At 37.5% G+C, this 139255-nt stretch overlaps 2 protein-coding genes and 1 long non-coding RNA gene across 6 annotated transcripts; 1 reads left to right on the top strand and 2 right to left on the bottom strand.

Moving 5' to 3' along the window:
• Positions 1–1359: 1359 nt before the first annotated feature.
• LOC137027527 (uncharacterized) lies at positions 1360–4398 on the bottom strand. The gene is made up of 5 exons (XR_010896046.1): positions 3721–4398; positions 3170–3302; positions 2906–3011; positions 2476–2588; positions 1360–1905 (listed from the first exon to the last, which is right to left on the bottom strand). It is a non-coding gene; the product is annotated as an uncharacterized lncRNA (long non-coding RNA).
• Positions 4399–54698: 50300 nt separating this feature from the next.
• On the top strand, positions 54699–108762 carry lpar1 (lysophosphatidic acid receptor 1). 3 transcript variants are annotated; one of them, XM_067398328.1, is made up of 3 exons: positions 54699–54968; positions 69729–70484; positions 108323–108760. In XM_067398328.1, the coding sequence occupies exons 2-3, from the start codon at positions 69746–69748 to the stop codon at positions 108628–108630; spliced, it is 1047 nt and encodes a 348-aa protein (XP_067254429.1). In that variant the 5' UTR covers positions 54699–54968; positions 69729–69745; the 3' UTR covers positions 108631–108760. The 3 variants fall into 3 exon arrangements, with proteins under 3 accessions (XP_067254429.1, XP_067254431.1, XP_067254430.1); XM_067398330.1 differs by lacking the exon at positions 108323–108760 and adding an exon at positions 85374–88155; XM_067398329.1 differs by lacking the exon at positions 54699–54968 and adding an exon at positions 57839–57921 and having other exon boundaries at positions 108323–108762.
• musk (muscle, skeletal, receptor tyrosine kinase) lies at positions 98383–138064 on the bottom strand. 2 transcript variants are annotated; one of them, XM_067398327.1, is made up of 17 exons: positions 137887–138064; positions 122867–122993; positions 122552–122703; positions 122114–122241; positions 121835–121976; positions 120548–120672; positions 114998–115157; positions 112128–112134; positions 107426–107689; positions 106111–106274; positions 105548–105571; positions 105120–105208; positions 104249–104408; positions 103910–104096; positions 101356–101550; positions 100178–100326; positions 98383–99865 (listed from the first exon to the last, which is right to left on the bottom strand). In XM_067398327.1, exons 1-17 carry the CDS (start codon positions 137957–137959, stop codon positions 99180–99182), a joined length of 2832 nt encoding a protein of 943 aa, XP_067254428.1. In that variant the 5' UTR covers positions 137960–138064; the 3' UTR covers positions 98383–99179. The 2 variants fall into 2 exon arrangements, with proteins under 2 accessions (XP_067254428.1, XP_067254427.1); XM_067398326.1 differs by lacking the exons at positions 114998–115157; positions 120548–120672; positions 121835–121976; ... (2 more) ...; positions 122867–122993; positions 137887–138064 and having other exon boundaries at positions 112128–112255.
• Positions 138065–139255: the final 1191 nt, after the last annotated feature.

Raw genomic sequence — 139255 nt, 5'->3', positions numbered from 1 at the left:
ATATTTAATTAGATTAATTATATATTTAAGGAATCTTTCTCGTCAGCCGGAACCGAAGGAGATCTGTCGTCATTTACCATAAATGGACAAGTAAGCGTGACGCATCTGTTCAGCCGTGTTGTGATTGGCTGTGACTCTATCGCAGAACTCGCTGTGATTGGACTACCTTTCAACCCATATAAAACGGCGCTTTATCTTACAAAGTTTGTTTTAGTGTGAATATTACGTTACTCATACATTAAGTTAACTATAAAGTGTTTCCATGTTGTGAGAAATTACTCCTTTACCGAGATCCCAACCCTAACCCTAGCTTCTCAATGAACTACAGCGCCATGTTTCCCGTTCATTGATAGAATGACAGAGACTTATGGGTAATGTAGTTTAAAACGTTTAGTAAAGAAATGATAAATGTTAAAATAATAAGATCTTTAATGGACAACTCGATATCTAAATATGTTTATTTTGCAAACATTTATTACATATATGAGGGACAGGCTGAAATTTAATATTTTACTGTAATCACTATTAAAAAACCTTTATGCCAGCTTTCCATGTATGTCTGAAAACTGTGCCCAACATTATTTAGTAATCATAGCATAAGCAGTTGTCCTGTTGATTTTCTCTTTGATACGCTAACCGGACTTTGTGTTACAGCCATTTGAAATGTGCATTTTTTTTTTGCTCTTCCAGGGGCCGGTACTGGCCCCTTGGGGGTGGAAGGGCATTAAAATCTACACAGGTGTGTACTCCTCATCATGGATAACAAACGTTGTTGAATCACATTTAAATATTGCAGTATTTTATCATTTCCTCATTTTCCATTCTAACATCATGCTTGTATAGGTTTTTGATGGGTATTGTGAGACCATCTGATGAAATATGGAAATATTATAACAAAATGTTGTAATACAATAATAATAATAATAATAATTGATTAATTGAATAGTAGTTGATTATTTCTTTGCTTTTTTTGTATGAACACCAATAAATATAATGGATGAACCCACAACAACTTGCCATTATCCAGCTGCCAGTGTTGGCAGTAAACTAAAAACTATTTATATTTACACTTCACTATTACTTACACAAGGATAATGCACTATTCAGTAAAATAAGAAACTGTGCCAAAATGTCATTATCACCCCCTCTTCTTGCTCCTCACATGCCTGACATCAGTAATGTCCAGCTGTCATTTTGAATGCAGTAGTAGATGTACCAGAATGATCAACATCCATCTTCTTCAGTTCTGCTTGAAGTGTTTGTGTCAGTATAACCCACTGCAGCCTCTCTTTATTCACATTCCTTCCCTTTATTTATCTGGAAACTGCCATCCTTGTCACAACATGAAAGTATATGCAACTTTTGGTGCATTGTTGTCCCAAACAATCATGGAAATTATATGTCATTTTTTTAAATTATGAAATAAACTCAGCTTAGTTAAATTGTATTTACTCTACCAAACACCACGTTCACCATAATTTATTACACAACACTTTATTGGAGGATACAGCATAAGGTTGAAATTTGCATAAAGACAAATGAGATTCAAGATAAATAAAAACGTGTCTTCAAAAATACGTTAACGTCATAATAATCCATTCACAGACTTTACTCCTATTGCACAAATGAGCGCCACAGAATCCCATCCAGTCAACTATGATCCAGAAAACAGATTTGATATTGAGTTTAAAATAAAGATTCATTATCACAGCTGAACTGGGTTCTTGCTCTTCCCTGTACATGTCTCTATCATGTTCATGTTCTTCTTCTTCTAAACAGTTTGTTCAGTTGTACTCTACAGTACAACTGATGACCAGAAGATGTGATCACTGATGTGCTGTAGCTTTTTCTCAACCAGAGGAAGAAGTCTTAACATCCCATTGTCAGGCGTTCTTCAGTCCTGGTCTAAAAGTAAAACAAAAAAACACACAATTCAAGTTAAGTAGTTTAATGGACAGCCAGGTCAGCTTATGTTCTGCATGATTTAAACAGTGGTGGGCTACTCTGGCCCTCAGCGTCCACGGTCCTGCAGATTTAGCTCCAACCTCAAACCCAACTGCCTGTAACTGTCTATAAGTACACCTGAAGACTTTGGTTAAAATTTTCAGGTGTGCTCAATTATGGTTGGAGGTAAACTCTCCACCTCAAAAAGGAGACAGCAAAAGGGCTAGAGTTGCCTGTTCCTGATTTAACTTTACAAAACAGCAGTACATAATATAATGCAGCACAGACTGTAAGCTAAGTACTGAACAAAAACTGTTTTACCCATATTAACAGCAACATGTTTTAAAAATCTTTTAGAAAGGCATGCTCTCTTTTGAGCCTTGATTTCTTTCAGGACAACATACTCTTCTGTTTCTTGTTTCAAGAGCATAATTTGGTCAAAAACCAAGTGATAACCTGTACAATGTAAAATTGTTAAAATACTGCAATAAAAACTTTAAGGCAAGAATTAAGAATAGGCACAGGACTTACTGTACTCATGAAGAAGCCATGGCCATGCATAGTTTCTGCCTCTTGTGTTCCTCCGTAGCTGCACATCAGTCGTTTTTCCTCTAGGATCTTCTGTTAGTGACTTCACTTGCTATCTGTTTTAAAACACAAATACAATGTTTTAGGTCTGTGCAGTATAAGGCCTTATTTCAAGCCAAAAAAACTAGGTATTACACATAATTTAAAGAACATTTACTATTTAATTCCTATTATACTATATTATATTATATTAACTCATTATCTTCCAAAGCTTCCCTGTCTGCTTTTATCTAAAAAAACAAACAAACAAACAAACAAAAAAAAAACAGAAGGAACAGTTTTTAAGAACTTTTTAAGAACTTAATAGTCCTTTGAGAGAACAACATTAAATTCTGTACTACATATTACAGCATTGCCTCAACACAAGACATACCAATGGACTTCTGTCTTCTTTGGGCATGAGATGGTCATGTTCCTTCCTCACCCTAAACAAAGGACTTCGATGAGCTTGCTTTAATATAAGGACTGGTCTTCCTTCTCTGCACAGAAAAACAAGAAAGTCTCTACTTACTCTGTGTGCAATTACTCTTGTTCTTAAAACATACAAATTGAGACAGTTATAAATAAGTTAATTTACCATACCATCCAGGAGAGCATTTGATGAGTAAATACTGATTTAAATATCTAGAAACTTTACCTGGAAAGGGCTGATCACGGCAGGTTTGCAGCGACTCACTAGTAGCTCTTGTGAGGGTCGGCTCTTAAAAGAGCTGTTGAGTTTGATGTTGTAGAGATCCTAAAAAGAAGGACTAAGTAATCTGCAAGTAATCCTGCAAGACAGAAAGGAAGGTAAATTTAAAACATCACATTCAAGTTGTCAATTTACACATAACTGTAGGATTTCCTTCTGTAAAGAGTGTTGCATAATTAAATGTTAAATGCATTTATGTAATAAGTTCACTGATATGTGGGCATTTCCATGATTAAACATATGTCTTTAATAGCAAGCTATATTTATATTTAAAAGAATAAATAAAAAAATAACATGTTTCACATGCAAGCAGGACATTATCAGCAGTGTAACTGATTAGATATTGAATAGACATCAGATATTCAATTATTTTGAATATGACAAAATAAGGTGATAAATATGTACAGGATTTGACTTTAATTTTAATTTACTGTGAGACTATTTAACAAATGCTTGATAAAATGTTTGATAAAGGGTTAAAAGCAACACATACATACCATTGCAATTATTTGCCTTTGCAGCTTTCTGTCTCCTTCATCCATTTCCGAAAGGCCCTTTTTGTCTTTTCAGCTAAAACAAGAGAAAAGAAAATATCATTATTTATAATATATAGGTTTATATATAAATATATATAGGAAAGAAGTTCTTATTGACCTTACAGTTTTTGGATTTAACATTATTAGGCATTAAAAGCATGATAAGTGTTGTGGTCACTCTGTATTTACAACAAAAATCACATTAAAACGACCAATACTGTGGTAAAAAGCATGGTAAGTGTTGTTTTTTACCGTGCTTCTACAACAAATACCATTTTGAAACTACACTTGTACTACTTTGAACCTGATATGAATATGTTATATATATTGTGCAATATATTGCACGTCACGTGACAGTGTTTAATCACCCTAGTTTAGTATTTAATATAGAAAGCAATGAAAAGCAAAACCTCAGCGGAGGTGACAGATATAATGCAGTGACTAAACATGAGGGAGCTAACGTTAATCTGATTAATATCTGCAAACAGAAAAGACATTATATCAAACATTAGAACAGCGTATTTACGACTACTTACCAACATCCAGCACACGCGAACTGATGCCAAATATCGCGATGTGTTCTGAAGGAGACTTCTTCAGCGTGAGAACGGTCAGGAGTGAGAACGGGTTGACATTCACTGAGTGAATATTATGAAAATAGAATATATATTTCTCGCTAAATATGTAATCAAACCTTATTTTTATGCAGAAACTAACTCAAAATATTGTTCATAGCAACCAAAACGTAGCAGTTTCACATTATTCTGGCGAGATCAGATAAATCTTTGCAACAACGCGCAAGCGAGTGATTATGTACATTCACTGAGTGAATATTATGAAAATAAATAATATATATTTTTTGCTTAAAATGTAATCAAACCTTATTTTGATGCAGAAAATAAAATATTGTTCATAGCAACCAAAACGTAGCAGTTTCACATTATTCTGGCGAGATCAGATAAATCTTTGCAACAACGCGCAAGCGAGTGATTATGTACATTCACTGAGTGAATATTATGAAAATAAATAATATATATTTTTTGCTTAAAATGTAATCAAACCTTATTTTGATGCAGAAAATAAAATATTGTTCATAGCAACCAAAACGTAGCAGTTTCACATTATTCTGGCGAGATCAGATAAATCTTTGCAACAACGCGCAAGCGAGTGATTATGTACATTCACTGAGTGAATATTATGAAAATAGAATATATATTTCTCGCTAAAAATGTAATCAAAACTTATTTTTATGCAGAAACTAACTCAAAATATTGTTTTTTTCACTAAAAAGTAGAGAAACGTCCGCCATGTTTTTTGTTCTCACGGCCGGGCTCTCTAAAGTCACGTGACTTGGACGCAAAACAATAGGCAAAAAAAAATGTAACAGTCATACAATTTAAGGGCCATTATTGTAACCCCTCTACGTTTTGCACTTTGGACCAACGTAGTCAGGATACGTTTTCATATGAGACTGGGTTGGTTCTGGTTGAGAGGTCAGTTTTAGAATAAGATTCAATACATCACATGCTCAAAACTTAGATTCCATATCTGACAATTATTGAACATTTGTGTTGGCTGTGGGCATCAGTATCAGGAAATCTGTAAGAGATCTACTCATCTCTGTTTATATTCTACATTTTTCCTTACTTGTTTGTTGACCTCTGTTGTCAGTGAACGCAGTAAACCATTTTGCAGTAAGAGCCTATTGTTTGAAATTGTATTATGTTAAAATCCTCTTATTGTAGCCTAAACGAAGAAAATATTAAGTAACAAGCACAACAAATTCAATATTGTGTTCCCATACACATATACACCAGTCCAGTTGTCAGAGGATGTGCAGTTGTTTTCAGAATTACATGGACAGACAATACTCCTCCTATTCTATGGGCATACAGCACATTCTTTGACTAAGTAACTGTTGCATGGGGAAGGTCATGGTCAGCTCTGTGGATTCTGAGACAGCAGGTGTATGGCAATGCTGAATTACTCCTCTATTTGACACCACTGACTTTTTTTTTTTTTTTTAGTAAGTTCCTGCCAAGCTTTGTGGTCTGTCTTTGAAGCTTGAACTTGTTCAGGCTGTCTTACTGAGTTTAACTCTGAGGTGAGGGAATTTTTTGTGTATTCTTGTTTAGCCAGACTTCTGAATTACTGCATAAAGTCATATGCATATGGTCCTCATTGCATCTTACAAGAATCACACAGTCACATTTGCTGTTGCGCTACCATTGGGCGAAATCCAGTAATTGCAATAGTAATCCATATCGGACTTTCTTGTGTGTATTATAATATATTTGATATTTGTTGGAGAAATGTCCATAAGACTTCTACCAAAGTACTTATGAAAGACCTTTTTAAAACAATTTGTTATTAAGGCCCGAAATACTTTACGCAAAATTGGAAAAAAAAAAAAAAAAATGATGTGATATAATTTCAAACAAAATCAAACCAAAATGAAGTTCGTTTGGAGTTTGTTTCTGGAGTTTGAAACAGCTTGCGAAAGCTGGTAAACACCTTCAAGCAACCATTGTTCCGTGCCAATGACGTAATAAGTGGGTGTGGCTCTGAGGCTCCATCTTCCTTGATGTGGAAATCTGCTGCGGTTAATTTTTTTTTCAGTTCAGTCCATTGAGACTAAAAAGTATGAACACGGGTACATTTATTTGTCTCGAACTGTCACAATACGGACATCATGGTCCGGTGCATACATTCAGATGATGAATACAGTCAGTCACAGATCTAATCCAGAAGGGGTGCGTGCAGTAATGCATCAGTTTGCTAACTGCCACGACAGGAAAAAGCGCAGAAGAAAAACAGATGATCTACGCATAGATATGTTTACATGCAATCTCTCAACCAGTATTTCAACCGCAGAAAGACATCAATAAAACAGCTTGAGAATAATATCTCACACAGAATTGCATTTACCTCAGGCATGTCATTTAGTGTTGACAGCATGTTAGTTTACTAAAGACATTAACTGTAGAGAAGAACATTTTACTGAATATATGCCTTAGATTAGGTTATATATTAATTATATTTACCTTACCTGTTAGTAATGTCTTAATTATTAAAAATATGTTTAAGTAAGTTTGTCATGAAAACAAGTCATGACAATAACTGTGTAAATGACCATATTTCAACAATGAATTGGAGTAGAAAAATAATATAAAAAATATTTTTTATAATTAGATTTAATGCAAAACCTGATTTATGTGTGTCACAATAACAGAAGAAGATGACACAATGGCAACATGAAAGACAGTCTATATTTAACAGTAGTTCAAAGCTGCTGAGTTTCCAACAGGTAAGTCATTTATAGAAGATTTTAACACTTAGCATGGATGAATAACAATTCTTAAGTTTTGCAGGTGCTGGCTGATGTGGCAGATGGGGACCGAAGACAGGTCCTGGTACCTGGTAACAGGTAGGGTCCAAGGTAGTTACCTAAGTCCTTCCTTTGGAACAACTTTGGTAAACAGTTCTTATACAAATACAGTGTGGTAGTCATAGTAGTGATGAGAACAGACTATGCATGAGTGTTTGGTGCTTTCTTATATGGGGCAACTGAGGAGGCTGATGGCAAACAAGTGTGGTGATTGAGCAGAGTGGGCAGGTGATGGCCAGGGAGGATAATGAGAAATGTAGTGTGTTGTGGTGACAGGCATGGTGAACGGAGATCATAAAAGGCATGGTGAGAGGAGATTGTGGCAATGTGCAATTTACGCTTTTTGTTTGTTTGTTTGTTTGTTTGTTTGTTTGTTTGTTTTGTTTTTGAGTGTTGTTTGTTCAATAAACCACTTTTTAATAAAAAGAAGAAAAAAAGAAGCAATTTCATATTTAGTTTTCTCCCCCCTGCTGTACCAAACCCGTACCGAACTTCAATACCAAGGTACGTACTGAACCGTCATGTTTTTGTATCATTACACCCTATAAGGAGAGCAGTTTTATAGTAGAAATTCCTGTGGAAGTTGTGATTATAATTGAAAGCGACAGTTTTATTTTTTTATTTTTTTTTTATATATATAGTTGCTTGATTTAAAGCAATCTATTGTAAAAGTGCTATATAAATAAAGGTGATGTGACTTGGAGCGCTGAATTGCAGAGCCTGTGCAAACATGACCATGACTGCTATGATCAGATGCTTTCTTAACTGCTGTTTTCTCACCGCTGTTATTTTTATAGTGTGTTTAATTTATTTTGTTATTGAGAGGAAAGCACAGCACATATTTACATATTCGTCTAAACGCTGCTCTCAGCAGGGTGAGTATATGGGAGCCTTTTAAGTGCAAAACTGGATAAGGGCTTGACCATTTTGGATTTTAGCATTCAATATTTTATTATGGTACAAACTGGTATCATTATTTTAGTGTTAGTTGTCAATTAGCAGAACCTCGGGCAAGGTGTTTTACTGTATATTAATCTTAAGAACATTTCCTATGGGACATCCTGGGGTTAAGTGCCTTGCTTAAGGGAGGGCTATGCAGGACTGGGATGCTTGTTTGTACAAGTTTCTGAGTCACTCCTATCGAATTGAAGCTTCAACATTTTTGTCAGCTGTCCAGATCCTTCATGGATAGTCTACTACTGTACTTTGTGAAATAGCGTGTGAGGTAAGGGCAGTTAAATTTCCATTCTCTTCACATATGCCAAGCTTTCTGCAGACAGGAGCTCCACGGGAAAGTAGTTTGCTGTGTTAAAACAACTGAACCAAAATGTTGGCATTTGTTTCGGGATAGAATTGTCAGTCTGCGGCAAGTTAGACTGATACTGTTTGTTTAAACTAGAAACGTTTTGCTAGCATCATTGGCAGACCCTGATGACATCATCCAATTTTACTCCCTCAACGTGAGAGTTCCACTTTCACACACAGCTTTTTCCAGAACTTCAAAGCTAAAAAGTCTGAATATTATCCAATTTAAGTGTTATTTTCAATATGATTACCAAAAACATTTTTCATCCTAGAAAGATTGTCCTCATTTGTAAAACAAAAAGTCAATCAATCAAAAAACATAGACAATCAGAACACAGTGGGATGGCTCTTGCAGCATTTGCACAGCACCAGAGATTAAACTTGATGGCACTCGCAAGGAAATGGATAAGTACATAATTAAATTCACAAATATTACACCATTTAAATGTTACTAAAAAGACATACTTGGCTACTAAAACAATCTTTGTCATAGAATACGCTTGTATGTCACAGTTTGATTCCATTTGTTTAATTTCAAGACATCAGGTGAATTATCCATTGTTGCTTTTACTACAGCTACAAAGCTGGGAGAACTAATTAATATTCAAAGTCATGTTACACGCTTTTAACATTAAATTAAGCACATAAACATGACCTGAGATTAACATTGCCATTTTTGAGTTGTTGTTCCAGCCGCGACTGGAAAAAATAGAAATAGAAAATAGAAACCATTTCTAAAATAGAATCGTGTCACTGTCGCGGCTGGTCAGGACAAGCGGTCACTTAAACACCTCTGATTGGTCATTATTTTCAACAGAAATCCATGTGATTGGCTACAATATTCAATGCTGAAAAATCACATTGTGAATAGACACATTGGCAGCACCAATGTATGTTACTATACCCTGCCATACCCAATTGACGCACCTGCATACAAGCTCAAGAATGGGCAATTATTATAAATGAGATGATCTCAATTGGTGGCTTGTGAGGCAAAACTAACCACATAAATGTACATTTAAGATACCAAAATAAATAAATTAATCATTCACTAGTTCAGTATTTAAAACGTTGCTATCATCTAGGCTTATAGCACTAATGTAATTACATATTTATGCAAAGATTTATGCAAAGGCCTTGGAGCCAAATCTCATGCAGGTACCCAAGTGCGTACTGCAGGCCTCAGCCTCAGGGTGCCACAGAGGAAACAAGTCACTAGAGGGTCTCTCCCTAGAGACATATCACTTAGAGGTATGTGGTAGGCTGCTATGGCCGCCACATAGACCTTCAAATTAGATGTGAATAACCCTGCAGTGAATCAATCCTGCAGTTACTCCAGCACTCTACCAACAGGGCAGTTAACTGGGTCCAGCTGACGACCACTGCACCATGTACAGTCTCCACTTCAGGGCATACAATTTCCTCATGGAAGGTGCTCTAGAGTGAAGGATGGTCCCAACAACCTTAGTTGAGAGATCAGAGTTTATGATCCGGGCCCCCTCAGAGGCCAAGCCCACAGGTTCCATAGCTCTGGGCGAGGGTGAAATATCGAGCCCCCTGCCTGGGACAGGAGATCCCTCCTGATCGGAATCTCCCAAGGAGAGTCATCTAGGAGAGATATTAGATCCGTGAACCACACTCTGCCCGGCCATTGCGGACCTGGTCCCGGCAAACTCTCTCTAGAACTCCTGGGAGCAGAGCGATCGGGGGAGATGCGTACAGACGATGCCTCAGCCCCGTCTGCACCATATCATCCAGTCCGAGAGGAGCCAGATGTGTGAGGGAAAACCAGAGTGGACAGTGAGACGTCTCTCGAGACGCAAACAGATCCACTTGTTCCCGGCGGAACACCCTCCATTTCTGCTACACCACATCGGGGTGGAGCCTCCAATCCCCGGGCCTCAGCCCCTGCCTCAACAGGACGTCTGCTCCTATGTTCTGGGCTGCAGGGATATAAGCTGCCCTGAGTGAAACCAGTTTGCAGAGTGGACATGAGCTCAAAACCCCCTGGTGATTTATGTAGGCGACCACCGATGTGTTGTCTGACCAGACAAGAACATGGTGGATGCTGAGATCTGGGAGGAAATTCTTGAGAGCAAGAAAAACGGCCAACATTTCCAGGCGATTGATGTTCCAGGAGATGTAGTGTCCCCTCCCCAGACCCTGAGTTGAGTGACCTTCTAAGATTGCCCCCCAACCTGTGAGGGAAGCATCCATCGTTAGCAACTTGCGATGACAAGGAGCTCCCAGCAGGGGCCCTTGGGATAGGAACCAGGGTTTCTTCCAAATAGCCAAGGCACGTAAGCATCGCCACATGACCTTGATCATGCGAAAAGGATTTCCCCTCTGAGAAAACCCCTTGTTCCTGAGCCACCACTGCAGGGGTCTCATGTACAGCAGGCCAAAAGACATCACACTGGACGCTGCTGCCATCAAACCCAACAGTCTCTGAAACTGATTCACAGTGAGTGACTGGCCTAGCTTTATTCGGTTTACGGTAGAAAGGATTGATTCTATGCAAGCAGGAGTGAAATGCGCCTGCATCGCAACAGAGTCCCATAACATGCCCAGAAAAGTGGTCCTCTGAGCTGGAGAAAGCACACTCTTCTTGACATTTTCCCTTAACCCCAACTTCCTCACGTGAGCAAGAATGACATCTCGATGCCAAACCGCTAACTGGCGCGACTGAACTAAGATCAACCGGTCATCGATGTAGTTCAGAATGCGAAAGCCCTGCAGACGCAGTGGTGACAATGCTGCATTCATGCATTTGGTGAAAGTGTGGGGTGATAACACTAGGCAGAACGGAAGAACCCGATATTGGTAAGCTTCGCCCCCGAAAGCGAACCTCAGGAAATTCCTGTTTTGTGGAAGGATGGATTTATGGAAGTACGTGTCCTTGAGATCTATTGTGATAAACCAGTCTTCGGACCTGATCTGTGACACGATTTGTCTCAAGGTTAACTATTTGAATTTAAGCTTCATTACTGACTGGTTTAGATGACGCAGATCCAAAATCGAAGGCAATCCCCCATCCTTCTTTGGAATTATAAAATAATGGCTGTAGAAACCGCTCTATGGCTTCCTTCTCCAACTGAGTTTTTACCTCCTGTTCCATGACCAGATCCTGTTCGGGGCCCACCACTGTGGGTAGGACTCCCATAAACCTTTCCAGGTGAGACCCGAACTGAATGGCATAACCCTTTTCAATAGTATGCAGGACCCATTGAGAAATACTTGGCAGTAGCTTCCACGCTGTCAGATATTCTACTAAGGGAACCAGTCTCTCGAGACTGGCCTCTGGTGTTTTTCGAACAATCAATCCGGAGCCCTGAAGTGACGAATTGGCAGGGAACAACCCAAATGATTGAGACCCTCCTCAGAGGAAGCGAGCATCCTATCGCTGCTACGTTTCCGGGCAGACACTGGGATATTAGCACGCTGGGGACTGCTGCGCCCTGAGGCACACAAGGTGGCAGGGTTGGCAGAACGGCCCCCTGTGGGCACCGAAGAGAACTGGGCACCATAAAATGAGGTGTTGACTGTTTCCCTTTGGAGGGGACTGCCCTCAGGGTCCTGACACTGGTAGCATCAGGACTTCTTCCCTGCAGGTCCATCTTACCTCTCGAAGGCTGCAGCTGAGAGCATCCCCCCGATCCCTCTTGTTCTACTCAGAAGCCCCAGAGACTTGACAGCAACAGGGGAGGAGCTTCTGGAACGCCGCCACCTGCTTACTGGCCTCCTGAAACCTCTCGACAACAGTGTTGACTACGTCGCCGAAGAGGCCAGGGGGCACAAGCGGGGCATGCATAAGGAAGTTATTTTCCTTATCTTTAATGGCACTCAGATTCAACCATAAGTGCCTCTCCATGGCCACCAGGTCTGCCATAGCCCGGCCGATAGATCTGGCCGTCTCCTTGGTGGCATGGAGAGATAGGTCTGTGGCCCGACACAACTCATTCACTGCGTCTGGGCCAATACCCCCGCCCTCATTTAAGTGTGCTAACAGTTATGCCTGGTAGGCTTGCAGCACGCCCATAGTGTGGAGACATGCTGCAGCCTGACCAGACGCCTGATAAGCTTTGTGATAAATGGCTAGTGTCTCTTCCACCTTGGGCTTCACCCCATAACAGTGCACTTTGAGCCCCAATCGATGAATAGTGTGTGGTCTGAGCACTATGCACAAAATAGGAGGCTGGTTTCTTCCATGATCTCAACACCTCAGTGAGGAGATCTGGAAAAAAATTGGAGGCCCCAACATCCTGCCTCTCTGCTGGCCAGTCAAGATTTAATCTTGCAACCGCACGAGTAACAACCTCCACCAGCTCCTCATATACAGGACATTGGGATGGTGAGTCCTCACTATCTCCCATATCAATGCTCTCCATTCTGTAAAGGAAGCAACTCACATTGCTCACAGCCAGCACTCTCGAGTGCTGACCCTGCTTTATAGTTTCCTGGTTGTGACATCACACGCTTCTGATGTCTCGTCACACCATTGGATTGATTTCACATGTGATTCATGACAACATCACGCGGAGCATTCCCAAAGCATCATCTCGATGCAGTGAGAGTTCCCTTGAAAGAGAACTACACAAATCAGCTATAATTAAAAGTCAGAGAAAGTTTTGTTTTGAGTTTTACTTAATCATACAATATAGGAACAATTCTAATAAAATAACAGGTAGCTGTTACAAAGTTTCAGTGCAGCAACAGCTAAAGCACAATTCTGGAATGTGAACAGAAATTTATGTAGGTGCTAATCTGTTCAAGGGTTTAAAAACCAGTAACAACACTTTAAAATCAATTCTGTAGCGAATTAGAAGCCAGTACAAAAAAATTTAATCCGGAGTAATGTGCTCTCATTTCCGCACACCAGTTAGGAGCCTAGCAGCTGCATTCTGTACCATTTGCAGACAGTCAGGAGATGCTTACCCATATAAATGGAATAACAATAATCAAGTCTTAAAAAAGCATGGATCACCCTTCTAAAGTCCTTAAAATAAATAAATGATTTTGCCTTAGCTAGGATTTGAAGGTGAAAAACAAAAAAAAACAAAAAAAAAACAGGTTTTGACCAGAGAACTACTGTCAAATTTAAAGGAACAGTCCACTTTCAAATAAAATTTCCCTGATAATTTACTTACCCCCATGTCATCCAAGATGTTAATGTGGCGCCTCGTTCGTTCTGTAAGTTGAATAGGGAAGGCGTAGGACATACAGCGTAAGCTTTTTGAAGAATACGGAAAGCGGAAGCACGTGCAAGGCGATCATTTGTGTTTATAATCCACATACACAAAGAAGAAAAATGCCGGATTGCAGCTTTAAAATTAGATTGAAACCATTTAACACTAAAAACACTAGAACACATTTTTCAAATGTACATAACTGATTTTGATTAAATATATCCAAGTCTCCCAGTCATTGACTTTTACTAAAATTGTGCTATTTACAATCCCCTATTGTTAAAAACTGTTTAGATAAAACGTCTCGGGTTACAGATGTAACCCTGGTTCCCTGAGTAGGGAACGAGATGCTGCGTGGTAACGCATTGGGAACCTTCTGCGTGATGTCGTCACTGAAGCACTCATGTATCTAACCAATCGCGTAGCGAGACGTCAGAGACGGGTGACGTCACGGACCAGGAAACTATAAAGCATACCCGGATGCAGAGCACGCTAGCTTCTGGATAAGTCTGAAACAAGTGCTCGCAAGTATGCAGGGGGTACGGCAAGAGACGCAGCATCTCGTTCCCTACTCAGGGAACCAGGGTTACATCTGTAACCCGAGACGTTCCCTTTCGTGGGAACTATCGACGCTGCGTGGTAACGCATTGGGAACGCTATCCCAACTGTGCCGTAGCGGCAAATACTTGCCAAGTTATCTTGACAGGAGTGATGACCCCGGAGTGGAGCCGACATCAAGGTTATAAAACCTCACAAATGTGTGCTGGCATGACCAGCCAGCTGCATCACAGATGTCACTGATGGAGACACCCGACATCAAAGCTTTTGATGCCGCCATACCCCTGGTAGAATGGGCGCGAACATTTAAAAGGAGAAGGCTGTCCGGCCACTTCATATGCAAGTGTGATGGCCTCGACCACCCACTTGCTCATCCTCTGCTTGGATGCCGGGCCCCCCCTTCTTAGGGGACCCATAATCAGTTTTACGCCACAGGGCAGCTCTGTGGACGTAAGTATCCAAAGCCCTTACAGGGCAGAGCAGATTTAGTCTTTCCTGATCCGAAGATTTAAAAGGAGGAGGATGGAAGGCCTGGAGCACGATGGGACCTGGGACATGGGTAGGGACCTTAGGGACATAGCCTGGTCTAGGATACAGGAATGCTTTCACCATTCCTGGAGCAAACTCAAGATATGAAGGAGCAACCGACAGTGCTTGTAAGTCTCCTATCCTTTTCAGAGAAGTGATAGCGAGTAAGAAAATAGTCTTTAGAGTGAGGAACCTCTCAGGAACCTTCTCTAGTGGTTCAAAGGGTGCCTCGGCCAATCCCTGTAAAACCACGGCCAAGTCCCAGGCCGGAACCCTTGTGCGCACTGGAGGCCTCAACCTCAGTGAGCCACGGAGGAAGCGAGTGACCAGGGGGTCTCGACCCACCAAGAGGCCACCCTCAAGAGGAATGTGAAAGGCAGAGATAGCTGCAACATAAACCTTCAATGTTGAAGGGGATAGGCCCTCCGAGAACTTTTCTTGGAGAAATGTTAGCACATAGCTAATAGAAGCGTGGACAGGGTCCACATTATTGCGCCTGCACCAGGCAGAAAAAAAGTTCCACTTATATGAATAAAGCTTCCTCGTGGCGGGAGCTCTGGAGTTCAATATGGTTTCCACAACCTCGGTTGGGAGACCAGCATCTATGAACCTGGCCCCCTCAGAGGCCAGGCCCACAGCTTCCATAGTTCTGGGCGGGGATGTATTATCAGACCGCCCGCTTGTGACAGGAAGTCCTGTCTGAGAGGAAGTTCCATTGGGGAGCCGTCTAATAGGGACACTAGGTCCGAGAACCATATTCTGGTTGGCCAAAAGGGGGCTACCAGTATTAGGCTGACCCCCTCCCGGCGTACTTTCTCCAGAACTCCCAGGAGCAAGGCGATCGGGGGAAATGTGTACAGACGCCGCCTTGGCCATGTCTGTACCAAGGCATCCAGCCCCAGAGGTGCTGGATGGGTAAGGGAGTACCAGAGCGGGCACTGGGTTGACTCTCCCGAAGCAAAGAGGTTGACTTCTGCACGAACGAAATTTTTCCACAGGAGATCTCAGGGAGAGCAGCTTCCCCTGGGCCCACAGGAGGATCTGACGGGCCAAGTAATAAAGCTGGCGAGACCGCAACCCCCCCTGATGGTTTATATAGGCGACCACTGCAGTGTTGTCCGTACGGACCAGCACGTGATGGCCTCTCAGGTCTGGGAGAAAGTGTTTTAATGCCAAGAACACCGCCATCATCTCCAGCCGATTTATGTGCCAGGAGAGCTGATGGACCTCCCATAAGCCCTGAGCTGGGCAACCACTCATGATCGCCCCCCAGCCCGTGAGAGAAGCATCTGTCGTAAGCATTACGCGACGACCAGAGGTCCCCAGCACGGGTCCCTGGGACAGAAACCAGGGATCTTTCCACATGACCAGAGCACGAAGGCATCGTCGTGAGACTTTGATCATGCGAAAAGGATTTCCCCTCAGGGAGAATCCCCTGGTTCTGAGCCACCACTGTAAGGGTCTCATGTGCAGGAGGCCAAAAGGTATCACGTTGGATACCTTAGTCTCTGGAACTGTTTTACAGTGAGTGACTGGCCTAGTTTCACCCCTTTCACGGCCGTTAGAATGGCACTCAACCGAGCGGGAGACAGATGTGCCCGCATCGTAGTGGAGTCCCAAACTACACCCAGATAAGTGATAGTCTGAGCCGGAACTAGCACACTCTTTTTGGCGTTGAGCCTCAACCCAAGCCTTTCCATGTGACGCAGAACAACATCTCGAGGCTGGACTGCCAGTTGCTCTGTCTGAGCTAAAATCAACCAATCGTCGATGTAATTCAGTACGCGGATGCCCTGAAGCCTCAGCGGGGCCAGTGCCACATCCACGCATTTCGTGAATGTGCGGGGTGATAATGATAGGCCAAACGGAAGAACCCTGTATTGGTAAGCTTCGCCCCCGAAAGCAAACCTGAGGAACTTCCTGTGAGAAGGATGGATGGACACATGAAAGTATGCATCTTTCAGGTCTATCGCCACAAACCAGTCCTCGGACCTGATCTGTGGGGCAATCTGTTTGAGTGTAAGCATCTTGAACTTGAGCTTCTGGATTGAGCGATTTAACACGCGCAAATCTATTATAGGACGCAGTCCTCCATCCTTATTTGGAACAATGAAGTAGCGGCTGTAAAAACCTGACAGCTTGCTGGGAGGAGAGACCCTTTCTATAGCTCCTTTTTGCAAGAGTGTCATAACCTCTTGTTCCATAACCAGAGACTACTCGGGGGTCACCACTGTGGGAAGGACCCCGTTGAATCTGGGCGGGCGAGACCCAAACTGTATTCTGTAACCCTTTTCTATCATGAGCAGTACCCATTTCGATATATTTGGAAGGAGTTTCCAGTCTGCCGAAAAATCTACTAAGGGAACCAGTCTCTCGAGACCGGCCTCTGGTGTTTTTTGAGCACTTGACTCGATGCTCTGATGCGGCGCCGGCAGATGACAACCGAATCAAGTGACCGGCCCTCCTCGAAGGGTCGGCAGGGACCGCCGTGCCCTGACGCACACTGGGTGGCAGGGTTGACGGACTGATCCCCTGAGGGTGCCGAAGGGGAGCGGGGTTTAGATGTAATTTTCCCCGGCTTCCTTCGGAGGGGGCCACCCTCATTGGGTCCTGACCCACAGATATCAGAACCGCTTCGAAGCCTTCCGAGCGAAATGTGGCCCCGAGGCTGCTGAGCGGGAGCAGCCTCGGCCGTCCACGAGCTCCTCAGCGCATCCGTTTTGCCCTTGGAAGGCTTCTTCTGAGCGGACCGGCCCGATCCCCACGCTAACTTTTTGTTGCGCTCTGTGGTGCGCTGAGGAGCTCGTGGACGGCTGAGGCTGCTCCCGCTCAGCAGCCTCGGGGGGAATCATAGAGCGGCGGGGGATGAACCTCTGGAACGCCGCTGACTGTTTTTTAGCCTCCTGGAACCTCTCGACGACTGTACTGACAGTGTCGCCGAAGAGGCCCGCAGGAGACAGCGGCGCATCCATAAGGGCAGCTTTGTCTCGCTCCCTTATGTCCGAGAGGTTCAGCCACAGATGTCTCTCCGTGGCCACCAAGGCTGCCATAGACCGGCCGATTTCTTTGGCCGTCTCTTTGGTGGCACGGAGAGCCAGGTCAGTTGCCATCCTGATCTCCTGGATACAATCAAATGTGGCCTCCCCGCTCTCATCAATCTCCCCCAGCAGGTCTGCTTGATAGGCTTGGAGCAGCGACATAGTATGTAGACATGCCACTGCCTGACCTGCTGCCGTGTATGCTTTGCCCACCAAGTTAGATGTAGTTCTTAGCGGCTTGGTGGGCAATGTCGGGGCCTTTAGCGACGACGCCGACTCGGGTGAGAGATAGCCCGCGAGCGTCTCTTCAACCCGAGGCATCGCCGCATAACCGTGCTGTCTCAGCCCTATTATATTACTATATACAGATGTTTGTGGGCTGTATACACGATGTTGCACGGGCCTCCTCCACGACCTCGACACCTCAGTGTCAAACTATTTTTAATTTGGCAACAGCCCTGGTCACTACCTCCAGGAGCTCCTCATATGCTAGGGAAGAGGATGGCGGGTCCTCTTCCCCAGTCTCGACGCTCACCACATCAACCTCCTCGGAGGAAGAGAGATGAAGCGCCGGTGCCTCTCTCTGGGGGGAAGAAACAGCTACGCGTGCTTCCGACGCCCGAGAAGAGGTACTGGGGCTGGTGGGTAAAGGGCGAGATAAGGCTGGGCCCGTCTTAACCCCCTCCGCCAGCTCCATTTGCGAACCCCACGACAAAAGCCGGCTCTGCGCCTCAGCAGCAGCAGGACCTGACCCGCGAGGAACGCTCGCCGAGGCACCCTCCTCGAAGAGTGCCCGGCGAAATCTCAACACTCTGAGGGTTAATTTCTCGCATGCACGCAGACAGCTCCCTCGAGAGCTGCCTGGGCATGCTCAACCCCCAGACAAACGACACACATGTCATGTATGTCCCCGTCCGGGATGTATCTAGGACAGGGATGCACACATTTCCTGTATCGTTTCTCTTCCGCCATTATCACTGTCTTATTGATATAAGTGTGGTGTACTACAGCTCTTGTCCTCGGACGAAGAGTTTTTGTCTTTTTTTGATAATAAGGAGACAAACAACACCAAATAAGACAGACAAGATAACATAGAGCGCTTTGTTGAAGACACAAAAGCTAGCGTGCTCTGCATCCGGGTATGCTTTATAGTTTCCTGGTCCGTGACGTCACCCGTCTCGCTACGTGATTGGTTAGATACATGAGTGCTTCAGTGACGACATCACGCAGAAGGTTCCCAATGCGTTACCACGCAGCGTCGATAGTTCCCACGAAAGGGAACCAGATTAAAAAACAGGGCATTTATACCTATAAGCGCCAACGGGTCAAGTTTACACATACATGCTTTTATATTTGTGCTGTCAATTTTGTGCCGCTTATGTTTTAACGTTCTATGTTACTAGGCAATGCCTTTCACCTACTGAGATTGTGGTAATCAGTTTTAGTCACAATGGATAAAAGAAGGTGATTTTATGAATGGCAAACAGATATTAGAGACACTAAATGCCATGATTGATGAGTGTGATTTATTCTAGTCTGCCTGTTTCCCCCCCAAAAATTTGTAATTATTTGCCCAAGTTTATTGGTGTTGTTCTTTTATTCAAATGATACATAACTAAACAAATTAATAATTAATTAGGTGAAACTGTGCGCTTGAATTTGTCATTGCATCATAGGCTACATCTTATGCAGCGCAATGAATTATTATTGCTCAATTTTGTCTATTTAGGGTATTTTAGTAATTTAAATAACATGGGTTATCTTAATATGTGATTAATGACATTTTATTATAATATTACAACACCCAAATATGTAATTATTTTTTTCTAATTCTCGTCATTGCAGTCTGGTTTAGCCTATATTCATTGTTAAGAAAAGTGATTAGTGTAGCCTGCTTAAAATAAATAAATAAATAAATAAATAAAACAGGACAAAAGCGTAGTTAATGACTAAACATTATCATTTTATGACTTTAGACATTACTTTGTAATGACAGTGGCATATTACAGTGATATAATACTTTTTTTTTTTTTTTTTTTTACCCATATCAAAACAGTAGTCGTGTGCATGGGTAAATTCTACCCAATGGTGATTTAAGTATACAATGACCCATGGCAGTTCTAGTGTTAAAGGATTAGTTCCCTTCTGAATGAAAATTTTGTGATAATCTACTCACCCCCATGTCATCCAGGACATTCATGTCTTTCTTTCTTCAGTTGAAAAGAAATTAAGGTTTTTGAGGAAAACATTCCAGTATTTTTGTCTATATAGTGGACTTCAGTGGGATTCACCGGGTGGAAGGTCTATACTGTAGTTTGACTGCAGCTCCAGGCGAGGAATAAGGGTCTTGTCTAGTGAAACAATCTGTCATTTATTTAAAAACACATGTTTTTAAACACGAATGCTCGTCTTGCACTGCTCTGCGATGTGCCACACGTTATGCTGAAATGTCACGCGTGTAGGGCGCAGTAGGGCGAAATTCGAATTTTATTCTAATTTTCATCTGGTACGCTGGCTGTTTCAGTGCAGTTGTTCATAATAATTTACAGTAGATCCAATCACCACACAAATTTGTTTAAAAAATCATGGGGGAAGAACATCTAGGTTACTAATTTAAACCCTGTTCCTTGAAGGAGGGAATGGAAACGAGACATTACATCAGAACTAAACTGATGAATTGGGATCTCACCTGAGAGCCCAATCACCTTAGAGTGTAAATAAAACAAGCCAATTGACACTGACGAGTGAGATTTGCATTGCTAACTGCACCCCACGAAATGGGTATATAAGGAAGCATGCAGCCCTCGGATAACAATGGGAAAGCATGCTTATTCTAAACTGAAAGGACGCTACAGAGACCACATCCTGCCCGCAAGGAGGTAACATGTGGAGTTAAACATATGGACTGGTTGTAGCACAAGTGCTAGACCTAACGTCGGATGCCTCCGCAGTGGTTGACTGCCGAGGGTGCTGGTGGAACAGGACAGAGCAGCGCAAGGGCTGGGTCTGCCTCCTTCATGGGCAAGTCTAGGCATGATTTGTCAACCAAAAATGCCTGCAGATCCCCTACCCTCATAACAGAAGTGAACTCAGTCAGGAGCACTGTCTTTAGAAACAGAAACTTAAGCCCTACTGACTGCAGTGGTCGATCAAGTTGATCGGACTCGGAGATCACCGGCTGTGTTCAGAGTCAGTCAGCGCTGTGCATGTTTTGTAACTTGCAAAGTGTGACCCGGGAAATAAGGTGAAAAAAACACAAGTGATCCCAGCTGTCAGAAGCAGAGCGGGTGGAGTTAATGCAAGCGCATGGTGATCATGAGTTTCCCTGTTCCTTTTGAGTGCAACAGTAATGCAAACAAATTTCAAATCTCATAAACTGCTTGCAGCCTTGCACACTCACATTTAAATAACATATTTCAAATCAGCAACAAAATCTGAGATGAACTGTCACATTAATGTTTTCTATGATGCTCAAATTGCATTAAAAAACTATCTTTCAGGTTGCTCCAGGTAACGCGAATGTGCAGTCTCAAGCATGCACACTTTCTTTCTCCTATTTTTATAATAATATTATGAATGAACCGTCTTGCTATATCTAAAATTTTGGTCAGACTCACCTCAGAGAGCACAGAAATGATTGCATATAAGTAATGCTAACGTCGGTGACCATGCCACTGAATGAGTAATTGTTATTGTAGATCAAAAGGGCGACCAGTTAAAGTTATCTTATTATGTGAATTGACTCAAGATACAACAAAATCCAAAACTTTAAAGTCGCATTTGTCATCCATTAACTTACAGACATTAAACTGGAGATGCAGATTACCCCACGAGGAGCACAATTAAATTGCAACTGCACACTCCACTTGGCAGATACTCACATACCCCTTGGCCACTCCACCACTGAGGGTAGTTAGAGCGGAGGAGGCACTGGAGCGACTTAAGGCAATAAAAGTCATTTTGTGACCTCTTCATGCACCCCTGAGAAGAAAGGCACTGGAGCTGGATGTTTCTGTTCAGCATGACCTGGCCTGAGATACCAATTGTCCAGTCTTGAGCATTCAGGACATGGTGGAGGATTCCACTCTATCTGAATCTTCATCCCCGGAGGACTCTAGCCTACCCTCCGATGCAGTGATCGACATCTGATCCGGCGCGGAGCCCCGAGTGAGATGCTGGGTCCCCCATGAGAAGGACCAGCAACCTCAGCCGGAAGCTTCACAGCTTGTGACTTGCTGGAGGAGTGGTGGGCCCACGGGGTTGACCCAGCAGGAGAGCCTCCACTGTAATCCTCAGATCACCCTGTGTATTAACCGAAGTAGCTCTCTGCTGGGAAGGAAAACTAGATTGGTAATAGCAGAGGGGAATCCACATCTGTCTATGAACTCAAGTCTCAATCTTAGCATCACAATGATCATCTTCCAGGAGTGGGTGCATGACTCATCCATGAATGCCACCTCAGCATGCTTACAGCCCAGACATGTGAGGCAGCAATCGAGACTGTCAGACGGGGACAGGTAACAACCGCACCCAGAAACACACGGGTGGAATGCCATCATGAAAAAGACCCAACATCACACCTGTGCTTGCTCATTCATGGGATAGCTCTTTTAGCGCTGAAGCGCACAGGGAATGGTCTCTGCACAGCATGCAGAGGGCTTAAGAACAACATTTATGGTAGGGTGACCTATGTGCCATTTTCCCAGGATGCGTCCTGTCCAGGATTTCTAAATGCCTAAAATGGCTTGAGCCCTTGCCTCTTTAATCATGAAAGTGGTCATATTAATGTGCCCACGGAACGCGATTTCTAAACTGAGGTCTGTACAAGCCACTGTTCTTATTGCAGTCTTCATGCAATGCATTAAAATGTTGTCGTATTTGCAATTCTTTGACCGTTCTCTGTAGATTCAGCCTTCTCACAAGCCACGATTGGTCGATTATGTATAATGCACGCTATTGGTAAAATAATTTTTTAGTCATTACCTTCTGCAAATATGAAAACAAAACCAAAACTACATTTTATGCAACTTAGAAATCCTGGACAGGACGCGTCCTGGGAAAATGCCACATGGTCACCCTAATTGTGGTAGTAAAAATTGCCCTTGGACTTTGACAGTTCTTTTCAGTAAGGTGTAAAAAAATACTTAGGGCCAGATTTACTAAACAGGGCAAATTAGTATGAGCGCGCAATTCGATTTTTTCAGTCCTTAGTAAATCCTGACAGTAGTTTTTTAATGCCAAAAGAGGGTTTGCTCTGGCACAAGCTGTTAGTGAACCTGGCCCTTAGACTAGCTGTTTTCACTGCTTTCTGACATTGTACCAAAGTGTCCCTTAATATTTCAAATCTTAAAAGTATATTATTTGGAAAAATGTACATGCAGATGATGTCATATTAAATCTTGTTTTAATCATGTGATTTAAAGTACACTTATTTTGAGGTGTTGAATAACATATAGTACTAAAGCACATGTTGTCAGTGTTTAGTTCAGTTCAGTTGTATTTTGCTTTTTACATGGGTGTTCTGTTCAGTGTCCTGTGTATCCAGAGTTTTGATATTTTATATTACATATAAGGTTAATATATTTTAAATGTACTAAATTGCAACTGTATCATTACTAATGTGTAATTACAAATATATCAAGTCAGCCTGGGGAAACCTGGTGGGTGTAAAGATCAGGAAACTCTTCTCAGTATTTTGGCACAAATTCATCTGAAATTAATCCCAGATGACATTAAATATGGGTTAAATAGAACTTAAGCAAAACCAGTTGATAACCACTGCTATAAAACGTTTTGTCAGCTATTGGTCACATTATAAAAACAGCTGAGATCAGATTAATGCAATTGCAAAAGAACACAATCGCAAGTATAATTTGTTTCTTCAGCTCACCGCACACATCATATATTCAAACCAGTTATTTCTCTGACGTTTCAGAATGAAAGGCCACTGTTAAAATTAATTGTGTATTACCCCTCCAGTATTATCCATAACCTTTTTCTTGGAAAGGCTTGATCAGACAGGCAGTCACACAGCTCACTTTGTGAATTTTTTTTTTTTTTTTTTTTTTTTTTTTGAAGTTTCCTCTCAAATTCAAAGGTCTTTCTTATTTTAACAGATGTGGGCAGGCCTGTAGCCGATCATTCCCAAGTGACCCTAACATGCACTTCCTGTCCAGTAAGCTAACACCCAGGAATGGAACAATCCCACTTTGTACCTACAAGTTCAGTATTAGAATGAAGGGCTTTTAGTCCCTTTTAACATTTTTCACTCTTGCTTGATTTATTCCTTGTGTCTTGGTGTGGCAGAAAGCCCTTATTTAAACCAGTAGTTTTTGAAGATAGCCATAAGCTAAATCCTGCTGGAAAATCCATCTTAAACTGGTAGCTGTGTTTTGGAACATGGTAGCTGGTCATTAGCTGGTCCATATTAAAGTCTATTTCAATGTCATGCAATTACATAAATATCACATTAATTAATTAATTCTTAATTATAAATAAATGCCGAAAATGTATTACAGAAAAAGAAAAAAAAAGAAAAAAAGAAAGAAAAAAAAAAGTGTGTTCGTGCCCTGTTTGTACATGCAGGATTTGTGTGAAGTGTCTGAGGTTGACATGTGGTAAAATGGTACATGTGGCTTTACCACAAAATAAAAAACCCTTTCCACTATAACCATAGTTGTTTACATTTATTTGAAACATCTCAAATGCCTATTTGCCACCCTGTGGTGAACATTGTTGAATAATTCTGTCTGTATTTCTAATCTCTAACAGACTTTAAAGTCAATGTGAAAGGCATTTATAATCTATTTTATTCCAGTAATTTGAAATTTATGAGTGAAACAGGATATTCGACAATAAATAATATAGAACTTGATTTTATCCATCAGGAACTGATTATTAAAAATAGTTGTGTGGGAAGGGTTGAAAATTAAGAGAGATTCATGGAATATTAATACTACATTACATAACTTTTTCTACCGTCTGTGGTTGAAACATAAAATATGTTACTTTTGGAGAAGTTATTTACATCAATTGGCACTAACATAATTTTGATGAGGAATCCTCAAAAAAATTAATAGTAAAAATTAAAGTAATCTTACACTCGAAGTACTAAAGGCTCAATTGACAAATATGCCTCATAATGATTATATATACAAACTTTGACCATTGATAACTGGAGAATATCCAACTATTATTTATAAATATCCAATACATATCCAAATGCATATTTTCAAAGCAGAAAATCTAGAATTCTTGTGCAGCTAGTGGAAACATAGAACACTTCAGCGATCTTATTGGCCATTGCTGTAATAACAAGATTTTAACCTGATATGAAGTTGTCATTTTTCTATTCTTTTTTTTTTCTTTTTTTCTTTCTTTTTTTCTCCCCCAAATACATGATAAATTATCATATTTTCTTTATTTCAGCTTATAGAAGTGTAGATTTGTACTATAGTAAAGTTCCAAAAGTTTGATTATTTGTGACCCTGGACCACAAAACAGTCATAAGGGTCAATACATTGAGATTTGAGCTGAATAAATAAGCTTTCCGTGGTATATTACGATAGGACGATATTTAGCCGAGATACAACTATTTGAAAATATGGAATCTGAGGGTGCAAAAAAATCTAAATATTGAGAAAATTGCCTTTAAAGTTGTCCAAATGAAGTCCTTAGCATTGCATATCCACTCACAAAAACAATTTATTTATATATTTACAGTAGGAAATTTACAAAATATCTTCATGGAACATGATCTTTACTTAATATTTAAGTAAAGATTATGATTTACAGTACTAATGATTTTTGACATAAAAGAAAAATCTATATTTTTGACCCCTACAATGTATTGTTGGCTATTGCTACAAATATACCCTTGCTACTGGTCCAGGGTCACATTTGCTTGTACAAATGGAAATAAAATAGAAAAATGCAAATATTTAAAATTACACATAAAATATCTAAATAAGATCTAAATGACTAAAAGTTACTTCAGGAAAATGAGTTTTATATAATTTTACTTTTTTTTTTTTTCTTTTTTTTTTATAGATACTTGCTGTTTATGGTCATTAAGAGTACATTTTTTGCTTAGGAAGGTTAAATTCAATATATATTTCTAAGAGATAAAAGGGGAAAAAGATGCGCAAACCATTAATTTCTACAGAAATGAATAAGTGAAAATTGAGATTCCAGTTCATCAGGAAATTCAGTCTTGGTTCCAGAAGTCTTAAAATCATGTAAAAGTTGAGGCATATGTGAAAAATCAAACACCCGGTTCCACACAAAGTGCCTTTGCCAAAGTGTGTTCACAACTAAAATGTATGAAGGTAGTCCTTGTCCTCCCTTTTCTATAGACAGGCCTTATACTTAACCAGCAGTCACACCACACATGCTCAGACTGAAAACTGCCTCCACCCAATCATCTACATCATGAGAGAGGAAAAAAGACCTGTGTTGATGGGTACACTGTTCCCACCAGAGAGTAATTTCATGGAAAACAGCAGTGCATATGGGAACTCCTACTGTCAAGGAAGGATGATATGGCATTAGCACTTCTCATCAAGTTTGCACTCTTTATTACCCTCTTTTTGATTCGATGGTCAGATTTGTCATGGTGTTGATAATTACATTTAAATTGAACAGCGAAGACAATGTTTCATTAGTGCTGTTTCGTAGGCAAGTGCATCACTGTTATTATTATTGTTATATTTATATTAATTATATTGTTTCATTATTGTTGATATATATATATATATATATTATATATATATATATATATATATATTAGGGCTGTCAAACGATTAATCACATACAAAACAAAAGTTTGAGTTTGCATAATATATGTGTGAGTAATGTGTGTAAATAATATGTATATATAAATACACACAAATTAATGTATATATTTAAGAGAAATATGTTATTTATGTACAAAAAAAAAATTTATATATAATATAAATTATATAAAAATATAAATAAATACATATACTTGTAAATATTTCTCAAATATATACATGGATGTGTTTGTATTTATATATACATAATAATTACACACAGTACACCAACATATATTAGGCAAACTCAAACTTTTATTTTGTATGCGATTAATCGTGATTAATCGTTTGACAGCCCTAATATATATATATATATATATATATATATATATATATATATATATATATATATATATATATATATATATATATATATATATATATATAAAGAGAACATTTTTATTGGTCACAAAATGGAGCAATGAAGCAATTGAAATCCAACCATCTGTTGATAATTTGACCCTAGTCTAAACAGCTTGGCTGAAACTTGAGAGATTTTTCTTACACAATGAGATAAAGTGTTACGAACCCAACCCATGAAGCCATGTGTGAAGTCCAAGCCTCAAAGTGTTCTTCTGTTAGAGGTTAGGAGGTTATTAAACTATGAATGTTCCCTATTGCTCCTCAGAGGGTCTTTAAAACACTCAAACATGGAATTCATAGTGCACCTGTATTCAGACGAGAGCTGAATGAAAAGAAGGAAAAGGTTTCTGTAGGGTGTTGTACTTTGAAAAGTCTAGCGCCACCATATATCCTGAACAGATTATATTTGGGGACAGCAAGATCTTTTTGTGTTCACCATTCAGGAAAGGTATTCTCTAAAAGTTACTACAAAAAAAGTAAATAATTACAATACATGTGAAAAGTTCCCATAGCAACTGCTGCAAAACAAGGTGAAGTGCTCACTGGAGACTTATGGCCTTGTGTTTCCATTGTTTTGAGGAACAGCCATTAAATGTGTTAGTAGATGTAGTGCTGACTCATGTTTGGTTATGGTCTTCTGAGAGCAAAGCAAGTGTGATAGACAAACTGTGACTGTGGTTTGTCTGTCTGAATGTACTTCAGTGACTGTATAACCTCAGAACAACTTGTTTTCTTTCTTGACAATATAATGAGGTATCCTTTTGTTTTGATGATAATGTTTTTGTTCTTCAAAAACACATATTAAGTCCGACTAAAGTCATTTTCTCACATTCTGCCCATTTTTTTTCCCCTTCTTTTTTTGAAAATGTCAGCTTGGCCTTCTAAAGCTGGCTAAAGTTTAAAATTGCTCAGATAAGCTATGACACTGTAAATAAAATAAAAAAATACAATACAGTAACATACAATAACAGTTGCATGGCTGTGACTTGTGTGCTATATTTTAAGTCTTAATGGAGTGCTGCCGGGATGATGTATTTTTAACAACAAGTTAGCGTTTCAGCAAATCTGGTTCAATCATCCTGATGTCAATAGGTTTTTGAATGGGTTATTCTTAATGCTTACAGTCATGTCATTCTCTTTAGGGCACAGCTGATTGGTTCCTGCTATATCAGTAGCCAATGAGCTTGCTGTTCAACCTTCAAATACTTGGTCAGCATTTGCTATAGCATTTGCAGCACACTTTCAGAAACCCTCCACCTTCCCCAGCTCCACCTGTATAGATCTGCTACAGGTAATTAATGTATGCTATACTAAACAGCAGCAGCATGTCTTACTTGCTCACTGCAGTGTGTTGTTTATGTACTGGCAGTAGCAAGTCCCATACTTGCTCAGCAGCAGCAGCAGCAGCAGCAGCAGCGTAGCAGATCTCTTTCGCCAAGACTAAACATATCAACATATCAATGGATATTATGATATCCATTACCATAACAAACACTCTGAGAGTTGTCATGACAGAAATGCCAAACACAGCATGCCAACACACTCTAATGACAATTTGTATCTGTTTTTTGCATCTGGGGAATTGATGGTAAATTCATATGAATTTGTAAAATATCTACATAAGATCTAAATGACCAAAGTTACTATAGCATTTTTTGTACAAACCTGCCATGGTACATCTTTTTTCTTTTCTTTTTTTTTTAAGATTTATTTTTGACCTTTTTTTATATATATATAATAGGACAGCATGAAAGCATGAAGTAGGAGAGAGAGAGGAGGACAGGATCGGGAAAGATCCGCGAGCCGGGACTCAAACTTGGTCATCTGAAGCTAAATATCAGCACACTGCCCACAATGCTATCAGCACAGACAACCATGGCACATCTTAACAAAACATAATAGAATGCAACTTTAGGGTGCTTTGTTTGCCATTTTGACACTTTACAGCTTCCATTCCTAATCTTTTTTGTATTCAGTATATTACATATTTTATTTTTAATATATTAATTTAGTATTTCTAATGTTCAAAGTACTTTTTTATCATTTGTTCTCAAGCAAAAGCCACCTTCTTGCCTCTAGTGTATTTTTACTTTGTATGGATGTGCTGTGGCAGGGGTCGGTTAAGAAAAACAGCACAAATCAGCTTCTAGCTAAGAGAAATGACACATTTCAGATTCTTGTGAAAGGCAAAAGTCACATTACCTCAGTTTTTCCACTGAATGCCTGCAGGGTGAAGAAAAAAAAAAAAAAGTCACTGCCTAAATATTTTCATTTTCCATTTGCATCACATCCTTCCAAGAAGTTTTATGCTTTTATCACTTTCTCTTTACTCCCCTCACATTTTAGAAAATAAGATACTTTTTGACTGACTAGAGATTCTTCAAAAGTTTATACCCTTCTGTCTAGAATCCAACTTTGCACAGTCTGGACATTCTTTCAAAAAATTTCAGGAAGTGCATACTAGGATGCTTTCATACAGTATTGGGCACTTGTTGGCTGCTTTGGTTTTTAAGATCATTAGAAACATAATTCAGGTGACTGTGTCCGGACGTGTATAAAGTGAATGTGTATAAATACAAATAGAAATGTTTAAAGTGTACTTATTATGTTTTTTTTTTTTTGTTTTTTTCTTTTGTTTGTTTTTTTCAGATATTATCTTTCAGTGAGTAATACAGCTGTTTGTGTCTCAAAGTTTCAAAGATCAAAGTGTAAATAAATCGAGTTATTGTCTCCCAACAGAAAGAAGTGATTCTGAACTGCCTAAAATGAGTCGTCAGTAATTCCAATCTAACTTCCTGCTCAAACATAGGTTTAATTTGCATAAAGCCAGCCTATGTATTCATTGGCTGCCTGTGAATGTTTGCTTTGACCCTAAAACACTATAGTTGTAGCTGAGACTGGAAGAGTTTGGTTTGTGTTGTCGACATTTCAAGAACACACTGTTTTCTGTGATGTGAAAGCAAATTGACTTTGCAATAACTTTTAATGGATGAGGATGTAGGCTTGAATTGACAGGGTAAAACCGACACCATTGTTACTGTTCATATGTATCAAGTGCTGAGGAAGATCTATACGGTTTCTGACACACACTGTAAGTGGTAGTCCAATTAAAACAGACTGGATCATCTAACCAATCAGAGCAGAGTAGACCAATCACAACAGATGGGGCCATCTGACCAATCAGAGCAGAGTAGACCAATCACAACAGATGGGGCCATCTGACCAATCAGAGCAGAGTAGACCAATCACAACAGATGGGGCCATCTGACCAATCAGAGCAGAGTAGACCAATCACAACAGATGGGGCCATCTGACCAATCAGAGCAGAGTAGACCAATCGCAACAGATGGGGCCATCTGACCAATCAGAGCAGTGTAGGCTCTCGGATCCTTTATCGAATCGATTTAGACACTGTGAGAAAAAAGGTGATGCAAAGTCTATTTCATGAGAATATTAAACACTGCGTTCAGAATTGAATATTTCTGTACTATATAGTATGCAAAATTAAGTATGCCAAAAGAGTAGTGTGTCTTAGTGTTGTAGTATTTGAGATCGTCTTGGTCTCGAGACCGGAGTTAAGACCATTTTTTGAAGGTCTTGGTCTTGTTTTGGTCTCGGCCGCATTTGGTCTCGGTCTTGTCTTGGTCTCAGACTAAAAAGACTCTGGGTTTTATTTCAAGACTGGTCAAGACCACAATAGGGATATCACTAAATTGCCATTGCATTCAATTTCAATTGATTGGTAACAGCTCTATATAGTGTCTTATTATTCTAATACTAATTATTGATTAAAAATAAAAAATTTCTCAGGCAGTAAATGTGCATCTTTCAGTTGAATTTGAGGAGTGCTAGTCTGGTCTTGATCTTGACTAGGTCTCGATTTCACTTGGTCTTGGTCTTGTCTTGGTCTCAACCCCCCAAAGTCTTGGTCTTGTCTTGGTCTCGACACACACTGGTCTTGGTCTCGACTTGGTCTCTGTTTTGAGGTTGTCTTGAATACAACACTCGTATGTCTTAATACATAGTATTAGTAGGTGAAAAGTGCACAGATTTCCACCAAGATTCTGAAGTGTGCATTCAGTGCATTCAATATCCCATGAAGTCACAGGAGAGGATTTCTGAATAGTAGTAGGTACCATGGTAGTAGATGGATATTGACATATTTGTGGGGACATTTTGTTTGAGTTTACCTCTTTTTTTTTTTTTGGTCCCCATGAAGAAAACAGACAACAAATCATACTAAATCTATTACAATATGTACAGTATGAAAATCATTAGGTCTATGGAAAGTCCCCATAAAACCGAAAACCCAACGAGTGTGTGTGTGTGTGTGTGTGTGTGTGTGTGTGTGTGTGTGTGTGTGTGTGTGTGTGTGTGTGTGTGTGTGTGTGTGTGTGTGTAGGTGCTTTTGTTTATATTACATTGTGGGGACCAAATGTCCCCATGATGTAATATAAACCTGAGTTCACCTACATCGTGGGGACCAGCCAGCGGTCCCCACAATGTAAATGGGTTTATAAATCATATAGAATGAGTTTTTGTGAAAAAGTAAAAGTTTGCACAGTTTCCTGTGAGGGTTAGGTTTAGGGGTAGGGGCAGGGTAGGGGGATAGAATGTACAGTTTGTTCAGTGTAAAATGCATTGAAGTCTATGGAAAGTCCCCACAATTCACAAAAACAAACATGTGTGTGTGTGTGTGTGTGTGTGTGTGTGTGTGTGTGTGTGTGTGTGTGTGTGTGTGTGTGTGTGTGTGTGTGTGTGTGTGTGTGTGTGTGTGTGTGTGTGTGTGTGTGTGTGTGCTTTTGTTTATATTACATTGTGGGGACCAAATGTCCCCATGATGTAATATAAACCTGAGTTCACCTACATCGTGGGGACCAGCCAGCGGTCCCCACAATGTAAATGGGTTTATAAATCATATAGAATGAGTTTTTGTGAAAAAGTAAAAGTTTGCACAGTTTCCTGTGAGGGTTAGGTTTAGGGGTAGGGGCAGGGTAGGGGGATAGAATGTACAGTTTGTTCAGTGTAAAATGCATTGAAGTCTATGGAAAGTCCCCACAATTCACAAAAACAAACATGTGTGTGTGTGTGTGTGTGTGTGTGTGTGTGTGTGTGAGAGAGAGAGAGAGTGTGTGTGTGCGTGTTACATATTACTGGAGGTCTGTTACAGAGCACAATCATTATGTAATCTAAGAGGACTGTTATGTAATGATTTCTAAGTTAAACTTTAATTTCATAACTATAGCATTACAGTATTTTCAAAACGGTGATTGTATTTCCCATCCACACACTACCTTCTCTTCTGTGTGTTCATTTCCTGTCTACCTGGCTGCCCAACCCCCACTTGCTGGAGTAAAGGGAAAATAATTTTGTCTCTGTGTGTAGTTGTTTCCAGATGTATCCTCCATCTTGGGCCTGCTGTGAACTGCAGACAACTTCTCAGACAGGAAAGTGCAAGGCTAAGAAAGATGATCTCATCCCAAGTTACAGCAATGAGAAGTCAGACTGAATAAGTGGCTTCAAGAAAATATGGATAATGAGGATGATTATCTTAAATTTTAAAGCGAATTAGCACAAGTGATATTTCAATTGCAATCTGTTTTTTACATTTTAAATGGATAATGCATTGCTGTTTATTTACAGCCCTTTTTACCACTTTCTCTATCTTGTAACCTATAAAAAATAAGAATACCCCACCAGAAATACAAGAAAATGGAGCAAGTCCCAAATAAACTCTCTGCCCATTTCACTTCCTGTGACAAAGCATAAACAGTGTTCAAATGTTTACTGAGATAGGTTTCAGAATTCACCATTGTGAGAATATTAGAGCATGTGCGATAACCACACAACAATGGAATGAAGGCATTCCTTTGAATTTCGGATCGTGATATATCCCACAAAAGCCACATCCTTTGCCGCACTTGACTGTTGTCCTTGGCAATGAGAAGAGTGGTTTCAAGTTCATAGATAGCTTGAAAGGCCACTTTCATAGTAAGGGAAAGGAAATGATGTAGAATGCTTTATTTATTTACTTATTTATTATATCAAGGAAAATTTGAATGGCAAACTTTTTTTTTTTCTTTACTTTTATTTCAGACAGAATGATCTTAGCCTATTGTTCATTTGGCTACTATACAAGGGTGGTTGGGACACGTTTTGCCATTGAGATGACTTGGAAAAAGTGTCACAATCGACCTGAATTCACCCAATGTTGTTCTAGAGACAGAAATATAATATGCAGACACAGCTATTAATAAGCCATTGGCAGGTCTGCAGTGTTATTTTAGTTTTATTTATACAGTATACTATTGAAGTGTTTATTAATATTTTGAAAAGCTTTATTTTAAATATTTATATTTAGCTTTATTTTTATCTCAATTTTACTTTTAGTATTTTTTTGTACTCAACTGAAATAAGATTTTTTTTTTAAACTGTAAGAAAAATAATAGTAGAAATGTTAAGTTTACAGACATTTTCTTTAACTCTAAAACAACGCAATTCATAATTAAAAAAAAAAAAAAATAATAAACTCAGAAAAACTTAAAGAGCTGACCATTCTTTAAGCGGACCATTTCACTAAGCTGGTGAATGATCTTAGATCATCACTATGACACACTCTTATTGCAATGGTCCTTCCTTTTGTTCACACAGGGTGCATTCAGGGACTGATCCAAACAATGTTACTATGTCCCCATCCCGGCATCGATCCTGGGACATGCTTGACACAGAAGGCACTCTAGCAATTCTATGGCAATTTTCTGGGATCAACGCTCTGTGTGAAAGGGGCTTATGTTGCTTGTCAGTATACAAAGCTTCTTTTAAATGGCTGCCAAAGGAAATAGTGACAAAATGGTGTAGTTTCGGCATCTACCAGCAGGGCAAACTAGTCATATTAACCAGCCAAACCTTATAAAGTCTGTTATATTTGCCACCAGAACACTGCTACTTTGCATATTAAAACTGTACTAAAAATGTATAATGACTTACATACTATGAACAAGTCATGCATTAATACCAGAACCACTTCTGCTTTTCATATGCAAGATAAACTGTCTGCATTTTTCTGTGACAAACTCTAGATGACAGAGGAGTTCAAGGGATTTTATTAGTCTTATGGGTGGATCTGTCTGCCTGATGGGAAAACACAGAAACCTTGGAAATGAAGTCAAATCTAGAATCTGCTCAGCAAGAGAGCTGGGGAAGAAACAGCAAAACACACATACAAACACACACACAAACACTCCTTTCCTGTGATGTGGTACAGACGTCACCCACAGGCTCGCTGTGCGGCCTTTAACCAGAAGAAGTCATAAAAACCCACATGTCGCCCTGCCTAGCACTCAACCACGCTCACATCTAATACGCCTCAGACTGAACAGACCTCTAATCCAATTAGGACAGGTTTAATACAAATGGACACATTGAATGCTTAAAAAAAAGTGTACAAAAACACTTCATGAGGTTCAACAATCATTGCAGCGCTTGCAAGACATCACAGTATGGAATTCCTCTTCTGTTTATTCTCCTCAAGCTGTCAAGCTAAGTTTACAGACTCTTTTCAAACTTGATATAATGCTTCACCTTTTCAGTAACAACAACAAAAAAGAAGATTCTGTCATCATGTACTTATCTTCATTCCAAAACTGTATAACTTGCTTTCTTCAGCAGAACACAAGATATTTTGAAGAATGGGTACCAAAAGACATTAGTTGACTTCAACAGAAGAAAGAAAGTCATACAGTTTTGGAACTACAAAAAAAAAAATGGTGGTAAACTGGCCTTTTACAGGGAGGGACATTGTTATTCTAGACAGTATTTGATTGGACAAAAAATAGTACACACCCCTGAGTGCAAGATGAGTCATCAATATTTTCCAATAGTTTTCCTGGAAGAAAAATAATACATTTTAAAACCATATATATGCTAAATGTTATATTAGCATATAGATGGATCATGACTAACTCTTGCATGAGGTATATAAGAAATTTAGGAATAAAGTTTAAAAATTTGACATTGTTGGAAAGCTTGTCAATGTCATGATCACTAGTGAGAGTGCCCTAATCAGTCACTAGAGGGCACTCCTTCCCGGACTCTTGTTTTCACCCATTTGACTACATTACCCTTACTCACTTCCCGGACTCATTACACCTTGTCATTGCTACCAGCTGTTTTGTGTTTGTTCATTAGTGTCTGTCTATTTATGCCTGGTTTGTCTCTGCTCTTGTTATGGTGTTTTCATGTATGGTTTCCCGGTTCTCCGTTTTGGTTTTTGGTTTTCATGTTTCGTTTTTTGTATGGACTGCCTTTATGGATTCGGACCCTTGCCTGTCTGTGGATTACGTTTCTGGATTTTCCCAATAAAATGCTGCAAATGGATCTTGTTTCCTGGACTTTGTGATTTCCGTGACAGTCAAATTAATGAATTTCATTCTATCTTGCATTCATTTGCATACTGATATATATATAATGAAGAGTTCAGATGCAAAAGCCTCTAAGTGCCATCTGAAATTTTCTTCTAAAATGAGCATTTTTTATCAAGATCGTATGTTTAGGTTCAGTTATTTCACTTTAATGGCAATTAATAGGTCCTTTTCATTGACATTAAAGTGAAATAACTGAACATAAACATATGATCTTGATAAAAATGCTCATTTTAGATATATATAGACACAAGGTTAAAAAATATATTTGAAATTTTAGTGCTACTATAACATTAAGCACTTAAGCTCAGCAGTCACTGGTTCTTTCCAGTTTCACTGTATGTGATTCCTCTGAATGATGCATAATTGTAATAGCTGAATCACAAGATTAAAAGATGACAATGGCACCATCTAGACTGGCCAGGAAAGATTCTCCTCAAATAATTACTACTCAAATGGACAAAACAAACACTAGAGCAGATGGAAGTAGGAAAACTGTCTCCACTAAGAGGGTTATAAACCCATCCAAAAACCTTTTTCACTGTCAGTACAAAGTTCAGGAATAGTCCACGCTGAGTAAGAGCACACTGTTAGTGTCTCGTGTAATCATCTGCTTCATTATTCTGTGTTTAGTGTTTTTTTTTTTTTTTTTGGTCATTAATAGACTTTTTATTATTATTATTATTAGTATTTTTCAATTCTCTTCCCACTCTCATACAAAAAAAAAAAAAAAAAAAAAAAAAAAAATATATATATATATATATATATATATATATATATAAAATTCTAATAAAATGTTGGTGCTGTAAAACCCACATGGTGCTGCCAGTCTGATGTTTGGTAGGTGTCTTTTTCTCCTTTCCTACCAATCTGATGTTAAACTGGAAAACTCCACACACACAAACAAATGGATGGGAGACAGATTTTACACCACATCCCTTCATTTATCTCTGCCACCCTGTCTAAAATCTAAGTCTCACTATAATTATGTATATTTCTTGTGATCTTTCTGAGGTTTCTAAATTCGAACTGTCAATATTTAGCATGGTGGCTGGCTGTACAGTGTGGCAGATTTAGTTAAGCTACTTGGGTAAATTTAACACAAGTAACCTAAACATGGAGGCAGCAGATTCACGTCATGCAGTCTTTCATATTAGACACTGAAAGGAAAATGAATCCTAAAAAGTGTGATTTGATTTCTTAGTACTGTCCTAAAGCCTATTTTAACTCACTCCATTTCAGACTTTTACAGTCGCCAATATTTCCTTGAATTGCACCAAAAATGTAAAAACCTAATTAATTGTCTTTTTTATTATTATTATTATTAGCATTCTTTCTGTGATTGTGACTAGATTCTTATTACTGTGATATAGCTACACGAAATGCTGACTTGGTGCTTATCTCTTTCCCCCTCCATTGACATAATTTTCAGTGATTTTCTCAGCTTTTTGTTCAAAATGTTGCTTTTTAATTATAAAACTTTATAAAACTTTTCTTATTATTATCAGTATTAAAAACAGATTTTGTTCTGGTCATGCATAGTTTCCATAGCCACAAAATTTTGGTTTGGTCTTCCTAAGTTTACCTAAGACCTAACGGTACAGCATTTCACACAACCTCTGTTAACTACATTACCATTTGTTCTTCTTTAATTGTTGACAATGTCAGTGGGCAGTATAACGGGCTCTTTCAACACTTTTGCTATTGTTTTGACATCAAAGCTTTGCACTTAGCACCCAGCCACTAATAAGATATCAGTGAGTGTGCAGACATCCTTGCATCTGCTGTACTGGAGGAGTGTGAAGTTTTACAGGGGGATAGGATGACTGAAAGCAGCTCATTCTGTGCAAAAATGACCTCCACATAAGCATTCTGAATTCAGCATTATCTTTTTCACTTTCTCTTGACCTGAAGCCCATTTCCTGTTCTTTTACTTCTCTTATCAGTTAACTTTAGATTAGATAAGCCATATTGGAGAACTTTACAGTCTAGTTGGAATTAGAAACCTAGTGTACATGACCCAGAAAATAATAATGATATGACTAACCTTTAATATAACATGAATAAAATTTGGAATCCCCCTAAACTCAAGAACTATAGTTAAAATGGTTCTTGATGTGAATAGTATGGACTTAAGCTGCTACAGAGAACCAACGTTGAACCTTTAGTACAGGATAAATCCACCTGATCCTCTGCAATCATCAAAGTTAAAAAGATTCAGAATTTGCGTGTTTTACAGCAGCTTTAACGGACTCACTGCTATTTATGTTGTAAACTGTCATATCGGTGAATCTCACAACAACAGAACAGGGCATTTATATTAATTTTCTTATTACACTACCAATCAAAAGTTTGGAATATATATATATATATATATATATATATATATATATATATATATATATATATATATATATATATATATATATATATATATATATATATATGTGTGTGTGTGTGTGGGTATTTTTTTTTAATGTCTTTGAAAGAAACCTCTTGTGCTCACCAAGACTGCATTTATTTGATCAAAAAATACAGTAAAACAGATATATTATAAATAGTATTACAAATTAACTGTTTTCTATTGTAATATATTGTAAAATGTAATTTATTCCTGTGATCAAAGCTAAACTTTCAGCATCATTACTCCAGTCTTCAGCATCACATCCTTCAGAAATCATCATAATATGCTGATTTTCTGCTCAAGAAACAATTCTGATTACTATCAGAATTATAAAAACAGTAATAGTTTGTGGAAATAATTGTACATTCTTTTCAGGATTTTTTAATGAATAGAAATAACAGCATATTCATCTGTGATTATGAACTCTTTGTGGGTTTAAATTATGATTACCATGTGCTTTTTGCATGGATGTCAAAATGAATTAAATTTTGTAAAAAGAAAAGAATAAAAGTATATTTTATTATTATTATTAAATAAGATTCATTAATAACTACTGTAAACTGTGGTTAAAAATAATAGTACCCTAAGAGAGAGTTGTTTTTGCTCACAATGTTCTCTTTTGAAAACCTGGTACCTTCAGTCAACCGTTTGATGTGTTCCAAAAGCGTGTGATGTCCACATCACTGAAACGGGCCACATTTTACAAAACCTCAGACTGCCTGGATCTCCATTTATGAAAAACCTGAGTTTGCTTTTTAGTGCTTAGCAGCACAACAAGGCTTTCCTTTCTCTCCCACGAGCGGAGTCCGTCTGGCTAATGTTGGAGGAGCGTTTGGGAGCCAAGGGTCCTGCAGTCACTGCTGACTTCAAAGCCGTAACCTGAGTCTCTCTGCAACTCCACAATAAATCAAATAAACCATTCACTGGGTGTTGAGGGGGGCGGAGGGGAGTGAGACAGGCCAAACGCAGTGACTGAGAAAACAAGCAAGTGAAATAGGGGAGAGAAAGAAACAGACAAACCCCAAAGAGAAAAAGAGAGGGACAACAAAAGCAAAAGGAAGAGCAGAACAAACCATGTAAATAAAATATGTTACAAAGTAACAGAGAAAGCCCTCACTAGTAACAATTATAATAACAAAATATTAATGTGACAAGTTGTGACATTGCTTGGCAAATGTACACAGCAAGGCCTAATCTCTCCTTCACATTATGGCTAACACCACCTTTTGTTCAACATCTTTACTTGTTTGGGATGCATCTTGCACTGTATTTTCACATCACACCATGTTTCTTATATCTAAAAGTAAAAACCAATATAGACTGGTTTCATGGTACAACAACTCGAGGCCACAAGGCCCTAAGAGGTGAAAGAAGGACATCTCAGCGAGGGGGAGAGATTCCCACTGATCCTGCTGGAGAATGCTTGGTATTTCTCGTCTTCAGGAATATGCAGGAATGCAAGGGAGCTGACTTCCCAAAGATAACATCAACCTTATATCTATCTCATGGAGATGTGCGATTATAACCCTGTCAGCCTCATAATCATTAAGCTGACACTGAAGTAACTATTTATCAAAGTCTGGACACTAGTCTTCATACTGAGTATTATATTGATGGATGGGAGTGACCTTTCTCAGGTTTTAGAAGAACACAAACACATACACACACACACACACACACACGTATTTCAGACACACAGTGGCGAAAAAACAAAAGGGAAGCGAAGGAAAAATACTAAAGTGCTTTATATGGATTGCAAAAGTTGTTTGGACTCGAGCCTCCTCCTTTGAGACCTCCACCCTTCATTGGTTTGTTCCTCTTTCGCATGTCCCATAATTTTATAGTTCAGAGTAAGACTGCAGCCAACTTCTGCATTGCATCACAACAGGTGGTTGGTCATATCCTTGCCTCTCACCCTCCCTAAAGAGACTCTAAACAAATACAGACACATGAACCAGTTTCACTCTCTTTAATGTGCCTAGAATGTGGGTTAACACCCATTGGGGTTGTTTCAAGACTGACTAATGTTATAACCTCAGCACTGACTCTGATTACATTTCATTTTGCTTGAGGATATACTTGTGATGTGCTAAGGTTAAAGGACATTTTAAGATGTACATTATACAGGAATACCTTATGGACTACTAAAATGGTGCATTGACAAACGTCAATTTCAACACACTCTCATGGCAATTTGTTGTAACATTTTGCCTAATTGGTGGCTAATTTGTGTGAATATGTGTGTTTTCGTACAATCTGCTTATGCCCCACCGAAAATCAAGTTTAAAGGCTTAAAAATGTCATGCTTACTCTTTTGCAAAAATCGCATGTTTATGTACAAATCACATCATATGAATTAACTGCATTTTTGTTTTGTTTTGTTTTTTTGATGATGATACAAGGAATAGTCCACCCAAATGGCTATCAAATTAATTTATGGGGGCAAAAGTAAAATTATGGATTGATGCCAAACATAATTACCAAGCATCATTAGACATTTAAACATACTGTCATGGCAATTCATAACTAATTTAGATATTGATAAAGTGGTGACTAATTGGTACAAATTAATGCATTTTCATACAATCTGCTCAGGTCCCAATGATGATTAGGATTAGAGGTGGACCCTTACTTTTTCACTAAAAATAGTTTGTTTCCGTATGAATCACATATTACAAATTTATACAAAATTGCCACTTTTTTAAAGAGTTGGGCATTTTAAGATTTGCAGATTTGCATTTTAAGATTTGCAGTACACAGGAATAGTTCACTCAAATAGCTTTCAAATGGACTACAACATTTGTATGATCTACAAAAATTGTGCATTGACGCCAAACATCATGACCAAATGTTATTAGGCAATTCAGCAAACTCTCATGGCAACTTTTTTTGTTTTTTGGTTTTGGAGAAGTGGTGAATAAATCATACAATCTCATTTGTATGTTTTTGTACAATCTGCTTTCTGACAATTAGGTTAGGGATAAACCTTCATGCTTACTTTTTTTTTGCAAAAAAAATGTGTACGTTTCCATGTTTATCACATCATATAAATTTACACTAAATCATTACCCTGCACAATCTGCCTTCCCCCCCCCGATTATAATGTTTAGGGGTGGACCTTCATGCTTACTTTACTCAGAAGATTATGTTGAGCATTTTAAGATTTATAACATAAAGAAAAAATTCACTCAAAATGTCTACAAAATTGGCATACAGGTTGATGGCAAACACCAGGGCTTTGTCCGAAAATTGCATACTCTCTGAGTAGGTAATGCTTTTGAAAAAGTACTTACGCAACATGACTGTTAAAAAAGTAGGTAACACGGTTCCACTTTATATTAAGTGGCCTTAACTACTATGTACTTGCATCAAGTACAGTGTACTTACTGGATTCATATTGAATTGCAAAACACATTTGCTGCTATTGAGGTGTGATACAGGTAAGGTTAAGGGAAACTTTGGTGGTATGGGTAGGTTTAAGGGTAGGGGTAAGGGTTAAGGGAGGGGTCAACAGTGTAATTATAAATGTAATTACAGAAATTAATTACAGATGTAATTACATGCTGGTGTTTTTAAAATATAAGTACAATGTAAAAACATGGATGTACACAATAAGTGCATTGTATCAAATTATTAATTTAAATGTAAGTACATAGTAGTTAAGGCCATATAAAGTGGGACCGGTAACACTTTATTTCAATGGTCCACTTTAGACATTCTACTAACAATAAGTACCTTTTCAACTACAAGTCAACTAACTCTTATTAGAGTTAAGTTTAGTTAAATAAGTTGAGATGTAATTGCAAAGTTAGAAGTTGTGTCCCAATTCAGAGGCTGCATCCTTCTGGACATGGACTTCAAATACTATGCCTTTGAAGGCCACAAAGTTCAGACTGAGTGTCGTTAAATGGCACAGTCTAGCCTATGGAGGAATGCTCTTGTTGCCATAGCAATCTGTTGTATCCTTCATTGCCCAATGACAGATGCATTTCGAGGCCGCATTTGAATTAGACAGCTGTCGTCGTGCTGCTGTGAAGCAATTGTCTTCAAAAGTAGCCTTCAAAGGATGGTTTAGTGTCAATTGGATCCACACTCAAGAATCTTGCAGTACATGGTCATCCGGGTACTTTTCACCTACTATTTAATGAGAACTATGACTTCAGACATACTTCTCTTTTCACATACTGTTTTATGCCTACTATATAATAGGCAAGTATGTATATCAGTCTGTAGCACACAACCAAACCTCACTGATGTTAACCCTTAAATGCATGACTGTTTCACCAATCATTCTTACATATTCGGGTCTTTATCGACCCGGAACAATATCTAACACGGAAAGATCTCTACCTGTCGTGATAATATAAAACTCCTCTGATATTAGAGTAACAATTACAGAAGAATAAAATAAAGCATATTCTGTTACCTTTTGGAGCTTGAAAGGGCTCCGTTTGAGCAGATGTTTTATGCCATCACCACTGTCCTCGTCAGAGCTCATTTCCCAGTAAATTCAGCAAATAATAGGCTATTTTTATGTTTAAGGTCACAAATATGAGCCCATTTTAAACGTATTCTCAAAACTATATAATTTTCAACATCGTCAAAATCAATATTTTGATAGGTAACATCTTCACTAGATCCATGCAGAAATAGTTAGTCATATTTGATTGCGTTCAGTACTTGCTCTGCAATAAATTCCTGAGCCATTTCAAGTTTGTTTTATTATTTCGTTTTCTGTCTGAATGAGTCGTCACTTCAGCATTGTGTATCAGACATTGCCACCTTGTGGAATAAGGGTGAATTGCACTTTTTTTGTGATTCAATTATTGTTGTGCAGAAAAAATATACGTACACTCATACACACCTTGGGTCGTTAGCGACCCTATACAATTTTTACACAAAATGAACGCAAAAATAGGCATTCTTTTACAATTTTATGATTTTTTTTCTTGATATATTTTTTATAATAAATTGATCGAGGAATACCAAGAAGGTTGATGTCTAACTTTAAAAAATTAACGAGGAGGAGGGTAGTGAATGATGTCCCGGGTCACCAAAGACCCGAGGTATGCATTTAAGGGTTAATGCTACCATATTTGATTTGTGAAGATATTTGTGAATAGTGTCTTAAATTTTGAAATGTGATCTTGTATGGCTTCAGAACACTGGGAATTTAGCTCACCAACCATATGAACTGATGTGATTCACTTTGATTATATGAAGAAGAACTACTTGGATATTCTTCAAAGAATACTTGGATATTCTTCAAAGAAAGAAGAAAAAAGGACATACATATGTTGAATGACTTCAGTTTGGTGAGTAAATGATGACAGAATTTTCATATCTTGGTGTACAAACTCAGCTCAGATGTCCATCTAAGTGGATATGCATCATGACACTGTCTTGGACAACAAGGGTAGATATCCAGCTGTGTATGCTTGTGCAAGTCTTTCAGACAATAATTTCCCTGATGGACTGTGGAAGTAAACGGTCATCCTCTGTCTTGCACTTCAATGCAAGCTAAACAGGCCACCCAGGACATGAAAGCCTCCTTTTCCCTCCAACCCACACTGTCAGAGATTTTTTTGCTGAACAGGCCTCCCATTTGAGATGGCTGGCCCCTCTCCAAACAACCAATAGCATGTTCTACCCATTGAGCTCCCCTTGTCTCTATTATTTATGTATCAAATATATGACTCAGCTATACTCCCAGCAACATAATAGCATTCATTACAGTAAAGAGGACTCATAGTCCTGTTCTACGAATTTGAGAAGCAGCCTAACTAACCAAGACAGCAAAAACTGTACAAAGTCCCTATGTAAAGACTAGTCTAATAGAATAGATTTGCTCTGTTTCTTCACAGCCATGTTGTACCACATGCAAATGTCTCTCCCAGGGCCCAGAGATGCTGTATGTCAACTTTGCGTGTGGAAGCCATGTATATGATGGTGCATGGGCTAAGGAGGGTGTCGTCCCGAGAGATTGTACATCCTGTTAGCAGGTCAAAGGGAGGTCTACTGCATAATAAGCCTCTGGGTAGAACAATCAAATCCAGCTATTTAGCTAGCTTAATCAGTTTGGCACATGTTGATATGACATAATTTGAACCATTTTCCAGGCTAAAATTTGTTGCACATTACTGGAAGCAAACACAATACCATCTCAATCATTTGAGAAATCCAACACAGGCTTATTGGAAAAACATGCCTCTACCTACATTTCTGCAAAACTCCAAAAACCTAACTATACATACAATTCATTGCAGTTTCTGACTTAAATGAACACTAGAAGCAGTAAAACAACTTTTATTCATTTTCACACAAATTATGATTTTGTATGTTTCTTTGCAAAATACTATGTTATGACCTCAAAACACTTTTACCATAGTGTATGATTTATAAACTAATACATTTTGACATTTGCATCAAATAATAAACTTCATAAACTTGCTCGATAGCTCACCTGGTACAGCATTACACTATAAAGACCCATGGAAGAAAGTAATGGGATGGCTGCTTCAGCAAATGTGCTTTTATTTCATGTTTTCTTTTTTTTTTTTAACACTATCAGTTAGAATCAGGTTTAGTGTAGGTGGTATGTTCATTTCAAATGTGAGAAAATTAACCTTTTTATTTCATTTTCAGATAATCCATGATACATACAACAGCCAATGTAATAAAATGTTGCCAGATTCACATTCATCTGTCATTCATTCATGGAGAAAATTCAATGTGCTTTTAGAGCAACTTACTTCACACTACACTTTGGAAGTGTGGCAAACAATGCAAGAAGAAACATATCTCTTTTTTTTTTTCAATGAGCCTGGGTTGACATCCACATCACTTTATTGTTTCACATTACTGATACTAAACACAATAACATCTCACTTATTTGAAAATTCACAATGTGGCCCTAACTTTAGGCCGACAGTCAAAGTCTGGCTTTGCAAGTCTAGATATTAGCTTGTGAGCATGTTAGCATGTAGGCACACACAAGGCTAACCACATTTAGACCAGGGTGGGGCTACACACAGCAATGAAGTGCTACAAGCTGTTAGCACAGTCTGAAATTGACAGACTTAACCAGAGACCAGAGCAAAATATGATGCAGCAAGTGTTTTGGCTAGCCTCCTGTCAGGAAATTTAACTTGTTAGGATTGATTGCCACAAAAAGGACATTTAGCTCCCCTTTTTTTTTTCACTCTTTTTTCATCAACTTTATAAGGCGTGTGCTTTGTGTTGAACCATCTGTATAACACATGTCCAAGGGTTAAGAGCATGTGATTTTATACAAAACACAGCATTTCCCAAGCAAAGGCTTTTAACATTCTTCTTCAGCTTGGTGTTAGGAATAGAGCATAACAAAGTATATGTGTTGTAGAGGCTGTTAAAGAGACCAATAAAAATTTGTTTTGAACTGAAGAATCATCTTAATGGAGCTTATAATCTTATCTGTGACATTGGAGATGAGATGTATCAAAACCAGCTTATACAAAACCAAGTTACTGTGATTGATTCATGTTCCATTGATCTGACCTTGATTGCATGAATGGATAAGAAGGTATGTGTGTTTGGAATGGGAATGTGTGAAAGAACTCTCCTGAGAAATCCAGAATACTGTTTGTCAAACTGACAAATAGGATCCAGAATTCATGCACTGTATGAAAGACCGTTAGTAAGAGAACTAACTAAAAACTATAGCTAACTAATTGATCAGGTTATTTAAAAAAAATAAATAAATAAATAAATAAATAGTATAAAGTTTGGTGTAAACCACAGCTTCTTGGGGCTTATTGTTTTATTTTATAATTTATGCATTGAAGACTGTAAAGTGTTTGATAACATTATTCAATTTATGTATATTTCCTACCTGTTAGACAGGTAGGAAGGCCACAGGTAAATATGACATTTACTATAAAGGATTTTGATAAAGATTGTTTTAAGTTCACTTAAATCAAACATTGTTATTTTTTAAAACCCTAATAAATGTTGAAATTGATAGCTTTCCGTTATACTGTAATGTTAAAAAAAATAATTTAATAGAAACAGCAGTACCATGTGAATAATTAGTTATTTTTATATATTGTTTTCTCTATCATATTGTTAAAAAAAAAAAAAAAAAAGTTCAGATGATGTTGTTATCAGGCAAAAACGCAGATGTTAGCCTGGTGGTATGTCTAATGCCAACAAGTTCCGCTGCTCTCTCTCCAGGATGACTGAGACAGAGGTAGAGTAGAGTAGGGGGTTGGGGGTAGAGAGGGGGGTTAATTGGTTCCTTATGTCCAACTACACCACGTTTTCCTCTAAATAACAGGGCTTTTTTGTTTCAAATAATGGCTTTTCCATCCTTTTCCATTTGTGATGGTAGAGGGTGAAGCAACAAACTCAGGAATTAAGTGATCAGTATTCACATTGCTTGTTGCTTTGTCAGATTAAGAATTTTGGTGTTACACATATACTAGAGTAATGGATATTTTAGTAAAATGTGGTATTTTAGATATTTTAGTAAAAACTCACTGCCACAATAATAGGATGTTCTGGATGGTTGCCAGGGCATTGCTGTGTGGTTGCTAGGTCATTGCTAGAGGATTGATAGATGCTCGTCTACTGGTCCAAGTTAAATGTACCCATATTCAAGGATGTTTTCAATCATTTGATAGTCTGATAAATGAAACCCATAAGTCTGAGTGTTTCAAAAGTAATTAATGTATAAAAAAATATGTAATTAATATAATAATTATATATAACAACGTTAACAGTATTTTCTGCTCAAAAGCAACCGGTAGCTTTACCCAAAGCTAACACCAGCAAAATACATTTTATTAGATGGCTGCATAGCACCTGCTTGCTCAGCTTGTGAATTGACTGGTTGATCAAAACCATGTAGATATTTGGGGTAATACGGACCAGACCTCAGATGTCTTTGAAGATCCTGTTTTATGTTTTTTCAACCAAGCGTCTCTCTTCGATTTTTCCCCTACGGAGAGAAGAAAGCGTTAGAAAAGTAATACTGAAGCACCCTAGTTTATGTGTGCCTATATGGAAGGCATTAACTCAGAAATTCCTTTGAATCTGTGAGTAAACTGACAAGATGATGGGATTGGGAGTTGCAATTTGCTTCAAAGGGATGTGCCAATCCTGCCATGACCCCCAGGACACACCCACAGTGAGGTATCGCTAACACGCAGTGAAAATGTGATTACTGACCTCACTGACTCAATAACAAACATCTGTAAAGAAAGAGGCTCCATGAGTCACTCAGCAGTTCCTTACAACCCTCATGTAGAAGATCTCATGTCCTACAAGAAAAGATGAAACACAGACAGGTCATGGTATTCTCAGGAATCGTATATGACATAACATTTCCAGTTTTCTGGTGTCCCCACCAGGCTTTAAAGGTGGTCTCATGCCAGATGAGAAGCACTGTATCGTGGCAGTTCAAAACAGTGAATAATCACCAAACAGGCAAAAGTTCACTTCAAGAATCAACAAAGTACTGGCAATGAGTTTGATGTTTGAAAAAAAAAAAAAAAAAAAAATGAGTGAACAGAAAGAGAAAGGAAAATTGGTCACACTATATATTAGGTGTCTTTACTATGAACTCACATCAATAATAAAAAATAATAATAATTAATAATTGTTAGGTACAATTGTGTTGACGTTGTATTTCAAAACAATTTTGCTGCTATTGAGGTGGGATACGGGTAAGGTTAGGGGCAGGTTTGGTGATATGGGTAAGTTTAAGGAAGGGTTAAGTTGTAAAGGAAGGGTCAACAGGGTAATTATATATGTAATTAAAGAAACTAATTAGAGATGTAACTGCATGCAGGTATTTTTAAAATATAAGTAAATTGTAAAAGCATGCATGTACACAATAAGTGCACTGTATTCATATTGTATGAATTTAAATGAAATCAAATTATTATAGCTCTCTTTATAAAGCATACATACTTAATTTAAGCCACAAAAAAAGCACAATCAGCACCTCATCACCACAGATATTTAAGCACACCACTCACCTCCCTCAGTTGTCCAGTCTCGTTTCTACAAAGAGGATGTTTTCATGTTCATCTCCAAAGACTTTATTCTACTCCAGCATGTTTCCCCAGTCTCTGTGCTATATCATCTGTGTGATCATCCCATCCACCATCATTCTACTAACCATCCACCTTCATTACTGTGTCTACCTTGCTGTTTGTTTAAATAAACACCTTTCTGCATCTTACCTGTGTCTCCATCCCATCTGTCTGAAACATTTCCAGCCTATGGGGAAGTCAACATCTGCATTAAACAACAAACTGAGACTAATATAATCTAATTTAAAAGAAAAATATGTGAGTGGCAGTCATGGGTTGCCATGTATTGATAATCCAAGAGAGTTACATGATGCAGAATGTATAAATAATCATCTTTAATAAACTCTTAGAGCAATAGCATACCACAAGATCCAACATAGCATTAACACAAGATACAGAACAGAGGAGAACTAAAGGCTTAAATACAAAGAGGGAAGATCATCAACAGAACAGGGAAAAGGTGTGGATTGAATAAGAAACCATGACAACAGATTAATTACTTGAACTCAGACAAATGGCAACAAAGAAAACTAAACAACTAAAGCCAGGTTCACACTGAGCGATTTATAATAGTCCTTTACGATGGTTGCTTGTCAGACTGTACGAACATGATCCTCATGTCACACTGTGGGATCTCAGCTGTCATTTATGTCAGACTGTACGACAATCAAGACGCATAAACGGACGCGCGCATGAAAACTTGAGTTTTACATCGTCAAAACATACACATTCGATGACAGTGAGCTGCGTTACACACGGGACTGAAATGGTGGCTAACAACGACATCTCTGTCATTAATTTTGATCATGGATTGTCTTGAAAAATGAAGACAATTTCACGTTCGTCGTAGGCGAAGTCACACTGGAGGATTGTGCGCCAAATCTTCTGACACTGCCAGAATTTTGTCGGAGGTAGAATTTGATCGCAACGGTCATTAACCGGCTGTCTGTGAACATGTCAAACTAGTGATCAAAGACAACAGATTTTAGGCTAGGATTATAGGAATCTTTTAGGATTTGCAAAATTTGTCTCAGACGACCAAATTGTGGTCAAAATCGCACAGTGTGAACCAGCCTTAAGAAACTAAACGAGCCAGAGAAACTGAACATAACTGTGACATCACAGTATAAACTGAGGAGGCAGGGCGGGTGATCTGGAAGAAGGACAAGGAGCAGGCTGAGAAAGACACAGAGGATACAATGGCCAAAGAGCCAAGGTGATGCTGAAGGCCTGGAAAGCCACAGTGGAGTGCAGGCGGGCATGACCGAGGTGGAGGTGTGGGCTTGGCAGACCAGGGCAGAGACAGTGGGAGTGAGGACAATGGTGGAACCAGAGAGAAGGAGGATCCCAGCTGAGCCATAAGGGATGGAGGGAGAGGTAAAGCTGCTGACTCAGAAGTATGAGGCGAAGCCAGAGTGACGATGGACCAAGGTGGAGCCAGAGGGAGCCCAGCAGAGCTTGAGAGATGACAGTCCATGGTGGAGCTAATGTAGCATTGTGCAAAGGTGGAGCCAATGGGTCGGAGGGCAGAGGTGGTATCCAGTGCTTCAAGACTTGATGTGGAGCAGAGGGATCTATGAGCCAAGGTGGAGCTAATGACTGGGAAGCCCTAGGCAGATCTGTGCAGGAGAGCAGGCCCACTGGAGAAGCTGAGGGGCCAAGGAACTGGATGGCTTTGACAGTGGAGGAAAGAGAGGGAGGCTGGGTGGGATTATCCAAAACAAAGAAGACTTAGTGCTGGGCTGAACCAATGATGACTTGGGGCTAGGACTGACCGGTGATGACTTGGAACTGAAAGCAAAAACCTCCTCATCCAGCTCATCATACAACAATTCCTCAGCAACACAGCTCATGTTATGTACCTCAGCAGCAGGAGTGTGGGAAGGACTCCAATCCATTCTGATGAACTCCAACAATATGTCCTTGATGATGGATGCAGTTACCAGCTCACGCACTTGGTAGTTCTGATCGCTCTGACTCGATCTTCGTGGTGGACTCGGGCTGTTCCGCGGCAGGAATGTCTGACAGCTGGCTGGGCTCTCAGTCTGAAGTGGGGCTGGTGATGTCCTCATCAGTGAGGCAGATAGTAAATGGTGAGTCATTTCAAACCAGCACCCACTCCACATACTCAGCAAAGCTCCCTCGAGGACCATCCACAGGCAGGCGTGCCTTCGACTTCTCATCGAGGCTGGTGTTAAAGAAAAAACATAATTTGTTGGGGTAGTGGGTAAGGCACTCCAGATCGAAAAAGTCCCTTGTGTAATCCTCGAGGTAGCAATCGCCCTGCTCCAGCAGGAGGAGATGCATAGCGGGGATATCCTTTTTTTCTAAGCTGTGAAATAATCGGTGAAACGAACTTTAATGAACACTTTTCTCCAAATGATCAATTTGTATTCAGCATAGACAGTTGAGTACAAATCTCATAGTATCTTCTTTTCGCCAGGTTAGATACTGATTATTAGTCAGTCAAACCCCTTTATCTAAACATCTCTTAACCATCAGACTTGCATATCCGCCATGTTTGTAGTTTTTTAACACTTTTTATTCGTGTTTGTAGTTCTAATCAAATCCATATCCAATGCACAATGGGTTGTGGCCAATATTAACCGGTAGAGTGCACACGGATCTGCACTTCGGATTCTACACAGAAAAAGTAGACCATCCGGGTATCTTTGAAATACTCATTTCAACATACTACAATTTGGGACACATTAATTCTAATTTCAAATACTATTTAGAACGGATAGTATGCGAATTAGGACACAGCAATAGAGTATCTACTAATGAGCTGATGAGTTGTTTTGGGTGTGTTTGATTAGGAAGAGTTCAGAAATGGGTAGATTTAAGTGCCTACAGGAACAGGGTGGGAACTAATGAAATGCATGTAACAGCACTTATTGAATGCTTCAACAAGATCTATTCTGCAGAGACTGTTAGAGTTTTATGGACAGTTTGTCTTGTCTGTGAGCTGTTGTGTTTTGCTAGCAAGATGTTAGCATAATTTCTTGTAGCTTGACAAACTTATTACAGCATACATGTGGGAGTCGACTCATTAGTCTTGTTTGACCCAGTTCTTAGCTAAAGAGTGTTTAGAGATGCCGGTAAAATGGTTTTCAGTCAAATTTTCCTTCAGTAAAGGATCTCTGTCATTTGCTAGGAAACTACAAAGACACCATAGCTCATTCCCTTTATCTCCAGTTTATTTAATCTGTCTCTGACAGCAGTCCGGAAGGTCGCCAACCCCTCCACTATATGACCTCCTGTTTCCTCTCACTCTCTCACCCTCATGTCCTGAACTCTTTTTCTAACTGTTTGGCTGGCCCATTCTGGCAGGAACAAGAGACTCCAGGTCTCCTGTCAACTCCCCTGGCCTCCAAGTACATGTTTAGAAATGTCCCTATACTCCCCCTAAAAAATATGGAGTAAGAAGCCTGTTGAGTTATGACATGCCTGGAAGAATGAAGAAAATGTGGCTGTGATTTCAGTGTCATGCTGGTGCTGTCATGCTAGTAGGATAATGTTGTTGATTTCTTTTTTGACACTACAAACAATCACTATTCAAAGGTAATTGGTTTTCTGAGAAAACTATGAATATAGACTTTCTTACTGATTTCTTTATTACTTGCTTTTTAATTCATTTAGAATTTGTGCAGTTCTTGAACTATCCCTAATAATGGTGCAGTGTAATAAATTTTAGATTGTAGAAGTATGCATTTGATGAAGGTCAAATGACAAATAAATAAATAAATAAATAAAGTGATTACAGACATCCCTATCTGTACTTTGCTGTCACTTTTAGAAAGGCTGTGTAAAGAACCTCAACTCCTCAGGAAAAATAATTCTAATCTGAAAGTGTTTTTAATTAGACTTTTGGAATATAAACGTCATTGGGACATGATAAATTGACCAAAATTGCACTTTTTTTTCTGTTTTATTCATTTAAGCAATAAAATGTTAATAATAATAAAACCTAACAAAATGTAATAAAGGTTAAAACAAGAAAAACATATTAGGAACAAAATATAAATCTAATTCAAGATTTATTCTTAAAACTAGTCTTCAGAATTTGGGTTCTAAAATACATGTATCTTATTTAAGGATTTTGTGGTATTGTACTGGGGGGAAAAATCATATTTATTTATATTTATATGTTTATTTTCTTTTATTTACAGTGAATCAACTGGTTAATTACTTGTAAAATGTTAATATCTCACACTGGGCAGTGCAGGCCACTGCAAGGACATTTGACATTTTCATGTTATGAATGCACTGAACAGACAATCTAACAATGTTTACAGCAGGAAGAAACATTGGTGCTATTGGCTTGAAGCTTAACAGTTTATAAAAAGAAGGAAAGCTTGTTAAACCCAGCTGTAAGTCAGATGTTGTTTCTTGTGCAAACTTTAGAAGAAATTTAACCCCACTTTCAATCAAACAACTGATTTATGCATCTTCATGAAGGGATCTCATGGAAACATGTTTGACCACAATTTGAAGAAAAGGCAAGAGACATTTTCTACTTTTATGCAATGTGAAATGAAATGTATGCCCAAAAGGTTGAGTAAGTGGTGCAATAATGACATATCTGTTTGTTTGTTTGTTTTTTCACTCACTTTGCTAAGACCCTTTCACCCTTTTGTTAAGTGTTTTTCCATAGTAAACCATTATAAAGAAAATGCTTAACCATTAAGTATGTTGCGTTCAACACCAATAATAAATCATCAGTGTTTTTCACGTTATAGACATTTTAGAATGTCACGCTGTTTATAGTGACCAAAATACTGCAGCAGTGCAGTAAATGGATCATAAGTGCTCAAAACTTGTATTTGTTAACATATTTTTGTTTTTCTTTTTTTGAGAGGTGATCTTAATATGTGTAGCTTAAAATGGAAAACTGACAGGTCTTTGCTGCAGTTCTCTGGATGTTTTGCCTGAAAGGGTGCATCACTGGTCACAAAACTATGAATTCGGGCATGAATTTGTGTGTCCTTTTTTTGTTTTTGGTCTTTTATCAGCGTTTGATTTTTCTATTTTTCTTTTCTTTTTTGTCATCACAATTTGTGTAAAAGTGCTCTTAAATGCGTGTTGATGAACAATAAAGTAGAAAAAAGTGTAAAAATACAAACAAAATAGTGATTCATAATTAATCAGACAATAGGCTTGTTCGGCGCTGCACAGACTGATCGGCGTATGACATCAAAGTACCGCGAGAGCATTTGGAAAGCATATGACTCCTTATTCTTTTGAATTGCTCTCGCTGTACTTTGATGTCATACGGCGATCGGTCTGTGCAGCGCCGATGCATCTCGAACAAGCCTAATGCTACTTCTCTCATGAATGTGCCAATTGTCACAGACACTCCAGGCTCCAGCATCCTCCAATCACAGCTCACTCTATCTCCCAAATACTGATCACACACACCTGCACCTCACCAGCACGCCAATCAGCACCAGTATAAAAGACACTCACGCACTTAGTCACATTGTCCGGTCTTGTTCGCATATAGGACTTACCTCAAGGACTCCCTTAATTTGCTGCTTACCTGTCTCCAGCGTCTCATCTCTGCTACTGCATCCAACCAGCATCTACCCTGCAATTCACAAAAGGACAGTATCACTATTCATTCACTCATCATTCACCTCAACTGCATCTACAAACTCACCTGTGTCCGCTTGTACCTCTGCTTGTGTCAAATAAACAATGTTATCTGTGATCCTCTGTCTCAGCTCCATCTGTATTGTAACACCAATGAGATTTAGAGTTGATGTCAAGATTATTTGTGAATAACTATTTAGATGTTCAGCTGATTTGATATGTATTTTGGTACAGCCAAACTGCCTAGTTAAATCTTAACATATCCGTCAAAATGGAAGAATCATATTCATTAATTTGCATTATCTCAACAACAACTCTGGTTTATTTGTTGTTGTTTTTTTGTTTTTTTTACCGTAGAGAAAACCATGTTCTACAAAATCTAGCTAAGACTAGTGCTTTCATTAACTGCATTTTATTTATAGCTATGTAAGAATTCACACATATGTATCTACATATATTTTGCAAGTGTATCTGTGTGTGTGTTCGCGCACGTTTTTCTGACATATCAGGACACAAACGACATGGGTATGACATAGGTATTACAAGGAGAGGGTGACTTATGAGGACATTACCCCATGTCCCCATTTTTCAAAAGGCTTATAAATCATACAGAATGAGATTTTTTATTTTTTTGAGAAAGTAAAAATGTGCACAGTTTTCTGTGATGGGTAGGTTTAGGAGTAGGGGTAATGTAGGGCGATAGAAAATACGGTTTATACAGTATAAAAACCATTACGCCTATGGAATGTCCTCACAATTCCCAAAAATAAAAGTGTGTGTGTGTGTGTGTGCACGTCATTTAAATCCTACCAAACTTCTTTTTCTTAAAAGTGAGATGGTGGTAAGTGTTTTCTTTCTATGTAAGTAATAAGTCCGGACGAAGGTCAAATAGATGACAAGATACTCCCCAGAATCATTTAACAATAGAATCAACATTTAAAAAGTTATCATCATGAATCACATGTACATCCACTGTGAGAAAGGTGGTTCACTCACAGCTGATAAAATTTACTGAGTGAGCTGACAATGTGTTTTCAATTATACGCACTACGCCAGCGCGCCTACAGTGAGTGTTTGCATTTGCGCATCTGTGTGTGTGTGTGTGTGTGTGTGTGTGTGTGTGTGTGTGTGTGTGTGTGTGTGTGTGTGTGTGTGTGTGTGTGTGTGTGTGACGTCACTCTCACATCTCTCTCTCTCTCTCTCTCTCTGTGAGAGTGTTGCAGCTGAGTCTCAGTGCTGCAGTTGTTCTCCGTGTAACGGGACAGAGGTGAATTATCCCAGCTCACATGCCGTATACGCGCAACTGCGAGGAATTAAAATGAATATTCAAAAACAGCCGTGGACTAAACAGCGCTGAACAACAATCGAGCCATCTTCCTTAACCAAACGCGAGCATATTTTTGTTTTTGGAGCTTTAAGTACTTTTTTTTTTTTTTTTTTTTTTTTTTTTGGGGGGGTTACGATTCAGTTTGGAATAACTTTGTTGGAGTTACTCTGCAACTTTGTCACTGCTGAAAGTAAGTATTTAATACCAAGGTATATAATATGAAAATGATATATGAGATTGGTCTGTTTGTTTTTCCACGTAGGCTATCGTTTAATGTTAATGTTAGGTAAGTATGCATACAAGTAAGATCAGCAAATCATGCAAATTCCGGATCTCAGAGACAGTAACGCGTGGCAGTGACCGACAGAAGAGGTTGAGGAACTTAAAAAAAAATCTATTTATTTTTTTACCCTCTAATTAATGCATCCTTCCTCATATTAGTTTAGTGATGCATGACTTATAAGATATAAATCAGACCCTTTGTAAGGTTTTTTTAAAGAATGCATTTTAGGTGTATGCATAGACCTATAGGTTCCCAAAAGGTGTCCCACCCTGTTCCCAAAAGGTGTCAAACTTCAGTATTTGCCCCAATTTACACTAATACCTCCCCCCTCACTTCCACACAGACTAAACTCACAAGAAGATGATAGCATGTACCTAACAAAAGGGGAATTGTTTCATACTGTGTTGTGTGTAGGTACTGTTGTAACAACCAGTTCTGGTTTGTTGTAAATTCAGATTGATAGCAGTCAAACATTCCTGGCTCTTCTGGCCGGCTCCCAAAAAACACGCCTTGGAATAACGTGTTCCAAACAGAAAGGATTCATGCAGGTCAATGCACAACAATCACAACATGTTAAAGTCTCATGATGCTGTTTAAAGTTTTGACTTTAGTATCTTATTTTGCAGTAAACCGTAGGTGTGTTTAGTCCTGATCTGAGTCGACTAGGATAAAACTGAAAATCATGTCAAGGACTTCATTTATTTTCATTTCATTTGCCTGAGTCATGATGTGGTCACACTTAGTTGTAGTAAGATTACAAATGAAACACATTTAAGCTGCCTGATGACTGTAAATTTGGTTTATAGGCAATCCGTACAGTGAAAATAATGCTTATGGAAATTTAAGGATGGTGTTTTGAGCAAAACAAAGCAAAATCTTATTTTTGACCTTCCTAGGAGGCAGTCAGGTGTAATCTCAAACTTTTTACTTGTAGTATTTGTTTGAACTTAGTGTGAATACTGAATACTGACTGAATGCATTCAACAAGGGCCTCACCATAAGTTTATAGAGTACAATACATGCGAAATGAAAGTAAAAATACAGTACTTTTTTCCTGGTTTATGCTCTGTTAAGTTGGGTAGACTTAACATATTTAGTGCCAAGGTTTTAATATATCCAGTGGTTGGTCTGATGCAAGCTAGACAGAGACAGGAAAGCCTCCCCTTTACAAAAAACACACATGGTACTCCATCACCTCCCAGGTCAGGACTGGGTGCAGCTGTGGAGCCGATCAGAGCTGGGATGCCAGTGCTGGTTACTGCCCTTCCTGCTGCATGTCAGAGCTGCTGAAGGGAGATATCAAACCCTAAAATGTGTTCAGTGGCCTTCAATTAAGTGCATTGGCGCTCTCTAAATAAATAGGTCGAATGGGCATGGCTGGGAGGTCCCGTGGCTCGATACAGTGAATGGTTGTGCTCTATTGTGTGCTATTTTAATGGCCACCCAGTCAGTAGTATAAATAAGACATACTATTTTGATATATGTGATCTTTTGAGGCGTGTGGTTTATTGCTTTGAATGTGTGAGAAGTTGCGGATGTCAAAACAGTTTAGTTCAGCTATAAGGTTTATTGATTTCTAAACTCTGTATTATCTTCATAGGATAATGATTTGTTGTGGTGTTGGTGTCAAGCTGTTATCTTTAGATTGTTTTATGTCCTTACTGGAGTTTATGGCACCTAGTCTGGTTAACTTCAAAGACAAGCTCACATTATGAATTGCGGTAGACTATTGTAATTTTGTGATGACTTGCTTACTTGTAGGGTGTATCACACAAAAATATTTGGGGTGTATTTTAAACAGTATACACCCCAAAATTAAAAGAAATAAAGCCTTTTGTATGTGTAAAAAAAGCTTTTTAATGTTTTTACAATATGACATTATTTTCAAATAATTCATGTTTCTACCCAAACTCTGTGTTCTGATTTGTATATAAAGTCGATGGTTAAACTTTATTTTAGTGCCATAGTTACATTGGGATTACTCAAATAAGTACTGAGTACTATTCATTAACTACATACTTACTACAGAATTACAGTTAGGGTTAGGGTTTGGTTTAGGGTTAGTTACTTTAAATTACGCATAATTTACTGTTATTACTGTTGTAAGTACATGTAGTAACATGTAACTACGGCACTGTAAAATAAGGTTTTACCAAATAAACAAAATTTAATTATTATATTATTTTAACAATTCAAATAATATTTAATATCATAGTATTGGAAATAAGATTTTTCCAAATTGTGTTAGAGAAGTATTTTTATGAAAGTAATGATATAAAAGCAAATAATGAAAATTGCGCTTTTCTTTCTTTCTTTCTTTCTTTCTTTCTTTCTTTCTTTCTTTCTTTCTTTCTTTCTTTCTTTCTTTCTTTCTTTCTTTCTTTCTTTCTTTCTTTCTTTCTTTCTTTCTTTCTTTCTTATATACAGTACAGTCCAAAAGTTTGGAACCACTAAGATTTTTAATGTTTTTAAAAGAAGTTTCATCTGCTCACCAAGGCTACATTTATTTAATTAAAAATACAGTAAAAAACATAAATATTGTGAAATATTATTACAATTTAAAATAACTGTGTACTATTTAAATATATTTGACAAAGTAATTTATTCCTGTGATGCAAAGCTGAATTTTCAGCATCATTACTCCAGTCTTCAGTGTCACATGATCCTTCAGAAATCATTCTAATATGCTGATTTGCTGCTCAATAAACATTTATGATTAATTTCAATGTTGAAAACAGTTGTTTTCCTTTTTTTTTTTTTTTTTTCAGGATTCCTTGATGAATAGAAAGTTCAAAAGAACAGCATTTATTTGAAATACAAAGCTTCTGTAGCATTATACACTACCGTTCAAAAGTTTGGGGTCAGTAAGAATTTTTATTTTTATTTTTTTGAAAAGAAATTAAAGAAATTAATACTTTTATTCAGCAAGGATGCATTAAATCAATCAAAAGTGGCAGTAAAGACATTTATAATGTTACAAAAGATTAGATTTCAGATAAACACTGTTCTTTTGAACTTTCTATTCATCAAAGAATCCTGAAAAAAATATATTTTGTACAATTGTACACATTAAATGTTTCTTGAGCAGCAGATCAGCATATTAGAATGATTTCTGAAGGATCATGTGACACTGAAGACTGGATTAATGATGCTGAAAATTCAGCTTTGCATCACATGAATAAATTACTTTGTGAAATATATTCAAATAGAAAACAGTTATTTTAAATTGTAATAATATTTCACAATATTACTGTTTTTACTGTATTTTTAATTAAATAAATGTAGCCTTGGTGAGCAGATGAAACTTCTATTAAAAACATTAAAAATCTTAGTGGTTCCAAACTTTTGGACTGTACTATATATATATATATATATATATATATATATATATATATATATATATATATATATATATATATATATATATATATATATATATATATATATATATATACTTTAAATCAGTTAAAAACATTAAAACACATGATGCATAAATACAAATTAAAGAATATTTATTTTAATATTAATATTAAAAATATATATCTTCTATACAGTAACAAAAATTTGACTTTTCCAAATTATGGTAGATAATTGGAAGGACATGATTTATTTATTTATTGTGTGAAAATTGCGTAATTGCGTGAAAATATGACCTACTCTTGACAGGTTTTCTGAGAGTCACACACTAATCAGTACAATTAGTATTTTAATAACTTATTAATAAGTTATTTGGTTTTTTTATGTTTTATTTTTTTATTTTTTTTATTTATTTATTTTAAAATGTGTCTTGTGTCTCACTTGGCATAATAGTGTATACAAGATGCCTTGTTTGGTATTTTGGAATGTGCAGCCCATATGTATCTAAGACACACCCATACACAACTGTGATCAATACCAGCCTCATGGATACAGGGGTAACTTGAGTTAGTTCAGAAACTTAACAGTTCAGAAGAGTGCATTTACTCTCCTTATGTTTTCTTACTTTGATGTCAGCAAATGGTGTATGTAAATCATCTGTCATACTTTTGAAAAAAAAAAAAATAATAATAATATGTACAAAGTTCATTATATCAGATTCAATTTCATAGTGATGTATGCCCAGCCTCTGGTGTCTATTAATCTATTACCTATTTAATTACCCTTACAAAAGTCTGGCTTATAACTGCTACTGCTAGTTAGCATCAGGACCAGATTCATGTATAGACGATAACAATTATGTATATTAATTATTATTATTTCACTCTAATATTAAAACACTGTAAGCAATTACTATCTAAATTAACAAAATTTTAAATATCTGGTAGAAACCTCGTATCTCATTATTTTGTCTTTTTTTTTTCATAAATCATTACTATTGGTCACCCTTTACGTCTCTCTGTGGGTTTTGCAAATATTTAACCAATGAAACTTATTAAAAAGAGCTTGTGACTCAATTTGATCCTGTCAATCAAACCTCCTAACTCCACCTTGCCTCAAGCTTGAACACTCAAAAAAATAACTTGTTGGTCTAACTTAATTCAATTATGACACCTATTTCCACACAGTTGAACTGATTTATTTGAACTTAAGCTAGGTTAATTGTACTAATGAGTGAAATTCATCCTAATTGAATGAGATCACACCAGTTTCATTTGACGTATTCTGTGTATGTTTCCTGAACATAATTCATTCTTGTTGATCCAACCAGTGCTTTTTTTTTTTTTTTTTTTTTGTTACCATCATGGTGAAGATGTGCGCTTGTGCTTAGGTTTTGAGTAGCTGTTGTACACAGACATACATGTTTCATGACCATTGAGAGGGGAAAAGCTGATGACCATATGTAGACTGTGTAAATTTTGTGCTGGCCCTCAAACTAAATTATTTATATTTCTATAAAAACTAAACTAAAATAACACTTATTTATATGCTAAGTAACATTTATAGCATGCAACTAATGATCAGATAAAGAACTTCTCATAATTGGCTTGAGCAAAGTTAATGCTCGTTGAGAACAATATAAATTTGTTTTACGTAGCCACCTAGAGCCTAACCACAAGGTCTACACTTCAGCATAATGGTAACCTCAAAAAATCGACATAACATAAACTCTTTTAAATGTCAAATATAACTGAACTTCAAACTTTAAAAGGTATTTCCCTTTACTAAAAAACACATTAAACAGCACTTAAGTTCAACATTTACTGTCCCAATCTTTCCCTACGCAAAGCATGCTGGGAACTAGAAATCCACTGCCCAGGTTCAATCAATGCAACATAAATGATTCATGTAGTCCCAACACAAATGGTTTAGGTTGACCTAACATTTTGCAAATTTAATTTCATTTAACATAATACAATTGAGTGCGAATGCCAATTAAGTAAAAAACTAAAGATTTGTGTTGGTTCAGCTTATTTTATTTAAATAAACTGAACAAGCAGCTAGAATCATTTTTTTGAGTGAATGATGTGACGCAGTTTGGATCGTCTCTGCTTGTTTATAATACAAGGATAAATAAAGAACTGGTTATTTAAAAAAGAACAGTGTTTTCTTTACTCAGGAAACACTATATATAAAGGCTACTGTTTTATGACTTTGAGGAGTTGAGAACAGTGTTAGTTTAGCATTTGTCATTGAGTCACAGCCAGTACTGTTCTGGCCTGTGCGAAGCTCTTCATCCTTTATAACATGAGATTTTGGCCAAATGACAGAAAAAAACTGAGCACCCACATGTAGCTACAATAAACTTTACAACCTATAAGTTGATAAAAACGTAATGCAATGCACTTACAGCCTCAGATGCGGCTTTTCTAATGGCTGGTCAAAAAATTTTGGTAGATTTATTTTGGTAGAATGTTAAATATATAATATATATGTGACACATGCAAGTGTGTTGGCAACACAATGTTTATTTAAAAAATACCCATTTCCTGAAAAGTAGTGGTTTTGAACATATGAGGTTTCTGACCGACAGTTTCTCATTTCATACTGTTGTGTAGGAGGCCAAGAGAGTTGAGTTGTGAAGTTTAAAAAGGGTGAGTAACTTTTAGCTCTGTATACGTTTGACCCTGCTTGTAATATCCATAAGAATGAAAACTGAGTAAACAGCGTTGACATATAAGGGTGTTTAAAATAACAAAAGCACATCATAAGAGATAAAAGTAACTACATTAGAATAACAAATGCAGCTGCAGAGATGAATCACTAAATTAAGTGCCAATTAACTGTGTGTGTGTATAAAATGTCTTGAATGACTTCATTAATAACAGCACTGTTCAAAGCAAACTAGTCTGTTCCAGAATTGCAGCTCCATTCTTCACAAAACGTAAAGTATTTCATTTGTGAAGGAAATCCTGATAAGAAATCTCAGAAAATTAAAGATTAAAGATTATTTATTTGTTGTTTAAAAATTTGTTTCTTTCTTCCATTTAACTCAAGTTATTATTGTTTATGAAAACTAAACTGAAACAAAAATAATCTGAACCTAAATAGTAATTAAAATTAAACACTAATGATGAAAACACAAACACGCTAAAAATTAAACTCAAAATAAAATGAAAACTTAAAATATAAAAATAAAAGCTAATCAAAAATATTGTTAAAAACTATAATATTATAAAATAACATTGAACACCCATTCCACTTTCAGTTTGCAATATTTTTCCTTTTCATTCCATAAAGAAAGAAAGTTATATTTGAATAAATGAAGACAGAACTGTAAATTCTGGATGAACTATTGCTTTAATAGAGACAGATGGATACTTTACACAATTGGTTCTGAATACCGCAAAAGTATAAACCCAAAACTTACCACAGAATTAAACCCCTGTGACCCACTCTGAGCAAAAATTGAGCAAAATTATGTCAAGGGGCTGCCCTTTGGAAACCACTTGTAGCTAAAAAAACATGCACAATGAAGGATAATCTTGAGTAAGGAGCACAAAACGACCCCTGAGTGATGGAAAAAAAAAAAAAAAAATCTTGTATCCCATTTCCTTCATCCAAGTGAGTGTACCAAATGTTAAGCGTTGTGTTTCATAATGATTTGGGCAGCCAACTTGTGGGAGTGATTAGGTCTGATGATTGTTTTGGAGGGTTGTATAGCTTCCAAGGAATATGAGATAGGACCAGGTGCATCCTATCCAGGTGCAAACACTGTTCTGCCATGACATTCCCATAATTCAGGAAGATAATGCCACCACACACAGCTAAATAACTTCTAGGTTGATTTCATTCACCAAACAATTTCCATGTTCAGATCTAAACATGATTGAGCCATGAACAGCCAAATGTAGATTCCATCACCTTGACTTTATCAAGAGTTGGAGGATTTTATGATTGAATTGTGTTATATCTCACTAACATACAGTACATAGTCATCATTCCAAAAAGAACTGCTATTGTGAAGATATGAAGGACCTTAATTTGTTTGAACAATCAAAAATGTGTTATGTTGAATGTTTTGTATCTTTTCTGGTTTTTATTATGTAATCCATATGAAATCAAGTGGAGGTAGTTATTTAATTATTACACATCTCTCCTATTGAAAAGGAATTGAGCTCACTATCTTTTCTGGTTTTATTACAAAAGTCCATGCTAAGGTTGGTTGTGACAATGACTCTTGTTATGACAGCCATATGTTATTTTTGAGTCAGTTAAAAAGGTATACAAATTAGTCTGAATGATTTTGATTATAGCAAATATGTCTGAATCTATGTAATTGATTCAGATTGGTGGTGCAATTTGAATTTGATTCCTTTTTTGTTTGTTGAAAGGATGCTTTCTGGTCCAAACCCGAGTTCCATTGCTCCTCCTGCTCCCGCTGCATTGTGTTCACATTATATTATGGTAAAAAAAAAAAAAAAAAAAAAAACAGTGTGTTTGCATCATCAAAGCAGCAGCTGTTTACCCCATGCTCCTTGGTATAGGCAACGCAGGATAGGTGGCAAAATGCATAGTTTTGCTCACCTCACTTTAAGATTGCGTTCCTATCAGCAGCAAACCATACCGGAGTTCACATGAACTGTGCCCCGGACCCTACGGTGACCCAGTAGTGCACAACACAACGATATTTAAAAAAGCAAACATAAGTTCACAACACAACAAATTAAAGCCACAACACAACAGAAATGCTCCCGGCCACTAGAGGGCTCTCAGAGCTTGGAAAGGTTAGTTTTCCTTGCCACTGTTCTATAAAGGCAACAGTCTTACAAAGATATCATCATCATGATTAGTTTTAAGTATGTAAATATTGTATAATGTCACTATACATTGGTTACAAAACTAATCATGGTATTGATATCACTGCCGACTCTATAGAAAATTGGCAAGGAAAACTAACTAACCGAGCTCCACAAAAAGTGCTAGTGTGAAAGCACCCTCATGCTCCCCGCCCACGAAGCTTGCGCTTGCCTTAAACAGCATAAACAGCATAAAGTTCACAAAGCTAATATAACCCTCAAAATGGATCTTTACAAAGTGTTCGTCATGCAGCATGTCTAATCGCGTAAGTATGGTATTTATTTGGATGTTTACATTTGATTCTAAACGAGTTTGTTAGTGCGTTTATGAATTATACAGACTGCAAGTGTTTAAAAATGAAAATAGCGACGGCTCTTATCTCCGTGAATATAGAAATATACAATGGTAACTTTAACCACATTTAACAGTACATTAGCAACATGCTAACGAAACATTTAGAAATACAATTTACAAATATCACTAAAAATAACATGTAATCATGGATCATGTCAATTATTATTGCTCCATCTGCCATTTTTTGCTGTTGCCCTTTCTTGCTTACCTAGTCTGATGATTCAGCTGTGCACAGATCCAGACGTTAATACTGGCTGCCCTTGTGTAATGTCTTGAATGGCTGGCATATGCAAATATTGGGGACGTACATATTAATGATCCCGACTGTTACGTAACAGTCGGTGTTATGTTGAGATTCGCCTGTTCTCCGGAGGTCTTTTAAACAAATGAGATTTACATAAGAAGGAAGAAACAATGACGTTTGAGACTCACTGTATGCCATTTCCATGTACTGAACTCTTGTTATTTAACTATGCCAAGATAAATTAAATTTTTAATTCTATGGCACCTTTAAAAAATGAGTAAAAAATGAGATGAAACTCAATGAATACTTGCCTCAGAGATAAAACATGTCTAGCTTGAAAATGCTTGAAATGTCGACATAATTTATGTAAAAGATTATGTAGTCCGTATGAAATCAACGGGAGGTACAGTCCTTCCCATCTGAGCTCATTATCATACGGAAGGCGCAGGCTATTCATAAGGTAATCATCAATGTGAATATGTAAACGCCAATCCCCATTACCCATAGGCCTTTTGAGAATAAAATGAATACAAATTTGCTCCATGTTGTTTTAGATCACATAAAGTCAAATGCCTTTTTATTGGTTATGAATAAACTTGTGGTTGCTGCATATTCCATGTAGTACAGAAGACTGGAGAGGGTTGACTAAAGGGGAGTTTCAGGGCCGCCCACACATTTGAAACAAACAGCATATACTCATTTTTTACCCATGAATCAAAAATACGAAAAAACTCTTAAGTCTCGAATTTACGTTTCTTAAACAAAACGAAAAATAAATAAATAAATAAATAAAAATTCACCCCTTTCTCACAGTTATGAAATGTAAACATAGAAACATGAGATAATTGAATGCATTGTTTCCCATGCATGGATTGTGTATATTATATCATGCTCTACGTTTGTGCATTTGCTTTAGCCTGTGTCATTGTTTGTGACTGGTTACCATAGAAGTGTAATCAGACAGTTTAGGTCAAAGTTTTAATTTCTCTTGGTTCTAAAATCAGTTGATGACATTGTGATTTTATACATAATGGACTTTTAGCTGAGTGCACTCCAATCACCATGGTGCCACTGCTGACCAATCAGGTTTCAGAAATAGGATCAGAATGGAACCAGAGTCAGTAGTTACAGTGCTGAGAGCTCTTTCCTTTCACCGTAATACAAGACAAGTGAATGGTGGCTCTCAATAAGTTTTATGATGGCACCAATATGATGAGTCAATATGATATGAAGAGGACCTAAGGATGTAACAATTAAGAATTAGACAAACAATTGTGTATGACGTGAAGAGTTCTCCCTTGCCCATTTGGAACTGGCTCTACATATTTTTGCACACCAACCATGCTCTATTTATGTGACTTCTTAACTTCAGGAAGGGACGCTGCCTCTCTTGGATTGCATCCCTCCTGGGCTACCTCTTTTTAGCATGGTGTGCCACCAGACTAACCAACTCCATTCTCTAGTGGGCTGCTGCCACTAAGTGCTGCAAAGAGGCTTAGAGATAACCCAAAAGAAATTCATTTTCATTCGTCGCTTAGTCATAAAAAGAATTTTGAAAAACTTTTGCAGTGAAATACTGTTGGCGAACATCCCTACATGATTCACTATACTGAGAGCAGCGTTTAGATTAATATGTAAATATGTGCTTCACACTTTCCTCCCAATAACAAAAAAATAAACACATAAAAATGAAAACAGCAGTTAAGAGAGCATCTGAGCATAGCAACGTGGATACGTTTGCACCAGCAAACAATTCAGCAAGCAATTCTACAATTCAGCACTCCAGTCATGTTTGTTTATACTACACCTTATACAATAGATTGCTTTAAAGCAGCATATTTACAGTTTAAAACATGGAAAACTCCAGTGTTCATGTTTTTTAGTCAGGTCTGATCTTGACGCTCTGAACAATAGAAATTAATTGATTTGGCAAGCTCTTTCAAACTGTAGAAACAAATTCCTAACAAACTTTGTTTTGGCCTGATTTTGTTCGAAATTATGTCTGACAAGTTAGTTCTTCGATTTCACAAGGTATGACTTAAAGTATGACAATTTGGTGCTTATTTACACAACATTGTGCTTCCCCTTTTTATTTATTTGTTTGTTTGTTTGTTTGTTTGCATAGACTGTGGCTGTCAGAGAATCATGTATAGGGACACTGTATGTATGGTGTGCCCTTTAAGTGCACTTCGAACCAAATATTTGGATGCTTGTGGATGTATGTGGTTTCTAACAAATAATATAAAATACTTTATTAAGTTAGCATATAGAAAAATTGGTTACACTTATTTTGATGGTCCACTTTAGACATTCTACTAACTTTAATTAACTTTGCAACTAAATGTCAAGTATTATTTAGTGTACTATTAGTTTAGGGTTAGGGTTAGGTGTTAGGATTCAGGTTAGCAGAATAAGTTGACAGTAGCTGCAAAGTTATTTACAGTTAGTAGAATGTCTAAAGTGGACCAATAATAAAGTGTCACTGAACAATTATTAAATTTCTATTCTATTCTATTCTATTCTATTCTATTATATTATATTATATTATATTATATTATATTATATTATATTATATTATATTATATTATATTATATTATATTATATTATATTATATTATATGTAGCCTATATGACACATTAACTGTGTCCCAATTCAGGGACTGCGTCCTCCGGAGGTCACATTTGAATGTTGCATACATCATCAAAGGATGTCTTATTTAAGAAAAGTAACCATAACAAAATTGACTATTGTTCCTTGTGAGGTGTAAAATACTGTAATTTCTTTATTACTTTGCAATCTAATGGTTACTTTTCTTGAATAAGACATCCTTGTGACGTATGCAGCCTTCAAATGCGACCTCCGGAGGACACAGCCTCCGAAATGAGACGCAGCTATTATCTTTTTTAATATAGCCTACATCTTCAGTGCAGGATTAGCCTCAAAAAATTTTGAACATGAAAACTCCAAATGACTTGAATCCACCACTACTGTACCTGAGTTCCTTATTCTTCCTGGATTGTTAACAGCTTTCAGATGTGGATGCCTGCCTAATTATGGGCATAAATTAGCAACATTTGGCATTTAGGTCTGAATCACATTGGATTGTTGCCTCACAAAGCAAATGCACTAATGCAAACAATTTATTCTTTGTAATAATTCAGTTTCATTGTTTGTTTGTTTGTTTTTTTTTTGTTTTTTTGATAGGATGGGTGCAGAACAATGCCTGCATTGTATTTTCAGACAGGCAGGGGACCGATACTGAAATAAATCAAGGATGGTGCTGTTGCTCGTTCCCCAACCTCATTCTCAGAAAGTTTGCCTGCACAGTATCTATGCTGCGTAATGTTTGCTTGTTCATACAGTATTTAATATTGAGGATTAAGATATTGGTCTCATTTATTTAAGCTCTTGTAGTTTTTTTGGATATGCTTCCAAGATTGTCATTAATAAATCAATGAATAAACAGGCCCATGCATGTCATTCAGTGCTGGGGGTATTGAAACTACCATGGTACCAAAAAGCATTTGGACACTTAAACGTGTTTAAAATAAATAAATAAAATAAAATAAAAAATACTGTATAGATGCTCAAAAGTAATTTCAAAATAGTATTATTGCAAGAAGTAAAATGATATCTGAGAAAAGGGTGAATCAACTGGGAAATGAAAGTGAAAAGTAACTGGTATTTTTTTTTTTTTTTTTTTTTTTTTAATATATGATGTATACCTTCTAAACAACAACAACAAAAATGGTTTAGAATAAGTGTTTACTTTCATATGATATTTCCTTGAGTAACAGTCTTGTACTGTTGTTTTAGCAGGAGATACAGCAGAACTGTGAAGATACACTGTTATCAAATTCACTCAGCCAAGGCCTTTCTGGAATTTCCTTTTCACTGTCTTTATCCATTGAGGATGGGTTCTACAATAGCGCTGAAGCTGTGGCTTTGAGCATTGCTTCAGCTGACAGAGGAAGTTCGCAGACATTTGTGCACAGAGCGCTCTTGTTCATTGCCTTTAGTTTAGTGAGATCAGAAGCCTGAGGCTATATGATAAAACACATTGACAAACAATGACAGGATCTGTCTGTCTGTCTCCCTGCACTATGGACCAAATGTGTGGTGATGATAGCTATAGAAGTACACAATAACTGTGGAAAGGTCATCCACTCTTGCTTGGCATTTGAATTCTAAACAATGCATGCTGTGCATGAGATAGCTGCATGTGAGCTGAAAGAAATGCCTGTTTTGACGTTTTAGTAATGGTTAAAAAGACTTTTTTATATTGAAAATCTTTTGATATTTATTTTATTATATAGCTTATGATATTCAATGGAACCAGGTTTACAAACACAACCTGAAAAGCACATTATTTGTTTATTCACGTACATGTTGTTCAGCTTTCTTGTGTGGAAAATAATGTGTGCATTTTTAAGAATACTTTGCTCACACTTTTCAGTATAATGAAAGTGAATGAAATTGAAATTGGTCACACTTTATATTACAGTCCAACTATTAACTAATTATTAACTATGACTTTTGCCTCAATAAACTCCTTATTACTGCTTATCAATAGTTAGTAAGGTAGTTGTTAAGTTTAGGTATTTGGTAGGATTAAGGGATGTAGAATATGGTCATGCAGAATAAGGCATTAATATGCGCTTTACAAGTACTAATGAACAGCCAATATCCTAGTACTATGCAAGCTAACAAGCAACTAGTTAATAGTGAGAATTGGACCAAATTTCAATACATCCAAAATAAAAGTAACATCACTTGTATGGCTTCAGAAGGCTTAGACTTGCGAGTTTATGACAGACCAATGAAGTCTGAATGATTTGTTCTTGAATTGGACTGACCAAGTTCAACTCACTTATTCAATGTTCATAAGTCTTTGAAAGCCTTTTAATATAGCGCACAACTGATTTGAACCACTCTTATGATACTGTAATAGTATTTTGCATGAATTTTGAAGATTAAAAGCTCAAGTCCCTATCCATTGTAATTGCTGAGAAAAGAGCAACCAATAGTAGATTACTCAATTTCTGCTTTGATAAATGATAATAAAAAAAAAAATTCCAAAGGTAAACCACTAATAGCACATTGTTGAATTTTAAAAGCTGAATAACTTCATGAATGTAATTTAAACAAATTTGGATATTGAGATATACTGTAGACAAATTTTACCACAGTGATTCTTGAAATTGCGAAACCCTCTTGACTTTTTGTTAGACATAATAAGGCTTAAATTATCTTGCAATGCCCAAATGAGGCCTATTTCCTCTGCTGTGTGTTTGGGGAAGAAGAATCGGCCAATTCAGTCTTGAACTGTTAGTTGAATCCCATGGTACAGACCACCATTATGCTTGTTTGTGTGTTAATGCAAGCTGTCGGTTTTTTTTACATGTTTAGTCGGCCCTTCCTGGTCAACATTATGAGGTAACACGCTAATAAAAAAGGACCAGATGGAAACAGCATGCTAAAAAGCTGATATGTTATGCCTGTGAAACATCTCACTGGGTTCTAGACATACAGTACTGTTCAGTTAAATTAACTGCGACATGTTGTTGAGAGGTTTATTATCAGTTAAATTCTGAGGATGTACCATGCATTTTAAATGCTCTTCTGCACTGTCACAAAAATACACCAACACTTTATTTCAGAATAATGATCATTGTGCCTATGGCCCTAAATCCATTTAGCCTCAATGCATGTGGGTGGCAATTCTACTGTGTATGGCATCAATGTGAAATTACACGCCATTAATTATGCAAACCTGTAAGCCATATGTGAACTTTCATTAGATTTGAATTAGATGCTGAAACTCTGACACCTTTTTTGATCTTCTTTTCAGAACCACAACCTATCAGGATGGATGACGGACAATGCTACTACAACGAAACCATAGCCTTTTTTTACAATCGTAGTCAGAAGTATCTGGCCACAGAATGGAATGCCGTAAGCAAGCTAGTGATGGGACTTGGGATTACAGTATGTATTTTTATTATGCTAGCTAACCTGCTTGTGATGGTGGCCATCTACATCAACCGCCGATTTCATTTTCCAATCTACTATCTAATGGCTAACCTAGCAGCTGCGGACTTCTTTGCAGGACTTGCCTATTTCTACTTGATGTTTAACACGGGACCCAATACGAGAAGGCTTACAGTCAGTACGTGGTTGCTTCGCCAAGGCCTCATCGATACAAGCCTAACTGCCTCAGTTGCTAACTTGTTAGCTATAGCCATTGAGCGCCACATAACTGTGTTCCGCATGCAGCTCCATACCCGCATGAGCAATCGACGAGTAGTTGTAGTTATTGTCATCATCTGGACCATGTCTATCATCATGGGCGCCATTCCTAGCGTGGGCTGGAACTGTATCTGTGCCATAGATACTTGCTCCAACATGGCCCCCCTCTACAGCAACTCCTACTTAGGCTTCTGGGCGATCTTCAACCTGGTGACCTTCGTGGTGATGGTCGTTCTTTATGCCCACATATTTATGTACGTACGCCAGCGAACCATGAGGATGTCCCGGCACAGCTCAGGTCAACGGCGAAACAGGGACACTATGATGAGCTTGCTGAAAACGGTCGTGATTGTACTGGGTAAGTTCTGCTTTTATTCAAAGTTTTGTCATTAGTACTTTAGTATTGGAAGGCCAATATCCCTGCTGAAAAATCCAGCATAAACCACCATGCATTCCATGCTGGTCCATGCTGGATCGAGCTGGTATAGTGCTGGTTTAGCACGTCCAATAGCAACCAGCATCCCATGCTGGTCCCAGCATGCAAAACATACCTTATGTTGTCGACAAGCAATGCTGGATTTTTCCGCAGGGGCTCTGCATAGTTTAGCACCAGCCTGCCTCAACACAAGATGGTGGTCCTCCAGGCACAGGATTGGACACCCCTGCACTAGCATAGACCTGAGTCCAACCCTGCTCTTGCACAGCCACCATCCTGCAGAGTTCAATTTCAACCCTGCTACAGCACAATTAATGATGTTTTATTAACAAAGTTCAGGAGGAACACGTTCAAATTGCCTATACAATCAGTATGAGAGGGGGCTATGTATATATACATACATAGCCAACTCACGTATGTTCCGCAGCTGTTTTCTGCATCCGTCCACCACTCCGTGTCTTCACACTCGCCTGGTCACTATCCCAACCAGAGATACTGGGGAGTACTCTGGGTTTGGGCCAAATTCTGAGCTCGGAGCCCTCCCTTCAAACTGCACACCAAATATGCATAATGTTTATGCATACATCTGATTATTTGTGTGAACCCGTGATAAAGTGTGTGGAATTAAAAGTGTGAACTTGTGAACCTGTTATTTTACAACCCTCTACAATGCGAGTAAAATGCTTGCATATGTGACTAAATCTTCAATAAGGTTGACTAAATAATGTCTATCATTAGCCATTGGCTAATAAATTCTTAGATTTAAGAATTTACACTTAGGCTAAATATAAATTTAGCATAGATATATTTATACTCTGTTTAGCATAGACATACTCTAGTCGAGTGCTTCAGAGTCAAGCAATCAGTACTATTTCAGTTCAGCTCAATAATAATTGGTTCATGTGTGTTGGAACTAAACTGCAGGATGGCAGCACTCCTAAATCAGGCTAATGCTGTCTGAGTAGGTACTACCTTTGATGAGGAACAAACTTGGAAACCATTAAAAAAAGTATGCATGAATGTGTGTAGTATGAATGCAATCTGGAAGAACTTCATCCCACCATTCACAAATACACTAAAGTGACATTATGGAATAGTAAGGTGTCCATTGAATGCACACTTCAAAACCTCTGTTGAATTAGTAGGCCATCTGAGCACTTTTGGCCTATTGTTTTATGAAAACTATTAATTTAGACATACTATGCATTTCAAGTACTGTTTTTCACTGACTATATATTGGGGAAGTAGGTATATTCGAACACAAGGATTGGTATATGACAGTGTGGGTCATTTCTCACTTCTGTTTCACTTGCAGATAGATTATAGCTACATAAAACTAGCTATTATGACGGAGTAATCATAAGCAGATGGCCTAAACCACAATGACTTGTCCAACAAACAAACTGCCCCCACTCATATTTAATTTTCTTTTGAAATGTTGGGAAAAATCATAAAGGTCAGTACTCTTGACTACTAAATCTTTGCAAAACAACACATGAAATGATCGTTAATCCTTTTTTGGTCTACCACATTGTGGATATGACCATCATTGAGCCAAATTGCATATGTTCTATGAGAATATGTCCTTTAATGATGTCACTATGACATGGATATTTGCTCTGGGGATCAATTAATTCTCTCCAATTGCTATTCACACTCATTGCTTTTTTGGCGAGATTCCATTTTCCACTTCTGTCAAGGGAGGTCCTTTAATGATAATACAAAGTACGCACCAGGCTCCAAAAGTCCATGCATATATAAGCAGCTGTACCTAAATGCTACGTAATATGTTACCCTTCACTCCATTGTGCCAACTTCAAGTCGACGAACAATGTAGCCCTTGAATATTCTACAGCTGAGGAACCGTCATAGTGGTCTTGCAGCCAGTTCCACTGTTTGCCTTGCACTGCTTCAGTGTCATGCCTCGCCGGCTCCTCCAGTGAAGCCTGGCCTGGAAAAAAGGAAGCCAGTCATGGTGATGTATCCCACTGCACACAGGAAACAGTACTGTTGTTGTTTGGACCGGGCAGAGCTTGTCTCGAATCTCTGGGAAGGATGGATAAGTAAGGGATCTGGATGAAAGCATGGTTTGTAAACTGTGATCTCACCCTGGAGATAATAGTCGTATATATGGTAATTACAGTGTGTAATTAATGTTTAATAATATAAATTATGTTACAGAACTAAAATACAGAACAGAAACAGAACTTTTTAAAACCTTTATTTTTTTTTTTTTATTGAATAAAAATAAGCGGTGTAGCTTGTTGCTATATAGTTATAGTTAGGCCAAATATGACTATTTGAACTAATCTGACGGCCCCACTTTATATTAAGTGGCCTTAACTACTATGTACTTACATCAAAAAAAATAAGTACAATGTACTTATTGGGTTCATATTGAATTGCAAAACACATTTACTGCTATTGAGGTGTGATACGGGTAAGGATAGAAAAAGCTTTGGTGGTATGGTTAGGTTTAAGGGTAGGGGTAAGGGTTAAGGGATGGGTCAACAGTGTAATTATAAATGTAATTACAGAAATTAATTACAGATGTAATTACATGCAGTTGTTTTGAAAATATAAGTACAATGTAAAAATATGTATGTACACAGTAAGTGCATTGTATCAAATTATTAATTTAAATGTAAGTACATAGTAGTTAAGGCCACTTAATATAAAGTGGGTCCAATCTGACTAAACTTAATAAGTCCAGACTGGATCTCTCTATTGTGTATATTATTGCTTGTATATATTTGCAGTCCAAATATCTAAAAAACATTCTTAAAGGTGCATTTACTAGAAAAGTAAAATGGTTATCTTGTTTAGTTATGTCTTGTTTTCTTAAATAAATAAATAAGTGGGTTTTGCTTAAAACAAGCAAAATTATCTTCCAGTGGGGTAAGAAAAATTATTTTAATTCAAATGGAAACAAGATTATTTTTTCTTAGCCCATAATTTTGCTTGTTTTAAAGGGGTCCTATTATGGTTTTTCAATTTTTCAACTTTAGTTAGTGTGTAATGTTGCTGTTTCAGCATAAAAAGATCATGGGTTAGAACCCGCCTTTTACCAAGCTCACATTTATTTTCAGTAAAAATTAAAATAATGTTCTAAAAGTGGAAATAAACTGCCAACAAATGTTTAATAATATTAAAGTTGTTTATTGGGTAGGGTTATGGGAAGGTGTAGGTTGGGTTTTTATTTTCCCAATAAGGCAGTATCCATTTAATAATTTGAATAAATATAATCATTTACACTACAAAAATACTGATGTGCAAATAGTATCTGCCGATATAAAGTATAGATAGCATCTAATTACTATTTACTCTTATTGCAAAGAGCTGATACTTTTAAATGGTGTAAATAGAATCTATCACCATTTTCACCTAGTGTAAATAACATATCGCTAAGAAAATGCTGCTATTGTCACTTAGTGTAAATAGAATATATTGCTATTTTCACTTAGTGTAAATAGCATCTACAGAAATTTGCACTTATTGTAAATAGCATCTATCGCTAAGAAAATATGCTATTTTCACTTTGTGTATAATTATTCATGTTTAGTTGTATAAAAAAGTTCTCTGGCCAAATTAATGTGTGAAAAGCTGAAAGCAAAAAAAAAAGAAAAAAAAAAAAAGACAGAAGACTGGCAGAGTGCTAAAAGACCAGCTAGGTGTTAAAACACTGTTTTTATTTTCCCAACAAAACCCATTTGTTTGACCTTTCTAAGGCGGACGAACAGAGTGGTTAAAAAGTATTTTTAATACTGTTCCTGAACATTACAACCCCAGTGTGTATCTGTGTGCTGTACATTTTATGGAGGACAGTTTCCAGAATCTAAAAGAGTACCTAAAAGAGTGTTGTGTTTTCTATTAACAGTTCCAACCTTATGTTGTTGTAATGTAAAAAAAAAAAAAAAAGGACAAAGCTGTTTGGTTCCGCAGGCCTACTAACTAACATTACAGTGCTGATGTAATGTTTTTACTGAAGCTTTTGTAATCGCTCACTTTTGTAAGATTGTTCACCGCCCCTTTGAAAAATTCACAGTGGTTTTGTGATTGATTACTTTTTGCATTACCATAGTTTTCCAACACATTTCATGATTAAATGGTGTATAATATCATGTCTAAAATGTATAAGAAAAAAAATACCACTCTGAAACATCCTGTGAAATCCTGTGCTTGAAATCCCTTCTGCACGATCATCCTGTTCATTAAGATTCTCGAGGGTCTGAATGTGCCTCGAATTGGTTTGAAATTGCTGCCATCCTTAATGGTTATGGTTATGGTAAAGGGTGTGACATTTCCAAAACACGCTCTTAGTGGTTGGCCAATCAAAACACACTGGGCCAGCTAACCAATCAGAGCACATTTCGTATTTCGGAAGGAGGGCCTTCATCGAAGCAGAAACTAAACAGCATTTTCAAGCCAGACTGGGAAGAGAGGTGCTCTAATGTAAAACATTTGAAAAAGAATGCGTTTTTTGAGCAATCAAGCATAAATAACTATTCTAGTATGATCTAAAAACAAAATCAAGACTTCATAAAAGGGCATAATAGGACCCCTTTAAGCAAAAACTCACTTAAAGGTACAATATGTAAAAATTTCTGTCTGTAAGAGGCCTATTCAAAACAAAGGCGTAACTTTATGATGTCAAGTTTAAACGCGGAATCTTGGGACATGTGGCCTTTACCTCACACCGGTGGAAAATAATTGGAATGGGACTCGGGCAGAAATCATGTTCATGGATGCGATTATTAATGTTAATGTAGTATGAAGCAGAGCAGGACCGAGTGTTGTGGGAGCTGAACGAGGCCGCTGGAGCGATTGAGAGCAGCGGAACTTTTATTATGACACAATCGCCGGCGCCGCTTCTGCTTTTCTGGTCATGAGTATGAGGTAACGCAGCTCTGTTTATCATATTAGATACATTTGAGTGTGAAAATTATGTTATAACGTTACTCTGTGCGTTCACTAGGCGGCTGTTGTGCGACACTTTTGCACACTGCAGTAAGCTGATCGATTTTAGAATATCATATTAAATGCTAGATGGCTTGTGTTGATAAATGGCATGCAAATAATTTTAAAACATATTGTATGATAGAGAAAATGCTGTAGGCTGCTACTAAAAATAAAGCTGCATCTGATTATGCTATGTTAGCTACTTCACAAAATAATGTTTTTCTCTGAGGCATGGTAAAGTATGGTACTCGCAAAAAATCAAGAAAACTAGATTTAAAGGTGCTAAAGAGGATCTTCTCATCGACTGAGAAACCAAAGACTGTTACTGAGTTTTTGAAATGAGCGCATGCGTAAGAACAAGCCCCCTCTTTCAAAAGAAACGCCTCCCAAAACTCGTAAACACGAGTATTGCAACACGAGTGTTTACCACCGGCATTCGCTGTGTCGTGTTAGTGGATTCATTATGTCGGACTCACTGCAGGTAACTCATAATCTGCAGTTATTACTCCTGTCTCCGGACAAAAACATCACATGCGGCGCCTGTGGAGTGTGGAAAGTTACTGGAGTGCGAAGCCGCGCTCGTCTCTCACAAGGAACATCATGGCAGTGATTGACAAGCCAGAGGGCCAATCGTTGATCGCTGATGTTTTTAAGGCCCTACCTTGTTCACAGATGATGTATATTAATATTATTCCTTTCAGTGCACCTAATAAATAGTCTTTTATCAGTTAGTAAAGACAGTTTCAAGTAATATTGCAAAAATGTATAAAACAAAACATCCTCTTTAGCACCTTTAATGTTCTAATGTTTAGATTCTATGTTGAGCTATAACAACAATTAGTTTTTCTGTCTATAAATATATGAAATATTTTATAGTTGTTTCATTAGTTGTTCTAAGGGTTGTTAAATAGTTGTTAAATAGTTGTCCCCTTGCCTATTAAAACATATAATGTATTAAAGCGTCTTTGGTGTTTTCATGGTTTCTACAAAATAAAACCGGAAACCGAGGGGTAACGCGGGTATGATGCAATTGACAGGTGACTCCTCACACATCCTGGAGCCTTGGTTAAAATAGCAATTTTCTCATGATTTACAAATAGTTGCAAACATTTGGGATGCTGTAAGTACTCGAGGGAACAAAATATATAACACTGGCCTAGTGGTTTTTGGATATTTTACTGCAAAATTCTTACATATTGTGCCTTTAATCTTATGCCATTTTACTTATCTAGTAAATGCATCTTGATTCATGGATTTTTAGGTATTTGGACCGGAAACAAGACAAAAATCCTGTTTTTTTTTTTTTTGTTTGTTTGTTTTGTTTTGTTTTTATTGCTGCAGTAAACCTTACTCTAATCATAATGTTTCACAACTTCCAAATAAATATAGAAGCAAACTTATACAGCAGGAAGTGGTTATTGACAACAAAGTTCAGGTCAAATGATTGTGTGAAAAGCAGAAAGCAAAAAAAAAAAAAAAAAAAAAAAAAAACGACAGAAGACTGGTAGAGTGCTAAAAGCCCAGCAAGGTGTTAACAAGGTGTTAAAATAAGGTTATTTCAGTATTTGTTGGGCATTTTTGCACTTTAGAAAGATAAATCGCTTTGGTGTAGGTAAAATGACACACTAATTATTTATTTACTTATTTATTTTAGCACTTTGGTCAACACTAGTTGTTTTTAAACGTGCTATATAAATAAAATTTGTACTGTGTTTGTTTGTTTCCAATATGTCAGACAACAAAACAAATCATTTATTGAATTAAAAGTAATGCAAGTTAAAAAGATTTAAGTTATCCAGTCTCTTAGTCCAATGGGGCATTTTACATATAAAAGTCTTAAAGGTACAGTAGCAGTAGCAGTTTGTGTATTGTGGAAACTGGCAGTGTACAACAAAATAACATATATGTTCCTTACCTGTGTCTAATTTAGTTCTTCTTTATCCTGTGTGCAGTCCATATAAGCTGTGAATGCTCTGCATACCCAAGTCATTTGAGAAAATTAGTTTATGGACTCAAATTAATATTAACATTATAAATTACTATAAAATCCCTTGTCATTTGAGGTGTAACAAAAATAATACAATGTTGGTAATACATATGGGAAAAAAAAGAAAAACAAAACGGAAACCTTTTTTTATTGTACTTATGTTTATTGTAATTAATTATATTTTATTTGTAATAGGCATACGTTTACATCCGCACCTGGCGTTATGTTTCTTATTTGTCATCTCTGATTTCGACCTGTCTTGTAGTGTGTCATAAGTAGATGAGCTGTACCATATATAAAGTCCTTAGATTCTTCAGTTTGTTGTCAGTTGTTATCTTTGTTTTGTTATACAAAGTTGTCATGTATACCTTGGATTATTCTTGTTCTTGTCATCATCGTCTTATTTTGGTTTTTTAAAATAAACACAGGAAATGATAAACCCTGAACTATTGAACAACAGAGACTTAAGAAACATTCACTTGTTATAGGTGGACTTTAGGAAACAAAATCAAAGGCTAAAGTGTAGAATTGCTATTTAAAATGTACTAAATGTGTTGGTTATTTAAAATAAACATGGGAAATGATAACTTCAGGAAAAACCAAAGGCTAAAGTTAATACACTTCACCTTTTCCGTTAATTATGAATGACAAGCGTGTTCTGTTAGACCAGGCTGCTTGTTTTTCTAGTTTGATCAGGCAACACCAATGTCCACTGTCACATCAGTGTGTAAAGAACTGATGCAAATTCAGGTTTTCATGTTCTATCCACCACAAAGAACTTTCCAAGAAACAATAAAGCACAACTTCTTGCCACACTGTTATAAGTAACTCCCACAAGCTAAAATGAAATCAGTTTTGTTACTTCTCAAAGGCATGACTCATCCATTGTTGAGAGTTACTCAAGGGCGTATGAAGTATATTTGAATAACAGTGATGATGAAATCATTGGATCAGTTTCCACTCCTCAAGAAAATGAGACATCAGGACTTATGTGATGTATAACAGCAGGGTGTTTCATTCTGAATACATTTTGCAGTGTTGAATTTTGATTTCCCTTTATCAGCATTATTGGATCACATGACAAACTCAAATATGCTTACATGGCATACAGATCATTTTGGGAGGAAAAAAAGAACATTAGCAAGTCTTTTTTTCCCTCATTCTAGTTCTTTGAGGGCAGTACTGAAATGAAAACATAGATTATGATAAGCTGACCGTTGCATCTATCCTGTGAAAATATTTTGTTGATTTTAGTGGCATCTTGCCCCTTGTGAATCCCAGAAACTGCCATAATCGTAATTCATTTAAACAGAAATTTAAACTTCAGAGCCCATGAATTAGCAATGATTTTAATGGCTATGGAAGTATATCCGCTTATCTTTTTATCAACCATTCATTAAAATGGTTTTAAATCAGATTTCTTTCTTCAGACATAAACAACATACAACTGTCATAGCAACTTGTTATGCAGGTGATGGATTGAACATTAGCTTTCACTAATTCAGTCATGGAGTCAATATAAACTTGCATTCACAGCTCAACCGGATTTACTTCCATAATCACTTTGATTAAAAAAAAACAAGGGAAAAAAAGAAGAAACAATCAGCCAAAAGCAGCTATCTAATACTGAATAAACACCATAATCAGTTGACTTTGAACAGTCTTATATTTGAATAAAAGCATTGACTTAATTAGTAGGATTCTGACAGATTTCATTGAAAAGATCAGATCTGCTCTGGTGTAAATGTGCCGAATCCCCAGAAATTTGTAGGAAAAGCTAACTGAACAGGGAGGGCAGAACAAATGACCATGCTTTTGCCAAATCACTCAGTCCTGAATCTGCTGTTAACTATGCAAAGCATGCACTAAGCACTTCCACAGGTGTTGCTGTCTCGCTGAGTTCCCATCAACCTCTTGCTAATGCTGCATATTTTTGACCACAAACATTTGGCCATGTGTTGTCGAGTTTGCCAAAAAAAAAAAAAAAAAACTTGTTTTGCAGAGATAACTTTTACTCGTGGGCGGTTAACGTTGATAGACACTGATTATTTCTGCATTCTAGATTTTAAAGAAGACATGATGTTTGTTGAATTTATGTCAAGGTTTATCACATGACAGTAAATCATGCAGTATTGTAAGTAGATAGTGGCTGTAAAATTACTACACAAATCAATACAATTTCTGACAAGCTGCTCAAATAACAATTCTGTTTTAAGTCTCACAAACCATTGAAGTTAAAAGTTATGATGATTTACAGTTCAGACAGCGAATCAGTTACTGTTAGTACAACGACATAAGCTTAACCGTAGTAACTTTGATGCATGTTTGCCTTGGTTCAACAATAGTCGTTTTTGATGTCACACAGATTGTAGAGTAATAACATCTGCTAATTGATCGATTCGAGATCAAATTAATGTGGGATTATTGCTATATAAATGAATGTGGCATCTGTGAACTATTAATTTTTTTTGTTCTCCTTTGTTTGCTTTATTTACAGATGTTTGATTCATTCATGGGTTCTCTATGTGTCATACTCTGGGATACTACTTTCTTCGAAAAGTGCTTTCATTCTCTTGACAATATAAAAGATGGCGAATAAAATTTGCATAGATATTTTGGTAGCACATTAGATAATGGAACACATATTCACTATTAACCACAAGGTTTCCCTCAATAAACTCCTAATTATCGCTCAATGATAGTAAGTAAGGTCATTTTTGTAGTGGTTATGTTTAGTTATGGGGTAGTGTTAAGGGATCTAATTATGGTCATGCAGAATAAGACACTATAAATGCTAATAAACAGCCAAAATGATTGCAATATGCATTATAATAAGCTACTAGTTAATAGTGAATTTGTGTCTAAAGTGTTACCAATATATGCAATTATTGATATAGATTCTGTATGTTAGCTTGCTTATTTTGCTAAAAAGCGTGGTCCAACACATCTGTTTAGAGCATGTTTATATAGAAAAATAATGGAAGATCAGGGCAGTTGAATACAAAAACATGTTCTGCGTCAATGGACCCTTGGTGAGACTCTAGAACTCTCAAATATATATATATATATATATATATATATATATATATATATATATATATATATATATAAATATAGTGGTTATTACTGTGTTGTATTACATGCTGAATAACCGGCAAAAACAATAAATCTCTTGACTTCTACTTTCCGATACAATCATGGCATGAAACCATGTTTTCCTTTAGATATGGCCAATTCCTTGCCTTTGTAAAGGAAAGCCAAAAAATGTTTCCTAGACAAACCCAACATTCACATGGCAAAGTTATTTCGCCTCTGAACCTGAATCTCTTGCAGTTTTCATCTGAACACCCCAGTCATTGTGCCTGATTGTGTTAATAAGCCTTTGTGGAAGTAATAAATTAAAATCCTACTCAAAGACAAAGCAAATCTTTGAGCAGCTGCCAATTTAACTGCTTATTTAGCTTGTAAGAGGAAGAGAGCTTTAATGAAGGGTGAGGGGTGTCTTTAAGGCCCTGTTTAAACCTAACCAATATCCTGTAGTTATGACTCACAGAATGTAGGTTGAAATAGTGAAGAATTACTAAATAATCATTAAACCTTAACTGAATTCTTAAAAAAAATATATATATATGTTTATTTGTAAGGGTAAATCTACTGAGAACTTGGGCCAACATACAAGGCTTTGACTTAAACTGCTGTTTAGAATGACATCAGTCTAAACTTGCACACTTTTACTCAGTTTTAACTCGTCCACACCCATGGTGTTGGCTTTCTTTGTGAGTCTGTGGAGCACTGGGAGGAATACTTACCACAAACACACAGTTATCCATCAAACTAATTGCTATTACACGAGACGCAGATTAAGGATATAGTATATCTAATTATTACATCTAGTTGAAAGCGGAAATGTGTGCTGAGGTATCATGTCACGATTATGCCACTTACAGAATCATTCAAAAGGGCTAAATTAAATCAAAATTGTGTTTTATTGGATTAAATTCCAATTTAACCATTGTCAAATTTCATTCTAAATTAGATGACATAAATAGCAGTTAACAAAATCTAGTAAAATGTTTCTGAGAGATTTGATATTGCAGTTCAGTATTATAGGCAACACCAAATTATCTGAGTCCAAGTCAGGACCGAGACCAGAAGAGGATCGGGTCTGAATCCACATGCTCCTGAATGCTCCACATGCTCAACCAAGTCCATATTTTAAAGTTGTTTAGTCACATTTCTGGGATTTTTCTCTTCCAAAACAAGCTGATCCTCTGTTTCAAATTAGTTTTCTGAGCTGTTTGTATAAAAGAAGGTCTCGATGGAGCTTCCATTCTCACAGTTGAACCCACAGTGCTTGTGATGGAAATCATCTTCATTTCAAGTATATTTTTTATTTAAAGATTCCTTATTCTCAGAAGAACTATGAATCTGAAGTGTTATCAAGTTTTCGGATAAAACAAACTTGACGTTTGGGTGCAGGAATTAGGATTGAGGAAACTACAGTTTTGTTTTTGACATGCAAAAGTATCAGAATGTCTCACTTCAGACGCAGTCTTCTGTCCCCCTCGTTCACGTCTGTAGTGGGGTTCGTTCAGAGAGAACAAAACATGTGGCAAAGCCATGCTGGAAACAGCTTGCAGTTTATCTAACTGCTGAGAGTCTCCACATAACTTTCTAGTGATGTAAACCATTCAAGAGCAGCTGCATTTGACTAAAAGAAGAGTAGTGCTTTTGCAAACGTATTTCTGTCTTGCAAAATAACAACTGTGGCCAAAATGTTCTTTTTCAGTAAACATTTTTTGTTTGTCGAAGTCCCGTTGGGTTAGATTCATAAGGAAACAATGTAAAAAGAGGAGTTTGTCACCAAGAAAATTTACTATAAGGATTTTTTTTAAGCACTGGGATGCCTGCCTGCCCTTCTGTTAGTAATGGAAAAGCCAGATATCCACTGCCTTATATTATGAGGTGTAGGCTCTGTCCAAAACTTAGTCTACTGCCTATATAGGAAACAAGCATCTAAGGCCGCGTCCCTAAAGGAAACTTTCAAATCCTGTATTCACACAAAACTCATAGGACACTTAAATTTGGATTCAGTACCATTAGCCATTAACATGTTGCTATGCTAATTTAATAATAGTTAATTAATAATTTTAAGTATTAAATAAAATATATTTTCAAATAACATTTCTATCACCTCATCCCTTACAACAAAAGAAGCATTATTTATTAGTTGATTTTATTAAGTAAACTTAAAATTCAAGTATGTCTTCAAGTATACTTTATTTATTACTTACTACTTACTTATAAGTGAGTTGTAAGTGTACTATTTCAATACTTCTTGGGACTGAATTGGCCCAATTTTACACATACTTTTATTAAGTTTACTATGTACTGTTAAGTGACAGTACTGTACTGTGAGAGTAGTAAACTTTGAGTACACAGCTAATTTACACAAGTGGACTTATAGATATACTGTTAGTTTATACATCTATAACCTAACTAACCTATTGTTATAGTATATACCTCTGGCACATTTTTTTTTCCCCTTTACACTTTGAAGTATACTCTCATTAAACTATAATGCAAGTTTTCTTTAAGTGCACATAACATCATACTTATCGTTTACTATTTATGTTCAAAACTTTTTTTTATATATTTATATATTATTTTTGAACTGTCAGTTCCTACTTGGGTATTTATTTTTATACTTTAAATATACCTTTAACTGTACTGTAAGCAGACTTACATTTATTTCAGCATTTAACCTATTACATACGTATACTTTTTTTTAAAGAGGTATCTTGTAAAGGATTTTTTGCTAGACGTTTTTAATTGTAAATGTTTACAGTTCAGTCAGTTTATGTACATGTTGTGTGCTCTTGATCTTGCTACTCATTTACATGGTTAAATAATCGATGAAGTGATGAACAAGATAAACACTTACTGGACTGAATCAACTTAGGTTTACTTGATTATCCATACAAATATTATTATTATCATTATTATTATTTATCACATTAAAAAATCCTTTTGAGAAATGTTTATTTGTACACCTATCAATCGTCATTGTATTGTATTGAATTATATGTTTTACCCTCCACAGTAAAAACTAGGGTAGTATTTTATTGTAGAATCCTGTTTCGCATGTACATACTATACACATATTGTAGTAATTACAATAAATGGGTAATAACAACGCTATATCACGACCAATTCGTACTTATTCTACGAGGTGGCTATTTCGTATAAATTCATACGACCTCACTCGTGCGAATTCGTACGATTTGTCTAAACCCCAGTGACGGTTAGGTTTAGGGGCGGGGTTTGGGGTAGGGGTAACTCGTAAAATACATACGATTTAGCATAAAAACGTATGAATTAGTACAAGTGAGGTGGTATGAATTCATACGATTTAGCCACCTCGTAAAATACGTACGAATTGCCGTGAGATCAGGTTGGTAATAACTAGGTACTAGTCTTGAACCTACCCCTAAACCTAATCATAGCCCATGTAGTGAACTTATATTATTCAGTACTTTCTTGGTAAGTACAAGTACATTGAAGTGCACATACTGTAAAATAAATTACAACCAAAACTACATAGCTTTGATTATAAAATCAATGACTTGAATAGCATCTTACTAAGACAAATTATTGGGAGATATATTGACAACATATTTGTATGCATTTTATGTAAGTCTGTTCCCTCTTATATCTCTCCAGCACTGGAAAGCTTTTCTAATATTAAAGTGGGTCCTAAAGCTCTTGCTTGATCATAACCCTTCTTTTTTCCAGTGATATTCCTCTGAGCTTTTCTCTTTTGTAATGTCTCTCAGCGATCTCTCTTTCTACAGTCTTCAAATCTCTGTCTTGCTCACTCTCTCTCCTCCCCCATCATGAGTGCATATGCCTCTATTGCTGATAGGCTAGAAGTGTGTTGTGCTGCTTGGTCCGATCCACTTTCAACAGCGTTTCTCAGAAATTGCTTACTGTACCTTTAAAGGATTAGTTCACTTTCAAATAAACTTTTCCTGATAATTTCATCCAAGATGTCCATGTCTTTCTTTCTTCAGTCGAAAATAAATTAAGGTTTTTGATGAAAACATTCCAGGATCATTCTCCTTGTAATGGACTTCAATGGTCTCCAAATGGTTGAAGGTCAAAATTATAGTTTCAGTGCAGCTTCAAAGGGCTTTAAACGATACCAGACGAGGAATAAGGGTCTTATCTAGCGAAACGATCAGTTATTTTCAAAAAATAAAAAATAAAATAAATGTATGTGCTTTAAATGATCGCCTTCCAAGTGCTTCCACCAAAACCGCCTTCCCTATTCCACTTACAGAACGAACGCAGTGCCAGTTTCATTTTTCCGTAAGTAGAATAGGACATACAGCGTAAGCTTTTTGAAGAATACGAAAGTGCAGTTTTGGCGGAAGCACCTGGAAGGTGATCATTTGTTTAAATAATATAGCACATACATTTACATTTTTTTTTAAAAATGACTGATCGTTTCGCTAGATAAGACCCTTATTCCTCATCTGGTATCGTTTAAAGCCCTTTGAAGCTGCACTGAAACTGTAATTTTGACCTTCAACCGTTTGGAGGCCATTGAAGTCCACAACAAGGAGAATAATCCTGGAATGTTTTCATCAAAAACCTTAATTTCTTTTCGACTGAAGAAAGAAAGACATGGATGACATGGGGGTGAGTAAATTATCAGGAAAATTTTATTTGAAAGTGAACTAATCCTTTAAAGTTATTGAGCTTGACTATACAACTTTTAAATCTGTTCTTGCAGTACAGAAAATGATCTTTCAGATTCCTCAAATACTTATGAATGGCATCTATTTCCCCTTGTTTTTCAGGTGCTTTTATTGTGTGCTGGACGCCTGGTTTGGTGCTTCTCTTGCTGGATGTGGTCTGCTCCAAATGCAATGTCCTGACCTATGAGAAATTCTTCCTCCTTTTAGCGGAATTCAACTCTGCCATGAACCCTATCATATACTCCTACCGGGACAAGGAGATGAGCATCACATTCAAACAGATCCTGTGCTGTCAACGTCAAGAGAATGTGAACGGTACTGCAGAGGGTTCAGACCGATCCGCGTCCTCCATCAACCACACCGTCCTGAGCGGGGCTCACCATAATGACCATTCAGTGGTCTGAGCTTCAACAGGGGCCAGGATCTATATAGTATAAGTGAGCAGAGACTGTGAACAAGGCATTTTCATCAGCAAAAGACTTGTCGTTATGAAGTTTTCTGTGCTTTTTCTGTCTTTATAATGTTTTGACAATATATTGAACTATTTAAAGGCTAATCCAAGAGGATGTAAGTAGCCAGTTTAACACAAATCGTATTTGTTCCTGTAATACCATAAGTATGGAAAAAGTTTGGATGAGTATCTTGGCTAGTTGTAATTTTTTGGCCAGATTGTTGTAAATCAAGGAGTTTTTAGTCTTGTACAGCAGGTGTTGAAGTGAAGGACGTAAGTGTCCAGTGAATCTGCACTAGAAAGAAAATGTGCATGTAAGGGATCACTGGGAAATAATTTTGGTGAACTATGCGAAGTACTTGATTTTGTTTTGGGGTTTTTTTGTTTCTTTTTTACAGTTTATTTTGCACTGCAGGTTCATCCCTATGATACCAAACTGCCAACAAATATAATACCACAAAAATATGTCTTTTAGCCAATTGATTTAGGGGTCCAGGGGGCTTGTAAAAAATGTAGATGAATGCTTGAATTTGAACATAAGGACCATTAAGTATTTATGTGAAGCTGGGTAAACATACTGTACCTTGGTAACTTGAAAGAGCTTGATTTTCACAACTTAACTTTATATTTTTCCTGATACAAAAAAATGCATATTCTATTGGTTATATCATGCCCAGTAATTTGCAACAGGGATCAACATCCGTGCCTTATTACTATTATTATAACAAAAAAATAAAAAAAAATAAAAAAATAAACTCTGACAGCTTTTTGTGAATTATATTCAGTTTTTAATGTATTCTGTACACATTTCTAAAACATATAAGACAAAATAATAGTACAAATGAAGATTATTTTTATGGATGTTCAGTTTGTGGCCATAGAATTGGCTGAATCATTGAAGTGATGCAACATATCTTGTGTCGTGGCCAGAATCAAAATGAAATGAAATTACTTCATATACCAACGTATGTACGTATGTATATAATAAGTGTATATATTCATATGTTAGTCAAAAAGGGAATGTTTATTGTTTAAAGTTAAAACATTTGAACCAAGGTATAACTATTTTTTTAATATTTTTGGTTCTAAACTTCTTTTTTAAATCTACTTTCATCATGCAAAATAACATTTTTGGCCAAACATGGAAGGACACGTGTTTTAATATACATACAGTGGCCTGAAAAAAGTATTTGGATGTTTAAGTAGAAATATGACACTTTATTTTACTGTCCTACATGTTACATGTACTACTATAGTAACAGTGCATTATGTGTAATTACATGCAACTAGCCCTAAATCAAACCCTATTCCTAATGCTAACCCTATAGTAAGTGTATGTTGTTAATTAATTTTACTCAGTACTTAAATGTGTAATAACACTGTTACAAGGACACCAAATGTAAGTAGGTATAATTAACTGTTGTTACTATAGCAAGTACATATATGTGTAACAAAGACACTGTAAAATAAACTGTCAACCAAGAAATACTCAGAAAAAAAAAACAAAACAAAAAAAAACGATGTAACGAAACTCATTCATTGTAAATGTGACTGGGGAGTGTCCAAAACGTGTTGGGGCCACTGTAGGAAAGTTCATAATATAATTCTAACATCTGTGAAATTAACAGTTTCTTTATGTTGTATTGTTTATATGCGGGGACGCTTTAAATGGAATAACCTCCAGTTTAAAAGTGATGTAAAATGAGTGTTGTAGCAAAAGGATTTTCCTTTTGTACCCTATAACATTTTGAACTTAATGACAGTATTGCTTTAATGTTTATTCATGTTTAAAAAGGCACCGTTTGTAATGAGCATGAACTTTCCACTTTAATATGGCAGAAATTTGAAGATTTGCACTCTGTAGACAAATGGAGGATTACTGGCTGAGATCATATAATTTTAAAACATATCAGTATTACCAGTTGTCATAAAAATAAATAAATACTAACATTATTATCAATTTTACATTGAAAATATACATTGATCAAGTGTAAACATTTGAGTTTCTAGACAACTTTTCATGTTATTTGTCTTAGCAGGAAACAACCTATAAAACCTCTTTTATTTTTTGTTAACCAAGTAGCAAATGTTTCAACATTTTTGTAAGTCTTACTCTGTTGCGAAAGCAAGTTTGAAGCAGTCCAGTGCTCCAAATGACGTCCATCCAGAAGAGACAGCTGTGCTTGACGGGTCATGGGCCATAGGTTCATAGGTTCATTCTAGGTTGAAAAACGACTATGTTTCCTGTTCATTTCAGCAAATGTGACCATATTCAAAAAATATGCTTGGTTTTACTTGTTCTCTTAATGAAGTCTGAGCTCTGAAATCTTGTATGATAACATTCACTTAACAATGTCATTCAATTAGTGAACCTTCTTAAAATAAATCTGTATATGAGTCAAATCCTGATTTGTTGTGAGTCATTTACATATACCAAAATAAATGTGAAGTTTTGGTAACACTAGATTGTGATGGTCCTCTTTATTCTGTTGACTATAAAAGACTTTTCACCTACATGTCAGCTAGTATTGGACTGTCTGCTAACACTTTATTTTGATGCTCCCCAACAGAAATTCTACTGACTAACTTTGCAACTACATGTCAACTTATTCTACGAACCCTAATCCTATCCCTAAAAGTCTACTAATACTCTTATGAGAATTTGTTGTCATCTAGGTACAGTGTTATGCATAGTCAACAGAATATCTAAAGGGAGCCATCAAAATACAGAGTAAAGTTTCTCATTTCAGATTGCAGTGTTCACTGCGTTGCATTTACTAGAATATACATGCTGGCATTTTTGTTAATTTTGTTCTTTTGCAAAGGAAAAATGTGTCAGTTACCACATAATGTCATGGTTCACAGTTGACAGATATTTTCCAGAATTACAACAAAATGGAGCTTTCCACATTTCCTGCAAACTGGTAGGAAATCCTCGTGTTCAGAGCAAGTTGAAGAGTGATGGGGATATTACTCCGTCAGTGCTGATGTCACTAATCTACAAGAACTATTATAAAACAAACCCTCACTGGCCTCATTTTTGGCCGTTATACGGAACATGCCATATATCTGTAAAACAATGCCTGGTATGTAAAACATACAGCCAAAGAGATTCCACAGGACAATTGGACTACAGTTTTTGCTTGGAGATAGCCAAGTCTATAAACCGGAGCAGCTGGGGTCAGAATTCCTCTGTATTTGCGTTACTCTTTAGTCATGTGTGATACTAGGCATGGTGTTTTTCAAACAGCTATGATGAAGCTGTGAGGGAGAACAGTGTTCACTTAAAGGTCTTTTGAACACCAGTGGCCATAAACTGCTTAGACTTTTCTTACAAGGTAATTTATTTCTACAATACTGGTCATAACTTCTTCTTTTTTTAATTCAGTTACTTAGATTGGTCTAATTTGAATCCAAAAAGCAAGACTTAATGCTAGTTGGTCATACTAGTTCTTAAGACACAGCAGCTATCTTTATGCAACTGGCCACAGATACTAGTTTTTGAATTTGTTGAAAATGCATTGAGATCCAAGACATGTTCTTAGTGTGCACTTGTAGTGTATTTTAATCATAAAAGTGTATTTAAAAAAAAAAAAAAAAAAAAAAAAAAAAAAGGTACTTGCAGATAATAAAATACTTTAGAGTACATTCTAAATTTCTTGTTGGTCCTGCTTAAAATAAATCATTATTTTAATGTGTTGACTTGATTATAATTTTAACTGTAGTGTGTTATTCAAAATTACATTTAAAGTTAATATATTAAACACTTTATTTGACAGTCTCCTTGTTTCACATTGAATGCACTTAATATAGTAAAAAAAGAGTCAATTATACATAATTACAAGCAATTAACTCTAAACTAAACCTTATAGTAGAAGTACATTTGAAGTGTAACCTTTAAATGTAATCTGCAGCTTCATCATTACAAATGTGTAATTGCAAATATATTTAAATATCAAGGCATACAAGTTCCATTAGAAATGACATTAAAGTATATTTTAGTTTACTGTAAATGCAAGTCAGTACATTCAGCAGTAACTTTAACCATATTATAAAGATAAGAAGCAATTTTGAAATTATACATACAAATGTATTTAAGTACTTAAGGGAAAAGGCACTCTAAAGTTCAGCTAATTGTATTTAATAGAAATCTACACTATAATACATTTTATTTAATTTGCAATTTACATGAAATTAAGTGTCTGAAACATTACATTCAGTTCACACATAAAGGAACACGCCACTATTTTTGAAAAAAGGCTCATTTTCCAAATCCCCTAGAGTTAAACAGTTGAGTTTTACCGTTTTCAAATCCATTCGGCCGATCTCCGGGTCTGGCGGTAGTAGTTTTAGCATAGCTTAGCATAGTTCATTGAATCTGATTAGACCATTAGCATCTCACTCAAAAGAGTTTTGATATTTTACCTATTTAAAACATGACTCTTCTGTAGCTCCGACGGAAAATGAAAAGTTGCGATTTTCTAGGCCGATATATCTAGGAACTATACTCTCATTCCGACGTAATAATCAAGGAACTTTGCTGCCGTGCCATGGGTGCACCAGGCGCAATTATATTACGCAGTGCCTGAAAATAGTCCCCAGCTAGGTAACTTCCAACAAATCTGCTCTCCTCCCTTTTGAAAGTATATAAAGTATATTCTTTTAAAAGTATATTCTTTCCCTACTCTTTTTAAAAGCATGCTGAAATGAAATTCTTTTTCACAAGGGTAATGCAGCATTTTCATTGTGAATTGTATTATCTACATTAATATGAGATTGAGAACAGATTTTTATTTTATTATTATTTTTTTTATTATTATTAATAACACTATAGTCCAGCAGGAAACAAGACTATAAGGCAGGGACTGTAGCTGGCCTGGTCAGTTCCAAAACTAACCTTACAAATGTTAATTAAACTTGTACAAGAGCACATACTACAAAATGCAAGTAGGCATTCAAATACTACTGTTCTAAAGTTTAGGAGACCACAGCTATACTAAGTTGTGCGCCCAAGTCCAAAATAAACGAACCAAAATGGGAACAGTCAACCTACTGTCTGCTTTCCAGGTTTAAAATACTCCACCCTCTTAGTCAAAGACCCTGTGTCAGACCCCGAGAAACACCAAAAACTGGTTTGTGATGGTTTAGACAGAAATTGAAGGATAAAAGGAATTCCAATTTAGCAATAGAAGAGAAAAATCACAAAGATCTCATCAGTTTCTCAGTTGTTATTCCTAGACAGCAGTGAGATTACATGGTGATCAGATCAAGACTTTTAGGTCACTGAAGTTTCCTGCTTTCTCCTGAGAAAATGACCCCTAGTAATATCATGTGTCTCCACTTGAATTTCTAAGGACCTCAATGTCTCAAAATTTCAAAACGAACAAAATATTAACCAAATTACCATGTAATATAGCTCTATATTATTTCTATGTTGTTTCATTAGTGTCTACTTTAATTTCTTCTATGTGATTTTATGAGGAACATCTGAGATGAATATTTTTTAGTATTTTTCAACAAGTTACATCACAAAGGTCAGAGAGAGTGTATGGTTTGAATAGAAATCACTTGAGGTCCAAATTCACCAGCTCAGTTTTGTTGTGGCCTCTCTGTCTTCCAAACGTTCTGGCTCATGAATCCATTCGTCACTTGTTTTTCCTGGCCTACTACTTGGACGTCTGTGGTTTTGCCTTGCTTACTCCTTGAAGTTTCAGAAAAAAAGAAAAGAAAAAAATCTCATGGCAAAGACGATGTATTTCTAGGATTATCAGATGACCAGACATTCCTAGATGATAAATTAAATGCTGGAATAGAGAAACTGTCCCACACACGTTGAAAGTAAATCCTTCACCATCCCTCTTCATTAAATGCCAGCGTGATTTAATACTGTCTCTGTAAGTTCCTGTTTTGAATGCTTAGAGCAAAAACTGGCTCAAATGCAGAGAAAGGTAGTGTCATAAATCGTGTTCCATGAGGTCATTTTAGTTCTTGTGATGTAACACTGCCCCCTGCCTGCTACACAATGTAAACCACAATTTTAAATTGAAAAACAAGTGTCCAAGACTAGCAATTTCTTAATAACCTAATTTAATCATACTAATGTTGGCAGTTACCTATATACCACAAATGTTGCAAATGTTGGAATTGTGGATTGGTAAATTTATTTACAAACCAGTTTTCAAGACAACACCAAGACAAGTTTAATAAATAGTTTTATTTCAAGCAAAGATTAATATCCAACATCTATTTATATAGCTAATATAACCACTATATTAACTGAGTTGTTTAAATGATGTAATGATATAATAACATAATAATAACACAAAAAATCATGCTAAGTGTGTATAATAACAAATTCCCAAAGTATATTTTTCAGATTTTTTGTCAGAACTTGTGTCAAAATTTTGGACATGCTGAACTGAAATTAACTGAAAATTAAATGGGTGAGTTCTACCAGATACATAGTGAAGTGTCCAACATGGACAAGTTTATAGTTTATATATAATTTTGGTCACTACATATTTAACATACTTCCACTTGTGTTATTTCATAGTACATGAAATGTGAAAAATATTCAAAGAATTCAATCTCTTTTCCATTTTTTTTTTTTTTTTTTGACTGGTAGTGTATGGGATTGTCAAACAGATAATTGAATGAAAGTCGATTTAAAGTAGATTTCTTTAGTTCAATGTATGACAGTAATCATTTAATTCCTACCAATTTAATCTTACTGAACTATGAGACATGATATGATGTAATACTGTTAAAAATATGTTACATACACTTCTCTACAATATTTTCTGAAACATTGTTTCACTCACATCTACTTACAGCATATAACGTACTCGGTTACTAACGTAACCTCGGTTCCCTGAGATACGGAACGAGTACTGCGTATGGGGAAAGGTCTCCCTTTTTCCCCGCTGCTGAAGCCTTTTTCAATAACGCAGTGTAACTGCACCGTCATTGGTTCACTCATAGACAAGTTGTTGAACCAATGGCGGCGCGGCATAGCTGCGCGGCCTATGGCGACAAAGCGCGCGAATATTCCCGCCGAAATGGGCGGGGTATAGGGCTATATAAGCAGGCGTTTCGCCATAGGATTTCAGTGTCAATCGACTGAAGCGACGACCCTGAGCCGCAGCCTCGTGGCACGGCAAGTGACGCAGTACTCGTTCCGTATCTCAGGGAACCGAGGTTACGTTAGTAACCGAGCACGTTCTCCTTTCGATACTTCACTCGTACTGCGTATGGGGAACGAATTCAACCACGCCGTGCCACGGCTGGGAACGATATAGCTTGCATTTGGCCACCCAGAGGGGGCAAAAAGGACAAGCGGAGGCAAAGCCTAACCGAACCCATGGTTACACTGAAGGAAGATACTTCCTATGGTGGCGTGGAAGCGGGACCTGTTGGAAGCCGCTAATCACACCGACAGGACCCGAGCTTGTAAGGTCGGGACATCGAGGTGATAGAACCTGACAAAGGTGGACGGCGAAGACCAGCCGGCCGCCTCACAGATGTCTTGGATGGAAACTCCGTTGGACCAAGCCCACGAGGAAGCCATTCCTCTAGTGGAGTGGGCCCTGACTCCTATGGGGCAATTAGTGCCCAGTGAGGAGTAGCACAGGTTAATAGCATCCACTATCCAACGGGAAATGCGTTGTTTCGAGACCGGAGACCCTTTGGTGCGGCCGCCAAAACAAACAAAGAGCTGATCTGACTGTCTGAAAGACTGTGATCGGTCTATGTAGGTCCTCAATGCCCTGACTGGGCAGAGTAGCTGCAGCTCTGGTTCGTCCGCCGAGGGAGGAAGAGCAGAGAGCGAGATGACCTGAGCTCTAAACGGAGTTGAGAGCACTTTAGGGACGTAGCCATGCCTAGGTTTCAGAACGACCTTAGAGTCACCAGGCCCGAATTCGAGGCACGCAGGGTTCACGGAGAGGGCCTGCAAATCGCCAACACGCTTTACCGATGCTAGTGCTAGTAGCAGAGCGGTTTTTAGCGTTAGGGGCCTGAGGTCGGCTGAACCCATTGGTTCAAATGGGGCTCCTTTCAAGGCCCTGAGGACCAACGAGAGGTCCCAGGAGGGAATAGTGAGAGGGCGAGGAGGATTCAAACGCCTAGCACCTCTCAAAAAACGGATCACGAGCCCGTTTCGTCCCACCGATTGGCCAGCAATAGGAGCGTGGAACGCTGCAATGGCTGCTACGTAAACCTTAAGCGTGGAAGGGGAGCGCCCCATTTCCAAGCGTTCTTGGAGGAAAGACAGTATGGAAGATACGTCACTCTCCACAGGGTCTATGTTGCGTGTTGAACACCAATCAACAAAGACTGACCACTTCTGGTCGTAGAGGCGCCTCGTAGATGGGGCTCTAGCCTGAGAAATGGTATTTAGGACGTCCTCGGGGAGGCTAGTCGGCTCCCATCGAGGGACCAGAGGTGCAGAGCCCAGAGCTGCGGCTGTGGGTGCCAGATTGTTCTGTTTGCCTGAGAGAGGAGGTCCCGTCTCAGGGGAATCGGCCACGGGGCTCTTAGAGAGAGCCTGAATAGCTCTGAGGACCAAACCTGGTTCCTCCAGAGCGGGGCCACCAGAAGGACTCTGTGCTGGTCTTCTCTGATACGCCTGATGACCTGGGGGATCAGTGCGATCGGAGGGAAAGCATAAAGGAGCGTGCTGGGCCATGTGTGGGCCAGAGCATCTACTTCCTTCGAGAAAAATGTTGGGCAATGAGAGTTGTCTTCTGAGGCGAAGAGGTCTACCTCTGCCTTCCCGAAGAACTCCCAGATCGTGAGGACCACTTGGGGGTAGAGCATCCACTCGTCGGAGGGGATGTTGCTCCGTGACAACATGTCCGCACCCAGATTGTTCCTGCCAGGAACATGAGTCGCTCTGAGCGACTGAAGCCTCGGAAGAGCCCATTCCAGCAGACGTTTCGCCAGAGCGCATAAGCGGCTGGACGAAAGACCGCCTTGGTGGTTCAGGTATGACACCACCGTCATACTGTCTGACCGAACTAGAACATGACGTCCCGTCAAGTAAGCCTGAAAGAACTGAAGGGCTTTCATCACTGCTAGCATCTCTAGACAGTTGATGTGTAAATGGCTTTCCTCGTGGCTCCACGAGCCGAAGGCCGGTCTGCCCTCGCACACAGCGCCCCAGCCCAAGTTGGAGGCGTCTGCTGAGAGCACCGTCCTCCGTGAGACCGCCTGTAAAGGGACTCCGCGTTGGAACCATACTGGATCCATCCAAGGTTTCAGGGCTAGAAGACAGGCCCGATTGACCTTGAGACATAGGCGGCCGTGCCGCCATGCGCTGGGAGGAACCCGGAACTTCAACCAGTACTGAAGAGGCCGCATCCGAAGAAGGCCTAGCTGCAGCACCGGGGAGGCGGAAGCCATCAGCCCTAGCAGCCTCTGGAAAAACTTCAGAGGGAGATAGGCTTTGTTCGTGACAGATGCCGTGAGCTGCTGAATTGCCAGGGCGCGCTCTGGCGAGACTACTGCCGTCATACGGACCGAGTCGAAAACTGCTCCCAGAAACGAGATTCGTTGAGTGGGGCATAGCGAGCTCTTGGCTAAGTTGACCCTGAGACCCAGGCATTGTAGATGGCTGAGGAGCACGGATCTGTGGCGTTCCAGCTCGTCTCGCGAACGGGCTAAGATGAGCCAGTCGTCGAGATAATTCAGAACCCGGATTCCCATCTGTCTCAGAGGGGAAAGCGCCGCGTCCATGCACTTGGTGAAAGTGCGGGGAGCCAGAGACAGCCCGAAGGGCAGGACCGTATATTGGTATGCCACCCCTTCGTATGCGAATCTCAAGAATCGTCTGTGACGGGGGGCTATCTGGATGTGAAAATACGCATCCTTCAGGTCCAGCGAGCAGAACCAGTCCTCGGGGCAAATGTGCGCGAGGATCTGCTTCAGCGTCAGCATTTTGAACTTCCGTCTCGTGAGGGAGTGATTCAAAAGCCTGAGGTCTAGGATGGGTCTGAGACCGCCATCCATTTTGGGGACCAGAAAGTAGCGGCTGTAAAAGCCTGTCTCGCTCTCTGACGGAGGAACCATTTCCACAGCTCCTTTTTCCAGCAACGACATGACTTCGGCCCGGAGGACATGAGCGTCGTCCGGATTGACCGATGTTTGAAGCACCCCGGCGAAGCGGGGGGCCGCCGTGCAAACTGGAGCGAGTAGCCCTGGTTTACGATCCCCATGACCCATTCTGACACATCGGGGATGGCCTGCCAGGCCTCGGCCCGAGTGGCTAGGGGTTGAATAATGTTGGGTGACAGACCGCCGTTGAGAGGGTCGTACACCGCGAGGGGTGGAAGAGGAAATTTGCTCTTTTTGTGATGAGGTAAAAATTTGTCCGCCGTGAAAACGGCGTTTGAGAGTGGGCGCAACAGGTGTGGGCCCAGCTGTCACTTGGAGTATGTTTCCCACGCCCGGAAATAAACGAGGCGGAGGGGAAATTACCCGTGGGAGCTTTTGGGGTGGTCCGGTCGTAACGGGACGGTCCCCCATCCTCTTCCTGTCCGACGAATCAGGACGACTTCGGAGGCACCGGGTCCAGCACAATCCTGGGCCGGGGTCCCTGGCGCCTCGGGAAGGGAGGGCGCTTCGCAGGGCGCGAGCGCTGGCGATGCTCCTGGGGCGGCGCTGCCTGTGTTGCAGGTGGGGCTGGTTTGTTCTGCTGAGCCGGCGCAGTCCTGGGGCGGCTAGACGCAGAAGCGGAGCTGGAGCGCTTAGGCAAGAAATGCCTCATAGCCTGAGACGATTTCTGCGCGGCAGTGCGCTCAGTGAAGCCATCCACTGCAGGCCCGAAGAGACCAGAAGGCGAGACCGGGGCGTCGAAGAAGGCCGTCTTGTCTAGGTCCTTTGATCTCCGTTAGGTTGAGCCACAGGTGGCGCTCCAACACGACCAGGCTGGCCATGGAACGACCGATGGCCTGGGCCGTAGCCTTCGTAGCTCGCAGGGCAAGATCCGTGGCGCTGCGGAGATCTTTGAAGGCTGGCGCGTCGATTCCAGACTCATCCAGAGAGCGGAGGAGTTTGGCCTGGAATGCTTGAAATATGGCCATGGTGTGGAGCGCAGAGGCAGCTTGGCCCGCCGAGGTGTAAGCCCGTCCAGCCAGAGTAGAGGTGGTCCGACAGGGCTTGGAAGGAAGGGCCCTCTTCGTCTTCCAACCCACAGCCGCGGGAGGACAGAGGTGAGCAGCCACCGCTTCATCTAGGGGTGGCAAGCGCTCGTATCCCTTCTCCTCGGCGCCGTCGACGGCGGTGAGGGCGGAGCGGTGCGTAGTGTGGAGGCGGGCAGAGTAAGGAGAGCGCGCCACGACTTCGTCAGCTCTTCGTGGACCTCAGGAAAGAAGGGCGCTGAACGCTGGCGAGGTGCTTGGCGGCGGCCTGGCAGAAACCATTCGTCCAGGTGGCTGCGAGACGGCTCCTCTGGAGGGGCCCACTCGAGGTCCAGCTCTTCAACGGCTCTAGACAGGATGCGGAAGAGCTCGGCATCCATGCCCTGGCCATGCTCGATGGGTTCCAAGGGAGGCGGTGGAGCGGGCCCTCCGGCTCGCCAGCCCATCCTTCCGCTTCGGAAGCCGCAAGAGACATGGAGTCGTCTTGTTCGTCGTCTGTTCCCCCGAATGAGACGAGGTCACTCGCTCTGCGGAGGGACGCTGCTCAGGGCGAGAGAACAGAACTGGAGAGAGTTCCCTGGGAGGAGAGGGCGAGGCACGCGGGGGCTGGGCCGGCGTGAGCTCGCTCAACTCCTGGCGCTGAGTCGCTCTACCCCCGCTGTCTTTTCCTCGCCGGACCGCGGGAGGAAGGAGACGGGAGGGCGCGAGCGGCGAGATCGCCCTCAGTGAAGAAGGCGACCCGCGAGCGCAGGGAAGCGAGACCCGCGCACTCGCAGTGCGGGCATGAGTCTCCAGCGAGCGCGCTCGTCTGCGTGGGGCTTGCCCAGGCAAGCGACACACTCGCTGTGTCCATCGTCGTCGTGCAGGGGGCCCTGCAAGTACCACATGAGTGGCGGGGCATCGTGAGACGCCGCTGCCGTGAAAACGGCAATTGGGTGGCTCTTTAGAGCGGCGAGGGCCGCGGAAGCTCTTAAAGCGGTGAAAACCGCTGGAAATCGCTCTTTTAGAGCGGCGTTTAAGCCGCGGATGAAGCTCTCAGGCGGCGCGCCGGATGGCGGCAGGGGACGCACAGGAAGCGGCCGGAAGCGGGAAGCGGGAGGCGGCGGCTCGGCGACGGCGCTAGAAGCTGCAGTCCGCGAGGGCGCCGGCGCTTTCTTCCACCGGCGAGTCCAGGCGAGTCCGCTGCGGGAGCCTCTTCAGACGGCGGCGAGAGCAGAAGGCGGCGAGCTTCTTCGGCTTCAGGCGGAGATCAGCGAAGAGAAGTAGATGTCGTCGCTGAAGGAGAAAACACTGAAATCCTATGGCGAAACGCCTGCTTATATAGCCCTATACCCCGCCCATTTCGGCGGGAATATTCGCGCGCTTTGTCGCCATAGGCCGCGCAGCTATGCCGCGCCGCCATTGGTTCAACAACTTGTCTATGAGTGAACCAATGACGGTGCAGTTACACTGCGTTATTGAAAAAGGCTTCAGCAGCGGGGAAAAAGGGAGACCTTTCCCCATACGCAGTACGAGTGAAGTATCGAAAGGGAACTGAGAACCAACAAAGAACCATCTTAACTTGGAATATCAATCAGTGAAAAAGTAAATTAAACTATTCAGTTACAACATAAAATAATAAAGTGATGATGTGCCACTTTGGAATAAGCTATTCTACTTAAATGTTTTAAACTTAAATTAAACAATAACACAATTATTCAGTTTAAGGCACTATAGCATGTTCTTGAATTAACTTCTTTTAAGAATGTTACTAAACCATAACCAGATGCACATTACTCTCACAACATAACTCATAGTAGACCCAAAAGCAAAGAAAAGTAAAAATATCAGGCATTCATACTGTATGTCTCTGCTTGCAGAGATTTCAGTCTAGGTTATTGCAGTGACTGCACTACATCCACCTTATTACTAGACGTGGACCCTCTTTACTGGAGATCCTGTTAAAATCTTGGAAAACTCTCATCTGATGCCTACCATACATCTGTGTCAGTGAAAGAAAACAACTGAGATCTTATGAACAGATGCAAGCATTCCTCTTCAAAGAGTTTGAGGGATCAGTATTCCTTAGGGTATGTAAGCTTTTCCAATCATTTTAGGCTTCTTTCACATTCCCCAATGTTCCTCTGGGTTCTTGAGTATTTGTGGACACTTTAAGGTTTGTTAGGACTCTGTAAGATCTCCTCTGTGTTTTCTGGAGCTCTTGTGGATACCTTAAAGTGTTTTATCCTTCTTCAAGAGCCCTCTGGACTTTTTGGGATTCTAATGAGTTCCTGAATAGTTGAAGCTTTTTGTTTCTTTAAACTGCATTTTTAAAAATCCTCAAGAAAGGCCAGATTTGAACATCTGGTCATGCATTCTTTCTAGGATACGGTGAATGCTGGCAAAACTAGGTCGGTCAGTGGGATGGCTGCTCCAACACAAACGCATGAGGTTATACAGCTCCTGTGGGCAGTTTTCTGGACAGGCAAGAACATTTCCATCCCTTACGTAGTAGATGACCTCCTCATGGGCCATGCCATAGTAAGGCTGCATGCCATATGAGAAGATTTCCCATAATACCACGCCATAAGCCCACACATCTGATTCGCTGGTGTAGCGGTTGTAGAAGATGGATTCGGGTGGCATCCAACGAATCGGGATGGCATCATTTTCACCGGCTTTGTAGTAATCAGCGGCATAAATGTTGCGTGAGAGACCAAAATCTGCAATTTTCACAACCAAGTTTTCTGCTACCAAGCAGTTGCGGGTAGCTAGGTCACGGTGCACAAACTTGCGCTCTGACAAGTATGCCATTCCTGCCGCCACCTGCTTGGAAATGGAGAGCTGCTCTAGGCAGCTGAGGGGTGGGTAACGCTCAGGTTCTGACACAAGACTGCTGCATGTCAAGGTATCCCGACTTAGACTGGGCTGCTGGTTTGAAGAGCGCCGTCGCAGAAATTCATTCAAGTCCCCATAGGCCATGTATTCAAACATGAGACACATGGGTTTCCCCACCGCACAGACTCCTACATGGCAGATACACAAATGACAGGCTTAGTTACACTTCCAACTGTTGCTACTTAACCAAAAATACACTTCTGTTATTCTAACACTGGGTCGAGGCATTGAATCTGGTTCCGGAATGCCACAGAGGGGACTGATCCAGGGTTATACACTGGGTCAACTCTGAAATGGATGAGTCAAGCTATTTTAAGGCTTTTTCGATTGTGGTACCCTTGGGGAAAGGACATACATGTAATAGGAAGCAGATGTGGTTCATTTTAGGTAAGTATTCTAAAAGTGCAAGCCTTTGAAGGAATACAATTGTGATACATTACCCAAGAGACGGACTATGTTGGGGTGATCAAACTCAGCCATGAGTGCAGCTTCCCTTTGAAAGTCATTCTGCATATCCGCCGAAGCTTCCTCTTTCAACATCTTCACTGCCACCATGGTGAACGGCTCCATCGGCATAAGACCAGGGGCTCTAAAAGAAAGTAGGCACATTGGGAACCAGTAGCTACGGTTTGTTTGCATCACAGTGCAGTAATTTTAGTTAAAGTCTGCTGGTCCTACTGAGGGTTTTGTAACAATACAAACCTGGAGCATCAATAATTTGATGACTTTTTAGGCAGCTTTACCCAGCGTTCGAAGTAATGTAATAGGCAGAACATTACAACTGAAATTACTCATTACTACAAAATTACTTTACAGTTGTACGGCCAAAGCAAAGTGTTTCTTTACACGCATACACAAGCCTGCAGAACTGGGCAGTCAGTGTATACAATCTTTAATGTAATGGTAAACACTTGACTCTGGGCAGTAGTAGTAGGCAAACTTCACTGATCTCAAACTAGATTCCTCCCTACATATTGCCATTTTCTAACAGGTCATAAGGCCTTTTAAAATAGTTTAAATGGTGATGCCAAACTGTGGAAACAGAACCACAATGGCAGCAACTCAAGAACCAACTTAGAATGCTATTAAGATTGCACTTCCTGTGCTGAAGGCTCCTGTGTTTTCCTGGAGAAGTAAACACTTTTCTAATGGGTGTCTATAAATAACCTCCTCAGCAAGGCTTGCTCACACGATAGTGTCTACGGGGAAGTTTCATACTGAAACACATCACATGTTTAGTGTGACTTATTCAGTATCTTATTTCAAGAGACAGCCATATGGTGTATATATTTTACCCACTGCTGTAATTCCCAGGAGTCTCTATATACCTGATATCAGGATTACATTAGGGTTTGGTCTGTATACATCAGTCCTTTGCATGTTGATTCACCGACTTTTTATGTTTTCCTAAATCTAACTAGTGAGACAAAGAGTGTCTAAGAATTCAGTCATTGTTCTAAAAAATTGATTCATTTAATCATTCACATAATGTAAAAGTTCATTTTGACAGAACCATGCAAAAGAAAACATGATCAGTATAAACACTGACAGTGCCAAACCAGGATAGACATTAGCACCACTGATGTTACATTTTCTTGTAGCATTTGGTAGGTCTCACCTTGCCTGAAACACCCTACCGAAAGCCCCCTCTCCAATGTCACGGACATATTCAATGTTGTTGCGTGGATATTCGAGACTCAGGAGCTTGGAGTTGAGGAGGAGAGGCAGTCGTTGGTACATGGGGTTGGGGTGAAGTCTGTCCAGCAAGAGCTCTGAGGGTAGGGCAGTCAGAGTAGGTGTCTCCAGCACCCTACTGAATATAAAAGCACAACTTTCTTGTTTTGATATTTTTAGCTAATAATTTATGTAATGCAACTTCCAAGGCAACTTCAAGTACACTTTTGGGGTGTTCTACTCTCAAGAAAGCTTCTGAGGACCAACTTCATGCAGACTTTCGCTGACCAAGGTGTCCAGAACTACTTGAAAATTACAAGAAGGTGTGTTGGAGCAAGATCAGAGGTAATCTCACCAGATTTCACTTCCAGCCCTGCTCCAATATACCTGCCTGTTATTTTCAAGTAAGCTTGCTAGAGTTAGATTTAGGGTTGGGACTATGATAGTTTAATAGGAAATGTTGTTTCATGATCAACAATAGATGTGGATACCAATGCACACCCTACTTGATACATCTCCTACATATAGGTCCTTATAAATCACCCTTTGTGGGGTTCAGACTTTTACCAGCGCAGGTGATTCTATACATTCTATGAGTGACTAGGGCTGCGTTAACACTGCAATTCTTAATGCACAGATCTGATCTTTTAACCATATCATATTATACATTCACTTTAGACACGACTGGTATTCAATATATGCCCAAAATGATTCTGTTGGTGTTTGCTTTACCATGCAACATGGTTGACCCTCGAGTTTTGAATGGCCATACTAAAATGATTTTATAATTCACATAGTATGGCCATGATTATTTGCCAATATGGATAAGTTAAAAGCTATCTTGGATGTTTGATATCTGACTGAACAGATATAGACTGGAAAATAATGGTAATTAGGGCCCAAGCACCAATGGTGTGAGGACCCTATTGCAATTGCTTGGTCTATTATTCTTCTTCTCTGAAATGAATCGCATTTTTGAGGGCCTAAACATGCGCAAAAGCTTTGCATACGAGTCAGAACTGGTGAAAATTTATGTCTGAAATGGGTTTCAGAATTAGGTGTGGCAAAATGGCTCAATAGCACCACCTACAAAATTTCATGTAAGAGCCCTTCACGCTACATTTCACGTACAAGTATAAAATTCAGAGGACACATGTAACAGCCCAATGCCTACAAAAATGTCCCTGGGTGCAAAATCTGAAAACCCAACAGGAAGTGAGATAATTAATCTGCAAAATTTTGGCAGTTTTTGCCATTTCCAGACGTTGTACTTTAACAAACTACTCCTAGAAATGTTATCAGATAAACATCATATTTGGTCAGTCTAATCTAAAGGCCTTTGCGACATTAAATTGCTAAGATCTTGAGTTTTCGCTGAAGGGCGTGTCCGTGACAGCCTGACAACATTCAATGTTTCGCCATGAAACAGAAAGTTGTTGTAACTTGGGCATACAATGTCCAATTTGCTCCAAACTTCACATGTTTTATTAGAGTTCTGGCCTGAAGACATCTACGTGCAAATACTCAGTTAGTCATAGTGCCACCTGTTGGCAACAGGAAATGGCATGCTTTACACTATAATTCACTCCCTGAAACACATTTAAACATGCCATGAAGTATACCAAACATGCTAGAAACACATTAAATCATGCAACACTTGGCTAAGTGCTAATGTATGTGATTAGCATACAACAATATTCAATATTCAGTTATAGTAATAGCGCCACCGACTGGCAACAGGAAGTGACATGTTTAACACTGTAATCCACTGCTAGCAACATATGAAAATATGCAATTGAGTGTTATACATGCTAAAAAACATTCTAAAACATGCTAGCAACACTTGAGTGCTAAAGCATGTTATTATTGTCATGAAACAGAAAGTCGTTTTAACTCAAGCGTACAATGTCCAATCTGCCTCAAATTTCACATGTTTGATAAGTGCCCTGGTCTGAAAACAACTACATGCCAAAATTTAGTTATAGTCATAGTGGCAACTGCTTGGTAGAAGGAAGTGTGGCAAATACAAATGACTGACGTTGTCCTCCTATATTTATATACTTAAATGCATATTGCCCACCGGCTGTTTTCCTAATGCTGCCGGGTGGCGGTAGCACGAGTGTGAGAGGGCCCTTTCATCGCTGCTTGCAGCTTTAATTTTTGTTTAATTTTTTTATTTTAGAAGTGCTGTAATATTTAATAATTTGAATGAATTCAAAGGATCTAACGAGAGAGAAAGATTGTGAGTGTGAATTACCAGTGTGTGTCTGTATATAATAATCAATTTTGTTAGTTTATTTTCAAAAATCAGCGAAGTTATCACCTCATTGATGAGAAATAGCTTAGGCTTTTTCAATGGATGCGGAAAAGAAACGGATCTTGTGCAGATTTTGTGCAACATCAAGTGCAACATATTCCGATCTGTGTCAGATTTTTTTTTGTGCCAGTGTAAATGCAGCCTATATGACTTAAATGCGATTAATCAGTCCATTATTCACCTTTTCCTCTTTTTCCACATTTTCTTTCGTCTGTGGCACATGAGGATGAGTATGGTAAAGAAGGCCGCCCCAGCAAAGCCAGCAATGACAAAGATGATAACGCTCATTGAGTAGGCCGTGGACACAGGAGGGGGTGGGTATAACTGGACAGGTTTTGGAATGGAGGGTGCGGTCTTCACACTGATAACTAAAGAAAAGAATAATGTTGATGTTGATGCAGATGATTTGGAACAGATGTTGTTTTATATTGACTTGTGTCAGAGTAAGATGACAATCTAGGATTAGCTACTCCAGTCAACAATTTATCTTATTTATTGCTCAGGTATAAAAATGATATACCTTCTCCACATTTGGGCACCAGACAGTACTCCCAGCGTACATTGGGGTTTGTGGTGTAACACCATGGCCTGTCACTCTCTCCACCTGGGTTACGACAGTAGTTTTCTGAATTTCGCAACTCAGGAATTACATCTACAGAGAGTCTATGTTGATGGGGATCCTGAATGAGATAAAAAGAGAGCAGTCAACCAAGTAACTCAAACCAGTGCTTACTCACATATCCTCTGCGGCTAAATTCAATATTCCCATTATCCCTGAATTTCCAGCATTTTGAAACCCACTGCATGTATTAAAGCTTTCCACATTGTTTTGAAAAGAGACAAAATCTTCTCCATTCAAAACTTTATTTCAAAGGAAACCTCTGGATTTGTGTATTTTGACCCTCCATTGTTTTTGCTGTAAAAACATTGTTTCCTGTGTGCATATCATTTGAAAGTCACTGAGCACATGCCAACATGCAGCATTTGGATTGTTTGGGGTTAGGGTATTGTTTGAGGACCAAAAACAAAAATCTAAACAAGCTGGTTTATTTGATTTGAGCTACATGGGGGAAAAAACAATATCATGTTACAATGCATGAAAAAAGAAAATCAATTTTGGTTTATTTATTTGTGAAATTCTAACACTTTGTCCAATATTCTAAAAAGATTTGCTATTATTGCTGTAACCTTTATTACATGACTGCATTAACTACTGTCAAAGATGGGAAAGGCTGTATTACCTACAATGGGCATGCATAAATAGCTACTTGGCTAACTACTAGCTAACATTATTTCCCCACACATGCAGTCTAAGTGACGTCAGCTTTGGTGAATAGGAAAGTAAATAGAGTCCATTTTGATTTTATGGTGACTTTAATACAAACATTTACCTGCTGGTCCCATCGCTGACAGGGAATGGCAGATGCTGTGACATTGTGAGTTCCTTGGTAAAATCTTCCTTTATCATTGTAACATGTTGCTATAGATATATAAATTGCAAACAGTTAAATATATTGAAATGTGTGTTTTGACGATTTTTATTGCAGTTTGACAGAAACATAAAAATGTGTAGTTGAGTCTAAAGGTCTGAGGCCATTAGTAAACATTTGCATTTTCGTAATTTAAAAGAATTTAATCATTAATAATACTAATTATTTTCACATGAATTTCAGTGTTTTTGTTCAGTTTTGTTTGTTTGTTGTTTGGACAGAGGAATTCACATACAAGTGTAAATTAAAATAAATCTCAGCTTATTTTATGGAGTCTCAGACTTATGGACCCCACTATAATGTGAAGAGAATGTAAAACTCATACTTACATGTAACTTGCTCTTTATTGATACCTGAATAACACAAAAAAAAGAATGTGTTTTTCATTGATACTTAATTTATTCATTTTAATTATTAACTAATTATGTTACCATCATGCAGGTTTCCAAAAACACAACACAATTGCCACTTTCTACAATATTTCATTACCATTTCATTGCCATTTCCAACTGAATTTTGCTGCTCCACAAGTAATACAGCAGCTTGCAAACATGGCATAGAAGCTTTTAGATGGGAACATTTACTCAGCTGTCCAACATCCCCTACTGATCCTTCCTCATATGCTTTGGCTATAAAACAACCTAATCTTGTCCATCTACAGGTTCGCTGTCATCACATTCCTCACAAGGCATTTCACATAAAAAAAGGCCTACAGCATTATCCTGCCAAGAACCATACGTGACGTTTTTCCACTAAGACCCATTGTTTTCACGGGACGGATGCTTTATGGACATCAGCCACAAAATATCAGAGGATTTTCATAACTAAAACATTGAGCCGAATGGCACCCCACAGGAAAATGTACAGTTATATAAGAACATGTCACTCTTACCAACATAAGGAACCGCTGTACACGAGGATGGGTCTGTTTGGTGGCTGGGTAAAGAGGTGCATTCTGGGAGAGTGATGCTATGTGGGAACCCTCGATGAGATCTTTCCTCAGCAGAACGCCACTCCTTATAACAGTACAGCTCTTTTACTGTGAGACAGTGCTCCCTGTGAAACAACACATTGTCAATTATATATATATACACACATGGTGTGTATATATATATATATATAGTATGGGTGGTGTCGTGGTTAAAGTTTAGGGCTAGTATTTGGAAAGTTGCTGGTTTCTGGGCAGACCACCATTGTTCCCTTAAGCATGATATTTATCCTCAGGTTGCTCCACTACTGAGAGTTATTTTGGGTAAAGGCATCAACTAAATGACTACTTACTAAATAGTGATATGGATCATTTTCTGTATGTGGTGCCTTTTCTGTCCCCAAGGGGAAATCATGTCATTTAAAAATATGGACTGAATTTGCCCCAGAATAAAACCCAAAATAAGTAATTGTGAGATAAAGTTTAAAATAAGAGATTTAATTGAGTCACACTGTGACAAGTAATCACAATTACAAGAACTGATTTCTTAAACAATTCCCATCCTAGTTTGTTTTTATTTGTTTTGGTTTTGTTTGTTTGTTTGTTTTTCTCTCCCCAGAAACTGCTTTTTATCCTTCACGTGAGTGAATGTTTCACCAGTCATTATTACATATTCAGGTCTTTAGAGACCCGGAACTATATCTAACACAGATGGATCTATAAATGCCATAATAGTATAAAACTCTCCAAAATAATAAAATAAAGCATATTTCATTATCTTTTGGAACTTGGAAAGTTTCAATTTGAGCAGATGCTTTTTATAATCATCACAGTCATCGTCAGAGCTCATTTCCCCAGTACGTTCAGCATCTGGCTTGACCTTATTCTCAAAACTATCATTCAACTTTTTCAAAATCAGTATTTTGATCACCAACAGACAGCTTCTTCACCACAGACACCACCAAGTGATAGTAACACTAATATTTGACTACGTACAGTACTTGCTCTGCTAGTTAGGAAATCTGATCCAAGCAACTTTTTATTCGACATTGTGTTGAAAAGCCACCACATACAAAGAATGACGTGGTTTCTACTTTTGCTACTATACTTTTCTAAAATTGGGAGGCTCTGTAGTCCCCTTCATATGCATATGACTAATTTGTTTGGATTATTTTTGTTTACTGTACTATAGGATAAAGAGTAGAAAGAAAAAGGTATATTCTGCATGGTATATAACCATGTACCCCAAATGCACAACAGAACAGAACATTTCCATTACCTGCAGACAGGTTTAGGTGCTGGTCCTAAACCTGAAGGATTACAGTCCTGGAAGGTGGCGTGGCAGAGCAGTGATCTGGCAGCAGGTTTGCAGAATGAGCTGACCCCATCCAGTTCCCCCCATGCGCTCTGAGCCAGGTATTCCTGCGCATCCTCTGGGTTCGGGAGAGAGTAGTTGAAAAACACTAGAGCGTCGCGACGAAGCACGTTCCGACACACATCGCCCCTGTATGTGCTGCAATAGCCAGCGTTGCCTTTGTACAGTCTAAATGAGATAAAACAATGTGATTTTAAAGACAACACAACATTTAGTGAGTGGCTCTAGAACATTCAATTAAAAAAATATATATATCATGTTCAACTAAAAACTGAAAACTTTTTATGCGATAATGAATTAATTTATAAGATGATCAACTAATCACATTTGAGGGACAAGTTTACAGTTCTACATCAGTGTTATTCACCTATCATTTCCCTCTGACCTTAAGGATAAGTTATGGGTAGGGTTAGGTTTAGGGGTAAGAATAGGGTTAAGACTACATTTTGGGACATGTATGTTGTTCCAAGATCAACAAAATATGTTGACCCAGGAACCTGTCTTACTTGGCAAAATCACGGTGACCATAGGGGCGTAGTGTTTCTTTACAAAGGGACATTGCCAACTACTGGCCTGGCAGCATAGGCTAATACAGGATTTTTATTCACCATTGCAGATCCATGTGAATGGGATCATTTTGACAACGTTGTCTGTACACACACACAAAAAAAAAAAAAAAAACGCAAAGGACATTTTTTTTTTTCATTTTTAGTACATTGCTTTTGTGTAAATGTACCTTTAGTTTTGTTGTGTTTTTGTTAATATGCCTATGCTCCTTGTGTTTCCTTTACTCCCTGTTAGTTTTCTTAGTGTGGCGAACAGGGCGGGCCAGATCTGTGAGGGAATGGCGCGAGGCCGGTGACGCGAGAGATAATGAGCTCCACCTGCGAGGCGCACCGGCCTTGAGTCTCTCACGGAGGAGCTCCAGAAGAATAAAAGGAGGAGCGAAGACAGTGAAGGACGAGAGAGGACCAGGCCTGGATATTATTTTATGTTTTATTATGTTTGTGTGGCCGACAGACGTCCGCAAGGGTATTGTATTTGTTTATTTTGAATTAAAGTTATGTTTAACGTTCGCCGGTTCCCACCTCTATCTTCCTTATCTATGAACTTTGTTACACTTAGTTAGTGATAATTGGCACCTGTGTCTCGTTTAGTTCCCTTGTTTGCTCTTGTGTGTTTATACCTGTTCAGTTCTGTGTCTGTTCACATCTTTGGTTAAAGTGGTTAGTGCGTTTATTCTCCATTATTATTAAAAGTGCTCTCCTTGGAATACCTGTGTCATGTGTCTTATTACTACCACGCTATATATGACAAGTTGCAGGTAATATAGCTTTAAGAAAATAAAGATAGTACACTTTCATGACAAACTTCATTACACTTTTAAAAAGTGCACTATTTCTCTTTCCAGAGAAAGAACTCCCTTCAGCATAAACTCAAGTTTTTGAAAAACTTCCGACTGACTTGAGTCATGCAGTACACTGTCAAGATCTGTCTTTCATTTGTTTTATTGCATACAGGAAAAAGTTTTAATATTTAGTTGTGTGCTTTAGAGTGTCAGTGAACAACACATCAAAATAAGTGTTCTCTTTTAAAGCACAAAGTGCTTGATTATAATTTTAACTATAAACTTTAAAAGTACTAAATTGCAAATACATTTAAAATTTGTAGTTACAAATTTAAATACATGGCACTCAAGTTTCAATATAAAATTAAAAGTATGTTTTAATTTATCAGAAATATTTGTCAGTACATTCGGCAGTTCACTTTAAACATATTTCAAAGACATTGGAAATGGTCATGAAATTACATATTAAGATGTGTTGCTTAAGTAGGTCAAAAAAATAAGTTTAAAATAAAGTGAATTCCAGTAATTGCATTTAATACATGTTTAATCTATAATACATTTTCATTTAATAGTAAATAACATGTAATTAAGTGTCTGAAAACATTACAGTTTAGTTTGCATTTAAGTATATTCTTTTAAAGTATTATTTTCTTGATAAGTTTTAAAAGCATGTTTAAGTGTTTCTTTTTCACAAGGGAAAAGAGCCCATGTTGAAATATTTTGGCCCCAATGCATGATATATGCTTTTTTTTTTTTTTTACTCATGTAAATGTAAACCAGATAAAATGTCTGATGGCTTTGAAATGTAACAGCTCACCTCTCCTCAACAAACTGCTTAATCTGAGGCATTAATCATGTTTGTAGTACAAATGGTGCAGGAAAAAAACATAACTCTCAGAGAAATAATAACAGTGATGCTTACCCTATCAAACTGTGTTTATGAGATATGTACTGTAGTAGGTTTTGGAAGTTGTCAAAGAGTAACTTTGCCCTCATCATTGACTTCTACTAAACGGAATGGCTGTTTTGGACTTGCGTCATATAAAGATGTTGCTTCAAGGTTTCCATCCATAACTATGTCTCCTGACTACATGCTGAATCATGTACAAACTGACTGCACAATTGACGAGAATAAAGTGCACTTCTCACAATTAGTTCATTCTGTTTAACTTAGCTCTAATTGCATCCAGATGCTGAATCGTTGGAAAATATCTTGGTTTATTTAAGTTCATGTGTAACTTAGACCATATGGCGTGTCTGGCTTTTACGTTATCCAGCACATGCGTGTATGTTTGCATTTATCATTTCAAATCAACAGAGACATGCTGATTCAATTTAAGTGGCTCTTTCCAGAGAAAGAACTCCCTTCAGCATAAACTCAAGTTTTTGAAAAACTTCCGACTGACTTGAGTCATGCAGTACACTGTCAAGATCTGTCTTTTATTTGTTTTATTGCATACAGGTTTCTTATCAATTGTATTTTCATAGCTCTCAGTCCAAAAATGACGTCATATTAAATGATGTGGCCTATTAACATGAATCACTATCAACACTAAATCTTGTTAGACTACAAAAGAATCTTAGTGTGGTGACTACAAAAAAAAAAAAAAAAATCACTACAAAATTCAAATGAAAATATAAATTATATTTTACATAAAGAAAATAAAGCTATTAAGATGTTTTGCACATTATTTAAATTATAAGAACATTATATATGTGTATACAGACTACAATTCATCAGTTCGGGGTCAGCATGATTTTTTGTTTTTTTTTAAGTCTCTTCTGCTCACCAAGGCATTCATTTGATCAAGAATACAGAACAAACGTAATATTGTAAAATATTAATACAACTTAAAATAGCTGTTTTTATGTGAATATATTTTAAAATGTAATTTATTCCTGTTATCAAAGCTGAATTTTAAGCATCATTATTCCAGTCTTTGGTGTCACATGATCCTTCAGACATCACTCTAATATGATGAATTGATGCTCAACAACATTGCTTATTATTATTATCAATGTTGAAAACAGTTGTGCTGATTCATATTTTGAGGAAAACGTGATACATTTGTTTTGTTTTTTTCCGTGGTTGATGAATAGAAACTTCTTTTGAAGGTTATATTCTTCCAGAAAAAAAATAAAATGAAAAATATTCGTAACATTCTGAATGTCTTGTCACTTTTGATTCATTTTTCAAAATAAATAAATAAATAAATCTTATTGACTTTAACAATTTGAACAGTATTATTTTTCATAAAGATAATTATGCAAATTGTGACATTAAGACAATTAAGCATATCACCCTATATTTTAAACATTATTTTTTTCTTTTCTTTTATTTTCTTTTCTTTTCTTTTATTTTCTTTTTTTTTCCACATTACAGCATGATATATATATATATATTTTTTTCCTTCTGTTTATTTATTACATTGAGAGTGGTGTGAGGTAATGTGCTCAGCTGTCATGTAAATAATGTCTGGTCTAAAATTAGGCTTTATTTCTTCATTAAAATATGGTTACACTTTATTTTACAGTACATGTACTTACAGTGTACTTACCCAAGAAAGTACTGTAATATAAGGTAACTACATGGGTTAAGGTTAGGTTTAGTGGTAGGTTCAGAGTTAGTACCAGTTTTAACCCAGTTATTGTAATTGCTGTAATAAATACATAGTATGTACATGTGGACCAGGGCTGTAAAATAAAGTGCAGTTACACTTTATTTTAAGGTGTCCGTGTTACAATGTAATTATATTCAAGTACTGAGTAATAACAATTAACTGCATGTATTTACTATAAGATTAGGGTTAGGTTTAGGGTTATCACATGTAATTATGCATAATTTATAGTTATTACTACATGCAATATGTTTAAAAAGGACATTGTAAAATTAAATAAGTTACCTAAAGTGCTACCTAAAATATAATTTGATAAAACTGTATTTTACAGCATCTCTTACACGTTACATGTAATTACAATAGTAATAACTATAAATTATTTGCAACTAACCGTAAACCAAACCTTATTCCTAACCCTAAACCTACTGTATAGTAAGAACATGTAGTTAATTATTATTACTCAGTACTTAAATGTAAAATTACACTGTAATAGAGACACCTTTAAAAGTGAAACCTATAATTTCTCATACCTTTTGATTTTGGGATGACCTAGACATTTAACAGACTTAGCCAGGTAAAACTATATCCCACAAGGTCACATGTTGAAGTACCACTTAATAGGATGCAAATTTATTCTTACCTCCATTCTACAGGAAAGTTACAGGATCCAGAGACGGCCACCAGAAACAGGCCCAAGAAGAGAGAAAAGCACAAACAATATCTGTTTAATGTCAGAGAGTAACACATCCACTCTGTTGGCCTGACCATTCTTCTGTCATGCAATGTTTGTGTGTATGAGAAGAGGAGGAAGACAGAACTTGGGGGGTCTTTCTGGAGACATAGCAGGTGTGAAGTTTAACAGCCCCTCCTGATTTCATGTGACAGGACTCAAGAATCTACTTCACAGAATAAACCATTCTGACACACTGTGTGTCTTTCTCCAAAATGTACACCATTTTTTGTGGATACACACACATAAGAAATATAAGAAAAGAGTGAGTATTAGTTTGTGATTCTATTGTTATATCACTAATGATACAGCTACTTACCTAATAAATAATTATACAGGCATGAAATATTGATTAAAGTTTTTCTGTTTTACTATGTGAGAAGAATCACATAATGATATAAGAGAGACATGAAAATAGCACAGATATTTATGAAATCGGTTCCACGGAACAACAGATGCTGATTGACCTGTAAGAATCAAGTATTCTGGACAGCCATGTAATAGGGAATATTTGGTAAATGAACATCAGATAGACACAGGCACACATTATTTATTCAACTATTAATTCCTAATTGTATTGTGTACATTCTCTACATGTTCTCTACAGCATCTGTGGCATGTTTGCGCAGGGATGCATTTCAGGGCTTTGAGGAGGCAAAAGAGCAGCTATGCAAACACAAAGGAAGCTAACTGAAATACTGGCACCAGAAACACAGCTGCTGAAATTTAGAGAGCAGTCACATCATATTTACTCAAAGCAACCAAAGAAACATATGGCTGAAACAGTAGGTCACAGTGGGTGAGTGTTTACAAAGCCCCACTTCATGGGCCTTTATTAACAGAAGCATTTCAAATTGATTTTGCTAAAACATTATGACTGTATATTACAATAATATACTGTGACAGTAACTTGGAACAGTGACTGTATTATTTAGTACTGTGACATCATGTCAAGGAACTAAATGAAAATGGACTTTGTTATGTTGACCATGGTTCACTACTGTTCAAAAATGTGGGGTCAGTAAGATTAAGTTGTTTTTGCAACACATTCTCGGTTCTCACTCCCACCTCGTCACATATTGAAGCTTGGTCAGGATCCCTCTGCGTCACTTTTTAATGCGCAGGGCACCCTTTTAGCATCATTTTTCGATGAGAAACCTTTGGTGTCATACAGATGAGTTGGGCATGGGAATGTTATCGTCATGATGAAATTAATCATTTGTGTTACACAGGATAACAGGCAGATACAACTACAGGCACAATTTATTCAAAAAGAAAAAAATTCCAATTGTCCCGAGGCCAAACAAATAATTTGTGCGGGGAACAGACCCACAAGCAGTCTCCATCCGACAAACAAATTTACACATAAAATACCGTTTTCCATTGAAACAGTAATATACCATAAAACTATGCATTCTGGGTAATATTTGACATTTTCGAGAGAGCAGCTTATAGGTTACTTTCTCGAAAATGACCCAGAATGCATTGCTTTTACAGTATATTACTGTTTCAATGTAAAACGGTATTTTACTGTTTAAATTTTTTTGTTTTTTTCACAGTTATTTTTTAGAGTGTTGGCTCTTGTATGTCTCGAGACTGACTGTGTCATTACGCCAACTTTGATTGTGAAATGGCATCATGCTAAAGAGTCGGGTGTGTCTTTCGAACAAGATGTGACTGCATATGTTCATGGAGAGGGATCATTTTCAGTGATTAAAACATTAAGATCCACTCTGTGCTTCACATAAAGATAGCATATGGCTTCTGAAGAGAATGCAACATGAGTTATTTGTAATATTTTTATACTGTTTCTTTTGCTCACCGAGGCTGCATTGTTTGATCAAACATATCCTACAGTTAAAACTGTAATATTGTGAAATATTATTACAGTTTAAAATAAAACTGTTTTCTATATGAATATATTGTAAAATGTAATTTATTCCTGTGATGCAAAGCTGGATTTTCAGCATCATTGCTCAAGAAACATTTCTTTATTATCAATGTTGAAAACATTTTTGAGGAAACTCTGATACATTTTGGTAGTATTCTTTGATGAATAGAAAGTTGAAAAGAACAGCATTTACTTGCAAGAGAAATATTCTGTAACATTATAAATGTCTTTACTGTCACTTTTGATCAATTTAATATGGACTTGCTGAATAAAAGTACGAATTTCTTTAAAAAAAAACCAAAACATACTGACCCAAATCTTTTGAACGGTAGTGTACAACCATGTATTTCAAAGAATATCATAGTATTAACATACGTTTTGTTTCCAAATTAACGTGGTACCTGTCAACAAGTGCATTTTTTCACGTCGACATTGTCAATTATAAATGCATGTACATGTACTATAGGATTATTTGGAGATCATTTTAAATCCATAATTTATAACAGTGACATTTTAACTATTTTGCCTTAACATCATGACAACCTTGTTACAACATCCAAAATAAAACAAATAACAGGCATTTTGACAGTGATAACGGTTACAATAACAGTTGTCAAATACTTTTTTTGAATGTTACCACTATATTTATGTTATAACCCATATAAGCATTTACCATGGTATGCATACTTCATGCTAAAGATAGGGTCTTTACTACAGGGATTGTTAATGCAATAAAATAGTTATTTGGTATTACCACTACTGAAAAATGTTTTTCTTTACAGTTGAGTATCTATATGTCAGTATCTATGCTATTTTGTGAGACCCTGGGACTTGTAGGGACAAAGTAGTAGATAAACCATTGAAAGTAAGACTCAGTACTTAAACTCACCTGAAACAGTTATTTTTGCTGTAGCTTTGACAGTATTGGCTCCTCCGCTGTGCTGGTTAGTAGCCTGACAGGTGTAGAGAGCTGGTTTATGCACCACCACACGTAAAACAGACAGTATGACTTCATTCACCAGTGTCTCCTCCACTGACGCTCCTGAAATCTACAGAACACAAAAATATGAAGCAGCACAACTGTTTTTAACATTGAAAATAATAAGAAATGTTTCATAACATTAGAATGATTTCTGTAGGATCATGTGACACTGAAGACTGGAGTAATGATGCTGAAAATAAATTACATTTTACAATATATTCACATAGACACAAATTTTATATTGTAATAATATTTCACAATATTCCTGTTTTTACTGTATTAAGTCAATGCAGCCTTGATGAGCAGAAGAGACTTATTTCAAAAACATTAAAAAACTATACCAACATCAAACTTTTGAACAGTAGATAATAACAATAATAACAAGCAAAAACAATTCTTCTGGCAAGTGATATACCCACGGAATGTAGCAACTAAAAATGAATATATTATTATTATAGCTATTAATATAGATATTTGTATTTGTAATTACTACAAAAACTGCCACCATTGTTCTTTTCTGTATATGTGTAGAATAGAACAGAACAGAACAGAACAGAACAGAATAGAATAGAATAGAATAGAATAGAATAGAATAGAATAGAATAGAATAGAATAGAATAGAATAGAATAGAATAGAACTGATGGGTCAAATGCAAGTCACATGATTATTCCAACAAATATAACAAATCCTTCTATTTATCATTTGGATGTGTTAAGACTCCTGCTATTTTGCTAATGTGATTTGTTGAGTTTATGAGAACATTATAAGAGCCTGTAGGAATGTCAGTCTCATGCTGCGATCACGGCTCTATATTTGACAAAGTGCGCATGCAGCTGATTTTAGAAGGCACTTCATCTGGCTCAAGAAAACTAATGAGCTGAGAGTCCTGCCAGAATGACACTCAGACGGGGTAATTTTAATCAGCGGTCTAATAACATCTCACGGGTTTCTGAGATGTTCTGAGGGTCAGAGTTAATTTATCAATCATCAGCTATGACAGCTAAAAACATTTATCATAGCAATTATACAATGTCTTTTCTAAACTACATAACATTATTAGTGAAAAGAGCACAAAACATCCCCCTGGAATTATAAGGTTCTATCTGACATTTTTGTCAAAATTAGTTATTTATTTATTCACATATTCTTATTATTCAGAATGCAGAACACAGAACATTATAATTCCAAGGGGATATAAAGTCAAATGACATTAATGGTAGTGTGTTTAAAGATTTGGTCAAAGTAGCAAATTAGTGGATATATGTATATATATATATATATATATATATATATATATACACTATATTATATATATATAAATATATAAATTATGTATATATATATATATATATATATATATATATATATATATATATATATTATAAACATATCTCAGAATAATTTCAGACAGACTTCTGGGGCAGTGTAACAGTTTAATGAGCTACAGCACAGCACAGAGTGAGCTTTGGGGAGAACTAAACATATATTTAAAGCTGCATTCTGTAACTTTTTTTGGTTAAAAATTATCCAAAATCAATTTCTGAGCAAGTGCATAACCAGACAGTGTTCAAAACTACCTCCTTACCTTAGCCCAATTCACTACGGTAAGCTTGTAGTAATGTTTTATAATAAAATTGGTACTGGTGGGTTTCCGCAGGCATGCAGCCGTTCATCTTTGCGTCATTACTTCACTTCTGTAAACAGAAAGGAAGGAGTCCCAGCTAGTAGGCTATGCATATAGGATGCTGCTGGTAGCAGATCATTTATAGCCTTTTCTCACAGAAGCTGAAATAATTAAACTTATCATTTTGATGGTGTATTGTAATCCAGAATGGTCCAAATGACAATCATCAGTGACAACTAGAGATTACCCTTAATCAAAAGACTTAAGACTGCGGACTGGCTACAGAAATTGAAATCTACAGTTAACACTAATACACACTAAATACACATAGTCACGCAATGCTGATGTTGTTAACATTAACAATTTGAGAACAAAGTATAACAGTAATAATAATTAGCACGGTTTGACGTGATCCGAGCTAGGCGAGCGTTAGATTTAATCACCATTGGCAGTGCGATTTATTGTAGGCCTAATGCTTTTTTCCTCAGTTGGTTAGAACAAAAGTGGCAGACATTACTTACTTGTTCAGACATTTTCCGGTGAAAACACAACACACGTAAAGATAATAATTCCGCATATAACTGCAATTGCAGGTTTCAAACAGAGATGGCGACAAAGAGGCAAAACCTATGGACAGCAGCTTTATTTACTACAGTAGTAATTTCTTAAGACATCAAAAGTGGAAAATGTTGGTCAAAAATGTACATATACACACAAACTGACCAGAAACCGCAACTTTCAGACACATTCTATCTTTTTCTAGTTCAACTGTCACTGAAAGGTACAAAAAAGGGTTGTGGGATTTCAACGGCAGCGAAGGACACATCTAGCAGCAAAATCCCCAGAGTAAAATCAACTCTGCTCAGAGTACATTTGGTCCCTCTCTACATAGAGTTAAAATATATCTGAAGCAGAGTTAAACTTAATGACATAATTAAGTGATTGATTAAGTGATGATTGAGCATTAGTGATGAACACCTGCTGTTAACAAGCATAATCACTGAAGGAAAAGAAACACAAAAACTACATCTGACTTCAGCCACAGCCTTAGATGAAATCAACTGAACATAAAAGACATAAAATCTCTCAAGATCTCAGCAGAAGATGATTAAACAACTCCACAAACAGCATTACCAGCTTCACTTATTACTAACCAGATTGATTTTATTTATGTCTTATGTCTACAGAAGCTCTTATTGAGAATTAACAGAGGTTTAGATGTTGATATTTTATTGGTCAATAATAATAATAATAATAATAATAATGCCACCATCATGGTTATCAGTGCTTGCTATAGTTGGACTCTTGACCCTTTTATAGTTTAAAATAATTTTCTTTTCAATGATAGCAATAGTGTTTCATAACAAACACTTACTCGTTGCTGAATCTGAACACTGAAGGAGCAGATCAGCTGACATTTTCTGCTTGTAAAACTTTTGAATAATTGTCACAAAGTAGTCTGTCTCTTTTGTGCTATTGACTGAGACCTGGCTATTTACAGAACTGTAAAAAAATCATATAAATAAAAAATTAATTCTATTAAACAAATGCCACCATACTGCTTCGATACTGAAGATGAACAGCTATCACAGGCTTAGACATGAACACGTATGCAATCCTCAACAGTCGTGACAATAATTATTCATGTTACAATGCATGGTGGGTATCACCATAATACAAAACAGAGTGATAACTGGGATGCTCATTAAAAAATCTTACAAGTAGAAAACATCAGCTGATATGCTTCTTCAATCTTGTAATTCAGCAATGTGCAAGTGTTTGCTGTGAAACACTATTCCAAATGCTGAAAAGATAATTATTTTAAAAATTTAAATTTTTTTGTCAAGAGCCCAACTAAAGCAGACAGTGAACACCATGATAGTGGAACCATTTTTTGACCAATAAAACATCAACATCTAAACCTCTGTTAATTCTCAATAAGAGCTTCTGTAGACATCTGACAGAAATACAGTAAATCTTGTTTGTAATAAGTGAAGCTGGTAATGCTGTTTGTGAAATTGTTTAATCAGATCATGAGAGATTTGATGTATTTTATGTTCAGTTGATTTCATCTAAGGCTTTGGCTGAAGTCAATTGTAGTTCTCTTGTTGTGTTTCTCTTTCTTTAAGTGATTCTGCTTGTTAACAGCAGGTGTTAATTACTAATGCTCGATCATCATTTAATTATTTGCTTAATTATCTCATTAAGTTTAACACTGCTTCAGAGTTGTTGTTGTTTTTTTTCTTTTTTTCTTTTTTTTTTTTATCTCTATGTAGAGAAGGACCAAACGTTATCTGAGCAGAGTTGATTTTACTCTGAGCAGAGCTGATTTAACTCTGGGGATTTTGCTGCTTCCTTCAAAATTCGAACAGATGAAGGTTTTTCAATAGACAAGAAATGAAGCTAACATTAGATTTGGACGTGTCTTGATGCCTTCCTACCGAAGGCAGCATTTTTAATTTTCAGATGCAGCCAATATGTACAATTCTGACAGATCCATAGACCACAATGCAACACAATTGTGTTGTCAGAGCAGAGCCCCAGCCCACACAACTCTAGTGTATGATGCTGGAGTCATTTTGATATTTAACTGCATAATACTTGTAGCTACCTTAAACTGACTGTTTAAAGCTGACTATAACATAGTTATAGTTTACTACATTGTTATCATTTTCGCTTGTGTAATTTTTTATATTTTCTCCAACAGCCAAAGCACACATACAGGCCTATAAAATGGTGCATAAACAAATTCATAAAGAAAATAAAAATGTAAATAATAAATCAGATCCATTACGGATTCCAAGTGATCAAGGGCGTTTCATTTAAACACATTGCAAGGGTTCCGCCAGTAGTGCAACATAAGCAATGACATACATCTGCGTGAATGAGACAGAAGGTTAGTGAGGGAAGGGCATAAAAAAGAAGAAAAAAAAAGAAAAAAGAGAAGCAAATAAAGCAACAAGCAAGAACCCTTCAATGAGAAAATCAAGTGAAACAAAAACAAAACACAAGAGGGTGAATAGTGTGGTCAGATTTACAGAGTAGAGTAGTCTGGGCATTCAAGGGTTAAACCCTTCTGCATCTATACAACCTTATCCGAGAGGTCAGTCTCTGCTTTAGTTCTTACTGCTCACACTGTCGTTACATATCGTGCCAAAAAATAGAAGTTTCAACCACAGTCGCTTAGCCAAACCAATATTTATCTACGCATATCTAAAAAGAAATTGTATTAAAATATGATTGCCGGTATCCAAATGAAAACAAAGACAGCACAGCTTGTTCAGATCTACTCTTTACACCCCCTGACAGAAGCCTGAGAAATGTGAATCTTGGACTCTCCTGGATTTAAAGACTTACACGCTTGTTTGCAGACAATATCTTCACGTAAGACTGCTGATCAGTTTTCGGTTCCCTTTGTTTTTGTCTACCAAAATCCACATCCAAAAATGATCCCAAATAATGATAACAGTGCAGAAGTGTTTTGAATTCTTTTCTTGATCTTGATATGGCTTAAACTTTATTGCTGAGGTCCGATCAGCACCCTGAGGAATGATTGTAGTTTGAACCCTGTTAATTGTGACACCGACTAAAGCATTTACAGAACGCAGGCCTCCCATCATTGTACTGGCAGCACATTTGAGATATGCCATCTGACATTTAACATGAATGTACTGAGCTCTGTGCTCTGTGTTCCAGTAAGATGAGATGAAAGTACAATTAATTTGCTCCGTAGAGCCAAAGCAAGCATGAAGAGCAAAAGAAAGGTGGAGAGGAAGGCTGGGGAGGAGAGAGAAAAATGACTGTAAGGTATCTTATAAAGTAGAGGATTTACCGTATTGCCGTTTTCAAGCCAAGTTATAGATGGGATTGGGTTGCCAGTAGCATTACACTCTAATGTAACCTCTGATCCGATCTGAACTTTCTTCTCCCTGGGAACTTTCAGTATCTTGGCAGGAGCTGTAGTAGAGTTAATGAAAAATAAGAAAACAGAAAATGTTTTAAAAAGCTGCACGTCAAGTTTTTAGAAATGTGTATATATATATATATATATATATATATATATATATATATATATATAGGTTTTTTAATACCATTTTCAAGAACATTTTGAATTCACTGAAAACAAATTAGTAAACAATGTACTTTGAAATGATTATCACTCCGAAATTGCTAGTAAATTACACAAATAATTACAAAGAAATGGCAATAACACACAATTAAATGTGAAATTTTGAAATACAAAAACTAAAATAGTACTTTCTAAAACATACTCAAATATTCTTTGTTTTTATTTACAACTTTGAAAAATCAAGGGGGAAAAAAAACAGTATAACATCAACTTAGAGGTAATGAAATATTAGCACATTATAATAATACACATTATTTTTGAAAAAAAAAAATCTAAAATATTTTTTTTTACTATTCATTTATTTATTTATTTTTATTTATTTTATTTTTTTTGGAAGTATTTTGTACAACTATCATGAAGACTGTTGGTTGCACCACACAAAATATATTGTTTTTCCCCCACAATTATATTAGATAATTTGACAATTGTCTAATATTAATAAGCAGTGAAGCAGTTCTTCTAAAATATTTATTTTCTAACAAATAATAATAGATTAAATCAAACTACTTTTTAAAATTACTTTTTACTAAAAAAAATTCAAGAATTTTTTTTTTTTTTTTTTTTTTTTTTTTTTTTATGAGGGGTTTTATTTCATTTTGATATCAAGACAGCTTTATCAACCTGCCATTTTCACCCAAAAAAAAAGAATGAATTTTAATACATACTGTAAAACATGCTCATCATGAAAGAGTTGTTTTAAAAGCAATGTATGTATTTTTTTATGTGTTTAATAATAATAATAATAATAATAATAATTTTTATAATAATAATAATAATAAAGAGGACAAAATAAATAAAATGAAAATAAATGAATAAGTAAAAAATAAATAAGCAAGCCAGCATTATGTCATTGACCTATAAACATGAAGCGGCCCAAAAAGTATTTGGACACTTAAGTCATACTTAAATTGTCTGAAAGTTATATTGCATTAGAAAACCTAAATAGTACAAGAATACTTAAATTAGGATTAAAGCTATTTTATGACATACCCTGTACTTCAATAGTGACTGGTTTGGAGTAGGCAATTCCAAAACTGTTTCTGGCCACACAGCGATACTGCCCAGCGTCCTCTTTCTTGATGTTGTTAATTTTTAGGGAACCAGATTCCAAAACTGATATACGACTATTAACCTAAAAGATACATGAATGATGGAGATGTTTAGAAAACGCACAATGTTTGATTGGTTTAAAACCATATTATGGACCCAATAAATAAATACTGAGAAGAATATTGTGTGTTACGTAGTAAGAAAAGACATTCCATTTACCTTAATCAAATCATCTTCTTTAATCCAGGATATTTCTGGTTTGGGATATCCTATTGTTAAACATGGCAACACTGCTTTGGACTCCAGAACCAACGTCATGTTAGTAGGATGTCTTTTGATTTGGGGCTCTGAAAAAATAATAAAAGTTCATGAGACTGATTCAAAGCAATGCGTAAACAGCCATTGAGAAAATCTTAATTTGGATATTCTACTATTATTACAATAATCTATTGATTATTCATAAATCAAGCATTGAATATCTCACAGAAATATGATAATATAAGAATGTAAATTGTGAAAATCTTAATTTACAGACAAAAAGAATCAATTGACAAGTTGCATGAACACACACACACACACGCACAAAAAGAAAGTGAAGATTGCATTCTCAGTGCTCACAGTAGTAATGATATAAGTTATAAAAGTATTTGAACATACTCATCTTCAGCTGTAAAGCTCCACAGCTCTTGGCTGGCTCTCCAATCCCATTGTTAGCAATGCAGCAGTATTCTCCATTGTCCGAATCCTTTACATTGGGAATGATCAGCATTTGGCCATTTTCTTGTATAATGTATCTGGAATCGTAATACCTACATTCAAAAAATAAATGCTGAACATACTTCACAAAACAATGGTGTGGGATCAAAATCTCTAGAACTCTAAATTTTAAAACAATTTGTTTTGGATACTCTTTTTTTTTTTTTTTTTTTACTTTATGGATAGCATAATCAAATGTATGAAGAAAGTACTAACCGTATTGGGTAATTATTCCGTGTCCATGTAATATCGGCTTGAGGGTATGAATCAACCTCACAGATGAAAGTAGCATTATGATCCAGAGAGGCGTCCACTGTTTCAAGCAATGTTGTGATTTTGGGTGCTGAAATAGAGAAAGAAAGATGTATTTTCATTAACAAATCATAATAAAATGTTAAATTACTGTATACAAAGACGTTTTTGGTTACACTTGTTACAGTGCAAGAATTACATTTAAGACATTTAAGTATTAAGTAATATTAAGTAACAGCATGCACTCACTATAGGGTTATGGTTGGGTTTATGGATAGTTACATGTAATTATGCATAATTTACTGTTATTACTATTGTAAGAACATGTAACGTGTAACAAGGACACTTGTAAAATAAAATGTTACTTTTTCTTTTTTTCTTTCTTTTTTTACCGTTCAGTAACCATGTTATGAAATAGGACAGGCTTACAAGAAATGCTTTTTAGCATTTGACCCTAAATAATAATAAATCAGACACTGTAACTGTTGTGAAACTACCTTTTCACAACAAAATATTTTACATTCTGAACACTGTTCGGCACACCACAAACAGCTGACCTCAGAGAGAGTCACAGAAAGACAACATGCTTCTGATAGAAATAACTGTGAGAATGTTAAAATGGCAGTACTGATGTTATCCTAAGAATAAATCCAACTGATAGGAAACACATCCCTCTATTGACTAAGGGCAGAGTGGAGTTTAGGTCTCATTACACTAACAAAAATCATTTTAAAGGTAACATGATAATTACGGGGGGTTTTTTACATTGTTTTTTTTTTTACTCAGCATCAGACTGAAGTAGAAGTAGTCAGGTGACAACCTGTAAGCAAGTCAGTGAGACTTGCTGGGTAATCTTTTTTTTTTTTTTTTTTTTTTTCTTTTGTCTTCAGAAATCTGCTTGGTTTAATGTCTGTGTCATTTTTGTCTTAGATTCAACAGTTAGGAGTTATTATGGCAAGCAACCATTTAAAATACATTTTCTGACAGAGGACAATACACAAGATTTGCGTGTCCATTGTTTGGGAGAAGAGCACATGCGGTCATCTTTTGAAAGAGGCAGCTGCCCGCATTGCGAGTGTTTCTTGCTAAAAAAGCTCTGCTTCCGCCAGCTTCTCTTTAATGATGATGGGAACTTCGCATTTGCGCCCCCTCCCCCAGTTTGAGATGGCCCTCACTGCAGAATCACAATTCCAATGATCCAGGGTGTGAGGTTTGATCCAGATCCAGTTCCAGATCCAACTCCTCCCACTTTACATATCCCTATACCTACCGTCTCCGGCCCCTGGATCTAAACTTACCCATTTCCACCCCTTGTATATGGATCTAACTCCTCCCACTTTACATACCCTTAAACCTACCCGTCTCCGCCCCTTGGTTCTCGTGTTTTGCAGTGAGGCGCTACTGCGTGGTTTGGGTCCCATGGCTGCTGAAACAGCTTGGAGAATAAAATTGTGGAGATCATAGGTCGAGTTAGCAGAGAGATATGGGACAGGAATTCCCCATTCTTAGTCTTCACCCACTATCTCAGGAGTTCTATGGACAGACTTGCAAGCCCGCTCTGTGGCCTCTTCCAGTATGTCTGAAAATGTAGTAATGGCCCAATCTGACTCCAAGGAGTCGAATGTGTTTGAAGGTAAGGCAGAAACTGTTAGTGAGGCTGCCTCCCTCTATACCCCTGCATTCAAGGAGTTGCTTGAACCGTGCCACAGCCAGATTGAATTTGGACTGGGAGGCAAACAAACCGGAAATCGCTCAAGGGAAACTTGAAGAGCGATTTCTGCCAGGTCAAACGCTCTGCTCTAGTGAGTCTTCTAGTACTTCCCTATCTCTATCTAGAAGTGTCAAGATCGTAGGAGAAAACATACTCAGAGACAATTGCGATCTATCTCTCCCCAGTTGTGGCATCTTCTCTGAAGGTTCTAGTCTTACCCTCTAAGGTGTTGGGACTCGAGATGTTGTTTAGCTTTGAAATGGTTATGTTTCCATTTGGGAGGGGAGTTTTTTGACCTGCATTGCTTATGCACAAGATGAGGAGATGCACAAGAACCAGAGATGAGGCCCTTGGCAGTGTGAAGTGTAATAGCCATTCCACCTGGCAATGTTGGCCTCCCTCCAGTGTACTATCCTGGAGGTGACCATGCAGACATGTTTTATTAACATGCATCTCTCAGGAGTCTATGAGATAAGTATTGGTAGATGGTCGGAGACTGAGTGAAAAACATACTTTATCGTGTTTCTCCAATATAATATCCCTGTAGCTGTGCAACAATGTCGGTTTCTATGTCCGGCATGATCGAATCCACTCATCTCATGCACCCTTCAGCACCTAGCTGGAGGAGATAATCAGACATGTATGTGGTTTGTTTTTTAAATGAAGAAGAAAGAGATAGATTCACAAGCAGTGGAATGAGAGAAGCCCCATTTGCTTTTGACTGCCCCCTCCAGCACTGTGCTAGAGAAGAGAGTTTAGATGAAGATGCTTCCACGTAGTACACTCCCTGAGGGAGTAGTACGATTCACAGATTTGCCTTGGTGCATCGGCATAAAAGTTAATGATGCAAATCATGCAATGCATCGATTAAAAAAATTGGCATTTGTATCGTGATGCATCGTTTCTAACATATTTGCATTGGTACCATATTTAGGGCCCAATGATTTCCGCAATGCAGAAAACATGGACGGAATCGCGGCATCCATTCATAAAAACGTAATTTACTGTATGACGTGGAATGTCACAGAATTTGTCAAAATTTGGATGAATAAATCAAAAGTAGTGGACTAGTGTTAATGTTAAACTGAAAGAAGACTATTTGTATATGAATCCTACATGTTCTTTGTGTCTCTGTGTGAATGAATGGTGCAGATGCGTGAATAGTTTACTACACACACAAAAGCACACATGATGCTCGCAATGTTTTTTCCAGTGTCTGCCATTGACTATATAACAACATGAACACATAAACGCCATCTGCAGAGCTGCTCTGAGAGTCACTTCATGAGCATTTTACAGTTTAATTTGATAGAAACTACTGTAATATTATATACACACACAGACACTTCAAGATCTTCACGGCAACCCGTCAAAATAAAAGTTCAGGGGGGAATCTACTCTGGTTCCCTGAGAGAGGGAATGAGATGCACTGTCACCTTGCCATACTGCACGCACACCTGGGCTTCTTCCTTAAAACAATTGGAACATGATAACATATGTTTTTGTGTCTATTGGTCTCACTGACTCACAAGTTGTCACCTGAATACTTTAAAGGCCAATTGAAGATGAGGCGGACTTTAATGTTTTTTTTTTTTTTTTTTTTACTATGTTGAACTTTAATTCTGTCAGGACCTCTATCATCAAATATGGTTGATAATAGCATAGAGTTTGTCTTTGCGGTATGGTTCTGTTCTGGGCAAGAACTACCTGCGCATCCATGCAGCCATGGATAAGAGCAGGGAGAGTAGCAATAACCCCCTAAGGGTAAACAGAACTACGAGCATATGCAGATATCATTAATGTCAATAATTTAACATGTACGTATATTTCAAGAATTAGTCTGATTCAGGGGAATCAGAAGGCCAAATCCTAACGGGATTTGACGAGAGGAGGAGCTGGGGATGGAGGAGGGTAATTAGCTCCTGAGAAATGTGATAGCTGCTGATAATTCTGAGGAGCATATATATGGATGCTGTGATAGGCGTCGTATTCCAATAGGTAGACATGAGTCACCTGGGAGTCACCTGATGCGAGCTTGACTGACATGACCTGCCAGAACTGACGCTACACTTGATCTCTTTCCTTGCCAGCCATCACCAGCACTTTTGATCATTTTCACAAAAATTTCATGGCCCCCTGAATATTTTGTTATATGAATGTCTGAACATACAATCTATCAATAGAAAGAACAGAGCCTCTGTTTTTAAACAACAACAATTTTTTTTTTTTTTTTTTTTTAGCTTCATACATTCGTTTTTATCAATAGTTGAATGTGAGTTTCTGAGAAAATCATGTTTTTGTCAAAGACTTATAGATGGAGTAGATCAAGTCCATCAGCATCACAAAGCTTCACAGTTGTCACTTCTTCATGAGTTCATGACGTCGTTCTTATTTTTAGTTTAAACATAAAAATAGATAGCCCGCACGTTGATTTGAGTACTGTGTTATTAGTTTAGCGAGATCCTAATTCCAGACTGTTGAAATAAGTTGTGTCAAGTCTCTTCATGAGTACTGCTATTTGTTTGTCAAATGGAGTTGTGGCCTATGTATGGTGGTATGTAATCACTAATAAGGTTCCATTTCATTTCATGCTGCCTATTTATGCAACTAGAAAGCTCAGGCTTTGGAACAGAACTTAGGAGCTTAGGAGCTCAGGCTTAGGAGCACAAAGTAATATTTAGGCTAATTTTAATTACAGCAAAACCAGCCCTTTACTATTCTAAGACACTGTTAAAGTCATTTTACATAAACTGGTATTTTACATAAACATATGTATGCCCTTGGATATCGCAGTTTCGCAAACCCGATTCCAAAAAAGTTGGGACACTGTACAAATTGTGAATAAAAACAGAATGCAATGATGTGGAAGTTTCAAATTTCAATATTTTATTCAGAATACAACATAGATGACAGATCAATATATGTTTAGATATGGCTTCTTTTTTGACCTATAGAGTTTTAGCTGGCAACAGCGAATGGCACGGTGGATTGTGTTCACCGACAATGTTTTCTGGAAGTGTTTTCCACTACATTACATTTCTTAAATCGCAGTAGTGAACATCTCAAATTTACCATTTACTATAATGCCTCTCAGGTTAGCTTTCTTGACCTACTTATAATAAAAGATGATGATAAATTGGTGACAGATCTGTATAGAAAACCCACAGATAAAAATACGATTCTACATGGTCAGAGTTTTCATCCTACCAATTTAAAGAAGAGTCTTCCAATTAGTCAGTTTAAGAGGATTCGTAGGATTTGTACGTATAATGAAAGGTATGAGATACAATGTAAAGATTTATGTCAGAGGTTTTGCGAGAGAGGTTATAAAAATACTTGGATTAAAGAGGCTGTGGCATGTTTCGAAAATACTGATCAGCAAGAGTGCCTTGCTCGAACAGTGTCTAAACCGACCAATAATAGATTGTCTTGTATTATCCAATATTCCGCTCTAAGCAATGAGTTTGCAAACATCGTACGCAAACACTGGCATATTTTAAGCTCAGACCCTGCATTGAGTCAGTTTTATAAAGATCCTCCACGAATTGTCTATAAACGAGCCCCTAATATACGGCAAATGTTGGTCAGAGCTGACCAAGGATCGGAACGATCTACGAATCCCTTTTCAGTCCCTGATGGCAATTATAGATGTGGACAATGTGCACAATGCAATTTTACTACGAAATGTCACACTTTTAGTCATCCACACTCAGGTAAACAGTTGAAGATTAAGGGAATAATTTCGTGCAATACTAAAAATGTAATTTATATGATCAAATGTCCCTGTGGTATGGCCTATATAGGCAAAACAAAACGGTGCTTAAAAACACGTATAGCTGAACACAGAAGTAATATACGATTGAAGGACCAAAAAAATCCCATTGCTGTTCATTTTGATTCTTTTAAACATAATTTATCGACTCTTCGTTACTTAGGCATTGAACAAATTAAAGTACCTAGAAGGGGTGGTGATATTGATAAAATCTTACTACAGAGGGAAGCTTTTTATATTTATACATTGAATACTCTTTCTCCAAAAGGTTTAAATTTGGATTTTGATTTGAAACCTTTTTTGTGAATTTGGGTATAATGTTTGTTATTATTGTTGATTTAATCATTGGGTGATGAATATGATGATTTGAAACAGGTGTGATTGATCATGTTGATGAAATGAATTGTATCTGGTGTCATTGACTATGTTGAGAAAATGCAAAGTAATTGCCATTTTGTCACTATCTACTGTTTGCCTGACCTGACGAAGACCTCTTTGGTCGAAACGTTGTCTTTTTATTAAATTCTGAGAGCAGCAATGGCAGTGTGCAGTTCTTTTTTGGTTTATTCTGGAAGTGTTCCCATGTTGTGATTTCCATTACAGTAGCATTCCTGTATGTGATGCAGTGCTGTCTAAGGGCGCAAAGATCACGGGCATCCAGTATGGTTTTCCGGCCTTGACCCTTACGCACAGAGATTGTTCCAGATTCTCTGAATCTTTGGATGATATTATGCACTGTAGATGATGATAACTTCAAACTCTTTGCAATTTTTCACTGAGAAACTCCTTTCTGATATTGCTCCACTGTTTTTCGCCGCAGCATTGGGGAATTGTTGATCCTCTGCCCATCTTGACTTCTGAGAGACACTGCCACTCTGAGAGGCTCTTTTTATACCCAATCATGTTGCCAATTGACCTAATAAGTTGCAAATTGGTCCTCCAGCTGTTCCTTATATGTACATTTAACTTTTCCGGCCTCTTATTGCTACCTGTCCCAACTTTTTTGGAATGCGTAGCTCTCATGAAATCCAAAATGAGCCAATATTTGGCATGACATTTCAAAATGTCTCACTTTCAACATTTGATATGTTATCTATATTCTATTGTGAATAAAATATAAGTTTATGAGATTTGTAAATTATAGCATTCCTTTTTTATTCACAATTTGTACAGTGTCCCAACTTTTTTGGAATCAGGTTTGTAGTTCTGAAATGTTTGCTCTTAATGTTACGTAATATTTGTGTTAACAGTTAAAAATTGAGGTCAGTTTATTGTACTTCTCTGTCTGTCTGGTAATAAATGTTTTAGCTGGAGTTTTATTGTTTAGTCTGGCACTTTTATGTCAAGACATATCAAGGAAGTTCCAGGAAGTTCTCGTCTTCTCATTTCTTTTGCAATCACACGTAATTTTTTATTCCTTCAAAGATTAGTTTCTTCAAAGAGAAATGTGACAAGATAAATAGAACTAGCTGAACATGCCAGAATAAAAAATAAATTTTTTTTTAAAAAAGTCTCCTCTTTCAAGGCCTTAAGCTCCTCTCACATTCAGAAATTGGACCAAAAATGGATGCACTATGTTGCTCACTAATGTAATTATCAGAGGTCCCATGTCACATACAAGTATTCAGTATATGATGCTTGTGCTATTTTCAGCTATGATATATTATTAGTGAGAGAATAACTTTTGTTGTTGTCCTTGCACGTCAGTGTTAATTTAGTATTAGTTATATACTATTATAGTATTTATTAATATAAAATTCATATTTTGTTTCAATTTTAGTTTAAGTTTTAGTAATTTTTAATGTGTTGTCCTTTTTATTATTATTTTCTAAATATTTAGCTTTAATGTTTTTTCAGTTACAGTAACTTTAGTACTTCATTTTAAACTTATTTCAGATAGTTGCCAAGACAACATTTCAAATGTTTAATTAAGTTTTTCATTTTAGTTTACATTTTAGTTCTTTTGCTATTATATTATTATTATTATTTGCTTTAAAAAATTTCTACTTAGCTTTAATTTATTTTTAATTTTATTTTTTAATTAATTTTAGTACTTCAATTTAAGATTATTTATTTCAGTTAGTTGCCAAAACATCATTTCTAGTTTCTCATCTAATATTTTTCAAATAATGATTTAAATAATGATTTTTAATAATTTTACTTAAAAAATAACTCTTTCAGTGACTTGGACGTAATAACGTTAGTGGGTTACACTTTATTTCGATGGTCTATTTTAGACATACTACTAACTATAAAAACTCTCATTAGAGTACTAGTAGACTATAGTAGACTGGTAGGATAGGGTTAGATTTTAGGATTCGTTTTAGTAGAAAAAGTTGATATAGTTTCAAAGTCACTTATAAACAGTATAATGTCTGTTGAGGAGCATCAAAATAAAGTGTTAGCAGATATTAAGCAGACTGTCTTTTAATACTCTAATGTGTGCAAGTTGATATATAGTTACAAATTTACTTAGAGTTAGCAGAATGTCTAAAGTGGACCATTAAAATAAAGTGTTACCATCATGGAATATTTCCCTGAATTGTCATCAGTGGAGAAAGATATTTTTGGGAACCAGACAATGCAATTACGTCATCTACCAGGAGGGGCTAACAGGCCCTTGCTAACAAGAAAAACCAGGATTAAACTGTTCAGCCTGCTGGCCTCTGAGTTAGGCCTGCTGACAACTGCACAAAACTCCTCTAAAACCTCTATAAGAGTACTTTAGGTTGGTTCCAGCCTTCTGGTAGAAGGGAATGCAATGTTATTGTCTTTTTAAGGTCTTTTCTCTGTCTTGTATGCAGATGAGTGATATAAGTGAAGCTGGAGCCTCATAAATTTACACCATGACTTTGCAAACCTCGTTTGCTGTCGGCTGCATTTTCTCACGGGGATGCATTAGCACTCAGCAGGAACACAACCTGCCAATTTCCCAAGTGTGAATCAGCGGATATATCACCTGTTCCTCGCAAAAGCTTCCAAGGACATCATCATCCCTGACCTGTTAGCAACAGCTCATGTTAAGATGCTGCTTAGGGTTTTGTGTAACAGCCTCCCTCTTTGCTTATCCAATTTGATGTAAAAAAAAACAACAACAAAAAAAAACTTAAATTATAATAAATATATTAACTATGTGTCCCTTTTTCAGTTATAAGTCTAGCATTGTGTGTTTGCAGATTCCGTTTGCTTTGATAATTTGTTATCTGACATTCATACATTTTTAAGTGACTCAAGTGTCCAAATACTTTTTGGAGGTAAAATATATGTAAAATATTGAATAATCTTTTTTTAGGAAAAGACTACATGAATAATGACAAAATATAATTTTACAAGCTATACCTTGTAATTCAACGATAACCAGTTTGGGGAAAGTCTTCAAGGGGACCTATTATGCTATTTGACATGTTCAGCTTTCTTTAGTGTGTAATGTTAAAGGTACAATATGTAAAATTTTTGCAGTAAAATATCCAAAAACCACTAGGCTAGTGTTATATATTTTGTCCATCTGATTACAAACAGTATCTCTAATGTTTTCAACTACTTGTAAATCATGAGAAAATTCCCATTCTAAACAGTGACACGGGGCAGTGCAGTCGCCTGTCAATGACGCCAGTTACCTTTGTTACCGCCTTTACTGACGTAGAAACCACATCACAACAGTGCCGTGGACAAATGCGGAAGTAGAGTCTAGCGTCCAGCAAACCACTAGCTTGCTTCAAGCAGTTCCTTATTTACTTCTTGCACGTTTTATGGTGGATTGTGTTACTTATTTATGGAACATAATTACTGCTTACCATCTGCCACTGGTTCTGTCGACAAGGACAGCTCCCGTAAACTCATGACCGGAAAAGCGGAAGCGGCGCCGGCGACTGTGTCATAATAAAAGTCCCGCTGCTCGTGAGGCGTGTGTTGATCAATCGCTCCAGCTCCTCGTTCAGCTTCCGCAACACTCGGTCCTGCTCTGCTTCATACTACAATAACGTTAATAATCGCATCCACGAACATGAGTTCTTCCAGACCCTAATCCCTATTCTTTTGCACCGTCCGTTGAGATGGAGACCACATGTCCCAAGTTTCCGCTCTAAAAATTGGCGTCATCAAACTACGCCTTTGTTTTGAATAGGCTTCTAGCGACCTCTAGCGGAAAAAAATATCACAAATTGTACCTTTAATGTTTGAGCATGAAAAAGATCTGCAAAGTTACAAAGCACAAAGTCACTCCAAAGGGAGTTATTCTCTATATCAGTGTGCACTGTTTCTGAACTCCCTGAAATGCTTCCTTTGTAGTCTTGAGATTTTTTCCAGCACAATATCCCTCATTAAAAATACCAGAGAAGTGCTGCAACTAAATATGGGGGGAAATTACGTGTTTTTTGAACATTCAAGCATGAAAACCTATTCTAGTAGAGCCCAAAAACAAAATCAAGACTTTGAGAAAGGGCATAATAGGTCTCCTTTAAGGATTCTATGAATGTTAGTCTTGGTTACTTTTGTTGCATTTTTAATTCTCGCTTCCAGTAGTGTTGTACATCAGTATTGTCCTGTTTCACGGTACCTTCCTGTGTGAATGACATATGGTGTGATACCAAGAAAGACGTACTGTATGCAAAGGGTGAGAAGGGACATTCATTTTCATTCCGCTGGTCAATTACAGCCAGATGATGTGTGGAACAGCTACTGATGCTTTAATTTGATTGAGGTAGTGTGTACGTCAATATCAAATTTATACCTAACCATCTGATCGCATACCATTTTGGTATCATCTATTGAGAGACTGATTTTGCTCATGGACCCAAATGGACATTAAGTGGTAACACTCCCGCATGTAACCTATAATTAATGCAGGATGGGTCATATTTCCTATGACCTTTCATAGTTCATAGTTTGTTAGGATGAATGCATGTCAATGTAGGCATCGGACATGGTACCAATTGGTACAGATGAATTTGTTCCAATATATTGTAAAGTTTGATTAGATGCAACATTTGACATCACAACAGAAGATATGAGAAGTATTTTCTTCTGCCCTTTTTAGACTGTATAGAACTATGCACAATTACAAAACACTTTCACTGCTATTGAGGTGGGATACAGGTAATGTTAGAGACAGGTTTGGTGGTATGGGTAGGTTTAAGGATGGGTTAAGCCTTAACCCATAAGGTGCCTTAAGATGTATTGGAAGGGTCAACAGTGTAATTATAGATGTAATTACATGCAGGTATTGTTTAAATAAGTACAATGCAAAAGCATGTACAATAAGGGCATTGTATTAAATGCTTAATTTAAATACTAGTACATAGTAGTTAAAGACATTTAAAGGGCACCTATTATGCAAAATTCACTTTTACATGGTGTTTGACCATAAATGTGTGTTGGCAGTGTGTGAGCAAAACCACCCTAGAATGAGAAAAATCCACCCAGTGTTTTTTTTACAATCTCAATAATTCATAAGCACTGTCTCAGAACGCCCTGTTCTAAGATTACTCTCACTGTGACGTAGAATTGCGCTAAGCCCCACCCACGTGGTTTGATTGACAATCTGGTTTTGGCATAGACCCCGCCGTCGGTGATCTGTCAACCATCCTCCATTGTTTCAACGACAGCCGGTAATGTCTCCTAAGAAACATAAGTGTTCTGTCGTGGGATGTAATAATGAACATAGTAGTTTTCACTTACTTCCGACATCAGAGCCACTGAAAACGCAGTGGATGGATTTTATTTACGAAGGAAAGGCGCCACTCAAAATTCCAAAATACGTTTATGTTTGCGCGAATAATTTTTTGACTGACTGTTTTGAGAACGAGGGTCAATTCAAAGCAGGTCTTGCTTCAAAGTTAATCCTCAATGTGTGGATCGTTGCCTACTGTTCGCAATCCAACGTCACATCCAGAAGAAGTAAGTGTATTTAATGTTTTTTGAGCAAATAGTCATTTCAGTCGATGTCAGCCAATTCAATAACAAATGCGTCTAAAGTCGTTGTCGTCGTCGTAGAATGTCTGTGTATATCATTTAAACCTTGTTTGTATAGTGTGTATCTAACGTACTTCGCAAACGTTATCACAGTATTTGTGTTTGTAGTTTCAAAAAATTGCGCGAACGTTATCACAGTGTGTGTGTGTGTGTGTGTGTTGCACATCCATAATTGCAAATGGGACGCGATTAAAACTCTCTAAGTACATAAATGTATCAAATAACCATTCAGAGATGTCCTGCTCCATTCTCAATTGTGCTTCTTCTGCCGGAGTCTCTTCATCATCTGGGTCTGATTCCGGTTCAAACATGTACGTCTGAATGCCATACAAAACAGCGGGTCTCTCACTCTCAGCCATTCTGCTTCTACCGTATGCAAGTTACGCCCTCATCCAAAGGCAGGTCGGGGATATGCAGCTCATTTATATTTAAGGTGGTACACACCAAAACAGCTCTTTTTAAAACAGGCCCCAAAAATGACATTTTCAAATGGTTATAATAAATTAACTGTGGGGTATTTTGTGCTGAAACTTCACAAATACATTCTGGGGACACCCAAGACCAATATTACATCTTGTAAAAAGGGGCATAATAGGTGCCCTTTAATATAAAGTAGGTCCCATATTTATATTGCAGTGTTGTTGCTTGGTAGCATTTTGGCAAGGGCTAAAGATTCCCCACTCAAATTTTGCAGCTGGTTCAGTTGGTCACACAAATTTGCCACTTTGACCAACAGAAAGCCGCTTGAAAGTGACTTCTACATACATCTTCGTCTACACTATTAACAATAGACAACTGACCTTCTTTTGCCCACAAAATGTCGCCAAAATTTCTCTGTGACCGCACTGTCTCGTGAGGCATTTATTTCATCATGTTCATCAATTTGAAATTAAGCGTTACATTTTGATGTTAGATTTAAGGCTTGTGAGACATAAATCATTGTCGTTACTGAGAGATTGCTCATATGAGAGTATTAAAGGGATAGTTCACCCAAAATTGAAAATGATCCCATAATTTACTCAACCTCAAGCCATCCTAAGTGTATATGACTTCTTTCTTTCAGCCAAACACAATCAGAGTTAGTACATTATAAAACATCCTCTTCCCAGCTTTATAATGGGAGTGAATAGTAACTAGAAGATTTTGAAGCTCAAAAATGTGCATCCATCCATCATTAAAGTAATCCATACAACTCCAGGGGGTTAATAAAGGGCTTCTGAAGCGAAGCGCTTTGTAAGAAAAATATCCATAATTATAACTTTATAAACTGAATCACTAGCTTCTGGTTCCACTCGAAGTTCAAAAAAATAGGGCTAGGTACCAAACTCAAGCTCCTCCGACATTAAAAAAAAATAAAAATAAAATTCTCATTTAGACTTCTAATTCGTAGCCATTGTTTTGTTTTGCTTTATCCTCTGTGCTTCCACATTTATCCATATATCATGCCTTGGGTAAAAAAAGTTTTGCTGGAACTCGTGTATGGAAGTGATTAAGCTAGTTAATTTATATAAAAGTCATTTATTTTTTTCCGCTTCAGAAGGCCTTTATTAAACCCCTGGAGCAGTATGGAATATATTTATGATGGATGGATGTGCTTTTTTGGGCTTCAAAATCTCATTTACACTTCACTCCCAATATAAAGCTGGGAAGAGCTAACTCTGATTGTGTTTGGCTGAAGAAAGTCACATATTAATTTAATTTATGGGATCATTTTCATTTTTAGGTGAACTCTTTCCCCGCCAACATTCCCAACCAAGATGTAGTATATCACTTCTATCAACACTCCAAAGCTTCACAGTCCTGTACCTCTTCCTGGGTCAACATTTCATTCAGTAACGATCAGCAGTTTTGATTTATGTGCTGTTGAATGTTTGATGATTGTGTTATTTTTATTTTACATGTTCCTAAGCAAACTTCTATCATTTTTTTCTGCTTCTTCTTTCACCTGTTTTCATCTTTCAATGACAATGACAGTTGATTTTACGTCTCTACTTCCTGTGAAGTGATGTATCAATGTCCCCTTATTCCCTATGCTATCTCACTTAAGATGGCGAAATACCCTGTGAAGTCCACTTCACAGTCCACTTACGGTCGAATGGAACGCACCTAAAATATATTCATACATAAGAGTTTTGTCACATAAATGGTGTTGTTAAAAATAGCACTGGTTTTGTGTAGTATATTTGCTATATATATTTGTAGTTATCAATTATTATTTAAGTACTAAATAATCATTAATGAAACTTTTTGATTATTTTCACTATGAGACTATGTTTACTATGTTTGCTCTAAGTAGAGCAATTGATTTTAGCATGCTGCCCAAAACCAATATACCTTACTTATGACCTCATAAGCTATTTTAAGATGTCGATTAGTAACCGCATGAATTCATCTTAAGAAAATCCTTTGCCATACAGTGTATCTTCCCCATCTGTAATCCAAAATCATTATAAACATTTCCAGTTGGAAGACATTGAGGTTCAAAGCTCTGAGGTCACAACTATGCTTTAAGGTTCTCCAGAAGTCATATGTCACAAATTATAGTTTAGGCTTGACGTGACCTCACAATTTAAATCATAATTACACAAATCAAATCCCATCTGTCAATGATTCTGAGACTGATACTGAGAAGACTATAAATGATTCTATAATTGTGGTCTGTATGTAATTGCTTCTCTCAAACTGGGAAACCATACTATAATAAATGTTTATTCACAGTGGGTGCAAAGAAAAATGTGAGAAAAATGTTTTTCTTTTTTTTTCTTTCTTTGACTTGATTTGAAAATGAAAGGTTTGAAGTGCTTGAACATAATATGGTGTGCATATTGTGGAACGAACATTCTGGAAGCTTTCATCCTCTGCTTTAATCTTTGATGACATGAAGTATTTGTTATGAATGGCCATTGTTACTGCTATTATTAATACAGCAGCACACGTTGTATCAAGGCACAGTGGCAGCTGTCAAAAACAGCTCCTTTCATAAAGTTTCAACACTTCATCCATTACTATATATATATATATATATATATATATATATATTGCCATGCATGAAATATCTTATGTAGTGCTTTCTTGATGTTTTGTGCATTTCACATTTTGCTGAATTGTCATTAAATAAATAAATAAATAATACTAATAATAGGCTGTTTAATTGATTCTATTGTGACAAATACCTCATTTAGTAAACTGTTTACTTAAACTTTTGTTATAGCCAAGTACGTGCGATACGAAATTGATTTTCAAAATGTAAAAAAAAAAGGAAAAAAAAAAGTAATTTTAGAACATAAATGAGATATATTGGCACATATTTTAATATATCATCAGTATAATAACTTAAGTGAAAAATTAACTTTATGATCCATGTTCTCCAGCTTGATTTGAAAATGTTCCAAAGAAAATTGTCACATTTTCAGTGTGTCCACACTTCAACAGATCCTTAATCCTAATAATCAACAAACTGCCTTGGTTCACCATGTGATAAATGCTTGCACAACCCAAGCTAGTTATTCACAATGAGAAGCCGTGACTCACCTCTCTGGAGCCCTTCAGTCAGGCTGAAATATGCCAGAAAAAGTATCAGTGGAATGTTTTTCAGGACCTTCATGTTCACCTTAGAACGTTCTGCTTCGAATCAGCTTTAAAATCCATTTGTCAGCCTCATATCAAAACTCTGAAATGAAGTCCCTGCAGATAGTACAGTGTGTGTTCATGTGCTGCAGACAGGCCTGCGATCTGTTGGAGTCACTGTGCTCGTGCGGTTAGCTGAAGATAGACAGGACCAGCTGCTGGATATGCTTACAGTGATATGGGGGGGCCGAGGTACAGAAAGTGCTCAGAAAATACCAATAATGCCATTTTTATATAAGGGAACATGTTGTAGTATGTCTGATCTGCCAAAATTCAGACCTCATATGATTTAGTGTGAACATGATGATTCACATCATGAATGAAATTGTAGGAAATAAAATCACTATTACAGTGTGTTGCGCTAATATCACTTGCGACATTCAATTTAGAATCTACCCTGCATAATAAATAACTTAATATTTCATAAAAATGCTTCCCTTCACTTTAGTGCTTTATTAATTAGATGTGTTTTAGAGGAATTTTACCAATTTCATACAATTTCTTTTGGACTCAGCTGAATGGTATTGCTAAATTATATTTTTTGAAAGTCAGTGTAAGAAGTTATGCTTCTCTCTGTGACTTGACCGGCACTCATAAACGCACGCCTGTCCTCCCTCTCTCATAGCAATAGCATGACAGGCACAGCCTTTGCATTCAAGTCGCCTTTGTATGGAAAGGCCCACCTGTTGCTCACTGGCCCGTACGTACCGATTTATTTTAAGCTGGAGAGTGACATTTCCCAAAGTGACTGTTTATGTCCCCATCCGCAGCACTTTTGCCTTTTACGGGTAATTGCATTAGAACGTTTTATTCTGAGAGAAATCTGCAAATTATCACTTCTGAAGAGGCGTTTGTTTTGACAGTTTTTTATTTATACATATAACTTAGAATGTCCTGAAAGCACATGCATCATTGAGTCTATATTTTATTAGAAAAAAGAAGTGTCTATGACCGCTGACTTGAAAATGAAGATAATATACACCTTTTTTTTCCTTCAGGCACATGCAAAATGTATTCCTATTATTTTTTAGTAGTTTCAGTAGTTATCACTTTTTAGTTTACATGGATTGTGTCTTATCTCTCTGTCTGTCTCTCTCTTTATATATGTATATACAGTAGGGGTGTAACGGTACACAAACATGACGGTTCAGTACGTTCCTCGGCATTGAAGTCATGGTTCGATATGGGTTCAGGGGGAGAGAAAATTAAACATAAAATTGCTTCTTTTTTCTTCATTCTTTTTTATTATTATTATTAAATAGTGGTTTATTGA

Source organism: Chanodichthys erythropterus, chromosome 10 (genome assembly GCF_024489055.1).
Source record: "Chanodichthys erythropterus isolate Z2021 chromosome 10, ASM2448905v1, whole genome shotgun sequence".
NCBI classification, from domain to species: domain Eukaryota; kingdom Metazoa; phylum Chordata; class Actinopteri; order Cypriniformes; family Xenocyprididae; genus Chanodichthys; species Chanodichthys erythropterus.
The sequence above is the reverse complement of the archived record's forward strand: the minus strand, read 5'-3'. Positions and strand labels throughout refer to the sequence as shown.

Bases quoted from the DNA above. Each gene is read 5' to 3' on its own strand.
- lpar1 (XM_067398329.1), top strand. From the start codon at position 69,746: ATGGATGACGGACAATGCTACTACAACGAAACCATAGCCTTTTTTTAC. The intron at 70,485-108,322 runs GTAAGTTCTGCT...ACTCCCTGTTAG, and splicing joins AACGGTCGTGATTGTACTGG to TTTTCTTAGTGTGGCGAACA.
- musk (XM_067398327.1), bottom strand. From the start codon at position 137,959: ATGAAGGTCCTGAAAAACATTCCACTGATACTTTTTCTGGCATATTTC. The intron at 115,158-120,547 runs GTAAATCCTCTA...TGTGTTCTGTAG, and splicing joins GGCTTGAAAACGGCAATACG to ATTTCAGGAGCGTCAGTGGA. The intron at 104,409-105,119 runs GTAAATGTTTGT...TATCTCATTCAG, and splicing joins GTCAGCGATGGGACCAGCAG to GATCCCCATCAACATAGACT.